Here is a 125,179-nt window from a genome sequence, read left to right on the forward strand (position 1 = left end):
AATTTTCCCTGAATCCTTGGGTCATGCCAAGTCGAATGAACACCAAATTTCAAAAATCCTAAGGTTTAGTTTTTTTTCTATAATTTTTTGTTTATAAAACCTACTTTTTCGAACTCGTCCTAGACGGTTTGTCTGATTTTCACCAAAATTGGCTCAGATCATCTTCAGACCATGCAGGCAAAAAGTTATGGAATTCAAGTTGATTGGACAAACCGTTCTCGAATAACGCGCTAATTAATTCTTCGAAAAGTGCGCAAAAACGGATTTGAGGCCATATCTCCGCAACGGTTTGTCTTATTGAGACCAAACTTGGTGTGTGTTGTAACAAGCATGACCTGAGGCTACCTGCAGTGTTTCATCATAGTGACACCTAGTGGTCAGGAGATATGAAAAATGGGTATTTTTGCTTATAACTTCTCAGTGGTTTGACCAAAAATCTCAAAACTGGTCTTGTTAGATTCGGAGGAGCATGCCGAGTCGAACCATATCCAATTTTCCCATGTCAGCCATTTTGGGTGTCGGCCATTTTGAATTTAGCTTTAAAATGCTGTATCTTGAGAACGGATTAACGTATCGTTTCGACAATAATTACAAAAATGTTCGGCACCATGCCCTGAATGTACATACCAATTTTGGGGCCAGCGCCACCTTGTGGTCAAAAGTTATAACGAAATTTCGAAAAATGCTAATAACTTCTGAAAAAAATGGCTTATTGTAATAAAAGTGATCTCAAAATATTCCTTGGGTCAGACCGAGAACATTGATACCCATTATGCCAAAATTGGCCTAACTTCCTGTTCGCCATTTTGATTAACGTAGAAAACCTACTTTTTCGAACTCCTCCTAGACCGTTAGTCGGATTTTCACCAAATTTGACTCGGATCATCTTCAGACCATGCTGACAAAAAGTTATGGATTTCGTGTCGATATTCAAAACCGTTTTCATTTAACGCATCAACGAATTTGCAGGTAAGATGCCAAAGCGCATCGGAAGCTGTATCTCTGCAAAGCTTTGAGATATTTGCACCAAATTTGGTATGTGGCATTACCACCTCACACTGATGACACCACATCAATTTGGTAGCAGCGCCACCTATTGGTCAAGAGTAATGAAGCATTCATTAACTATTAGTTTTAAAATGAACAGAAATGCTAATAACTGTAGATAGCATTAGCCTATTGTAATGAAACTGGTCTCAAAATATTCCTTGGGTCATGCCGACAACATAGATACCAATTATGCAACAGTTGGCCAAACTCCCTGACCGCCATTTTGAATTATGTTGAAAACCTACTTTTTCGAACTAGTCCTAGACCGTTTGTCCGATTTTCACCAAAATCGAGTCAGATCATCTTCAGACTGTGCTGACAAAAAGTTATGGATTTCATGTTGATAGTTGAAACCGTTTTCGTACAGCGCCTCTATAAATTTTAGGCTTGATGTGAAAATGACTCTAAGGCTATATCTTTGGAAAACTTTGACATAATGACACCAAACTTTGTGTGAACGTTTGTCATCTCACACTAAACACACCACATCGATTTGATAACAGCGCCACCTGTTGGTCAAACCTAATAAGCCATTAAATCATATCAGTAGGCGTTCTACATCACTTTTCTGTCGTTTTGAATAAAATCATCCTAAAATGGCTTCTTTTTACTTATTGTTGCAGTTGGTCTGCTGTTCCTGCCATCCTTAGCTCCTCATTTACCGCTTTAAGTGCTTGGCCCCGTAATTGCTGCTTGCAGCTATATTTATTATTATTATTCTTCCGCCGCAAGTCTATGGCAGCCCATAGAACCGCTTGCGGGAAAGTTGTATAATTTGGCACACTGATAGAGGGCCGACTCAACATTAACCATAGCAAGTTTGGAGTCTCTAATTCAAACTCTCTAGCGCCACCACTTGTCCAAACTTTCACTTTCTTTTTGCTAATAACTTTTGAACCGTAAGCCATAAAATCAAAATTCCAATTTTCCCTGAATCCTTGGGTCATGCCGAGTCGAATTAACATCAAATTTCAAAAATCCTAAGGTTTAGTTTTTTTTCTATAATTTTTTGTTTATAAAACCTACTTTTTCGAACTCGTCCTAGACGGTTTGTCTGATTTTCACCAAAATTGGCTCAGATCATCTTCAGTCCATGCAGGCAAAAAGTTATGGAATTCAAGTTGATTGGACAAACCGTTCTCGAATAACGCGCTAATTAATTCTACGAAAACCGCGCAAAAATGGATGTGAGGCCGTATCTCGGCAACGGTTTGTCGTATTCAGACCAAACTTGGTGTGTGTTATAACAAGCATGACTTGAGGCGTCCTGCATTGTTTCGTCACAGTGCCACCTAGTGGTCAGGAGATATGAAAAATGGTTATTTTTGCTTATAACTTCTCAGTGGTTTGACCAAAAATCTCAAAACTAGTCTTGTTAGATTCGGAGGAGCATGCCGAGTCGACCCATATCCAATTTTCCCATGTCATCCATTTTGGGTGTCGGCCATTTTGAATTTAGCTTTAAAATGCTGTATCTTGAGAACTGATTAACGTATCATTTCGACAATAATTACAAAAATGTTCGGCACCATGCCCTGAATGTACATACCAATTTTGAGGCCAGCGCCACCTTGTGGTCAAAAGTTATAACGAAATTTCTAAAAATGCTAATAACTTCTGAAAAAAATGGCTTATTGTAATAAAAGTGATCTCAAAATATTCCTTGCGTCAGACCGAGAACATTGATACCAATTGTGCCAAAATTGGCCTAACTTCCTGTTCGCCATTTTGATGAATGTACAAAACCTACTTTTTCGAACTTCTCCTAGACCGTTAGTCGGATTTTCACCAAATTTGACTCGGATCATCTTCAGACCAAGCTGACAAAAAGTTATGGATTTCGAGTCGATATTCAAAACCGTTTTCATTTAACGCATCAACGAATTTGAATGTAGGATGCCAAAGCCCATCGGAAGCTGTATCTCTGCAAAGCTTTGAGATATTTGCACCAAATTTGGTATGTGGCATTACCACCTCACACTGATGACACCACATCAATTTGGAACCAGCGCCACCTATTGGTCAAGAGTAATGAAGCATTCATTAACCATTAGTTTTAAAATGAACAAAAATGCTAATACCTGTAGATAGCATTAGCCTATTGTAATGATACTGGTCTCAAAATATTCCTTGGGTCATGCCGACAACATAGATACCAATTATGCCACAGTTGGCCAAACTTCCTGTCCGCCATTTTGATCTATGTTGAAAACCTACTTTTTCGAACTAGTCCTAGACCGTTCGTCCGATTTTCACCAAAATCGAGTCAGATCATCTTCAGACTGTGCTGACAAAAAGTTATGGATTTCATGTTTATAGATGAAAACGTTTTCGTACAGCGCCTCTATAAATTTTAGGCTTGATGTGAAAATGACTTTAAGGCTATATCTTTGGAAAACTTTGACATAATGACACCAAACTTTGTGTGCACGTTTGTCACCTCACACTAAACACACCACATCGATTTGAGAACAGCGCCACCTGTTGGTCAAACGTAATAAGCATTAAATCAAATCAGTATGCGTTCTACACCATTTTTCTGTAATTTTCACTAAAATCCTCTTAAAATTGCTTTTCGTTATTGTTGCAGTTGGTCGGTTGTTCCTGCCATCGTTAGCTCCTCATTTTCCGCTTTGAGTGCTTGGCCCCGTAATTGCTGCTTGCAGCTATATTTATTATTATTATTCTTCCGCCGCAAGTCTATGGCAGCCCATAGAACCGCTTGCGGGAATGTTGTATAATTTGGCACACTGATAAAGGGCTGACTCAACATTAACCATAGCAAGTTTGGAGTCTCTAATTCAAACTCTCTAGCGCCACCACTTGTCCAAACTTTCACTTTCTTTTTGCTAATAACTCTTGAACCGTAAGCCATAAAATCAAAATTCCAATTTTCCCTGAATCCTTGGGTCATGCCGAGTCGAATGAACACCAAATTTCAAAAATCGTAAGGATTAGTTTTTTTTCTATAATTTTTTGTTTGTAAAACCTACTTTTTCGAACTCGTCCTAGACGGTTTGTCTGATTTACACCAAAATTGACTCAGATCATCTTCAGACCATGCAGGCAAAAAGTTATGGAATTCAAGTTGATTGGACAAACCGTTCTCGAATAACGCGCTAATTAATTCTACGAAAAGCGAGCAAAAATGGATGTGAGGCCGTATCTCGGCAACGGTTTGTCGTATTGAGACCAATCTTGGTGTTTGTTGTAACAAGCATGACCTGAGGCTACCTGCAGTGTTTCGTCACAGTGTCACCTAGTGGTCAGGAGATATGGAAAATGGCTATTTTTGCTTATAACTTCTCAGTGGTTTGACCAAAAATCTCAAAACTAGTCTTGTTAGATTCGGAGGAGCATGCCGAGTCGAACCATATCCAATTTTCCCATTTCAGCCATTTTGGGTGTCGGCCATTTTGAATTTAGCATTAAAATGCTGTATCTTGAGAACGGATTAACGTATCGTTTCGACAATAATTACAAAAATGTTCGGCACCATGCCCTGAATGTACATACCAATTTTGGGGCCAGCGCCACCTTGTGGTCAAAAGTTATAACGAAATTTCCAAAAATGCTAATAACTTCTGAACAAAATGGCTTATTGTAATAAAAGTGATCTCAAAATATTCCTTGAGTCAGGCCGAGAACATTGATACCAATTATGCCAAAATTGGCCTAACTTCCTGTTCGCCATTTTGATTAATGTAGAAAACCTACTTTTTCGAACTCCTCCTAGACCGTTAGTCGGATTTTCACCAAATTTGAACCGGATCATCTTCAGACCATGCTGACAAAAAGTTATGGATTTCGTGTCGATATTCGAAACCGTTTTCATTTAACGCATCAATGAATTTGCAGGTAAGATGCCAAAGCGCATCGGAAGCTGTATCTCTGCAAAGCTTAGAGATATTTGCACCAAATTTGGTATGTGGCATTACCACCTCACACTGATTACACCACATAAATTTGGTAGCAGCACCACCTATTGGTCAAGAGTAATGAAGCATTCATTAACTATTAGTTTTAAAATGAACAAAAATGCTAATAACTGTAGATAGCATTAGCCTACTGTAATGAAACTGGTCTCAAAATATTCATTGGGTCATGCCGACAACATAGATACCAATTATGCAACAGTTGGCCAAACTTCCTGTCCGCCATTTTGATTTATGTCGAAAACATACTTTTTCAAACAAGTCCTAGACCGTTTGTCCGATTTTCACCAAAATCGAGTCAGATCATCTTCAGACTGTGCTGACAAAAAGTTATGGATTTCATGTTGATAGTTGAAACCGTTTTCGTACAGCACCTCTATAAATTTTAGGCTTGATGTGAAAATGACTCTAAGGCTATATCTTTGGAAAACTTTGACATAATGACACCAAACTTTGTGTGCACGTTTGTCACCTCACACTAAACACACCACATCAATCTATTAACAGCGCCACCTGTTGGTCAAACGTAATAAGCATTAAATCATATCAGTAGGCTTTCTACACCATTTTTCTGTAATTTTCACTAAAATCCTCTCAAAATTGCTTCCTTTTCGTTATTGTAGCAGTTGGTCTGCTGTTCCTGCCATCCTTAGCTCCTCATTTCCGCTTTGATTGCTTGGCCCCGTAATTGCTGCTTGCAGCTATATTTAGGGGCCAAGCACCGAAGGTGCGAAGGCACCTATTGAAACCGTTAGAATTCTTATTAGGGGCCAAGCACCGAAGGTGCGAAGGCACCTATTGTATCCGTTAGAATTCTTATTATTATTATTATTCCGCCGCAAGTCTATGGCAGCCCATAGAACCGCTTGCGGGAAAGTTGTATAATTTGGCACACTGATAGTGGACCGTCCCAACATTAACCATAGCAAGTTTGGAGTCTCTAACTCAAACTCTCTAGCGCCACCACTTGTCCAAACTTTCACTTTCTTTTTGCTAATAACTTTTGAACCGTAAGCCACAAAATCAAAATTCCAATTTTCCCTGAATCCTTGGGTCATGCCGAGTCGAATGAACACCAAATTTCAAAAATACTAAGGTTTAGTTTTTTTTCTATAATTTTTTGTTTATAAAACCTACTTTTTCGAACTCGTCCTAGACGGTTTGTCTGATTTTCACCAAAATTGGCTCAGATCATCTTCAGACCATGCAGGCAAAAAGTTATGGAATTCAAGTTGATTGGACAAACCGTTCTCGAATAACCCGCTAATTAATTCTACGAAAAGTGCGCAAAAACGGATGTGAGGCCATATCTCCGCAACGCTTTAGAGTATTGAGACCAAACTTGGTGTGTGTAATAACAAGCATGACCTGAGGCTACCTGCAGTGTTTCGTCACAGTGCCACCTAGTGGTCAGGAGATATGAAAACTGGCTATTTTTGCTTATAACTTCTCAGTGGTTTGACCAAAAATCTCAAAACTGGTCTTGTTAGATTCGGAGGAGCATGCCGAGTCGAACCATATCCAATTTTCCCATGTCAGCCATTTTGGGTGTCGGCCATTTTGAATTTAGTTTTAAAATGCTGTATCTTGAGAACGGATTGACGTATCGTTTTGACAATAATTACAAAAATGTTCGGCACCATGCCCTGAATGTACATACCAATTTTGGGGCCAGCGCCACCTTGTGGTCAAAAGTTATAACGAAATTTCGAAAAATGCTAATAACTTCTGATAAAAATGGCTTATTGTAATAAAAGTGATCTCAAAATATTCCTTGGGTCAGGCCGAGAACATTGATACCAATTATGCCAAAACTGGCTTAACTTCCTGTTCGCCATTTTGATGAATGTAGAAAACCTACTTTTTCGAACTCCTCCTAGACCGTTAGTCGGATTTTCACCAAATTTGACTCGGATCATCTTCAGACCATGCTGACAAAAAGTTATGGATTTCGTGTCGATATTCGAAACCGTTTTCATTTAACGCATCAACGAATTTGCAGGTAAGATGCCAAAGCGCATCGGAAGCTGTATCTCTGCAAAGCTTTGAGATATTTGCACCAAATTTGGTATGTGGCATTAACACCCAACACTGATGACACCACATCAATTTGGTAGCAGCGCCACCTATTGGTCAAGAGTAATGAAGCATTCATTAACCATTAGTTTTAAATTGAACAAAAATGCTAATAACTGTAGATAGCATTAGCCTATTGTAATGAAACTGGTCTCAAAATATTCCTTGGGTCATGCCGACAACATAGATACCAATTTTGCCACAGTTGGCCAAACTCCCTGTCCGCCATTTTGATCTATGTTGAAAACCTACTTTTTAGAACTAGTCCTAGACCGTTCGTCCGATTCTCACCAAAATTGAGTCAGATCATCTTCAGACTGTGCTGACAAAAAGTTATGGATTTCATGTTGATAGTTGAAACCGTTTTCGTACAGCACCTCTATAAATTTTAGGCTTGATGTGAAAATGACTCTAAGGCTATATCTTTGGAAAACTTTGACATAATGACACCAAACTTTGTGTGAACGTTTGTCATCTCACACTAAACACACCACAACGATTTGATAACAGCGCCACCTGTTGGTCAAACCTAACAAGCCATTAAATCATATCAGTAGGCGTTCTACATATTTTTTCTGTCGTTTTGAATAAAATCATCCTAAAATGGCTTTTTTTTACTTATTGTTGCAGTTGGTCTGCTGTTCCTGCCATCCTTAGCTCCTCATTTTCCGCTTTGAGTGCTTGGCCCCGTAATTGCTGCTTGCAGCTATATTTATTATTATTATTCTTCCGCCGCAAGTCTATGGCAGCCCATAGAACCGCTTGCGGGAAAGTTGTATAATTTGGCACACTGATAGAGGACCGTCCCAACATTAACCATAGCAAGTTTGGAGTCTCTAACTCAAACTCTCTAGCGCCACCATTTGTCCAAACTTTCACTTTCTTTTTGCTAATAACTTTTGAACCGTAAGCCACAAAATCAAAATTCCAATTTTCCCTGAATCCTTGGGTCATGCCGAGTCGAATGAACACCAAATTTCAAAAATCCTAAGGTTTAGTTTTTTTTCTATAATTTTTTGTTTGTAAAACCTACTTTTTCGAACTCGTCCTAGACGGTTTGTCTGATTTTCACCAAAATTGGCTCAGATCATCTTCAGACCATGCAGGCAAAAAGTTATGGAATTCAAGTTGATTGGACAAACCGTTCTCGAATAACGCGCTAATAAATTCTACAAAAAGTGCGCAAAAACGGATGTGAGGCCATATCTCCGCAACGGTTTGTCTTATTGAGACCAAACTTGGTGTTTGTTGTAACAAGCATGACCTGAGGCTACCTGCAGTGTTTCGTCATAGTGACACCTAGTGGTCAGGAGATATGAAAAATGGCTATTTTTGCTTATAACTTCTCAGTGGTTTGACCAAAAATCTCAAAACTAGTCTTGTTAGATTCGGAGGAGCATGCCGAGTCGACCCATATCCAATTTTCCCATGTCAGCCATTTTGGGTGTCGGCCATTTTGAATTTAGCTTTAAAATGCTGTATCTTGAGAACGGATTAACGTATCGTTTCGACAATAATTACAAAAATGTTCGGCACCATGCCCTGAATGTACATACCAATTTTGGAGCCAGCGCCACCTTGTGGTCAAAAGTTATAACGAAATTTTGAAAAATGCTAATAACTTCTGAAAAAAAAGGCTTATTGTAATAAAAGTGATCTCAAAATATTCCTTGGGTCAGGCCGAGAACATTGATACCAATTATGCCAAAATTGGCCTAACTTCCTGTTCGCCATCTTGATGAATGTAGAAAACCTACTTTTTCGAACTCCTCCTAGACCGTTAGTCGGATTTTCACCAAATTTGACTCGGATCATCTTCAGACCATGCTGACAAAAAGTTATGGATTTCGTGTCGATATTCGAAACCGTTTTCATTTAACGCATCAACGAATTTGCAGGTAAGATGCCAAAGCGCATCGGAAGCTGTATCTCTGCAAAGCTTTGAGATATTTGCACCAAATTTGGTATGTGGCATTAACACCTCACACTGATGACACCACATCAATTTGGTAGCAGTGCCACCTATTGGTCAAGAGTAATGAAGCATTCATTAACTATTAGTTTTAAAATGAACAAAAATGCTAATAACTGTAGATAGTATTAGCCTATTATAATGAAACTGGTCTCAAAATATTCCTTGGGTCATGCCGACAACATAGATACCAATTATGCAACAGTTGGCCAAACTCCCTGTCCGCCATTTTGAATTATGTTGAAAACCTACTTTTTCGAACTAGTCCTAGACCGTTTGTCCGATTTTCACCAAAATCGAGTCAGATCATCATCAGACTGTGCTGACAAATAGTTATGGATTTCATGTTGATAGTTGAAACCGTTTTCGTACAGCACCTCTATAAATTATAGGCTTGATGTGAAAATGACTCTAAGGCTATATCTTTGCAAAACTTTGACATAATGACACCAAACTTTGTGTGAACGTTTGTCATCTCACACTAAACACACCACATCGATTTGATAACAGCGCCACCTGTTGGTCAAACATAATAAGCCATTAAATCATATCAATAGGCGTTCTACATCATTTTTCTGTCGTTTTGACTAAAATCATCCTAAAATGGCTTCTTTTTACTTATTGTTGTAGTTGGTCTGCTGTTCCTGCCATCGTTAGCTCCTCATTTTCCGCTTTGAGTGCTTGGCCCCGTAATTGCTGCTTGCAGCTATATTTATTATTATTATTCTTCCGCCGCAAGTCTATGGCAGCCCATAGAACCGCTTGCGGGAAAGTTGTATAATTTGGCACACTGATAGTGGACCCTCCCAACATAAACCATAGCAAGTTTGGAGTCTCTAACTCAAACTCTCTAGCGCCACCATTTGTCCAAACTTTCACTTTCTTTTTGCTAATAACTTTTGAACCGTAAGCCACAAAATCAAAATTCCAATTTTCCCTGAATCCTTGGGTCATGCCGAGTCGAATGAACACCAAATTTCAAAAATCCTAAGGTTTAGTTTTTTTTCTATAATTTTTTGTTTATAAAACCTACTTTTTCGAACTCGTCCTAGACGGTTTGTCTGATTTTCACCAAAATTGGCTCAGATCATCTTCAGACCATGCAGGCAAAAAGTTATGGAATTCAAGTTGATTGGACAAACCGTTCTCGAATAACGCGCTAATTAATTCTACGAAAAGTGCGCAAAAACGGATGTGAGGCCATATCTCCGCAACGGTTTGTCTTATTGAGACCAAACTTGGTGTGTGTTGTAACAAGCATGACCTGAGGCTACCTGCAGTGTTTCGTCATAGTGACACCTAGTGGTCAGGAGATATGAAAAATGGCTATTTTTGCTTATAACTTCTCAGTGGTTTGACCAAAAATCTCAAAACTGGTCTTGTTAGATTCGGAGGAGCATGCCGAGTCGACCCATATCCGATTTTCCCATGTCAGCCATTTTGGGTGTCGGCCATTTTGAATTTAGCTTTAAAATGCTGTATCTTGAGAACGGATTAACGTATCGTTTCGACCATAATTACAAAAATGTTCGGCACCATGCCCTGAATGTACATACCAATTTTGGGGCCAGCGCCACCTTGTGGTCAAAAGTTATAACGAAATTTCGAAAAATGCTAATAACTTCTGTAAAAAATGGCTTATTGTAATAAAAGTGATCTCAAAATATTCCTTCGGTCAGGCCGAGAACATTGATACCAATTATGCCAAAATTGGCCAAACTTCCTGTTCGCCATTTTGATTAACGTAGAAAACCTACTTTTTCGAACTCCTCCTAGATCGTTAGTCGGATTTTCACCAAATTTGAATCGGATCATCTTCAGACCATGCTGACAAAAAGTTATGGATTTCGTGTCGATATTCGAAACCGTTTTCATTTAACGCATCAACGAACTTGCAGGTAAGATGACAAAGCGCATCAGAAGCTGTATCTCTGCAAAGCTTTGAGATATTTGCACCAAATTTGGTATGTGGCATTAACAGCTCACACTGATGACACCACATCAATTTGGTAGCAGCGCCACCTATTGGTCAAGAGTAATGAAGCATTCATTAACCATTAGTTTTAAAATGATCAAAAATGCTAATAACTGTAGATAGCATTAGCCTATTGTAATGAAACTGGTCTCAAAATATTCCTTGGGTCATGCCGACAACATAGATACCAATTATGCAACAGTCGGCCAAACTCCCTGTCCGCCATTTTGATCTATGTTGAAAACCTACTTTTTCGAACTAGTCCTAGACCATTCGTCCGATTTTCACCAAAATCGAGTCAGATCATCTTCAGACTGTGCTGACAAAAAGTTATGGATTTCATGTTGATAGTTGAAACCGTTTTCGTACAGCACCTCTATAAATTTTAGGCTTGATGTGAAAATGACTCTAAGGCTATATCTTTGGAAAACTTTGACATAATGACACCAAACTTTGTGTGAACGTTTGTCATCTCACAGTAAACACACTACATCGATTTGATAACAGCGCCACCTGTTGGTCAAACCTAATAAGCCATTAAATCATATCAGTAGGCGTTCTACATCATTTTTCTGTCGTTTTGACTAAAATCATCCTAAAATGGCTTCTTTTTACTTATTGTTGCAGTTGGTCTGCTGTTCCTGCCATCCTTAGCTCCTCATTTTCCGCTTTGAGTGCTTGGCCCCGTAATTGCTGCTTGCAGCTATATTTATTATTATTATTATTATATTATTATTTTTGAAAAGCAAGACAAAACTATAAAAAGCAAATTTCGGCTATTTAATTTATGCAATGGTAAAAACAATTGGCAAAATACATGGGAGAAAAAAACAAAACAAAAAAACATGTTATGTAATCGGCCCAGTCAGTGTTTCATTTCGTTCAGCTTCGACCAAGAATTTTAATTTTGGTGCATCCCTACTCTTTATCATAACTTACTCATATGATAACCTCTTACTACTACTTACTTTTGCAAAATATGTACATGAAATTAATATTAAGAAACCAGTAATAATTAGCATATATTCAACTTTTACAAATTTGAATTTAGACCTGGCCTACAATTCTGTAAACAAAAAGATTTAATATTTTCGGTAGCCCATGTTTTAAACTTTTCATAGTTTAATTCAATTTTATATAGGATACACAGATTGCGATCGGATATTTATTTTAATCATATCACCATCTCAGCAGTGTCATGCCACATCGAATATTAATGGAACAAATTAAAGTGTATGCATTTTTTTTTAGTTTATTATATTCTGTTACTAATTATTATTATTATTATTATTATTATTAATCTGAATATGTCTCATTGTATCGTTTTGATATATGGCATAAAAAAGACTTTTGTTAATGTAGACCAATTTTTTTTATTAATTCAACTTTTTTCTTGAATAATTCAATAGACAATAGTTTATCACTAACGTCTTCCTAAAAGAATAATGATAAAATGAATAAACACCGTTTAGAGAATTCTCGGCTGTGTTTCTTGTGAGTCAGCTGTTCTCAACACGTGTTGAATTCAGATGCGTGTGTTTCTCCTCAATCGCGCCAAGTTCGTCTAGAAACTGCAGTGCATAAAACAAACAGCGATTTTCTTATTTTAATGAAGAGCTTCGTGCAGAAGCGGTAACTCTAATTACCTTAACGTTATTGTTTGTTTCTCAATATATGGACCAATCCAAAGACAACATCCTCCCGAGAAACGCTTTTATTTCTTGCAGCAACTTTAAACAGATCATCCACAAAACAAAATCAGCAAAGAGAAACGAATAAAACTTCACAGAGAAGGTAAATAATTTAACATTTTAACATGTAGTATGCATTTGCTAGTTCGCTAGTTTAACCATTTACTGTTAATCAGGTGATAATGCCATATACACTGGATTTTTATTGTTTTGATAAATATGCTTGTTGTTGTTCATATGTTGAAGATATGCATTTAAGTACTGTTTTTAATCGTTTTTGTTGTTGTTGTTAAACAGACTAAACCTCTGTCCAGCACAAAGTCTACAACTGACATTGTACCAAAGCAAAGGTAGCTTCACAACATCTATCTTGTTTTTAACTTGCACAACACACAATATATTAAACATGTGACTTAATGAATCCATGTTAGCTTTACAATCAGATGCATTTGTCTTTGAGAAAGTGCTTTCTGATAACTTATTGGTCCTACATTGAAATATATGGTGCTTTTCATTCATTTCTCACAATGGTGAACTTCTAGCCATAGTCATGTTACACAGTATATTTATTTTATGATTAAATAGTTGTTAAAATGATCAAACAAGCATTAAATCTTTTATCTGAAATGAGAGTAAAAATATTTTGCAGCAGCATTATGACACATGTTGAATGTTTTTAATCAAGAACAGGTTTGTTTGCATTTTAGAAGACCAACATGAATCCTGTGAGAGGCCGTCAAAATCAGCTCTTCAACCCAAATGAGGTTCACCTTCATCCAAAACACACAATTCAGCAAAATGTTGGAAGTAATGAAATTCGCCGTCAGAAGTTGTCTTGCTCTCAGCTCATGCACTTTCTGAAAACAAGCAGAAAATCCGAACTAGCGTCTGAACTGCCGTCTTCAGCTGATGAAGTCAAATACAGCCCGAACACAACTCAGGCTTCATTTAGTCTGATTCAGCAACAAAGCATCAACACAACAGCGTCTGTGGATCAGAGACTCGAGGTCAAGATGGATGTGGAGAATCAGATCTTTTCTAAGGGCAATGTTTCAGAACTCATGTTTGCAGAGAAAAAAAGCAGCGTTGATGTTTCCTACCACTGGATGATTGCCACAAACAGTGAATTGTGGGACACTGGGGATATTTTCTCAGATACAAATCATTCCTTGCCAGAGCCGTTCCCAAATGAAATGACAGATTTTAATTTGCAGGATGACTGTGAAGTGTCTGATCTCTCCAGCCGAAGCGTCTGTTCCTCAGCAGAACTGACGGACCACACTGAAGATGACCACGCTCTACATGTCCGAATCCCAGAGTTTCAGATTCACAAATATGAGGAGATTCCAGTGGTTATCAGCCACGTTGTTCATCCAAACAAGTTCTTCATCCAACACAAGAACACAAATCTCAGTCAACTGTCTGAAATCATGCTGTAAGTAGTTAAAGGAGTAGTTCACACCAATAATTAAAACTCAACCTCAGGTCATCCAAGATGTAGATGAGTTTGTTTCTTCATCAGATTTAGAGAAATATATCATTACATCACTGTCTCACCAATGGATCCTCTGCAGTGAATGGGTGCCGTCAAAATGAGAGTTCAAACAGCTGATAAAAACAACACAATAATCCACAAGTAATCCACACCACTCCAGTCCATCAGTTAACATCTTGAGAAGTGAAAAGAAATCCATTATTAAGACTTTTTGACTCTGTTTTGACTTTCATGGTGAGTAACAGATTTCCAATGAAGAAACAAACTTATCTACATCTTTGGTGGCCTGAGGATGAGTAAATGTTTAGGTGAAGTAGTGTGGCATATCTTTGTTTTTATCTCTGTGTCTGTACAGTTCTAGTACTGATGTCTCCCTTTCTGTTTTCATTATGATTAAGCAGGAGGAACAGCAGTAGATCTTTTGCAGAGATGAATCACATCCCAGACATTGGAGTTTATGTCATGGTTTGGTTTCTCAAGCAGGAGATGTGGAGCCGTGGCCAGATCACCAGAATCTGTCAGATGAGTCGAGGTGAGATAAAGACATTTTAAAGGAACAGTTCACTTGAAAATCAGTCTTTTATTATCCTCACCCTCATGTCACTTTAAACTTATAAGACTTCATGATTTTATTTCATGTGTGAAACACAATATTTCTCTTCTTCAGTTGTCATTTTAACAGTAGGGTCAAACAAATGTTTGATTTCCAAAATATTAAATGTCATGGATGAATATTTACTGATTAATCCACTATTTTGTAGAGGGGGGTCAAAATGGCAATTTTCACCTTAGAGTCAAGTTACATGGGGTTAAAATGACTTTCAGAAAGATGGCAGCATCATAATATTACTATTACACAGAGATTGGTAGCTCTATTAATAAAATATGTTGACTTTAGCCATCTTTGTTGCATTATGTGACAATGGTGACCATTAAAAAATGTTTTTTCTCCAAAGTTTGCCTCCCTGTAACTTAAGAAGTATTAAAGATAACTTAATGCCCTCGTAGATATTGGTTCTTAACAAACTTTCCATCTTTAGGAAATCTTTATATTTAAGACCCTTTATGTTTAGTTTCCAAATTATTGAAATTTCAGTGTCTTCAGGAGGAAATCATTTAAATGTACACATTGTCAGTGGTCAAAAACCAAATGTGGGTCAGTTAGAAAAATATGATACTACTTTTCTTTTAAAGAGGAATGTCTGAAGAACCAATAATGTTGAAACTAGAGATGTATCTCGTTTGTTTCTGTCAAAACAACTGAGTTAAACATACCTGTCTGAGAGCAAAAATTTTTATTTTTCCAAAATTTGTGTGCTTATTACTCATGAAGAATTAAATCATATCACAATATGATTTTAGAGCAGTCTAGTTCTGGAATCTACATTTTCAAGGCCCTACATCATTCAGTCCCAGAAATATGGGGATCTTATGCTGATGATACACTGGGCAACTTTTTGAGCAATGTTGCCGGGCAACTTTGGCAAAAGTTGCCGTCAACGGGCAGCCAGGTGTGATACAGGGCCCACAACTGGTCTAAATTATCCAGATAGAAATGTTTTACCCATTCTCAATGGGAAAGTACCCAAGCAACATTGCTCCAAAAAAGTTGCCCGATAAAATTGCTCAAAGTTGCCCAGCGTATCATCAGCATTAGTGTGGCTCAATATCCAGGTTGTGGAATGTTATCCATTTGAATTGGCCGAAAACCAAATGTTGGTCACTTTGTATACAGCTGTTACTTTTTTTATTTAAAGTACAATGTCTGAAGAAGAAGAAATAGTGTTGAAATTCAAGAAATAGAATTTTATCTTGTTTCCTTCTATAAAAACAATTGCATAGAACACACATGTTTGATACTCATAAATACTCTTTTCCAAAATGTGTGGGCCTGTAACTCAAGAAGTATTAAAGTTATCTTAATATGATTTTAGATTGTGGTTCTTAAGACACTTTTCTTTCGGAATCTTCATTTTTAAGGCCCTGTATGGTTTAATCCACGAGATATTGAGATCTTAGTGCTGCTCCACATTAATATCCTACCCATTTTCAATGGTCAAAAACCAGATGTAGTTTACTGTTTTCAATGCAAATATGTGAATAATAACAGTAACCCAGACTATGACTATGCTTCATATTTTATAGCAATAAAAAAGAAAAAGAAATTCTAATAATAATCCAGGTCAGACAAATTTTGGTTTATTGAAGTGAATTCAATATGTGGCAAAAGCAACCACACTTCCCTACGATGGGTAACATTCAACAATTTGGACATGAAACCTCATTGAGATCACCATATTTCTGGGACTGAATGATGGAGGGCCTTGAAACAACTAGAATCTAAAATCATACTGTGATATCTTTAATACTTTTTGAGTTATAGACACGTGAACTTTGGACAAAGAATATTTATGGCACTCAAACAGGTATGTTCAATGCAGTCATGACAGAAATATATGAGATAACTTTCTAGTTTCAACATTATTTGTTCTTCAGACATTCCTTATATAAGTAAATAAGCATTATATTTTTGTAAACTGATCAAAATTTGGTTTTTGGCCACTGATCGTGTACATTTTAACAATTTACTCCATATTGAAATTCCAATATCTCTGGAAGATGTTTATTAAGGAAAAAGGAAAGTTTATTAAGACCTAATATCTAAAAGGACATAAAGATATCTTTAACACTTCTTGAGTTACAGTCATGCAAACTTTGGAGAAAAACTTAAAGTGCTGTTTCCCCCATTTTGAATGGTCACCATTGGCACATAATGCAACAGAGATTGCTAAAGTGACAGATTTGACTAATGTAACTACCAATCTCTGTGTAAAAATAACATGATGCTGCCATCTTTCTAAAGTCATTTTTACCCCCCTGTGACTTGACTCTGAATCTCAGATGAAAATTGCCATTTTAACCCCCCTCTACAAAATAGTGGATTACTCAGTAAATATTCATCCATGACATTTAATATTTTGGCTTTCAACACTAATACATGTTTATCTATCTTCAGAATACATATTAGCAAAATAAAAAATTTGAGCCGGGGACCTCTGGTTGAGTTGATACAGAATCACCCAGTAACTCTGTGTAACAGTTTTCATGTCAGTGATGAAATACTGATAATGATTATTATTTTAGGTCCCAACAGCAGAGATGTCTCAGACATTAAGGTGGAGGTCAGGAGGATTGACTATGGAGATGTTGTTTGCGTCTCTCTTTGGGATGTTCAGGAACTGTGTGGAGAAACAGCATCCATACCTGTGCAAGCGCTGCAGGTCTCTCTGGTGAATGTGGGTGACTCTATTAATATTACTATAGGCTTTATTTATTTATGTTTAATGCATTAAGCTGTATTTTAACTGGTGTGTTACAGGTGAGGCCAGCGATTGGAGAAACATGGTCTTTTGAAGCGATCAGCTGGTTCAAGAGTAAAGTGCAGAACAAGACTCTTTATGCCAGACTTTACCCAGAAGAAGGAGAAGTTTCGGTTGAACTCTTCATGGAAAAGGGAAAGATTGGTGCTATGAGGTAAAGACCTTCTCATTCTCACTTAAATAATGTTCACAAGCATTACAGAAATGTCCTTTTTTTTATTTGTACCTGACACTTGCTAATCTCAATTTAAAAATGAGCAGATTGCCTCAAAAATCTGCTGTGCTATCAATGTAGTTTGTAGACAAGCTAGAGCTGTTGGCGATTCTTCCTATTGTAAAATTGTGTAATGTGTCAACCGCTATTGCTGATCCGTCATGTAATGTGCACACAACAGCAGTGCTGTATAAAGTACCTGAACGCCATACTTAAGTAAAAGTACAGATATCTTACTAGAAAATGATTTCACTACAAAAAAATGCTTAGATTTTTTGTCTTGTTTCCAGCCAAAATATCACACATTTCTTAAATCAATAAGGATTTTCTAGACAAGTAAAAATTGTCTTGTTTTCAGAAAAAAAGTCAAAATGAAGTGTTTTTGTTTGAAACAAGTTAAATAATCTCCCAATGGGGTAAGCAAAAAAAAAAAAAAAAACTAATTTCAAACAGAAAACGAGATTATTTTTCTTACCACATTGGCAGATTATTATTTGCATTGATGGTAGAAGTTGAAGTATTTAAGTACAAAATGTATTTTTTCATCTTAAATGTACTTAAGTATTGAAAGTGAAAGTAAATACAAAATGGAAAAGAAGCAAATATATAAAATATTCATACAGCTTGAGTAGCAAGATTGCCTTTAGTTTTAATTCTTTCTTCCATTTTGTATTTTTGGGTAAGTATAAGAAGCACTTCATCTCATACTTAGTGCTGTGATCTTTGTTTGGAACTATTTTTGTTGGCAAAATTGAGCAAAAACAAGCAATATTATGTTTCAATGTAATTCACTTACTGCTTTACTGAACGTATATAAATTAATATTAAATATGTCATACTGTCTGCAGAAAACAGTACTCTTTGTGTGATATAGATTAAGTTAACTATATTAAATTCTATAAATATAAAAGCATACAGAAGCATTTTTGCCATCTGCAATTTAGAATGCCTGGAATATTGAGTTTTAATAGACAAATCAACATGTGTGTGTGATTTGGGGATATAGCCTGCTTGATCATGTCAGATCGCACATCATTTCAACAACACTTACTATATTATTGCAGAAGATATAGGCTACTATATATCACACACCCCAGACTTGACTTGAGTAGAAAATGAATCATCCTCCTAAAAATACTTAAAGGGATAGTTCACCCAAAAATGAAAATGTGATGTTTATCTGCTTACCCCTAGGGCATCCAAGATGTGGGTGACTTTGTTTCTTCAGTAGAACACAAATGAAGATTTTTAACTCAAACCGGTGCAGTCTGTCAGTCATATAATGGAAGTGGATGGGCACCAGATCTTTAAAAGTAAAACAAAAACATGCACAGTCAAATCCAAATTACACCCTGCGGCTCGTGACGATACATTGATGTCCTAAGACACGAAACGATCAGTTTTTGTGAGAAACTGAACAGTATTCATGTCATTTTTTACTTTTGACACACAGCCACGTCCATCTGTCGTGAGCACGAGCTCATCATCCGGCTCATTACACGTGTAGCGCTCTGGAGTAGTTTACGCAAACGCCGGAAGGGGAAATCGGTGAATAGTCAGCAGTCCCGGATGAGTTCGCTCAAGCAAACGTAATCTTTTAGCTTTAAATCGGTTTGAACTATCAGGATAAGCGCAAGTAATTACCTTTTTGAATAGCCGCTATACCCACAATCTCTGTGCTCTGTGTAAACCAGTGGTCTCAAACTCAACTCCTGGAGGGCCACAGCTCTGCAGTTTAGCTCCTACCAGCTCCAGCTCACACCTGCTCAATAGTTTCTAGTAATCCTAAAGACCTTGATTAGTTCAGGAGTGTTTGATTAGGGTTGGAGCAAAACTGTGCAGAGCTCTGGCCCTCCAGGAATTGAGTTTGAGACCAATGGTGTAAACAATGAGTGTTGTATACATGCGACAGATAGCTTCCGGCGTTTGCGTATACTACACCAGAGCGCGTTCACATGTCACGAGCCGGATGATGAGCTCGTGCACAGGACAGATGGACGTGGCTGTGTATCAAAGGTAAAAAATTATTACTCACAAAAAACAATTGTTTTGTGTTTTAGAACATTAATGTATCGTCCTGAGTCACAGGGTGTAATTTGGGTTTGTCTGTCCATGTTTTTGTTTACTTTTAAAGGTTGCTGCCCGTTCACTGCCATTTTATGGCTGACAGACTGCACCAGTTTGAGTCAAAAATCTGTGTTTAAGACAAAGGGGTAAGCAGATAAACATCAAATTTGCATTTCTGGGTGAACTATCCCTTTAAGTACTGTAACGAGGTATTATTACTTCATTACATTGCAACCCCTGATACTCATGCAGTGCGAACTCAGTAGTGTTGGGTTCAAGTCACCCCATAAATTCAATGGGGTGGTTAGGAAGCTTAGTGAATGAAACCTGAGGAGCAGAAAATGCACTTCTTATCTTTGAATGTGGCTGTGTGTGTTTTAGGTTTTATATGGTGAATGGTTAGATCTTAGACAGGCTAGATGGCATTTTACCTTTTTTTTTTTTTTTTTTCTTGGATGAAAATGTGGCTGTGAGGGTTAATGACCGTTTTCAAGCAGCAGTCTATTAAAGCCATGGAATAAAAGAATAAAAAATGTAAATTTGAGTTTATATTTCAAAATTCTGACGTTATTTTCACAATCCCAAGATTATATCACAATTCTGATAAGAAAAGACATTCTCCCTTTTCCCCTTCTGTCTTTTTTTTCCCCCTCGCTATTGTTGAGCTAAATTGAGTTATAAAGTCAGAAATACAACAAATAAACACATACAATAAACAAACATAAAAATTCAGAATTGTGAGAAAAAAATGGTCTATTGACAACGGGCCATTGAATTAATAGAAAATAATGCACACCCAAGTAAGTAAAACATTCTTAAGCTTACTAAAGTAAAATAAACAGTCTTACAATTAATTACAAGCAAAAGGATAAATAAATATATTAATCAAAATACAAATGAAATAGTTTTTCAGATTAGTCTATATAGAAAATGCTACCACAGAAATAGCCTACTACAAACATTTAATGAATGAATAAATGTAAAAATAAAACACTCTACAGTCTTCACTGTATACATTAAAAATAGATGATTCTTATTAAAGTTACTAAGCTGCTTCAATCAAGAGTGAGCGATTTTCTCCTTTCTTTTGTTGTTTGATTATGACACAGTCTGCGGCAGCAGGTTTACGCACAGATCATATATTTTGACACATCTGTATTTCTCCTGTTTATTCAACTATTCAAATTCAAGACAAAACCGACTGCATTTACATGAATGCTCTCCAAGACGGTGCATTTTGACATTACTTTTCGTTTAAGTTTGTAGCGATAACATGCAAAATATAACTTAATTCAGCATTCGCACACTGATGGAGAGATGCTTTCGGTGAGCATGCTTTGGGTGTGTGTATGCACAGAAATCCGCAGGCTTTCAAGTACTGGCAAGACTTTTAAAAATACGTGTGAATACTGAATGTCACTTTTGTAATAATGCATTGAGTCTGTCAACTGTCCCTGGACTCGGCAATAATTCCTGAGTCTGAAAAGCTCAAGTTTGAGTCAGGTCAGAATAAAAATTCATCTGAGTCTGCTAAAAATTGTACTCAAGTCCAAGTACCCCAACTCTAGGACTCTGCATAATTTAAAGGAGCATGTTGTAATGATGCTATGGTCACAGGTTATGGTCTGTATCAAGGCATTTCTCTTGATGTGCAACTTACAGTCTCTTTAGTTTATAATGAATAGTAATTTCTATAATCTGTGTTTTGTGTTTGATTCTCTCAGGAGAGGAGATTCTCTGTCTGCTAGACTTGCTCAGAATAGATTTGCTATTCATGAATGTAACAAACCCAGGGGCCTGAAGAGAAGTAAGTGATGACTTTTATTTGGATAATAACACAGTGGACAGTAATTCTTTATAGTAACACACATGATGTGATTTTCTCAGGTGACGTCCCACAACAAACCAGACAGAAGTCCTTACAGTGGGAGAAGTATCTGATCTCCTGTTACAGTCAAAACAGGAAATAATGTTCACAGGAATCAGCAAACTTACACGCTTTTGTCATTTATCATTACTATGCAACTTAATATCTGCTATAACTATGCACATTTCAGTCTTGTGTATTTGCGTTTTTGCTTGGTTTGTGAACACTGTACATTGTTACAAGAGTTTGTTACAGAAATGTGATGTTCATTGCTGGAGAGTTTGTTCTTTTTGTTTTAGTTAATTCATAAGTAAAAAATAACCATTTCTTATGGTCTTATTTCTACAAATGTTCGAGTTCACTTTGTGTGGTCTGTTGTTCCTGTGTAAAATACTGAAATATGCTGTTATTTGTTTAACTCTTGCTAGTCAGACCTTCAGACTGTATGCTGTACTTTTTTATTTTGGAGCATATTAACCCTTTTTAAAGCGCTTGGCAGGAATATGTAAATATGCAGTTGAAGTTCTGCTTAAGAGACACTGTTCATGAAGTGCTGAAAGGTCTGTTAATGGCTACTCTATTCAGAAAACCTGCACATTTGATTAATGAAGCATGTTGTCTTATGCAAATCTGCCAGTAAAAATGTATGTCTGTTATTCTGTTACGAGACAAGAAACTAAAATATAATGAATGGAGGAAACATCAACACTTGAGGAGCCATAAGAAACCATCTCAAAGGCCAAATTTTTGAACCATCCCCTGGTTCGGGCCTGAGCACTGTAGTGTGAGGAACCTATTGGATTTGCTCCGTTTATTTAAAATTGTATTGGCCTTCTAAAATGCAGCACAGTGGTGTGCACTGACCTCTGGAAGGGATAGGGGCAAAATGGCATTAAGAGGGCACAAAGGTGGACCAAATTCCCTTTTGGGAGAAATCGTAAAGGGAAGGGCACTTTACCGTCGGAGCTCAAAGGGGCAGGGGCTTGAGCCCTCCATGTACCCCACTGCTGCAGCATACTTAAGAGGCATCTGTTGAACTAACATGTAAAGTTTTTTTGTTTGTTTTTTTTTCTCTTTCTTATGCATGTTTTGCCTTAGTTCCCAGTCATTATTAGTTTTCTTGGTTGTTAATTAACACACCTGTTCTGTTTTCTGTTGATGACGCTCTGTCTGTATTTGAACCATCAGTTAATTCAGTTCTTGGTTTGTGTCCTTTTCTGTTTTGTAGCTTGTGATTTCTCCTGAGTGTTAAAAATTCTGAATAATGACTGTTTGTGGCGATGCAGACCACTCATTTACAGTGGATTTGGGTTGGTTGTTTAAAAGATAGTATTTTACATTTCTATTTGGAAAAGCAACCAATAAAAAGCATTTTTTATGCCTCAAATGTTGTTCTGTTTGTCAAAGCCATCACTTAAATGACAGTCCTGCCAAATAAGGGTGGGAGAAAAAATTGATTCTGAACTTGTTTTTCCCCACATACTGTATGGCACATGCGTACAAACGATGCCGTGGGCTTCATTGCACAGAATTCGCACTTAGACATGTGCGCATTGCTTGACAGTGTGTGCTTCCACTCACCGTGTTTATTATTAGACGCACGAAACCCACGCACTGAAAGACTAATAAAAAAAAGGCCATTTTGCACAAAATACATTTGATATAAAATGGATATGAAAATGTAGCCTTGTGCAGAAATATTGAAAACTGAGAATGTGACGCATTGTGATATTTAGTTGATAACGAAAATTGTAATTAAATTGAAACGTGAAACCAGTGAAGATTCACAGCCCTACGTAAGATGCAAGTATTGACATACAGAGATTCCAACTATAAACAAAAAGCATAGAAACTGCAATTTTACATTTTGTTAATTACTACCGAAATCCATGATTTTCTGTATCAGGGCCTAATAAAAATTATCTGGTCCTTGGCAGGCCTTAAAATTTGGAAAATAAAACCTCGGATAAACAACATCACATGATATATCACACAGTGTCATTATTTAATGAACAAAAATAAAGCCAAGATGGATTAGTTATGTGTGATAAAGTTAGGACACTCTCCCCCAGTTTCATAAACAAGACTTAAGCCTAGTCCTAGACTAAAATGTAAATCTGAGCTGTTTCAACTGAAAGAAACCTGCACTGACTGATCCTAAAATATATCAATGCCTTCGTTTTGTCTCGAGATGCACACCAATAATGTTTTATTCTAACTCAAATTAAAAAAAAAATGACTTAAATGTCTTAATTGAACTATGACATAATCCTGGCTTACTCTAAGCCCTGTCTGTGAAATCAGGCCTCTATGTTTCAGTTGCCTGTAAAACCACTTTTAGCAGCAATAACTTAAAGTAATAATTTTCTATGACTTCATCAGTCTCTCGCATCGTTCTCAAGGAATTTTGGCCCACTCTTCTAATGTTATTGGGGTTTGTAGGCAGTTGTTTATGCACAGCTCTCACCACAGCATTTAAGTCAGAATGAGCTCTGGACTTTGATTCTTTTCTTTTTCAGCCGCTCTGTTGTAGATTTGCTGGTGTGCTTCTGATCATTGTCCTGTCAAATGACCCAATGCTGGCAAAGCTTTAGCTGTCAAATGGATGTTTTCACATTCGACTCCAGAATACTTTGGTACAGGGGAGTTCATGCTCAATTCAATGACTGTGAGGTACGCAGGTCCTGGCTCAAATCAAGCCCAAAATCATTAGCCATCCACCAGCATGTGTGACTTTGAGGTGTTTTTGCTGTTATGTTCTTTAGGTTTTCACCAAATATGGCGCTGTGTATTATGGCCAAACATCTCCACTTTAGTCTCGTCTGTTCAAAAGACATTGTTCTAGTCTTATGGTTTGTTCAGATGCAACTTTGCAAACCTAAAAACATGCCAACAATTTTTATTTAATTTTTTTTATAGATGGAAGAGGCTTTCTTTTGCCAAGCCTTCTAAATATGCCTTACTTGTCCCATATTTAGGGGCCAAGCACCAAAGGTACAGTGGCACCTATTGTATCCGTTGGCATTCTTCTTCTTCTGTTTTTTTTTCCACTATTGCATCTATGGCAGCCCATAGAACCGTTAACAGGAAAGTTGTATAGTTTGGCACACTGATAGAGGGCAGTCTCAACATTAACTATAGCAAGTTTGGAGTCTCTAACTCAAACTCTCTAGCGCCACCACTTGTCCAAAGTTTCACTTTCTTTTTGCTAATAACTTTTGAACTGTAAGGCACAAAATCAAAATTCTTAATCCTTAGCTCATGCCGAGTCGAATGAATACCAAAATTCAAAAATCGTAAGGTTTAGTTTTTTTCTATTTTTAATAGTTTGAAAAACATACTTTTTCAAACTCGTCCTAGACGGTTTGTCTGATTTTCACCAAAATTGGCTCAGATCATCTTCAGACCATGGTGGCAAAAAGTTATGGAATTCAAGTTGATTGGACAAACCGTTCTCCAATAATGCACAAACAAATTCTACGAAAAGCATGCAAAAATGGATGTGAGGCTATATCTCCGCAACGGTTTGGTGTATTAAGACCAGCTTTGGTGTGTGGCACAGTGCCACCTAGTGGTCAGGAGATATGAAAAAATTTATATTTTAGCTTATAACTTCTCAATGGTTTTGCCAAAAATCTGGAAACTGGTCTCGTTAGATTTGGAGGAGCATGCTAAGACGAACCATATCCAAAATGTCGGCCATTTTGGGCGTCAGCCATTTTGAATTTTGTCATGAAATGCTATATTTTGCCAACGCACTGACGTATTGTTACGAAACTTGGTAAGTGTCTTCGGCACCATGCCCTGACAGTCCCTAAAAAGTTTGGTGGCAGAAGTTATAAGGACATTTTGAAAAATGCTAATAACTTCTAATGCAAATGGCTTATTATAATACTCCTTGGGCCATGCCGAGAACATTGATACTAATTATGCCAAAATTGGCCAAACTTCCTGTTCGCCATTTTGATTATTGTAGAAAACCTACTTTTTCGAACTCCTCCTAGACCATTAGCATTGGATTTTCACCAAAATCGAGTCAGATCATCTTCAGACTGTGCTGACAAAAAGTTATGGATTTCATGTTGATAGATAAAAAACGTTTTTGTACAGTGCCTCTAAAAATTTTAGGCTTGATGCCAAAATAACTGAGGCTTTATCTCTGCAAAGCTTTGACATAAAGACACCAAACTTTGTGTGTGCCTTTGTCACCTCACACTAAAAACACCACATCGATTTGATAACAGCGCCTCCTGTTGGTCAAACATAATAATCCATTAAAACATATTACTAGGCGTTCTACATTATTTTTCTGTCATTTTGACTAAAATCATCTTAAAATGGTATAATCCCTTTGGTGTAATTGCCACCTTAATTGCTGCTTGCAGCTATATTTTTCTAATGGTATTGTCATGAACTTTATCATTTAACCTTAAGTGAGGCTTGTAGAGTCTGCAGTGAAGATCTTGGGTTGTCTGCCATTTCTCTGAGCATTACATGGTCTGATCTTGGGCAGAATTTGCTGGAATGTCCAATCCTGGGAGGACCGGTGTCTGTTTTAAATGTCTTCCTCACTGTGGAATGATAGACTTCAAATTGTTTGGAAATTACCGTATTACTCTTCCCAGATTGATGACAGCAACAATTGCTTCTCTAAGATAATTTGCTGGATGTCTTACCTCCTTGGCATTGTGTTAACACACACCTGGAGGCTCCAGACCAGCAAACTGCCAAAATTTATGCTTTCATGAAGGTGCTCACACTTGCTGATGATCAGTTAATCAAAGATATTGATTAGCAGTGCCTGCCGTTACTTACACTCGTAAATTCTACATTAGCAGTAAGGGTGTCCTAACATTGTCACACATGGCTTTTCCATTTTATTTTTGTTAAATAAATGATAAAACTGTGCAATATGCCATGTGTTATTGTTGATCTGAGGTTTTATTTTTGAATGAATGAGCAAATATCGTGACGTCACTTCCTGTTTTGCTGAGCTGCCGTGTGGTTTGTGTTTTAAGCTTTCTGTGATTGTAGCTTTCCGGAGCTTGTTTTTCTTTAGAAATCTCTATCTTATTATTACTCTCTGCTGTTTAAAATAATTAAAAACAGCTTTACTCCCAACAGACTTGTGAAATTATCCGTCACACTAATCTGACCACTCACTTTACCCGTTAACCGCGAGTGCAGTGGGTTAGCTATTTAGCTTGCCACTGGCGACTTGCATTTAGATTCATGTTCTCTACTCACGCCACCTACTTTCTCTCTTGCGGACCGTTTCACTTTTATTCCACAACCACGATTTGCAACAAGTTAGCATTCCGTTAGCCGATTAGCTTGCGAATTGAGATTCCTTTTACGTCCTATTCACTCCGTTGTTCCTCCTCCCATCCCTCTCTTCAAGAGTTCATCAAAACAGCAGTGGTAAGTTGGAACCATTCTACAAAAACGGTGAGTAATGGCTTCTTCTTCTCTTGCTATTGTTGTCTGCACCACCTGTCACATGTATTGCTTATATATCTCTGTCGGCAGTGAGCCTTATACATGTGATAAATGCAAGGAAATAGCTAGGCTGACAGAGAAGATTTCAGAACTAGAGACACACATCCAAACTTTAATAGAGGATAGTAAGAATGTGAGGGACTTAGATACGGCTTTAGATGTGACTAGCTCAGGGAGACATGCAAATTGTTCGGTTCCGGGTGACTGTGAGACGGCATAGTCGCGGGTCAAAACACCACTATTCCGTTCCGATCAGAACATCAAACAGGTTCTCCCCACTCAGTGAAGCACCCACTGAGAAACCTGATGAAAGTGCTCTAGTAATTGGCGATTCTATTGTACGGAACGTGAAAATAGAGACTCCAGCCACCATAGTCCAGTGTTTACCGGGAGCCAGAGCGCCTGACATCTTGGCAAATTTAAAAGTGCTGGCTAATGCTAAACGTAAATTCAGTAAGATTGTTATTCACGTCGGCACTAATGATGTTCGACTACACCAGTCGGAGATCCCTATAAATAATGTTAGAGGTGTGTGAACTTGCAAGTACGATGTCAGACACTGTAATATGCTCTGGTCCCCTCCCTGCTTACCGTGGTGATGAGATACATAGTAGATTGTCATCATTAAACGGCTGGATGTCAAAGTGGTGCCCGCGAAATAACATAGGTTTTATAGACAATTGGACGAGTTTCTGAGGCAGACCCGACCTGTTGAAAAGAGATGGTCTTCATCCATCCGGATGTGGAGCATCTCTCCTTTCTAGAAATATGGCACATAGTCTTAGCGTTTGCACTTGACTAACTGGGGCCCAGGTCAGGAAGCAGACAGACTGGCTAAACCGACCGTCTGCTAGCCGCCTCACGTCACAGAAATCAGTTAATTCTCAGCACATAGAGACCCTTTCACCTAGATTTCACACTATAGAGACTGTGTCTGTTCCCCGAGCTAGAAAATACAATAAACGTCCAAAGCAATGTAAGAGTAACAATTTAATTGATGTTCAACAAATAAAAAATGTATATAACACTGAGAAACAAATGATAAAGCTTGGCTTATTAAATATCAGGTCACTTTCTACGAAAGCACTTTTTGTAAATGATATGATCACTGATCATAAGCTAGATGTGTGTTTTTCAGAGAACGGGCTTTAAGTATAACTCGTTTGAAGTAATGGTGCTCCATTTAACATCCAAAGAATCAAGTATTAACGCCAGGGCACCATACAGACTTTATTAAAGAATTTGCTGATTTTCTATCCGAATTAGTGTTGGCCGCAGATAAAGTATTAATAGTGGGTGATTTTAACATCCATGTTGATATTGAAAAAAAATGGATTGGGATAAGCATTTATAGACATTCTAAACTGAATTGGGGTTAGACAAAATGTGTCAGGACCTACTCATTGCCGAAATCATACTTTAGATTTAATATTGTCACACGGAATTGATGTTAATGGCGTTGAAATTCTGCATCAAAGTGATGATATCTCAGATCATTATCTAGTCTCGTGTATACTCCAGATAACTAAAACTGTAAAACTAATTCCTCGCTATAAGTACGGTAGAACCATTACTTCTACCACAAGAGACTGCTTTGTAAGTAATCTTCCTGATTTATCTGAATTCCTCAGCATATCCGATAGCTCAGGAAAACTTGATGATGCAACAGAAACTATTGACTCTCTTTTTTCTAGCACTTTAGATTTAGTTGCTCCTCTGCGGTTAAGAAAAATTAAGGAAAACGCTGTGGTATACTGAACACACTCGCGCACTGAAGAGAGCACGACGAAAAATGGAACGCAGCTGGAAGAAAACAAAACTAGAGGTTTTCCGTACAGCCTGGCGTGAATGTAACATATCCTATAGAAAAGCATTAAAAACTGCTAGATCAGATTATTTTTCATCTTTCTTAGAAGAAAACAAACATAACCCTAGGTATTTATTCAATACAGTGGCTAAATTAACGAAGAATAAAGCACCAACAGTCGATGAATTTTCCCAAGAGCACAGCAGTAATGACTTCATGAACTATTTTACTACCAAGATAGATACTGTTAGAGATAAAATTGTAACTATGCAGCCATCCGCTACAGTATCACATCAGATATGCTATAAATCTCCTGAGGAACAATTTCATGCATTTTCAACTATAGGAGAGGAAGAGTTGTACAAACTTATTAAATCATCTAAACCGACAACATGCATGTTAATCCCTATTCCATCTAAGCTACTAAAAGAGGTGCTTCCAAAGTCATAGATCCTCTTCTGAATATTATTAATTCGTCACTATTGTTAGGATATGTCCCCAAAACTTTCAAAGTGGCTGTTATTAAGCCTATAATTAAAAAACCTCAACTTGATCCCAATGGATTAAACAATTACAGACCAATTTCAAATCTCCGTTTTTCTGTCAAAGATACTAGAAAAGGTAGTGTCCTCACAATTCCAGTCAGGTTTTAGACCATATCATAGTACTGAGACTGCTCTTATTAGAGTTACAAATGATCTTCTCCTGTCATCCGATTGTGGATGCATCTCTCTATTAGTACTACTGGATCTTAGTGCTGCGTTTGATACTATTGACCACAATATTCTTTTAAATAGACTTGAAAATTATGTTGTCATTAGTGGTAGTGCACTGGTTTGGTTCGAATCGTACTTATCTGACTGGCATCAATTCATAGCAAGGCTCATTACTAGGACCATTACTTTTTACACTTTATATGTTACCCTTGGGAGATATCATCAGGAAACATGGTGTTAGCTTTCACTGTTATGCTGATGATACGCAGCTCTATATTTCTTCACGGCCCGCCGAAACATACCAATTTGAAAAACTAACAGAATGAATAGTTGAAATAAAAAATTGGATGGCAAGAAATTTTTTACTGCTAAATTCTGAAAAAACAGAGGTGTTAATTATTGGACTTAAAACCTCCACATGTAATAACCTAAAACACAGTCTAATACTCAATGACTGCTCTGTCAATTCATCGTCAGCAGTCAGGAACCTAGGTGTGCTATTCGATAGCAATCTTTCCTTCGAAAGCCACATTTCTAGCATTTGCAAAACCACATTTTTTCATCTAAAAAATATATCGAAATTACGACCTATGCTCACGATGTCAAATGCAGAAACGTTAATCCATGCGTTCATGACCTCAAGGATAGATTATTGTAATGCTTTATTGGGTGGTTGTTCTGCACGCTTAATAAACAAACTCCAGCTGGTCCAAAATGCAGCAGCTAGAGTTCTGACTAGAACCAGAAAGTATGACCATATTAGCCCAGTTCTGTCAGCACTGCACTGGCTCCCTATTAAACATCGTATAGATTTTAAAATCTTGCTAATTACTTATAAAGCACTGAATGGTTTAGCTCCTCAGTACTTGAGCAAGCTCTTATCACATTATAGTCCTCACGTCCGCTGCGTTCTCAAAATTTTGGCAATTTGATAGTACGTAGAATATCAAAATCAAATGCAGGCGGCAGATCTTTTTCACATTTAGCGCCCTAACTCTGGAACAATCTACCTAACACTGTTCGGGAGGCAGACACACTCTGTAAATTTAAATCTAGATTAAAGACCCATCTCTTTAACCTGGCCTACGCTTAATACATTTCATAATCCAAATCCGTTAAAGGATTGTTAGGCTGCATTATTTAGGTCAACCGGAACCAGGGACACTTCCTATAACACCTGATGTACTCGTTGCATCAGAAGAAGAATGGTATCTACGCTAATATTAGTATCTTTCCTTCTTATTCTGAGGTTGCCGCAGTCACCTGTATCCAGATCAGGCGGTCACTGCAGTCTCCCAGATCTAGTCCGTGCCCATCAGCACCCAGAGATATCCTCTACAGCCCTGAATGTCAGCAGAGACCACATCAACTAGATGAGCCCCAGAGACAGATCATCAGTGAAGACCTCATCACTTAGACGGCCATCGACGCAAGACAGCGAAAACCAATCCTCTCCAATCTGATTTTGTGGCAACTTGGAACTCTTGCATCTACATTAATATTACTCTGTTTGTTTCTTGTTCCCAGGTAACCATAGCCACCAGATCCAATCCGTATCCAGATCAGATGGTCACTGCAGTCCCCCGGATCCAGTCCAAACCAAGAGCAGATGGTCAACACCTACAGCCGAATGTCAGCGGATACCATGTCAACTAGATGAGCCCCAGAGAGAGACCATCAAGAAAGTACTCCTACCCTAAACGGCCACCGACACAAGGCCATGGGAACCAGATGAGTCCTCCCCAATTTGACTTTGTTGCACTATGGAACTCTTGCATTATTATTGTGTGACGAACTTCCACGGAGAAATCAGCGTCGCCCTGGCAACCAACCTCGTGCACCTGCACGCACTCACCACCAGCTGATCGGTCACAGCTGGATCTCGTCAGCCCCAGCACATTTAAGCAGCATATGCTGAAGCAGACAGACAGACTCTGGTCTCGAGCTGGATGCAGCGTTGGTCTAACCCTTCTCTCTTGTTCTCCTATTGAAAGCAGCGAGTGACCGATCAGCCCACACTTTTTTAGCACGATTTGGACACCCACTTCTCACCTGGATAGAGCATTTGAGCACTGGAAGCACCTACCACGCCAAGCACTACTCACCGGCTCACAATCTTTCACTTGATTCATTTTTATTATAAATAAATCCACCCTCCGGGGCCTTGTTTACTAAAGCCTGCCTTGTTGAGTGGTTCTTCAGCCCGTCACAGTGGTGGAGAATGCGGGCAGATTTGTGAAGAACCACCGGCAAGTTCCATGCCCAGCCCCTAATTTTTTTTTTCTGTTGTTTGTGCACCCCAGGATTTGGAAAGCGGCGCGCTCGTCCCCACCATGGAGGAAGTACTGAAGTGCCTCACTAAAGTCAGCATCCGCCAGCAGCAAATTGTGGAACACCTCGCCACTCGCATGGGCCGGACGGAGGAAGAAGTCACCGCCATCTGTGTCTCCGCCGCCCAGCGCGTTCCGCTACCTGACGCCCGCGCCCAAGCCACCCGCCTACTGCCAAAAATGACTGCAGATGATGATGTGGAAGCCTTCCTCCAGGTCTTTGAAAATACTGAACGACGCAAAGCCTGGTCTGAAGATGAGTGGGCACGCGCTGGCACCCCTCCTCACGGGAGAAGCCCAACGTGCTTATTTTTCACTTCCCCTGGCCGTAGCTGAAGACTACACCGTAGTCAAGCGGGAGATCCCAGCCCAAACAGTCACTATCTCGGCTCCTCAAGGCACCTGGCCGGTGGAAGCTGGCCTCGTGAAGGACCTGATGGTGTCCGTACTGCTTGGGAGGGATTGGCCCGGCTTCGACCGACTGCTCGCCGCCGCCACTCAGCCTGTCAGCCAAAAGGGGAACCGTCGAAGACAGAGGCGGTCTCGTGGACTCCGTCACCGCCCAGCCCTGCTCACCTCCGACAGCGGGAGAGATGCTGAGTCCCCCTCCCAAAATACTAACTTGTTCTATGTTGTGTACCAACAGGCTGCTGGAGGGGGCTCTTTCGCCAAGCAACAGCGGGAGGACGACCATCTCAAGCACTGTTGGGCCCAAGTGTGAGCCGTCGGCGGGAAGGACGTCCTCCCACGGCCCCATCCTCTCCCGCACTTTGTCGTTGAGAATGGCCTGTTGTACTGTGTCGCTCAGCGGAGCGGGGAGGAGAAGAAATTATTGGTGGTACCACGAGGAAAGACCGAAACCATCCTGGAGCTGGCGCACCCCCATCCCATGGCGGGTCACCTCGGGGCAGCCAACACCACTCAGCGCAACCGCGACCGCTTTCACTGGCCGGGCCTGGAGGCCGAAGTAAAGCGGTTTTGCCAAGTCTGCCCGACCTGCCAGGCCACGTCGCCCAGGACCTCTCCCTGGTATTGCTTCCGGCTTTGCTACTGTTCGGACGCTTTTGCTTACTGCTCCGCGCTTTGCTCCCTGTTTATGAACTTTTCTCATATTTTTCTGAGATTTTAACTTCAGCATATCAGCACAGTGCTCTGACAACACATTTTTGATACAAACATTACGGAAAAGGAGACGTTTTGCCTCCCAGTGTCAGCAGCTTACATTCCGGAGACGGGAAAACACAGCTGCCTACTTTCAACAGACAAGAAAGAAAAATGCTTCTTCTGGAATCTACTTGCTGCACAAACGGCCACAGACTTCTACAAAGGATCGTGGTTTTAGAAACAAAGTTACTTACTGGACTTCCAAAACAGGTGGAACACACAGAAGATCATCATCACGGATCCCCTCAGCATACAGCCGGTGAGTCCTGTGAATCTAGTCAATATCGACAGTTTATAAGTGTAGAGGAACAAACCAAAACTGATCGACACACAAATCGATGGCACAAACAGGGAGCGAGACCCAAAGGCACTCGAGACATTAGACTGTCAAGAGTATCTCGTATTGCTGCAATATCATCCTCTACTCCAGATACAGCTATGACAAGGCTTGCAAAAACTGGTGTTTTACCACCCCCTATACTGCTTGAAAACAGATTTGAAGCATTAATGAATGAGGGTGAGGAATCCCCAAATGTGACTGAACATGGATCGTATCAGCCTGCGAGCACTCAGCTCAGAGCGCAGCCGAGCCCAGGACTCTGATAGTGGGTGACTCCATTATCAGAAATATAAGTAGCAGAACTACAACTAGATGCTGCTTTCCTCAAGCAACCGTCTCTGATGTGAACAAGGAACTTCGGAACATTCTAATGAAACACAAGACTGCAAATCGAATCATCATCCATGTGGGAAAGAACGATATTCGGAAAGAGCAGTCAGAACTCCTAAAGAAGGATTTTGGTGAACTCATTGAAACACTTCGAAGACTTGAAGTTCAGTCGTTCATCAGTGGACCACTCCCAGCAAGGGGAACTAACATGTTTTCATGGTTGCTTGGACTGAATACCTGGCTACAAAGAACCTGCAGTCTAAAAGGAGTCAACTTCATTGACAACTTCAACCTTTTCTGGGGCCATAGACAACTGTTCAAACTGGACGGCCTCCACCCAAACAAACTTGGTGCGAGAGTGCTAAAGGACAACATCTATTTTTCACTCCGGCATCCATCAGTGGAATGTGCCAGTCTACCCAACATGAATGGCACACACACACACTTGGACAATGTATGCATGACGACAGGACATCTTATCAGCTTCAGAGTCATCATATGGTCAACACAACCCACAAGGACACTGACAACGCCACACAGCCACAACAAGCACTGCTTATGGATACTTTCCTGGCTGAGTCCTGCCCACAGAGCTCATCACAGACAGACTGTGACGTACTGCAACAGCACCGAAGGACGACTTTCTGGTAAACAGCCAGGGAAGCCAGGACAACAACATTTTTCAGCCACTGGAAACACCAGAGCCAGAGCTTCATTCACCAGACACATTATCGCTCTCTCCAGCGTCTCCACTTCTAAGCTTCTCACAGAAAATGGAGGAACTGGTATATGCTGGAACCAGACTCTCCCACTCTTTTGTTGCAAGCCCCCAGTTATCTACTAAAAAACGGCGGTCACCACAACCACCAAAACCTGTAGGTCCAGCTCGCCCTCCTCCTCCTCCTGTGAGAGCTCTCCGGCCGCTGCCACAATGCCAGGGCTCAAACCCTCCTGCATCTACTGTGAGTGAACCAAAAACAACTGATAACAGCCCTCAGAGATATGTGTCTGGTCCCCGCTATGATAACAGCAACAGCAATGTTTACAGAACAAGCGGGAACCCAGTGTGCCTGTAGTTTTCCCTATTTCTGTTTTAATATGTGATAGAAAGTCTAAGGCCATCTCAAGCCGTACGGTTGACCCATCTAATCTGAGGCCTATTCTGCATCAAACTAAGATTGCTCTAGAGACAAAAAGTAATGCCATCAAGCTAGACTTTTTAAACATTCGCTCACTAAAAAATAAATCACTTCTGATCAATGATTTTATAAACAACCTGGATTTTATGTCTCTAAATGAAACATGGCTAGAAGACAGCTGCAGTGCAACAGTCCTCAATGAAGCAGCCCCTCCTAACTTTACATTCATGAGTGTCTGCAGAGCTGTCAGAAGAGGTGGTGGTGTAGCAGCTCTTTTTAAAGATGTCTATCAATGCAAGCAAGTGTCATTTGGTCAGTACATGTCTTTTGAATATCTAGGGATTGTGCTGAAAGGTGCTCCACGCATTCTATTTATCATTATTTACAGGCCCCCAAAATGCTGTCCAGTCTTTGTTGATGAGTTCACAGAACTGCTATCAATGATTTGTTCAGAGTTTGACTGTTTTGCTATTGCAGGAGATTTTAATGTTCACATTGAAAATTCTGAAATCAAAACCACAAAAGAAATTATAACGGTTTTGAACACTTTTGACCTGATTCAGCATGTGCATGGGCCTACACACAATCGTGGACACACTCTTGATTTACTCATCAGTAAGGGTCTAAACATTTCATCCACTGTTATCAAGGATGTAGCACTATCTGATCACTTCTGTATTTTCTTTGGTATATTGATCTCTGCTCCTAATGAATCTAGATCTGTCTCTGTCAGAAAGAGATGCATTAACGATAACACTAGTGTGCTATTTATGAAGACTATATCTTCAATGCCAAGCATTTCTGCAGACTCTGTTGATCTTCTCCTGGAGTCCTTTAACTCAAAAGTTAAGAATGTGATTGATGACATCGCACCTGTAAAAATCAGAATTTCTGGCGAACAGAAATCGCCGTGGAGAAAATCAACAGCAGTACAGAGTATGAAAAGACAATGCAGAAAAGCTGAGCAGATGTGGCGGAAGACGAAACTCGAAATTCACTATAGCGTCTATAAAGACACCCTTCATGCTTTCAATGCTGAACTAGGTAAAGCTAGACAAATGTTCTTCTCAAACCTTATAAACAGGAACTTAAACAACACTCACACTCTTTTTCCTACCGTTGAGAGACTAACAAACCCCCCTAGTCAGATCCCTAGTGAACTGCTCTCCGACAGCAAGTGTGATGAGTTTGCTTCCTTCTTTTCTGAGAAGATCAATAATATCAGAAAGACAATTAGCACACCCTCAAGTTATGCAGAGGTCAGACAGTTTCGACCGCAATTTCAAAAAGAAGTCATTATGTCTACTTTTGAAGCAATCGATTGCAAAATTTTGGAAGAAACAGTACAGCACCTCAAATCGTCAACTACATTGAGCAACTATAGACCAATATCAAATCTTCCTTTCATAGGCAAGATTATTGAAAAGGTTGTTTTCAATCAGCTGAATCACTACATAAACTCAAATGGATACCTGGACCATTTCCAATCTGGTTTCAGACCACATCATAGCACAGAGACAGCGCTCATAAAGATAATAAAAGATATTCGCCTAAATTCAGACTGTGGCAAAATATCAGTGCTGGAATTACAAGATCTCAGTGCTGCATTTGACACAGTCGATCATAACATTCTTTAAGATAGACTGGAAAACTGAGTCAGGCTTTCTGGGATGGTTCTCAAATGGTTCAGGTCATACTTAGAAGGGAGAGGCTATTACGTAAGTATAGGAGAGCATAAGTCTAAGTGGACGTCCATGACATGCGGAGTCCCACAAGGCTCAATTCTAGCCCCGCTGCTGTTCAGCCTGTATATGCTCCCACTAAGTCAAATAATGAGAAAGAACCAAATTGCATATCACAGATACCCAGATTTACCTAGCCTTATCGCCAAATGACTACAGCCCCATTGACTCCCTCTGCCAATGCATTGATGAAATTAACAGTTGGATGTGCCAAAACTTTTTACAGTTAAACAAGGAGAAGTCATTGCATTTGGAAACAAAAATGAAGTTCATAAGGTAAATGCGTACCTTGATGCTAGGGGTCAAAAAACTAAAAATCAAGTCAAGAATCTGGGTGTGATTCTGGAGTCAGACCTCAGTTTCAGTAGCCATGTCAAAGCAGTAACTAAATCAGCATACTATCATCTCAAAAACATTGCAAGAATTAGATGTTTTGTTTCCCGTCAAGACTTGGAGAAACTTGTTCATGCCTTTATCACCAGCAAGGTGGACTATTGTAATGGTCTCCTCACCGGCCTTCCCAAGAAGACCATTAGACAGCTGCAGCTCATACAGAACCCTGCTGCCAGGATTCTGACTAGAACCAAAAAATCAGAGCATATTACACCAGTCCTCAGGTCCTTACACTGGCTTCCAGTTATGTTTAGGATAGATTTTAAAGTACTTGTACTTGTTTATAAAGCACTCAATGGCCTAGGACCTACATACATTGCAGATATGCTCACTGAATATAAACCTAACAGACAACTCAGATCACTAGGATCCAGTCAGTAATATCAAGGGTTCACACAAAACAAGGGGAATCTGCTTTTAGCTATTATGCCGCCCGCAGTTGGAATCAGCTTCCAGAAGAGATCAGATGTGCTAATACATTAGCCACATTTAAATTCAGACTCAAAACATATCTGTTCAGTTGTGCATTTATTGAATGAGCACTGTGCTACGTCCGAACAGATTGCATTATTTTATGTATAATCATTTTACTGTATTAATTAATTTTAAATCATTTTTTAAAATCATCTTAAATGTTCTTAAATTTTGTTTTTATTGTTGTGATTATTATAAATTTGTATGATTTTTTATGCTATTATGATTTTAATTCCTTTTATGTACAGCCCTTTGAATTACCATTGTGTATGAAATGTGCTATATAAATAAACTTGCCTTGCCTTCCCCCAGCCCGCTCATTCCGCTGCCCATCATCGAGGTGCCTTTCGAGCGGATTGGAATGGACATCGTGGGGCCGTTGCCGAAGTCTGCCCGTGGCCATGAACACATCCTGGTCATCATCGACTATGCCACCCGGTACCCAGAGGCAGTGCCCCTGAGGAAAGCTACCGCCAAGTCCATCGCCCAGGAGCTGTTTCTGCTGGCCAGCCGAGACGGCCTCCCCGCGGAGATACTGACTGACCAGGGAACACCGTTCATGTACCGGCTGATGGCGGATCTCTGCAGGCTGCTGCAGGTGAAGCAGTTGAGGACCATAGTCTACCACCCGCAAACGGATGGCCTCGTGGAGAGATTTAACCAGACCCTCAAGCAAATGCTGAGACGTGTCGCAGCGGAGGATATGCGGGATTGGGATCTCATGCTACCCTACGTACTCTTTGGAATCCACGAGGTCCCCCAGGCCTCAACTGGCTTCACCCCCTTTGAGCTCCTATTCGGTCGGCAACCACGTGGCCTCCTGGACATCGCCAAGGAAGCTTGGGAGCAGCAGCCTGCCCCTCATCGCTCCATCGTCGAACACGTCCGACAGATGAGGGAGCGGATCGACTGAGTGATGCCGTTAGTCCGGGAACACCTGAGTAAAGCCCAGCAAGCGCAGCAACGCCACTACAACCGGGCAGCCCAACCACGGGAGTTCCAGCCTGGAGACCGCGTCATGGTCCTGGTCCACAGCTCCGCCTGCAAGTTCTTGGCCTCTCAAATTCAACAGATGCTGAAGTTGGGAGTCCGGAGTCCGTGGTCCAGCCCCATCGTGATGGTCCCAAAGCCGGATGGCACCCTCGGCTTCTGTAATGACTTCCGCCACCTGAACGAAGTCTCCGAGTTCGACGGGCACCCCATGCCTCGGGTCGACGATCTTTTAGACCGCCTGGGAAGGGCCCGGTATATCAGCACCCTCGACCTCACCAAGGGCTATTAGCAGGTACCTCTTACTGAATCAGCTAAACCTAAAACTGCCTTCTCTACCCCCAGTGGCCTTCGGCTTGCACGGGGCCCCCGCGACGTTCCAGCATATGATGGACATCCTCCTGCGGCCCCACCAGGCATACGCGGCTGCCTACCTGGACGACGTGGTGGTCCATTCCGAGGCATGGGGAGAACATCTGGATCATCTGCGGAGGGTGCTCTCGGAGCTCCGGCGGGCTGGACTCACCGCCAACCCCCGCAAATGCCACCTAGCCCTCTCAGAAGCCAAGTACCTGGGTTTTCAAGTCGGAAACGGTCCCATCCGGCCTCAGGAGAAGAAAGTAGAGGCCGTCCACTCCGCCCCGAGGCCGGGGACCAAAACCCAGGTACGAGCCTTTTTGGAGTTGACGGGGTATTACCGATGTTTTATCCCCAACTTCTCCTCTTTACCCGCCCCCCCTACAGACCTGACCAGGAAGGGGCAGCCGGAGAAGGTGTGTTGGACCCCGTCTGCGGAGGAGGCCATAACCCAGATCAAGACGGCGCTCACATCCTCGCCGGTACTCCGCGCCCCCGACTTTAGCTGCCCCTTCCTGCTGCAGACGGATGCCTCCGATACAGGACTGGGAGCCATCCTATCCCAAATCCAAGAGGGTGAGGAGCATCCGATCATTTACATCAGCAGGAAGCCGTCCCTGGCCGAGAGGAAATCCGCCGCCGTGGAGAAGGAAGCCCTGGCCATCAAGTGGACAGTCCTGGAGCCCAGGTACTATCTCCTAGGCCGCAAGTTCACCCTGGTTACTGACCACGCACCCCTCCAGTGGATGGCCCGCGCCAAGTCATTCCCCACCCTCCCCTCATTTCACCCCTACTCCCTCCGTTTGTTCTTAGGACCAGGGCGACGCTTGGGTGGGGGGGGGTTGTGACGAGCTTCCACGGAGGAATCAGTGTCGCCCTGGCAACCAACCACTCACGCACTCACCACCGGCTGATCGGTCACAGCTGGATCTCGTCAGCCCCAGCACATTTAAGCAGCATATGCTGAAGCAGACAGACAGTCTCTGGTCTCGAGCTGGATGCAGCGTTGGTCTAACCCTTCTCTCTTGTTTTCCTATAGAAAGCAGCAAGTGCCCACACTTTGGAGCACGATTTGGACACCCACTTCTCACCTGGATAGAGCATTTGAGCACTGGAAGCACCTACCACGCCAAGCACTACTCACTGGCTCACCGTCTTTCACTTGGTTCATTTTTATTATAAATAAATCCACCCTCCGGGGCCTTGTTTACTAAAGCCTGCCTTGTCGAGTGGTTCTTCACCCCGTCACAATTGACATTTTACTTTATTATTTTAATACTGTAAGGTTGCTTTGACACAACTTGTATTGTAAAAAGAATTGTATAAATAATCTTGACTTGACTTGAATGAATGATGCATTTATATAGCACTTTCATTGTGTATTGCCGTACACCCAAAGCGCTTTACAATCATATGGGGGATCTCTCCTCAACCATCACCAGTGTGCAGCATCCACTTGGATGATGCATTGGCAGCCACGGTACAACGGCGCCGGTGCGCTCACCACACACCAGCTACAGGTGGAGAGGAGAGAGTGATGGAGCCAATTCAATGAAAGGGGATTGTTAGGAGGCCATGATTGACTAGGGCCAGTGGAGGGAATTTGGCCAGGACACCGGGGTTACACCCCTACTCTTTTACAAGAAGTGCCATGGGATTTTTTGTGACCACAGAGAGTCAGGACCTCGGTTTAATGTCTTATCTGAAGGACGGTGCCTTTTACAGTATAGTGTCCCCGTCACTACACTGGGGCATTAGAACCCACATAGACCACAGGGTGAGCACCCCCTGCTGGCCTCACTAACACCTCTTCCAACAGCAACCTAGTTTTCCCAGGAGGTCTCCCATCCAGATACTGACCAGACTCAGCCCTGCTTAGCTTCAGTGAGCAACCGGTCTTGGGCTGCAGGATGATATGACTTTATTTTTCAAACCTTATGACCTGTCAAGGACCAGATAATGTTTTATTATGTCCCCATAAAGAAAACCATTGAATTCAATAGGATGTCCTAACTTTTTCACATTACTGTTTACATCGTTTACATGACTGTATGTAAGTCAGTTAAACCAAAAATGATTCAGACACCAGATATAATTTTATTTACTAGTTGGTGCAGGATACAGTTCATTTATGTATGAGGATAAAATTATTCATACAGTGGACTACCAGTAAAATTGATTACAATTTGGGCTTGTAAACCATGTTTTGTTACATACCCTTCTATCAAAGTTATCTGACATTATCAAGATGAATTTGTTCTGACACAGTTTAACTTAAATTGTATTACCATTTTCTAAACTATGGTGAATAAACTGTGATTATGTAAGACATTTTGAAGGTGTCTGAATACATTTTGGTTTGACTGTATACAGTTGAAGTTAGTACTGACCTGAATAAGATATTTCACATAAAAGACTTTCACATATAGTCCACAAGAGAAAATAATAGTTTAATTTATTAAAATGACCCCGTTCAGATGTGTACATACCTTTGTAAGACCTGCAGAAACCCAGTTTAGGAGTTTCCAAAAATCAAGCATTTTAGTATATCCACATCAGATGAATTCATACAAAATCACCACCATGTGAAATTATGTTTTTCTGTGAGAACTGAAGAAAAATCTGTAGAAATTAATACTTTTATTCAGCAAGGATGTGTTAAATTGATAAAAAGTGAAGACTTATATTGTAAGAAAAGATATATTTTTTTGAATAAATGCTGTTCGTTTTAACTTTTTATTCATCAAAGAATCCTCCAAAAAGTATCACAGGATCCAAAAAGAAAAATATTAAGCAGCACAACTGTTTCCAACATTGATAATAAAAAAATTAAATAAGCATATTCGAATGATTTCTGAAGGATCATGTGACACTGAAGACTGGAGTAATGGCTGATGAAAATTCAGCTTTACATCACAGGAATAAATTATATTTTAAAGTAAATTAAAATAAGATCTTATTTTGAATCGCAATAATATTACTTTTTCTGTATTTTTGATCAAATAAATGGAACTTTGATGAGCATAAGAGGCTTTAAAAAAATCTTACTGATCCCAAACTTTTGAGCAGCAGTGTACAACCCCTGGCAAAAAGTATGGAATCGCCACACTTAGATGTTGTTCACTCATTTTGTTTACTTCATTGCAAATAAACAAATCACAGATATGACACAAAACAATTTTTGTTTATTAATTCAACATTGTGTATATGTGAAACATACCTCAAACTAATGAGATTAAGGTCTTTTAATTAATGGAAAATTATGTTCCATATCAAGTAGGGGTAAAAATTATGGAATCATTCAATGTTGAGGAAAAAAATATGGCATCGTCTTGTAATTTGTATTTCTGAAATAAATATCTAAACATATCTAAAATGCTAATTAGTCATCAGTTAAAAGAGAGTGCTCACAGACGTTAACAAACTTGCTAACTGTAAGGAAACATGTCCCCAACAAGAAGTTTAAATGATGGAAAGAATTATAAAACTCCTTCATGATGGAAATCCAACATGGATTGTGGCAAAAGAAGTTGGGTCTAAGTTGGAAATTGTTTCTAAAATTTGGTGTAAGTATAAACAAAATGGAGATCAGATCAAGGAAGATATCAAAGCGTCAAGATAGAAAACTCGAAGCAAATTGCCTTAAAAATAGAAAATGCACAACGAAACAAATGAAGAACAAATAGGCAGAAACAGGAGTCGATGTGTGTGACAGAACTGTAAGAAACCGGCTGAATGAAATGAGATTTACATATAGAAAGGCCAAATGAAAACCAGCGTTAACACCTAAACAAAAGAAAACAAGATTAGAGTGGGCTAAAGAGAAGAAGTCATGGAGTGTTGATGATTGGATGAAAGTGATATTCAGTGATGAATCACAAATATACAATGGACAAGAATATAATGCTGGATCTTTTGTCTTGTGCCATTCTAATGAAGTGTATAAAGAGGACTGTCTGAAGAAAACTATCAAATTTTCCAACTCATTTCTAATATGGGTTTGGCATGTCAGATTGAAGACCAGGGAAATGGCAATCCTTACCTCAACAGATAATTCACAGGTTTACACTGAAACTTCAGACACTTTTCTTATTGCATCAATAGAAAAGAAGTTTGGTGATGATGTTAGTATGATAATGCACCTTGCCACAGAGCAAATGTGTTAAAGGTTTTCTTCAGGAAAGGCACATCAACTCAGTGACATGGTCTGCAAATAGTCCAGATCTGAGTCTGATTGAAACTGTATGCTGGAAATTGAAAAACTGGTCCATGACAAGGCTACATCTTGCAAAGCTGATCTGTCAACCGCTATTGAAGAAAGTTGGAACCAGCTTGATGAAGAATATTGTTTTTCATTAGTGAAGTCCATGCCCTAAAGATTTCAGGTCGTCATAAATGCCAGAAGAGGAGCAACACAGTATCAATTGTGTTTTTTGGTTGATGATTCCAGAATTTTTTCCTCAACATTGAATGATTCCATACTTTTTCCCTGTACTTGATATGGAAAATAATTTTCCATTAATTAAAAGAGCTTAATCTCATTTGTGTGAGGTATGTTTCATTTCTGTGATTTGTTATGAAGTAAAAAAAAATGGATGAAAGTCTAAGTGTGGCGATTCCATATTTTTTGCCAGGGGTTGTATGTATAATTTTTAATAAAAGTTTTTTTTTTTTTTTTTTTTTTTTTGTGATGTCAACCATTCCCAACCATTTTTGGTTCACCAAAGAACCTTCCAGTGATCAGTTCAGGTCTTAGTGTTTGAAGAACAATTTAATAATCAAACTTTTTTCACTAAAAAGAAATGTTTATCCAATAGAAAGTTTCCATTGATGTTCTTTATGGAACCGTGCTGATAAAGATAAGATACCAAAAATAATTTTTTTTCTTTTTTAAGTTGAGACACTGCAGGCAAAAACACAGTTTTTTTCATGCACCTGTCAAGTTTGAGATTTTGGTCTTTTTGGTTTTTCATAAAGTGTTTTTTTTTTTTTTTTCAGACTAGTGGAAGGAAAACATCCAAAAGACACCTTTAAGTGTTTCTTTTATAGCACTTTATCTATTTGTGTCAATAGATTTCAATTACAATACATATTTTTAAAGGCAGTTTTCTCAAAATGAGTATTTTCTCCTGCACTGAGCCATAAATCTCCACTTCAGTAGCACTTACACACACCACACTTTACATTTGTATTCCTGTCTATATCCTGAAGGTTTTTACAGAGGGATTTGTTTTATATATAATAAAAGTATTAAATCAGTATATTAGAATGATTTCTGAAGAATCACATGACACTAAAGACACTGGAGTAATGGCTGATAAAAATTGATGAGCATAATAGGTTTAAAAGAAAAAACATTAAAAATCTTACTGATCCCAAACTTTTGAGCAGTGTATATCATTTTTTCTTTTTTTTTTCTCTTTGTGATGCCAACCATTCATAACCATTTTTGGTTCCCCAAAGAACCTTTCAGTGATCAGTTCTGTTAGTGTCTGAAGAAAATTTTAATCTGAGCTCATCTGCCAATGGTCGACAAAATAGTAGACAAAATAGCTAGTCGACAAAATGCAGAAGTGTTTAACAGGTGTCACAGCTTCAGATCTTAACTCTCAAACACACTTCCATTTAGAAAATCTGTAGGATTTCACCAGAGTTTGAACCTGGAAGTATCAGACAAAAACCTGACAGTGTTATTTCTCGACAACTCGACCTTCTTTGATAAATTGTGCTGTGTTTGATAAAGTGAGCGCGGCTCAGAAACGCCCCTCATTTCCTCTCCCTGCCAGGCACAATGAATAATGTTGCTGCTCATTGTGTCCACACAGATTCTTTCTTCTGCCCCGGGTGGGTGGAAATCAAGGCATTTGATCTGAATTCTGAAGAGTCTTGTTAGCCTCCATAAAGAGCCGCATTGTGTATAAATGGGTTATATAAGTGCATATGACAGCCGTGGTGCAGGGTTGTGGCTAGTAGCGCGTAAATCCTGTGCATTTGCAAAGGGCATGCTGATCTTTAGCGAGGCCGTTAGCCGCTTCCTGGAAATGTCTCTTTATTATCACAGCTGAAGGTAAATCGCTCTTTTCATACACCATAATCCAACATGGAGATATTCCTTTGACTTCTCAGTGTTCTTTTTGGACTACATTGGAAAGTTGAAATCTGAGACTTGAGATTGATCATATAGTTTGACCAAAGCTCATATCCGATATTAGTGTTTATGTGGAGATGTTGTGTGGGCCAACTGAAAGCCTGCTATTGGCCAGGTTGTGTTGTGTCAGGTGACGACATGTGCTGCCAGACCATCGCCCAAGATCTAAACCAGCTCCAGATTAACCACAACTCATTTTTATTTCAGTCAGCCAAGTATCCAAATGCCAAGAACTCAGTCTGTTGTCGTTCAGGTTTGGAGCTGGTACAGCGTAAGCTGCTTTCTCACGGGCTGAACCTGGTAAATTATCACTCAGATTGAACATTTTCTAGTTTAGCATTGTATTATATCTGTTAGGATTACAGTAATCTTGAATGTTGTGTTATTGTAAGTTTAAAAGTTGAAGTTCTGAGTATGTTATACACATTGCCGTTCTAAATGTGTAATAAAAATGTAATTAATTGCTAGTAATTGCTAGATTACTGTACTAATTACTCTCTGTAAAAAGTATTGGATTACTTATTACTAATTGCATTAAAAATGCCATATGTGACCCTGGAGCACAAAATCAGCTGTATTTGTAGCAATAGGCAAAAATACATTGTATGGGTCAAAATTATTAGGATTTTAAGTAAAGATCATGCTCCATGAAGACATTTTGTACATTTCCTACCAGAAATATATCAAAACTTGATTAGTAATATGCATTGCTAAGAACTTCATTTGAAGAACTTTAAAGACGATTTTCTCAATATTTTTTTTTTGCACCCTCAGATTCCAGATTTACAAACAGTTGTATCTCAGCCAAATATTGTTCTATCCTAACAAACCATACATCAATGGAAAGCTTATTTATTTTTCAGATTATGTATTAATCTCAATTTCAAAAAATGGACACTAGTTTTGTGGTCACCTACACAATAGAAGGATGCATATGAAACTGCTTTCAAATAAATAACACAAAATTGCATAAATTATTCTTGAACTAATCAAAGTATCTAAAGGCAGAAAACATACAGTACATTTTAAAATTAAATGTTACATTTTGAAGTTAAATCCACTATTGTTTCATATAGAATTGTTATTAATAATATAATTCCATCAGAGGTAACTCAGAGGTAATTAAATTAGAGAAGAAGTAAGAAATGGGATCAGTAGATTTTTCATGCTTCTTAAAATTTTCTTTATTATTTTACGGAACCTGTGATACTTTTTTTCAGGATTCTTTGATGAATAAAATGTTAAAAAGAACAGCATTTATTTATAATAGAAATCTTTTGTAACAATAAACACTAACTTTCAAAATTTGGGGTCAGTCATTTTTCTTTCTTTCTTTCTTTCTTTAAAAGAAACTAATACTTTTATTAAATTGATAAAAAGTGATAGTAAAGACTTATATTGTTAGAAAAGATTTATATTTTGAATAAATGCTGTTCTTTTTTAACTTTTTATTCATCAAATAATTTTTTAAAAAGTATCACAGGTTCCTTTCACTAATAATGATAATGAAAGTAATAAATCAGCATATTAGAATGGTTTCTGAAGGAAATTTCATGTGACACTGAAGACTGGAGTCAGAGCTACAAAACTTCAGCTTTACTTCACTGAAATAAATTATATTTTACAGTATATTTAAAGTATATTAAAATAAAAACTTTTTATATATATAAACTTTGCAATAATATAACTTTTTTCTGTATTTTTGATCAAATAAATGGAACTTTGATAAGCATAAGAGGCTTAAAAAAAAAAAAAAAAAAAACTTAAACGTCCTACTGATCCCAAACTTTTGAGCAGCAGTGTATGTATAATTTTTTAATAAATGTTTCTTTTTTTTTTCTTTTGTGATGCCAATTATTCCAAAGAACCTTTCAGTGATCAGATCTGTTCTTAGTGTTTGAAGAACATTTTAATCATATAACCTTTTTCGCTAAAAAGAAACATTCATCCAATAGAAAGTTTCCATTGATGCTAATAAAGAAGCTTTTTTACTTTTTTAAACGGAGACACTACAGGCAAAAACTGTTTTTTCATGCACCTGTCAAGTTTAAGATTTTGGGCTTTTTGCTTTTCGTAAAGTGTTTTTTCAGACTAGTGGGAAGAAAACATCCAAAAGACACTGTTAAGTGTTTCTTTTATAGCACTTTATCTATTTGTGTCAATAGATTTAAATTACAACACATATTTTTAAAGGCTGTTTTCTCAATATGAGTTTTTTTCTCCTACACTGAGCCATAAATCTCCACTTCAGTAGCACTTACACACACCACACTTTACATTTTTATTCTGGTCTATATCCTGAAGGTTTTAACAGAGGGATTTGTTCATACATTTGATTTTATACATTTCATCTATTTAAAAATAGTAAAAAATCTTGTTTTCTGCATTTTGTTTTCTGAATTATGAAGTGACCAAATAAAATACCCAAAAATATAAAAACATAACAAGGATTTTGAAACTGACTTCATCCAGTGTTAATTTTTTTGTACTAGAAATGTATGCAAATTAGTGCATATATCATTAAATAAAGATCATTTGTATATTTAAACCTGAGATTTTAGAACACTTGTAATACAAAAAATGTTTGCAATTATCAATGTAATCAATCAACTGAGTAAGGCTTCAAACTTCTAAGGCGAGACACTGCATGAATAGGATAATAAAAATAACTAATAGGTATCACCTTACTTACTCAGTTGATTGATTACATCGATAACTGCAAACCTTTTTCGTATTACAAGTTTTCTAAAATGTTAGGTTTTAAAATGCAAATGAGACATTATTTAATGACGTTTCGAAATTCTTGTTTAATTTTTTTGACATATTAGAGTCAAATGTTTTTACAGAGGGGATCTCATTTTGTCACTCCATAATTCAGAAAATTATTTTTTTTTTACCATTTTTGAGGGGGAAAAAAAAATGTATAAAATCAAGCAAATGATATCTGAACAAATCCCTCTGTAAAAACCTTCAGGATATAGACAGGAATAAAAATGTAAAGTTTGGTGTAAGTGCGACTGAAGTGGAGATTTATGGCTCAGTGTAGGAGAAAAAAATAATTGAGAAAACAGCCTTTAAAAATATGGATTGTAATTGAAATCTATTGACACAAATAGATAAAGTGCTATAAAATAAATACTTAAGTCTCTTAGATGTTTTCTTGCCACTAGTCTGAAAAAACACTATGAAAAACCAAAAAAATCTCAAAATCTCAAACTTGACAGGTGCATGAAAAAACTTGAGCTTGATGAAAACACAGATTAAAGTCATTGTGCTTTGCTTCCTCTTCTCTGCAGTCCTCGAATCAACCATGAATTGGGCATCGTTTTATGCGGTGATCAGCGGTGTGAACAGACACTCGACCGGCATCGGCCGCATCTGGCTGTCGGTGATCTTCATCTTCCGGATCATGGTGCTGGTGGTGGCGGCGGAGAGCGTGTGGGGAGACGAGAAGTCCGGCTTCACCTGCAACACCCAGCAGCCCGGCTGCAACAGCGTGTGCTACGACCAGTTCTTCCCCATCTCCCACATCCGCCTCTGGGCTCTGCAGCTCATCCTGGTGTCCACGCCGGCCCTGCTGGTGGCCATGCACGTCGCGCACCGCCGGCACATCGAGAAGAAGATCCTCAAGATATCCGGCAGAGGGAACGCCAAGGACTTCGAGAACATCAAGAGCCAGAAGTTCAAGATCACCGGTGCTCTCTGGTGGACCTACATGATCAGCATCGTCTTCCGCATCGTGTTCGAGGTGGTTTTCTTGTACATTTTTTACGTAATCTATCCGGACATCAAGATGGTCCGTCTGGTGAAGTGTGACTCCTACCCCTGTCCGAATACGGTGGACTGCTTCGTGTCCCGTCCCACGGAGAAGACCGTTTTTACCATCTTCATGCTGGCCGTGTCTGGAATCTGCGTCTTGTTGAACATCGCGGAGATTATGTATTTAATAGGCCGGGCCTGTATGAAATATTTCCAAGGAGGGGTAGGAGAACCGAAAGCACCGTGGCTCACTCAAAAACTGGCCACCTACAAGCAGAACGAAATAAACCAGCTGATATCAGAGCATTCCTTCAAACCCAGATTCAACGTCGGGCGGAAGCCTCCCACGGATAGGAGCGAACGCTGCTCTGCTTTCTAGATGGATCAGTAATTAATGGATGTCTGTAATCATATTAATCAGTTTCATACTTTGTTACTTTGGTTTAATGGACCCTCTACATGTGAGGAGTGATCATGGATAAAAAATATGCTGGAGAACCATCAACATGTTTGAAATGATGCAAGTGTCCATCTTGTCCTCAAAAGCAGATCAGGGCCTGTATTCACAAAACATCTTAACGCTAAAAGTAGCTCTTGACCTGCCGTTTTAGGAGTTCATCTTAAAAATAATGGGTGTGTCAGTCCTAAATTTAGCACTCCTACATTTTTGCTTTTGCTTTGAGTATTTCACAAAGTGTTTTAGCACTAAAACTAGCTCCTAAATCTGTGAAATGTAAGGAGTAGTGAGGAGGACTCACTAAAACCAAACCCCAAACTATCCTAAATTGGCTATGCCTCGGAAGGGAAACTTCTTAGAAACACACTGCATTTGTTCGCACACATAGGTTATGTTTTCCCACGCATCTTTTCTTTTGTTTTTTTCTTTTGGAGGTTATCCCAACTCTGAATTTCACAGTCATTGCACACTGAGTCCGAAGTTTCCATCCAATTTTTTTGCACGTTAAAAATAAATACGACCTCACGTTGTGTCAGTCACGTTTAAAGAGGTCATCGGATGCAAAAATAACTTTTACATGAACATTAATGTGTGTTGGCAGTTTGTGAACACAACCACCCTACAATGATAAAAATCCACCCAGTTTTTTTTTTATCTTAAAAAGTATTATCCCCTTTTTAAAATCAGGTCATTCTCAGCTTCTTGTGGGTGTGAGTCACACAGACAGAGGCCCCTCCCACGATAGTTGATTGACATGAGCGCCTTACCTTAGCCCCGCCCTCACCGAGCTGAAACAGTCCGACTCTGATCTCCATTGTGTGACTCAGGAGCAGAGGAAGACTCTGATTGAGCGATTGAGGTGTTCTGTTGTTAGATGTAATAATAAACACAGCAGTCGTCATTTACTCCCGACATCTGAGCCGCTGAAGACACCGAGGATAATGTTACTATTGTTTTTAAAAGGAAAGCACCGATCCTGATCTACATATGCATCTATGTTCTTGTGAATCATTCCTGATGCAGCTTCACCCACAGCAGAAGTGACTATAAGGGGTTTTTATGCATCTTTGCAAACACCTTTCTTAATATGTGCTTGTTGGCAAGTTTCACCACTAAAGTAAACATTACGGCTCATAATCCCACAGCAGAGAGGGGCAGGACGAGCAGAGCTCATTTGCATTTAAAGGACCATGCAATAAAATGAGTTGATTTTTTGCAGAGCTGATTTTGACAAGGTAAAAGTTTTTTTTTTACACTACTGTTGAGAATTTTTAACCAAAGCATATTATAGACTCTTCATTAAGACCCTAAAGAATCATATGAACTTGTGGAAAATGGGCATCCGATGACCCCTTTATGACTCAGAATTTTTTATGATGGACGAAAGTTTCGGAGGCAATGTGCCGTTATTGACGTGAGGTTTTATTGATTTTTCAATGTGTGAAAATTTCAGACTGAGTGTGCAATGGCCTTTACACACTTCCTCTGAAACTTTGTCTGTCATAAAAAAATTAAGATCAGATTCAATTTACTGCATTTTTCACATCCGTAGCAAGAATTTTAAGAGGTGTTTTGACAGTTCAGAGCCACCGTACAAGCAAACGCCAAAATCCAGAATTGCATTTGACAAATTCATCCACATATTCTTGCAGCACAAAGCTTTGTAAAGGTCCCTGTACACTGAGTTCATAGAAATTAGTGGTCTTCTTTATAATGTATGGCTCCATTAACGCTAGCAAAGCATCAAAGTTTACTGACATGCTAAAGTAAGCTTTGAATCAGCCAGGATCATCCAGCAGCCCATCAATATGGTGGTGCGCACAAAAAGTATTCTCTCCTTCCACTCTATTGAATGGACCAATATGTCCTTTCTTTTTTCTCTTTTTAAGAAGGGAATGGACAACAAAATCATCCTCACTGCCTGAAGATTCCATTTTGTATTGTTTTGCTTTTTTTTTCGTAAGAGATGAATTACTACGCATTGGACTCAGTGTGCAAGGTTTCTGTGCGTCACGTTTTTGAAAGAGGAATACTGCCATTTAGGAGAACTTTTAGTGATAAGATAAAAAGTTTTGTGAATATGGGCCCAGAAGAATAGTTGGGTTTCACACTACACATTAAAAGGTAAGCAAACACTGGGGAGTGTAAATGGTTTGACCAAAAAACACTTGACCAACAGAGGGTCTTCACATCACAGATTGACCTTTTGTCTCAATACAAAAATAAAAACTTTGTTTGGCATGGTTTGCTGTGTTGCATGAAAGTGGAGTAGATAGTATGTTTTAACCTTTTTAATGTATTATTGTTATTTTAAATAATTTATTGAAAACAGAAGCCCTCAACCATAAAACAAGCTGTTTGGAAATGGATGTATGGATGAAAACAGAAGCCCTAAAGTATGACATATCCTGTTGGCCATACTTGTTGATATTTTGAGCATCCGATATAATGCTAGAAGAATGCTACATTGACAAAATAGAAATTTTTGATTGCGTTGATGTTTGAGCTACAATTTTCTGGCTTTCAAGTTAATCAAAATGCCCTTTTGCATTAATTTAAGTTCCATTTTCAGTTTACTTTGACATGTCAATGATTTGGGAAAATGGCTGTTTAAATTCATGTTGACTTTCTGTTAGAATTTCGTTGGGAAGTTGATTTAAAGGGAATTTTCTTAACTTTTCTGTCTCTTGCAGAACAAGCACATATTTATTGAAAGGACAAAACAGACTTGAGGCCGCATTGTTTTACTTTGATTGTAAATGCTTCTTTGTTCTCACAGTGTAAAGTTATACTAGCAATCACAGCCTTATCTAACACCTTTCAGGTGCCATACAATCACATACAACTGACCGTCTGTCCTGCTCTAGTACGACTGGAAAATAAGATTTTCTTCGCAGGACTTTGATGCAGCTTTTTGCTTGCAGTATCAACTTTGTCATTAAAGAATTGCATTATGTTGCACATACTTCAATACAATTTTGAATCATTTTAATTTTTCAATATGTCCATGCATTTCAATCATGATTTTTCCCCATTTCAGTAAAGGGGTTAGTTCAGTATAAAAAAAAACCGATTTCCGCCACTGAATAAAAAATACAAAAAAGGTTATTGCGACTTTTTTTCTGACAATCCTGACTTTTTGTCTCCGAATTGCATAATACAAACTCATAATTCTGTCTTTTTATTCTCAGAATTGTGAGATATAAACTCAATTGTAAGTTTTAAAGACCAATTATATATATATATATATATATATATATATATATATATATATATATATATATATCACAAAGTTATAAACAGAAAAGTTGTAAATTGTTTATATCTTACAATTATTACTTTATTTCTCAAAATTGTTAGTTTGTCTCGCTATTCTGACTTTATAACTCAAAATTGCAAGATGTAAATTTTTTATATCTCACAATTACTTTTTTCTCAAAATTGCTTGCAATTTTGACTTTATAACTCACAGTTGTGAGTTTATATCTCATAATTCTGAGAAAAAAGTTATAAATTGTTTATATCTCACAATTAAGAGTTTGTCTTGCAATTCTGACTATAACTCGCAAGACTTGTGAGTTTATATCTCATAACTCTGAGAAAAAAGGTCACAACTGCAAGATATAAACTCACAATTCTAAAAAAATGTGTTAATTATTTCTCAAAATTGTGGTTTTGTCTCAAAATTCTGCCTTTATAACTTACAATTGCTAGTTTATATCCTGCGATTCTGAGAAAAGCATCAGAATTGTTTTTATTGTGCAATTCTGACTTTATAACTCGCAATTGTAAGGTTATATCTAATAATTCTGAGAAAAAAAGTCACAAATGTGATATAAAGCTCGTAAATTGTGAGTTTATATCTCACAATTACTTTATTTCTCACAATTGTGAGTTTATATCTCATAATTCTGAGTAAAAAAAGTCGCAATTGCAAGATATAAACTCGCAATGCTGAGAAGAAAAGGCTATAAATTACTTTATTTCTCAAAATTGTGAGATTTACATCTAGTTAATATCATGCAATTCTGAGAAAAACGTCAGAATAGTTTTTATCTTGCAATTCTGACTTTTGCAATTGTGAGTTTATATCTCATGATTACGATAAAAAGGTTAAAAAGTCGCAATTACCTTTTAAATGTTTTATTCGGTGACAGAAACAGGCTTCCATAGTTAAGAGATATATTAATGTTTTAAGATCGTATCTAAAGGCTTCACACACTGAAACGTGTTTTATATTGCACAGTCATAGGGAAACCCATTCCTCATGCAGAGTGCAAATTATTGTCTTTTAGGGATATTATTATCATTTTTATTTTAAATTTTTCTTAATGTAATACCTGTGTGAATGAGCCATATGAACCTAGTTTCATAGTTTATGTCCCACCACTGGAGATGTGCTCAATGATAAGGTGGAGACCACTGAATATGACTACCTATGTAACCAATGTTTAATAAAATAAACATTTTTTTTAAAATTTGAGGGGATTAATGTTACTCTCTAAGACAATGAAAATATGCTAAGGCACATTTATTCCAATACCAAAACTTTTTACTTTCACCCACCAAAATCTGTTTTAGACATTAAGTCTGTTCTGACACAAGCTGCTGATGTACTTACAGTAATTCCCACAACACACTTAAGGGCAAATGTTTTTTCTTTCTTATTTGACTTTGATGCAAAGGTGAAGGGAGAAGTTTGTTGCACAGAAAAACAGTCATTACAGAACAATCTGCATTTATTGAGAATTATTATAATACAATAATGTATAGCTTAAGTTGTTAATTTAGCAAGAGCAGTTTTAGTCACACAGATTTCTGCTCTCATTTTCAACAGTACAGCAAGCTGATAATGCTTAATAAAAAAGACACACAGAGAAAGAGTGCTGACTTATGATCTAGCTGACTATCAGTAACCCGTAAGTCACCGTATGGCACAAAAATCAGAAATTAAGGGGTCATTACAACACTCAACCCCTCGACCCGTGGTTTATGATTAAGAACTACTGTTCCTTTGCAACATCAGAGAGGAAAACAAGCATGTTACTGTCTTTTAACATAAGGTGACTTAGCTTCTCAGCAGAAACTCTGGATACGAGTGAAGTCAGCAAGACAGGAGGAAATCTTCTGGATTACTCCCAGCAGGTCTAAGCATGAGAAAAAAAACATCAAGAGCTCAGTAAATCGACAGCAAACAAAATCAAATTCATCTTCAACCCTGCAAATCTAGAAAAAGACCTTGATGTGTTGACATAAACAGAAACTCTTGGATTTACACATTTAATTTCTCAACGTTCTTTCAGGTCAATGCACAGTTGGGAAACTATGGATTGTGAACAACTACACTAATAATTAAGAATTATTCCACCCATGAGACCATTTTTATCCATTTAGCCCAATGTATGTGGGAATGGGACACTCTTGAATTCAGGTATACCTTATCTTGCCGAAAGGAGACACCTAGAGGACATATTGCCTCCATTCAAATAAATCTCAATAACGGTAACACTTTACAATAAGGTTCATTAGTTAACATTAGTTAACCACATTAGTTAACATGAACTAATAATGAACTGCACTTATACAGCATTTATTAATCTTTGTTAATGTTAATTTCAACATTTACTAATGCATTATTAAAATCTTGTTAACATTAGTTAATGCAGTGTGAACTAACATGAACAAACAATGAACAACTGTATTTCCGTTAACTAACGTTAATGAAGATTAGTAAATACAGTAACTAATGTATTGGTCATGGTTAGTTCATGTTAGTTAATACATTAACTAATGTTTAACTAATGAACCTTATTGTAAAGTGTTACCTCAATAACTTATAAAAAACAAAATGTTAAAAAGAAAATGATTTTATCTCCTATTTACTGGCACCTAGTAAAATAAAATCAAGCTTTCTGCAGGACGATGGGCCAAACAGATATTAAAAAACAGACTTTCAAATAAAAACCAAATAAAATAAAAAAATCGGAATTTGATTTTTTTATTTGTGTTTATCATAAAATGATGAAAAAATACAATAAAGAATATAAATGATTCCACTCATGTCTCAAAATGTAGGGTATTTTCTGTTAAATTAGACCTTTTTTTCAAATTACTCCAATATATGCGAGTAGGGTTTTAAATTCAGGTATGCCAAAAATCAGTCAAAAATCCAAAATATGCCAAAGAGCTTAAGAGGTTAAATGCACAGTATTCTTTAGTAAGTCACTGTATGATGAGTTTTAAGTATTCACTTCATACACTGTTTTATAAATTTCGTAGACTTTGGAACAGAAAGAATGCAAAGATTAAAAGACTTATTTTTTTACTCTTTTGTGCCAAGCGAATGTGAAACCGATTCAGTGATCAACAGAAGATCACAAAAAAAAAAAAAAACCGAGGTCTGGTTGAGATCCTTACACACTGTAAGCTGTGAGTCTAGCGCATGCGCATGTGCAGACTGTGCTTGGGCCCGTCCACGCGCTCCAGCTTCTCAAAATGTCTCCTGGCGTTCCTGATGTTGATGAGGGTGGCAGCAGACGCTGGAAGAGAGTAAGAGGGTTTGCTTTGTGTTTCTATGTGCTTTTCTTCAGTGTTATTTGGAGAGCAGACGGAGGAACAACAATTTAGAAGTGTTTTCAAACACAACAAAGGATAGTTTCTGCATATTATAGCAAAAGAGAGACAAGAATTCAGACCCAGGTATTCCCTCACAGCATAGCAAGAATGACTAAGACTGACTTTTTCTGCAGTATGCTATTGTGATTTCAAAGACTGTAAATCAGTTATTTACCTTATAAGTGAAACATTATACCAACAAATTAAATACACTGCCCTCCAAAAGTTTGGAAAAACACCCCTGGCAAAGTGTGGTTTTGAACGATATCAGCATAAATCCTTATCATTGACCCAAAGCACACTTCCAAGCTGTGCAAATCCTATTAAGAGAGGAAACAGTCAGCTGGCATCATGTCTGTCATGGAATGGCTTCCCCAATCACCCCACCTCAACCCAACTGAGCTACTATGGGAGGAAATGGATCCGTAAGAAGTGTCCAACCAGTGTGAATCATCATTGGACAATCCTTCAGGAGGCTAGGAGTAATATAACAAGTCAATGTTTGAATAAACTGACAGCTCAGATGCCCAGATTATGCAGAGCTGTAATAGCTGCTAATGGTGGATATTGTAATGAATATTTTGATGTCAGTGTAAAATTATCAAAAATTAAAAAAGGATTCATGCTAACATTGTCCAAACTTTTCTAGGGCGTTTCCAAAATTTGGGAGGGCAGTATATCTTTTTACATATTAATCAATTACATTTATTTTCATGGTGGTTCACCCAAAAAATTGTGTTATCATCTACAGTACTCAACCTCATGCTGTTGCAAACCTGTGAGTTTCTTTCTTCAGACTTTTTTTTTCCATATTATTGAAATCATTGGCTACCAGCAATTGTTTGGTTACCAACATTTTTCACAATGTCTTCTTTTGTGTTTAGCAGAAGAAAGAAACTCAAACAGGTTTGGCACAACATGAGGCTGAGTAAATGACGCCAATTTTCATTTTTGGGTCTCCATCTCCAAATCTCCATCGCGTGCGTTCAGATGGCACGGCATTTAAAATACAGAGCCGTAGATCACTGAAAAGCTACGCAATATCACGTTCAAAATCTAATGCTATTCATCAGATTTACTACTAATCACAGAACCGGCTTTACTGATGAGATACGCATGACAATCGCATGCGATTTATCATGCAGCCCTAGTCTGAAATAATCTAATTTAGATCATATTTGGCAAAGACACTAGTTTTGTCAAGAAATAACAATGCTTAAAGGATTAGTTCATTTCAGAACAAAAATTTACAGATAATGTACTCACCCCCTTGTCATCCAAGATGTTTGTGTCTTTCCTGAAAACATTTCAGGATTTCTCTCCATATAGTGGACTTCTATGGTGCGCCGAGTTTGAACTTCCTAAATGCAGTTTAAATGCAGCCTCAAAGAGCTCTAAACAATCCCAGCCGATGAAGAATGGTCTTATCTAGCGAAACAAATTGACAATTTATATACTTTTTAACCTCAAATGCTCATCTCGTCTTCAAAATCATCCTACATTGCTGCAGAAGTACCGACCCAGTGTTTATGAAGTCAACGTGTCTTTCCCGATCCCGCCCCCCATCTTTCTCCCACTTCGTTTCCTGTCACTTCTGATCTGTCCTATCTCAATAAAGGCAAAAAATGCCAAACATAAATCTTTAAAAAAAAATGCATTTAAACTGCATTTTGGAAGTTCAAACTCAGGGCACCATAGAAGTCAACTATATGGAGAGAAATCCTGAAACGTTTTCCTCAAAGAACAATTTCTTTACAACATGAACATCTTGAATGACAAGGGGGTTAGTACATTATCAGGAAATTTTTATTCTAAAAGTGGAGTAATCATTGGATTGCTATGGAAATGTCACAATAAAAAAGCTGTGCATGTCTTTACGATATTCCCTGATAATGATTCCTGCAGCCTAAAAATCAAACAAAGGAAAGCTTTCTTTTTCCAGTTTGTTGTCATGTGGGATTGGCAAAACCACTGAGGGATGAGACCGACGCTTACGTATGGATGGGTCTGACATGATCACCATGACGTAGGTGTTGGACGTGAACACGTCGATAAAGGCAGCAAAGTTAGAGTTGCGCACTTCCATGCTCTGGAAAGAGGCGGCCAGTTTACTGTGGGACAGAGAGAAAGGTCAAAATTACCATGACACTCCTCAGCGCTGCAAACTTCATGAATGGAGTCTGACTGACCTGCAGCTCAGCTTGAACTGCTTGATGATGTTACTGATCTTCTCGAAGCGATGAGCATCACGCTGCTCCTTACACTGATAATGAGAGATCACCTGACAAGACACAGGAGAGCATCCATTAGCAATCTCTTTCCTCTTGATGGCCCCAGAATATTATATCTGTCATTTTTGCTCAAATGATCCCAGTACCTCTGAAGCTAATCACCTGACTACAATTACAACTAATTAACACTTGTTAATAGGGATGTAACAGTTGTATCTATATCGTGGTATTGCGATAGCAAAGTCTCAATATTATCAATATAATGACGATATGAAACGATAGGTCTGGGCAAAAAGTGTTGTTTTTAAAATATATTTAAACTTCTTATTCTAACATAAAAGGTCTTTAAAGTAGTTTTTTGAGCCATTATGCTTTGGCACAGTATCTGTCAAACCAACTAAAACTGAAAGCACAATATGGCTTAATCCCTTCATCAAGTTTCAAAGCAAAGCGTGCACTTCATTCAGCCGATCAGCTTGAGATCCGGTGTTTTCCGCGTCTCAGAACGGCTCAGTTGACAGTGAATGCTGAGACTCGTTTATTGCGCGTGTTTGGGAACGCAACGGTAATGCAGCATTTGACTAGATTTGTAAACCTGTTTTCACTGAAGCTAGTAGCATCTGCAGTTTCCTCTTGCTAACTTGGCTCCCTACATATCCAAAGAACATCCTGCTTCTAGGGTAGATAAGTTTGGGGTTTTACATCTATTGTTTTGGCCTTACAATTATTTTTTATAGAGGTAACAAACATAAAACTAGATTTTTAGTGAATTTAATTTTGACAATGCAAAACTGAGCAAACGTACACAATCACAACATGAGGTCTTGACCAAATTGTGCAGCATTAATCTGAATATCCACAAGCAGTTACATGTGTGTAAGAATTGTGTTTTAGTTTGGTACAAACCAGGAAAGTAGCTCTTTCAAAAAGTAAGACTTCATCTGCCTCAATTATCTGAGCAAAGTTGCGTAGGTTGCACTCCAGCTGCTGTACGTTAGGAATGAGCTGATAGACGATACTGGACCACGCCTGCAGACACCAACACAGAGGACACAAGTTACACTTCTGACTGTCTGTTTATGCAGAGAGATGAACATGTTCTTACTTTATACAGCGTCTCGTCCCAAATAGACGTTCTAAAGCAGGTGCAGGCCAGCGGGCGAGACAGTCTTTTCAGGTCCTCCTCACGCTCTTTAAATATCTAAATCACAAAGCGGTTAACAGATATTAATTAACAGTGTTAATTGTTAATGCCAATTTCATTGTATTTTACCAGTTTGAAGACAGATTTGTTTCAAAATAATTTCAGTAGTGAGAATGAGAAGGAAACTTTTATTACAACAGAAAACATCTTTGTGGTCCAAAAAAAACTTATTTTTATTTTATTGATTTTCAGGATTAAAGGAGAAGTTCACTTCCAAAACTAAAATGTACTAGGGATGCACCGAATCCAGATTTTTGGGTTCCGGGAATCCGAAACCGAATACCGAATCCTACTCGCATCCTTAATTACACGTTTTTAGCTGTGACTGTCCAGCTGCCGTACCTGAAGTTGCTGCATTTTGGCTGCTGTCTGTAGATTCCTTCATGCAAAACTCGTATTCTTTTGGATGTTTTAGGGGCCGTTCACATGTAGCGTCTTTTGCGCGCTCAAATTCGTTATTTTAAATGTAGACGCGCGGCTTGCGCGCGCATAATGGAAGCGACGCGGTGCGACGCGCTCGTTTTTCCAGGCGCGTCCGCGCCGCATCGAGATAAAAACATCTCAACTTTTCAGAATGCAGCAAGCGCTCCGCAGCTTGGAGCTAGAGCGCAGCTGATGGTTGCTTAGAAACGGCAGACGCTTCCGGAGCGCAAGCGCCCGAGCGCTTTGTTGACAAGGAAGAAAGCGGCGCGCCTAGCGTTTTCCACGCATTTTTTTTTAGGCGCGACATGTGAACGGCCCCTTAGACGCAAATGTTTTAACATCGGCGATATGTTGTGTACTGCTTAGGGTCCTTGCCACCACGAGACAAATTGGCATTGCAAATTGAACATAAAGCTCGACTTGAATCGCCTTCTTTTGGTTGAAAGTACTGCCAAACAAAACTTTTTTTGCTTACGAGTTCCATTTTCAGATTCTTACAGCCTACTACATTCGAACGGGTCCTATGTAGCCTAAACACCTTCACGTAATCAACGGCCGTGTGACGTCGTAGTGCAAGTCTAGGGTTCGTTTTCGGTGGAAAATAAATCTAAGGTTCGGCCGAAACCGAACCCGGTCAAAAAGGATTCGGTGCATCCCTAAAATGTACAGATAATTTACTCGTCCTCTTTGTCATACGTGTTTTTTTTTTTTTTTTTTAATGTTTTTTGAGGAAAACATTTCAGGATTTCTCTCCATATAGTGGACTTCTATGGTGCCCTGAGTTTGATCTTCAAAAATGCAGTTTAAATGCAGCTTCAAAGGACTCTAAACGATTCCAGCCGAGGAAGAAGGGTCTTATCTAGCAAAACGATCGGTTATTTTCTATAAAGAAATAAAATAAAATAAAAAAAATTGACAATTTTTATACTTTTTAACCTCAAATGCTGATCTTGTCTAGGGCTGTATCTGAAATCGCCCCCTATACCCTATTCACTATTCCCTACATTAGTCCATTCATTCAGTTCACTTGAAGGAGTGAATGAAAACGAGTGAGTGAATTCGGACACTAAGCGCTGGACTGCCGCTTTTGCATAATATTGCTTACTGTTTAACAATAATTTAAAACACAGTTCGAGTAGTAAGATTAAAGGATTTATCTTGAACTATGTCAGGGAATTTGTGTATAAACCCTGGTTAAACAATTTAATAATCAATTTACAACGAATTTGTACCTGTGTTGTGTACACTGTATTACGCAGTGTAGGAGTGCAGTGTAAAACGAACAGATGGATGATTCAGCTGCGGGCGCCATCGTCTGGGGAGACGCCGGAATTCAGTCGGCGCGACTCTCACAGTGCATTATGGGTTATCTCTAGCTGTTGAGCGTACATCGGTTGTACACTCATTTTTGCGGTGCATTGTGGGATTGAACGAGTGCACTCGGGAACGTCCACTATGGTTTCAAACACCACTTAAAATGGCTGTCCCCTCAAATAGTGCCCTTTTTGTGCCCTATTTGAGGGTAAAGGGGGCGATTTCGGATACAGCCACAGTCTGCTTGAACTCTGTGTGCTCACTGCAAAAAATGCTTTTCTAGCTTAGATTTTTTTGTCTTGATTCCAGCCAAAATATCAAAAAATTCTTAAATCAAGAAGGACTTTCAAGACAAGTAAAAATTATTTTCTTGTTTTCTACAACTCGACAATTCAACAACTCAAAATTAAGTGAGTTTTTGCTTAGAACAAGCCAAAAAATCTGCCAATGGGGAAAGAAAAAAAAATCTTATTTCAAACAGAAAACAAGATTATTTTTCTTACCCCATTGGCAGATAATTTTGCTTGTTTCAAGCAAAAATGTACTTAATTTTGACCTTTTTTTCTGAAAACAAGACAATAATTTTTACTCATCTAGAAAACCCTTCTTGATTTAAGAATTTTTAGATATTTTGGCTGGAAACAAGACAAAAAAATCTAAGCTAGAAAAGCATTTTTTGCAGTGCTCCGGATCAAGACAGTTAGAGTATGTCAAAAAACTCCCATCTCATTTTCTCCTCCAACTTTAAAATCGTCCTACATCGCTGCAGAAGTAAAGACCCAGTGTTACAAAGTGAGCTTGCAAGGAGGGTCAATCACCCTTCACAAAAAAAAAGGTAAAACAGCAATGTATAAAGATATTAAAGTTGGAGGAGAGAATGAGATGGGAGTTTTTTGACATACCCTAACTGTATTGACATACCATAATTGTCTTGAACTAGAATAAACAGAGTTTACGCAGAGCTAGACAAGATCAGCATTTGAGGATAAAAAGTGTATAAATTGACCTTTTTTTAAATAACCATTCATTTCACTAGATAAGTCCCTTCTTCCTCGGCTGGGATCATTTAGAGCCCTTTGAAGCTGCATTTAAACTGCATTTTGGAAGTTCAAACTTGGGGTACCATCCTGAAATGCTTTCCTCAAAAAGCATAACTTCTTTACAACTGAAGAATGAAAGACATGGACATCTTGGATGACAAGGGGGTGAGTAAATTATCTGTAAATCTTTGTTCTGGAAGTGAACTTCTCCTTTAAATGTGACCTGGACATGAGATCTCTTGAGATACAAAAAAAGACCTTAAAGGAGAAAATTCCCAGCCGTATCTTACCAGGTCCCTCTGGTCCTCCTGCACCAGGTCCATCTTGTGCACCAGGCAGAAGATCTTGGCGTCAGGTGAGTTCTGCAGGATGGCTTCCAGACACGACTGGTAGTAATGCATATCCTTCTCCAGCTCTCGGCTCTCCACATCAAACACGTAGATCAACACCTCCACGTTGCGAAAGATGTTGTCTCTCTGACTCGTGAAGTAGTTTTCCATGAACGTGTCCTGTCTGTACAATTCACATTTAAAGATCAATAAAGAAAAATGTCTTCCCAAAAGCCGTCCAACAAAACACATCCCCACAGGAGACACTTACCCTCCACAGTCCCACAGGTTCAGCACCAGATTACCCAGGAACCGCACATGAGAGTGCTCCACATCAACTGAAATGGGGACAAAATACAGCTGATTTTAACCTTTGACTGAAATTAGTTGATTTATGTTGATATATGTGACCCTGGAGCACAAAACCAGTCTTAAGTCGCTGGGGTATATTTGTAGCAATAGCCAAAAACACATTGTATGGGTCAAAATTATAGATTTTTCTTTTATGCCAAAAATCATTAGGAAATTCAGTAAAGATGATGTTCCATGAAGATTTTTTGTAAATTTCCTACTGTAAATATATCAAAATGTAATTTTTGATTAGTAATATGCATTGTTAAGAACTTAATTTGGACAACTTTTTAATATTCTCAGTATTTTGATTTTTTTGCACCCTCAGATTTCAGATTTTCAAATAGATGTATCTCGGCCAAATATTGTCCTATCCTAACAAACCATACATCAATAGAAAGCTTATTTATTGAGTTTTCATATGATGTATATATCTCAGTTTTGTAAAATTTAACCTTATGACTAGTTTTGTGGTCCAGGGTCACATATTTGTAGCAATTGTATGGGTCAAAATTATTTTTCTTTTCTTTATTCATTAGGATATTAAGTAAGATCATGTTACATAAAGATATTGTGTGAATTTCCTACCATAAATATATCAAAACATATTTATAGATTAGAAATATGCAATGCTAAGAACTTCATTTTGAAAACTTTAAAGGAGATTTTCTCAATATACCCTCAGACCCGATTTTCAAATAGTTGTATCTCAGCTAAATATTGTCATATCCTAACCAATCAACAGAAAGCTTATTTATTCAGTTTTCAGATGATGTATAATTCTCAATTTCAAAATATTGACCCTTATGACTGGTTTTGTGAACCAGGGTCACATATTGTATTAAGTAAAAACAACATAACAATCAAGTAAAATGTAAATGCAGAAAATTATTGTAAAAATAGGAATTTTCTTAGGGCAAAACAATCAGCATTTTTGAAAGATCTTGCCCTCCTCAGATCTCAATTGTAGTTAGTTTTGCTTATTCAAATATGAAGCTCTGATCACAAGACACACAACATCAAGAGTGTGATGTATCTTGAGGTGTCATTCAGGTTCAGAATTAAATAAGGTTGAATTTTATGGTGCATTATTTCTTGAAAATGTCATACTTGTGGCTCCAAGGCGGCGAGTGTCTCTGGCGATGTAATTAGCAAATATGATCGACCTCATACTGGTCTTTCCAGATCCACTTTTACCCATCAACAGCACCTGCAAAGAGAGCAGAGGGGCATTTCTGGACTATCTTCATGATGCTACAGCAGGAATCTGAACATTAGGGCAACAAAAAAATAATGCTCTGATACACTGTTAATGAGACAAGAGGGGCTTCAGTACACTGCTTTTCTGAAAAAATTGCTATCAGCTAACCTTCAACATTTGTTTTGGACTGATTTGCTTTTGCACTTTATGGGGGAAACTGTTTTATAAGAGAAATCACATGCTGTGACACAGGTAGGATTCAGTTTATGTCAGTGTTTCCTACTTTATTCTGTGTCAGATCAACCAAATTTCAGAATCTTCCCCGGATTTTTGATTTTGCTATTTTTTCTGAAGAAAGATGAACATGTATAGTGATGAAAGCCAAAATATTAAATGTCATGAATGAGTAATCCACTATTTTGTAGAGAGAGGTAAAATGGCATTTTTTACCTGAAATTCAGAGTCATATTACAGGGGGTTAAAATGACCTTGTTCTTTAAATAAAATAAGTAACAGCTATATACAAAGTGACCAACATTTGGTTTTTAACCACTGAAAATGGGTAATATTCTCGCCTTTCAGATCCCCATATCTCTGGGAATGAACGGTGTAGGGCCTAGTTTCAACATTATTTGTTCTTCAGACGTTTCTCTTTAAAAGAAATTAAGTATTACATTTTTGCAAACTGACCCACATTTGGTTTTTAACCACTGAAAATGGGTAATTTCAACAATCTGGACCTCATTGAGATCCCCATATCTCTGGAAATGAACGATGTAGGGCCTTGGAAATTAAGATTCCAAAAGAAAGGTTCATTCAGAACTAGAATATCTTTAATAGTTCTTGAGTTATAGGCATGCAAACTTTGGAAAAAGAATAGTTATGACACTCGGGTATGTTCAATGCAGTTGTCTTGACAGAAGGAAACCAGATACATATCTAGTTTCAACATTATTTGTTCTTTAGACATTCCTCTATAAAAGAAAATAAGTATTATACTTTTTCAAACTGACCCACATTTAGTTTTTGGCCACTGAAAATGTGTACAATTTAATGATTTACTCCTGGAGCCATATTGAAATTCCAATATCTTTGGAACTGAACCATACAGAGCCTTAAAAATGAAAAATGCTAAACAAAAGGCTTGTTAAGACCCAGTGTCTAAAAGGTCAATAAGATATCTTTAACACTTCTTGAGTTACAGACATGCAAACTTTGGAGAAAAACTTGAAGAGTGCTGTTTCCCCATTTTTGAATGGTCACCATTGGCACATGATGCAACAAAGATTGCTAAAGTCAACAGATTTTACTAATAGAGCTATCAATCTCTGTGTAAAAAATAACATTATGATGCTGCCATCTTTCTGAAAGTCATTTTTACCCCCTGTAACTCGACTCTGAATCTCAGGTGAACATTGCCATTTCGACCCCTCTCTACAAGATAGTGGATTACTCAGTAAACATTCATCCATGCCATTTAATATTTTGTCTTTCATTACTATATATGTCTATCTTTCTTTAGAAAATAATCTGGGCTGCTCACATCGAGTGTAGACAGTCTAAGCCCATTGATCATAGGTTTATAGTGTCTTTGTGTGAGTGTGAACTGCTGTATAACACAAGGGTGAAGCACATCAACAGTCAGTGCTGTATCACAGTGTGGTTAAACTCACCTTCTTCTTCATGGCTGTGCTGGACATTTCCCTGCTCAACTTGACTTAACCACGGTAAATCACTGTACTGCGCCGATCCTCAACAACTGTAACAAGACCACAACACACATCAGCACTTTGTCAAACCAACTCTTTCACTCTGACTCAGCATTTGTGCACACAAAGTGGATGAAGTTTCTGGATTAAATAATGTGTTCCTAAATGTGACCCTGGAGCACAAAACCAGTCTTAAGTCGCTGGGGTATATTTGTAGCAATGGCCAAAAATACATTGTATGGGTCAAAATTATTGATTTTTCTTTTATGCCAAAAATCATTAGGAAATTAAGTAAAGATCATGTTCCATGAAGCTTTTTTGTAAAATTCCTACTAGAAATCTATCCAAATGTAATTTTTGATTAGTAATATGCATTAATAAGAACTTAATTTGGACAACTTTAAAAGTGATTTTCTCAGTATTTTGATTTTTTTTTTTTGCACCCTCAGATTCCAGATTTTCAAATAGATGTATCTCGACCAAATATTGTCCTATCCTAACAAACCATACATCAATAGAAAGCTTATTTATTGAGATTTCATTTGATGTATACAGCTCAGTTTTGTACCATGATACCATATAAAACAAGACACTAGAAAATAAATGATTCTCCTAGAACTAACTAACGTTACCAGAGACATTTTAACTGTTCAGTTTTTGGTGTGACGGGTCTTTAGGATGTTTATGATCACTTTCCTTTAGGTTCACAGGTCTTCATCATCTTCATCATAACATATTCCAGTAATGTTTACATCCACACAGAGCCAAAAATCATTACCTTCGTTTTGTTTTCTAATGTGAAACCCTTGTGAAATGTTTGCTATCGCTCATGCTACATGCTACTTCGTTTGATCTTCATCACAACGCAAAGACAGTCGTGTGTTTTTGTGTCTTAAGTGTCCAAATAAATTCCGAGGGCAGATAGTCACTGTGTCTTTGTAAGATTTAGTTTTGTTTGTCACTTCCCGATAAAGTCTTTGTCAGATCTCAGATGGCAAATAAAGACATGAAGAGCGCTCCTGATGTTCCTCTGCTAAAGTTAGCAACACGACACTAGCGCTTCACTAAACACGACAGAAGAGTCAGAAACAGTCGATAGCTGTAAATGTAGTTAATGTTAGGATGAAGACGACATACCTGATTAAACTCCCCATCGATGTTTATATCACAGTTGATGATGACCAAAAGCACGTGACTGACTGCCGCTGTCTCGCGATGTCTTGCGCAAGCGGCATTCACGTGACTCGGAGGACAGGGCTAGATGGCGCTGTAAACAAAAGAAACTTAATCAATTTATTGCAAGTAATTGTAGAGGTTTTTTTTTTATTATTGTTCATTGAACAATATCAATTTACAAACTCAACAAATATGCATATGAAAAATACACACTTTCCCATTAATTAAATTCCCAGTCATACATAAATACCCATGTGTATATTTAAATCTAGCTACACACAATAAACAACAAACAATAAAATACTTTTTTTTAAACATTTAAACAAAATAAATAAATAAATATACAAAATCTTACCATTCTTAAAAGGAAAGAGAGACTGATACATGGTTTTATACAATTCACCAAGAGGTTGATTATCTTTGGTTAAGTGTTTTAAAGATTTATGTATTTTTACATTGATTTCTAAAACAATTTATAGAGGGTTTACTGTCATTCCACCCACTTTTATGTATATAATATTTACCCACTTTAACAATGATGTTTTACCATCAATGACATCTTTTTCGAAAAACCATCTGCGTAAGCCAACACCTGAAACAAATTAAATGATGGAATATCAGTACTAATATCAATATTTAGCCAGCTGTAGATGTGACTGGACAAGAAAAAAATAAATAGTAAAATTTTAGTAAAATTTCAGCATCCGGATAAACATTGTTAATAATTCTAAACTGAATATCCTTCATTTTAGGTAGACTTGGCCATTTAAGATAGTTATGAAATGTATTTTTAAATACTTCATTTTCAAATAGTTTTATTTTTGAGGGTGTATTGAAGTCTGAAAATAACTTACTTTTTAATATCTATTACTTCTAATTGTTCTTATACTTTTTGTCCCCAATATATATTCCTCCAGTGTTTTGTATTAATTGTTTTAATTGTAGAGAGGTTAAGGCATTTCTTTTCTTTAGCTGCTTTAAGTACGTCATTTTTATATATAGCTCAAAACTTGTAGCAACTTAAATAAATCTACATGTGTGCAAATAAAACTGCCTCTAATATTATTACATTACACAAAAATGAAACTCTGTTTAATTTTTCCTTTATTTTTGGTGCATAAAATTATAAGTATTGCATTCATTATAAGTAACCCATCATACATTCTGCCCCAAAAGTACTCAACAACCTGGAATTCTATATCTTATATGCATTTTTATTTAAGCAGATTCTTTACTGACAATATGTGTATGACATATTAAAACACACACACACACACACACACACACACACCTGCTCTTTTTAACAACCATAAAATGAATAAAATTCTAGACAAAATCACTTTACATTCCAAATTATCTCTCAGAAACTGAATGAATGAATAACAGGAGAAAGAAATCAAATAGTGAATACATAGCCAAAGAAAAGGGCTGGTTTGATATTTAATTTTATGCAACTAGCCAATATGTGACCCCGGACCACAAAACCAATCTTTAGTAGCACGGGAATAATTGTAGCAATAGCCAAACATACACTGTATGGGTCAAAATTATCTTATTTTTCTTTTATGCTAAAAATCATTAGGATATTAAGCAAAGATCATGTTCCATGAAGATATTTTGTAAATTTCCTACCGTAAATATATCAAAACTTAATTTTTGATTAGTAATATGCATTGTTAAGAACTTAATTTGGACAACTTTAAAGGCGATTTTCTCACTATTTAAATTTTTTTCACCCTCAGATTCCAGATTTTCAAATAGTTGTATCTCGGCCAAATATTGTCCTATCCTAACAAACCATACATCAGTGGAAAGCTTAATTATAAATCATGTATACATCTCAATAAAAAAAAAAAAAAAGGCCATTATGACTGGTTTTGTTGTCCAGGGTCACATATGATTATAATTATAGTAGACTGTATAATGTGCTTTTAGACAGACTTAATTTTATTTGGTTTTACTGTATAGCTGACCTGTTTGATTACTTTTTGTCATATCGAGCAGCCCCAACGAGTATGCCTTCATTAAGGAACTTAAACACAGTCAGAGATGTTTGCACTGTACTGTATATTCTCTCTGTTTTTTACTCCCTCATTTTTCACTTTTTCTACAACTGCCATCTAGTGGCAGAACAATATCCCTGCAAACATTACATTTCCCTTGACAGCACAGTTGCCCATATGCACAGAGCGTTCTTCAGAACATCCAGGAGAGTATCTGCATAGTTGTACATTTAAATGCTAACAGCTAAACACTATCATAACATGTTTAGGCTAACGTTAGCTAGCGATACTGCTCTTCAAGGATCTTTAATGGTATTCTTGATAATCAGTAACATGCCTTCAAAGTCATGAACACATTTTGAAAATCTTGTAAATATTTTAAAGCTTTTATTATTTTTCAACTCTACAGCTGTGCAATAAAATTCACTTCAAAGATTCACTTTTCATTCATAAAGAAAACATCTTTTCACAGAAAACATCTTTTTAAGATAAAAATGACATGAAATGACCCATATGACCAGAAGATGGCAGCAGAGGATCAATCAATGGCTGCAGCTGCCATTTCAACTCCCTAGATTTTTTCAAGATGCCCTGCTTTTCGATTTATTATAAAATTACTAGTATAATAAACTGCAGTAAAATAAATAAATAAGCTCAGACACAAACAGCCTATAAGGCTACAAATTAAATAAGTTAAATAATGCACTCAATATGAATCAATATGAATTTGAAATATTTGATATAATTTAATAACTCGTTTAAGCTTTATCTTGAACTGTAAAAGCTATTAAATATAGTCTATATTTAACCAACACTTCTTACTGCTGTAGTTGGTTACTCTGAATTTAATGCACTGTTGTTTTTTAACATCAGCTTGTCAGATGTTATTACTGTCAATCACAGCAATGACTCACGCATATTTAGCTGATTTACTCACGACAAACACAACTTTTCTTCAATTGTGAATGGATTATATAGAAATTGAGCAAAGTACACTCCGGAAATGACTGAGCTGGCTTGTCTAAAACAAGGAAGTGATCCGTGCATATGGTCAATTGATAACATTAACATTTTTTGGCCGCCCTTTAAAGGAATAATAATTGTTTTGAATCATGAATCAATGATTAATGATTCAAAATAATTATAATTATCTCAAGGAACAGGGTTGAAGACCTAGTGTCGAAGCGATGCATCGAAAAACAAACTATAGACATGTAAACCCACTGTCCTGCAGAGTTCAGCTCCAACCCTAATCAAACACACCTGAACCAGCTAACAGAGCTCTTCAACATCATTAGAAAAACCACAGGCCACGTCCAGTCTAGTCTAGTCCAGTTAATGTTGTTTATGTCTTGTGTAAATAAACTGCACTTTCTTTAAACTTGCCTTCAGTGGGCGATTGTTACATCCACCTGGAAAATATTATAATTTGAAATATTATTATACATTTGTTCCAGCAATTGTTTGTTCCTAGATTTTCCATTAAACTCATAAATAAACTGTTAAAAGAATCAGTGCATCCTTGAGCTGTCAGGATTTTGTCTATGTCTTGTCCTGTTCTGTTCTGTTTCCCAAGTGTTTTCCCCCTATGTTTCTAGTTCTTTTGGTTTAGTCCTTGTTCTCCCCCTGTTGGTTTAGTCCTTTTGGTTCCTTCTATGCCCATATTTGTATTTCCCCCTCGTTATCTTGTTAGCTTGTTTGTGACCACGCCCATGTTTCAGTGTATTTAAGAGTCTGTGTGTTCACTCCCCATTTGTCCGTCAATGATTTCTGTTACTGCTGTTTGCCTGGTTTCATGTGCTTCTTATGCTCCCGGTTTTTGTTTGTTTATGTTAGTTTCAGTGTTTTATTTAATAAACCATTTACGTTTTCATTTACTCCGGTTCTCCTCATCATTTTCCACTCCTCAACCCCGCCTGGATCGTGACATGAGCGTCCTTTTCCACTTTATACTCACATGCTTTACTGAAGCAGTTGTTCAAGCATGCGGCTGCTCCAGCAAACCTGTTATTTCCATCAGCGTATGTCTGAATGTTTAACATTATGTTTTCACAAATAAGTTATCAAAGCCCTTCAAATTAAAATAAAGATGGTGATTATTCATCTTGAGATATGTTAGCTTGAAATGTGTTGATATTTTGTTGTATTTGAAGAAACCAGAGAGCCAGAAAGCATATAGAAAATATACAGCTTGAAAAAGAAATAAGAAGTTGAGTGCCTAAATGACACTTAATTAAAATACACTAAAATTTTATAGTGTGTTACAAGCTCACCTTTGTCAGTTCAGTTTACTATTTGATCAGCAGTTATTTAATTCGTCTCAAAACTGAAGTGTTCTTATTTTATAAAATGTCACATAATAACATTTCACTCCAGGCAAAAACACTGTTTTCATGCACCTGTCAAGTTGTTTTTTCAGACTAGTGGAAGGAAAACATCCAAAAGACACTGTTAAGTGTTTCTTTTATAGCTCTTTATCTATTTGTGTCAATAGATTTCAATTACAATACAGATTTTTGAAGGCCGTTTTCTCAAAATGAGTATTTTCTCCATAAATCTCCACTTCAGTAGCACTTACACACACCAAATTTTACATTTTCATTCCTGTCTATATCCTGAAGGTTTTTACAGAGGGATTTGTTCAGATAAAATTTGCTTGAATTTATACAACATTTTATTCCCCAAAATGGTATATAATGGTAAATAAACAAGAATTTTGAAACTGACTTCATCCAGTGTTTAGATTTTTGTACTTGAAATGTATGCAAATTAGTGCATATTTCATTAACTAAAGCTCATTTTGCATATTTAAACATTTTAGAAAACACTTTATAATAACTACACACTATGAGTCATTAGTTAAGCATTGGTAAATAGTTAATTAATCATTTATAAAGCATTATTCCTACATTAATAGACATTTGTAAGCAGTTTATAAATACAGCTATAAATGCTCTATTCTTGTTTTATAAGCATCTGTATAATATGCTTAATTGTATTTTCATACTTTATTAAGGATTAGTTAATCATTTCTAAATTAAGCATTACATTGTCACGTTTGGGGAGAGGATGAGGTCTGGGTCCAAATGCAGGTAAGTATTTCTTTAATGATAATAACAAAATAAACAAAACCAAAGGCCAACACGGCACAAACAGAAGACTAAATAACAAAATCAAAAGCCAAGATCAGAAACACACAGGAGACGAGACAGAGCACATGGCATAATAAACAACACTGACAGACACATGATCACAAGACCTGAGAACACGGCAGATGCATGAACCGTGACAGTACCCCCTCCCCTAGGAACGTCCCCTGACGTTCCCAGACTCCTGTACCTGTTGATTGAAGTCATCAATAAGGGAGTGATCCAGTATGTCCCTGGCAGGTACCCAACTTCTCTCCTCCGGACCGTAACCTTCCCAGTCCACCAAGTACTGAAATCCGCGTCCCCTCCGCCTAGAGTCCAGAATGCGATTGACCGAATAGGTTGGTTCCCCATCTACGAGTCGCGGCGGTGGGGGAACCGGGACTGGCGGATTAATGCGTGCAAAAAAAACGGGTTTAATTTTGGAAACATGGAACACGGGATGAATCCTCCTGTACACTGGAGGGAGGTTGAGGCGGACTGCCACCGGACTAATGATCTTGGTGACAGAAAACGGGCCAATAAATTTGGGAGCAAGTTTATTCGAAACGGATCGGAGAGGAATGTCCTTAGTAGAAAGCCACACTTTGGAACCGACGACGTATACGGGAGGCCTAGACCGGTGGCGATCGGCTTTGGCCTTGGTGCGCGCTCCCACCCGGACTAGAGTCTCACGGGCTCTAGTCCAGGTGCGACGGCACCTCTGGACGAAGGCGTGAGCGGAGGAGACCGCGACTTCGGATTCCAGACTGGGAAAAATTGGTGGCTGGTAACCTATACTACATTCAAATGGGGATAGGCCCGTGGATGATACTGGTAACGAATTGTGGGCGTACTCCACCATCGACAGCTGTTGGCTCCAGGAGGAAGGATTTCTAGTGACCATACATCGTAACGCTCTCTCCAAGTCTTGGTTGGCTCTTTCAGTTTGCCCATTGCTTTGAGGATGGAACCCCGAAGAGAGACTAACAGTGGCCCCCAGTAATTTACAAAACTCTCGCCAAAATTTGGACACAAACTGGGGTCCTCTGTCGGAGACCACGTCTGTCGGGAGGCCATGTAACCGGAAGACGTGGTCCACGACTGCCAACGCTGTCTCCTTGGCTGAAGGTAATTTGGGCAAGGGAATGAAATGAACCGCCTTCGAGAATCGGTCCACCACGGTCAAAACTACCGTGTTACCCTGGGAGGGTGGGAGGGCGGTAACAAAATCTAGAGCGATGTGGGACCAGGGTCTCGAAGGGATTGGCAGCGGTTGTAGGAGCCCATCAGGAGGTCTGTTAGAAGTCTTACCAATGGCACAAACTGAACAAGCCAAAACAAAACTGCGAACATCACGAGCCATAAGTGGCCACCAAAATCTTTGTTTTACCAAATGTAAGGTTCGACTTACCCCTGGATGACACGCCACATTGGAACCATGTCCCCACTGGATAACTTCGGACCGTAGACCTTCTGGCACAAACAAACGGTTAGGTGGGCAACCGGCCGGAGGCGTTACCCCAAGTAAGGCTGTCTTAACCTTCGATTCGACCTCCCAATTGAGGGCAGAGACAATAAGTGTCTCGGGAAAAATACCCTCGGGAGTGGACGGGCGATCGGAACGGTCAAAAATACGTGACAAAGAATCGGGTTTAACGTTTTTGGAACCCGGGCGGTACGAAATGGTGAAGTCAAAACGTCCGAAAAAAAGTGCCCACCTAGCCTGCCTAGAGTTCAGTCTTTTAGCTGTTCTGATATATTCCAGATTCTTATGATCGGTCCAAACTATGAAAGGTACCCCTGACCCTTCCAACCAGTGACGCCATTCTTCCAATGCCAGTTTGACCGCCAACAGCTCTCTGTTACCAATATCATAATTTGACTCAGCTTGCGACATACGATGAGAATAAAACGCGCAGGGATGCATCTTGTCGTCCGAGGATGAGCGCTCTGTTCCTGACACGGAGGCGGCCGAGCGCTCTGTTCCTGACACGGAGGCGGCTGAGCGCTCTGTTCCTGACACGGAGGCGGCTGAGCGCTCTGTTCCTGACACGGAGGCGGCTGAGCGCTCTGTTCCTGACACGGAGGCGGCTGCGCGCTCTGTTCCAGATGCGGCGGTGACCGCTCTCGCTGTTCCAGATGTGGCGGTGACCGCTCTCGCTGTTCCTGATGCGAAGGGGGCTGCGCACTCTGTTCCTGACACGGAGGCGGCTGAGCGCTCTGTTCCTGACACGGAGGCGGCTGCGCGCTCTGTTCCCGATGCGGCGGTGACCGCTCTCGCTGTTCCCGATGCGGCGGTGACCGCTCTCGCTGTTCCTGATGCGGTGGTGACCGCTCACTCTGTGCCTGACGCGGTGGTGACCGCTCTCGCTGTTCCTGATGCGCCGGTGACTCACTCCGTGCCTAACGCGGCGGCGTCCGCTGAGGCTCCGCTGGTGACAAGGCCTGCTCGCGTGACTCCGCTGCACGGCCCTGGCCCGCCATCCCTCCCCCTGACTTGCCTTCCTCCGTACCTCCTCCCTCCAGACTTTGGGAACGTCTGGAAGCCGTTCCGTAGGGAGGGGGTACTGTCATGATCGGGGCTGTGGGGTTTCCCTCAGCCTCCTGAGGTCGCTATTCACACTGCACTTCTAATAGCATTCACCTGTCCTTGTCGTTAACACTGATTCACTCACAGCTGTTCACCATTTGGACTTTTGTATAAGAACTCTCATTTCTCACTCCTGCTTGATGTCTGCATTCTGTCACGTTTGGGGAGAGGATGAGGTCTGGGTCCAAATGCAGGTAAGTATTTCTTTAATGATAATAACAAAATAAACAAAACCAAAGGCCAACACGGCACAAACAGAAGACTAAATAACAAAATCAAAAGCCAAGATCAGAAACACACAGGAGACGAGACAGAGCACATGGCATAATAAACAACACTGACAGACACATGATCACAAGACCTGAGAACACGGCAGATGCATGAACCGTGACATACATTATTTACAAACCGGTTAGTTAGTTGTAAGTGGTTCAGGAGATAATTTAGAAAAGTGTTGGTAAATGATTGATAAACCATTTGAATGCTCAGGGTGGTTGCTATGGGTGTTGCTATGCAGTTGCTAGGGTAACCGGGATGGTGTGTTGTTATTATCTGGTTATTATAAAGTGTTACCAAGAAATCTTGTTTTGTAATGTTTGCAATTATCAATTATCAATGTAATCAATCAACTGAGTAAGTAAGGCAATTACTATTTATTTATTCATTAATTTAATGCAAGTTCCAGACATTTTGTCTGAGGTGAGGCTGCTCTTTGCAAGTTAAAGAGACTAAACCGCCCTGGAGCTCTCTGAAAACATTGAAACAAATTTCCAGACTTTATCTTTATTATTAAACCACATATTTGTGGTCTAAACAAGTACATTCTTGCCTAAAAACTGTTTTTTTTTTTTTTTTTTTTTGCAAAAACTTGTACAACACATACAAGAACAGGGAAGTTACAGACTGATACATGTCTACAAGGAACAATCATAAGAAAAAATATATACAAAAATAATATTTTGCATTTGCTTACATCAAATCATGGTGTAATCCATACAGAAAAGAAAAGTATAAAAATAAGTTACATCTTTTTAGAAAAACTGTCATAATGCAACAAAAATGTGGCGCTCTTTTTGTTATTTATAAGTCTAAGAGAAGAAGCAACAGAATCAAGATCAGCAAGAAAAAGGGAAAAAGACCATTTTTGCTTATGAATGAAAAAATTTGCATTCAGTATAAGAAAGTTAACAGCATATTAAAGTTAACAGATAATTGTTTTGGATTTTCATAATAAAAAATAACATCTTTGAGGTCAAAGGTATGGGTCACATTTGTAAGGCTAAAAATATATGAGCTTAAGTCAACCCATAATTTGTTGGTAACACCACAATCAAAAAACAAATGGGCAGCTGTTTCCTCAACAAAGCCACAAAACGAGCAAGACTCATCGATATCAGAATATTTAGAAATAGATAAATTAACAGGATAAATTTTATGAAGAAGAATCTCCTTAACCTTGTTAGATATACAGAATTTATTCTTCCTAAAAATTATGTGGCACAAAAAATCTGTAGAATATGGCACCCCTCTCAGCCAATCAGATTCGAGGACCAGAAAGAACTGTTGAATAAATAAGAATAGGTATTAATATACAGCATTGAGCCTCAGCTGCTTAATTAGGATGTCATTTTGCATCCTAAGAAAAACTCAATATCTTATAATCAAACTAGTATTTTATTACTTTGAGCATTTCTGATGTTAAACTATTAAAGCTGATGTTGTGTTCATGTTTTTCAGCTGATATAGTAATATGTATTTTCGTGTCCTCTGACTGTGTAATCATCCTCATCAGCATCATCATCTTCCTCACCTAACAGCGCGGGGCGGGGCTGACCGTGTCATGACGATGATCCTGCGCCCCCATTGGCTCGTGTCACCCCTGACGTCACGATCATGATTAGAATTGATGATCGGACGTTTTGATTTCATTGTCTAGTGAGGGGGATTGGTAAAGAAATCTGCTGAATTCGAGGGGTTCGTTGATTTCTCTACAAAAGGTATCTCTCCCGTTTAATCTCCTCAGCAGGATCATACGGTTGTGGCGACCGGACCGCTCTCCGTTCGAGCAGCTCGTGCCACACATTTAGACCAGCAAAATACGAGCGATGCAAAATAATAATAATAATAATAAAAGTTTCGCGTGGTGGTTTTGGCTCGCGCGTGGCCTCCTGGGCCTGTCTCGCGCACTAGCGCGCGCCTCAGGAATTTTTCTCAATTTGTTTACACTTTACTTCAGTTTAGTGACGCCTTTTATCCAGTTTGTAACCCCAGCGGCCAACGTTTTATCCCGGGATGAACCGGGGCGGGGGTCGTATGCCCATTTTAGCTGTTTGAGATTCGCTGTTATTATGATTTCACGCATGATGTGTTCAAAAACGCGCAAACGAAATGTCGGCAACGAACACAGGTTTTCTGAACACAACACTGACACTGAATCAGATGAAGTGTTTGTTTAGCATGAGCTGTCCGATGTGGATGTGATGAGTGTGTGTTTGTAATGGCGCGGATGGAGACTTTAGCACTGCAGCTAAACCGCATCAGCACCGAAACAAACCTCCATCAGCTCACTCACACTCACACACATACACTATTACTATTATTACAGTAGTTTTAACTCTGTTAGAGTTATTAAAGGAGACTGTGATCTTTTGTCTTTGACTAAATTAAAATATCACTACATAAAGGTTGTGATGAAAGTCACGTCTCCTTCACTGTCTGGGAAGCTGTCATATTCTGTTTATTTGAGTTTTATTATCACAACAGCAACTGTAATAAATATGGAAGGAACTATTATCACCATGAATCAGAAATAAGCAAATAATGAACTTTTATGCAGATTTTTTTGTTTTGTTTTAATATTTTAGACACCAATGCTCAGGTTGGACTGAAATAGTTCAGTTTTTCTCAGTGCTGTTTGAGTGAGAGCTTGTCTGTGAATGGATGAAAGATTGAATATACTACTAAAAATCAGACGTGTAAAATACTTGAGTACTTAAGTGTTATTTTTGGGGATTTTACTTTACTCATATACAATTTAAACTGACTACTGACTACATTTCTCAAGAAAATACACTTTTTACTACTTACAATTTTATTTCATCTTGAAAAGTACATTACATTTCTATTTTATCTTATGCACATTAAATATAGCAAACGGAAGGGAATTAGTCTAATTAGTCGCAAATAATTATTTATTAATATCTGCTGAGAAGAAAAACTCTAAATGCCCTAAATAAACAATTGAAAGATTAATTAGTGATTAGATTAGACAGTGGTGTTGAATAGACAACACAAAAAAGTGGCCGTTTTAAAACGTTAATGTTGCGATTTAATTCTATGACTCTTTGTCTGGAGTATGTTTTATGCTTCTGCATCACATCTCATCACATCACATCAACCCAAAAATGAACGTTCTCTAATCTTTTACTGACCTCCTGTCATCCCAGACGTTTATAACTGTCTATTATTCAGCTATTATTATATTATTAACAAGCTTCAACACAAGCAAAGATTTTTAGTCATTATAACGCATTATCATTTTTGGATGTCCCATATACTTACTTTATATGAAGAGAGATGTTTTTATTTTTTTCTAAAACTCTTAGTTTGTGTTGATCTGATAAATGAAAGTCATGTGGGATGGCATGACGGAGTTTCCTATTAATCCCTTTCACTGTGCTTCATTTTAATTGTTGTAATTGCACTAGATATGTGTTTGATCTGTGCCATTGCATTTTGTCTGTCTGTCAGAAAAAAAGTACTTCTACTTTTTTAATACTTGAGTACAATGTTTACTCAAGTATGTTTTTTGCCAGATACTCATACTTTTAGTTGAGTAAATTATTTGAATACTTTTGACACCTCTGCTAAGAGCATCCTTTGCATTGTGTCTTTTTCAGATCTGAGGGGTCTGTCCTGGAGCGAGCAGACCGTGTGTTTCTATCATCGTCCCAAACTCAGCGTAAGAGCAGTCAGAAGTGTCAGGATGGCTGAATACCGGTGTGAATAGACTTGCACACGCGTCGGTGCGTCTCTGCTGTATGTTGAGATTAATTGTAGCTCAAGCTGATTCCTGCGGTCTCTCAGCACATCCATCAGAGGGATGGAAAAATGGCTGGAAAAGAGGAGCATTCACACTGTGAGTATGCATTATTATTAGTGCATATTCATTGGAGACCGGCTCAAAGGCATTCACATGACAATGCATTCAGCATACAGGTTATTATGGGGTTATTATACAGATTGGCTTTTATTATTAATAAAGAAGTGTAACTGTTCAACCAGTGTTTGGGTTAATGCATTACAAGTAACTTGAGTTATGTAATCAGATTACTTTTTTTAAATAACTAGTAAAGTGATGCATTCATTTTTAATTTACAGTTGCTTTTCAAATAAGTAACACCAATTACTTTTTTCCTCATTTATTGATTGAAAGCTCTCCTGTCCAGGCTTGTGCACAATTCAGAATTTCAGAATTGGCCGCCATTCTATTCATGAGTGGGAATTTGAATTGAACTGACTCCGCCCCACAGGAAGTTGAATTTGAATTGGAGTTGGAATGACAGGAAGTGGAATTAAATTCATGGCAATTCAAAGACATTCCACACAGTCATACAACAGAAAGACTGTGTTGAATCTCACATACAATTACATTAATTTTGTAATTTAATAGCATAATTTCATTACACATAACTAGTCACTCCTCAACCCTGCATACATTTTGTTCCAACATATGTGACCCTGGACCACAAAACCAGTCATAAGGTAAAATTTTACAAAACTGAGATGTATACATCATATGAAAGTTCAATAAATAAGCTATTGATGTATGGTTTGTTAGGATAGGACAATATTTGGTCGAGATACATCTATTTGAAAATCTGGAATCTGAGGGTGCAAAAAAATCAAAATACTGAGAAAATCACCTTTAAAGTTGTCCAAAGTAAGCTCTTAACAATGCATATTACTAATCAAAAATTACATTTTAATATATTTACAATATGAATTTTACAAAAAATCTTCATGGAACATGATCTTTACTTAATTTCCTAATGATTTTTGGCATAAAAGAAAAATCTATAATTTTGACCCATGCAATGTATTTTTGGCTATTGCTACAAACATACCCCAGCGACTTAAGACTGGTTTTGTGGTCCAGGGCACATATAATGATCAAATTCTTGAAATAAATTACTCCCACAATGTTTGATCAGTTTTGTTCAAAATGTTATTTTCATTTCAAAGTAATCAAATAACACAATGTAATCTGTACAAGTAGTTCAAACTAATATCATTTATAGAATATGTAATGAAATCATATCTGACATATATTGTAAATCTTCATTGTTAAACACTTCACTTATGTATATGAATTTCTTTGAATTTGTATTGAATTGCAATTCTGCTTCCTTTAATTCAAATTCAAATTGTAATTCTAGATCCTGTTTTTGACGTCAATTCAAATGCAATTCAAATTCAAGAATTGAATTGGAATTTAGGAGTCATTCTCAATTCAGTTCTGAATTGTGCACAAGCCTGCTCCTGTCCCCATGTTGAAAGAGTTAAGGTCTTTGCACACTGAATCTGAAATTTTGCCACGTTAAAAAATAAATACGACCTCACGTTGTGTTGATCGTGTTTACACACTGCCTCCGAAACTTTCGTCCATCATAAAAAAACATTTTTCTGCGTTTTCGCATCCATAGCAAGCATTTTGATAAGATAGGATGACAAATGTGAAAAAACGCAAAAACGTATATGACAATATCAGACTCAGTGTGACTTTAAGATGTAACTTTAGTTCTAGAATAAATGTGAACATGCATTAATTCATCTCACTCTGATTCAGTATTTCTCAAAATGAATAAAAACTGTGAAATGCAACTTAGAATATGACGCAAACCTGCATTAATTAAATAATACAAATATCCTTTATGTATTTACTCATTTTATAAACCAGTGTCTTTGTTACTGACCTCCAATTTAATCATACTGATAAGCAAAAATGACTCATGATACACTAACAATTGTTGTTGTTTTTTATTGCTGAAAAGTGTTGAACTTCTTTTGCATCCTACTGTAAAGATGTGAATTTACTTTTCCATCAGCATGAGGCTTTTGCCGTGAAAGGGCTTTTACATTTGTCAAAAATAGAACTTTTTATTTTAAAAAACAAACAAGCAAGCCCTGCCCAGATATAAAAAGTAGCGCAAAAGTAACGTAACACATTACTTTCCATAAAAAAGTAAGTCAGTAATGTAATAATGCAATGATGTAATACTTTTCTTTTATAAGTAACCTCCCATCACTGTGTTCATCTGTAATTTACACAAGTATGCACCTGAAGGACTGTTCTGGGTGCAGTGCTTTAAACTCTTATCAGTGGCTGTGATATTACAAGTGAATATGATTTTGACTCATCTCTGTGTTTCAAATGAAAATGTGAATAAACTCAAGTCAAGTTCTGAATCATGCCTTAATTGTTTGTCACAGGGCAGCTGATTGACCTCAGTGCTTTGATTATTTGCCGTACTAAAGCAGTTAAATAAATAGTGTAATGTATACTGCTGGAAAATGGTGCGGAATAAGTGAAATAGCTCACGTATCAGCTCAGCTCAGCTGTTGATGAAAAAAAACCACACACAAATCTCAGAAATTCCTGCCACTGTTTCTAAGGTGTAGCCTCAAGACATTTGACATGAATTTATTATAAGACAAAGACTAGTGGCACAGAATTGAAGCAAATTTCAGTGATAGAAAACTGCCAGTATAACATTCATCCACCCAGTGCCAGTCATCCCATCCCAAGCTCTAATAATATATAGGGGTTGACTGTTTCTATAATGCTACAGATGATAATATGGCTTTGCTTATTGCTTATTGTTCTTAACTGTTCAGTAGTGTTATTTCATTCTTTGCATGACATTTCTCTGTCTTGCAGATGAACCTGAGGTCTGTCTTTACTGCGGAGCAGCAGCGGATCCTGGAGCGCTACTATGAGAACGGCATGACCAATCAGAGCAAGAGCTGCTTCCAGCTCATCCTACAGTGCGCTCAGGAGACCAAACTCGACTTCAGTGTGGTTAGAGTAAGCCTGTTTGTTTCATTCATTTAACATTTAATTTCAGACGGTTTAAGATATTTATGTTGTTATTATAGTGGTCGTCCATTGTGGGTTTTTCAGTGACTGTTACCTACATCTAAATGACCGGACAATAGTTAAATGTGAACTTGTTTTATAAGTATTTACTTAATATTTGCAAACAATATTCAAAAAGAAATACATTTTTAGAAACAATATGAAAAATGTGCATTACAAGTGATGAGTGAGTGAGTGAGTTGATTGGCCAATGCAGATAATCAAAGTACTGATTTGACTTTTTAGTGGCGTATTAATGTTTTATTAGCTCAATGGTAACAGTTCCTAGCAAGCAGCTTTTAGCCAAGATGAACAAACAAGTTCAAACAAGAACATAGCTGCAAGCAGCGATTACCAGGGTTCAAGGACATATGAAAATAGACATTATTTAGCAACCCTGTAACCAGGTAATTTACCATAGAAATATTATGTTTGTTAACGTTTATGACTGTTATAGCGCCAGCTGTGGCCCGATCTCCTTAAAATGCTTCATGTTTGTTTGGAATCACCTGTCACATGTGCTTACCAGCTTTAGTGAAGTTTTGAGTTTTCCTTTAGGCTTTATAGGATTTTGGTCAAATTTGGACAGGCCTCTTTTCTAAACGACCCAGTTATAGCTTCCCAAAGGGTACATTTAAAAATGTTTTGATAATTATTGACACTATGGTTACAGATAATTGTGCTGCTGTTTTTTTTTTTTTTTCAGATTGAGTGAAAAACCTAGGACTAGTTTGCAAAAGTAGGCTTTTCACATCTTCTCAATCATTTAAGAAACAATTTGAGCAGCAGTGGTTCTAGAGGCAAAGTTGTCAGGAATGAGAAGTTTTGTCATATGATATGAATATCGCGTGTATGTTCGAAACCACGCAATGTACAGTCATTTACACCCTTGAAAAATGCGATATCGCCCCCCAGAGGCTGATTTATTTCAAATTTCTCACAGACCTTTGGGGCCATGAGTGAAACAGACACACCAAGTTTCATTCCGATCGGCCTCCGTTAACCTTGTCAGTGTTTCCCCTAGGTTTCCAGTGTTGGGGGGGGGGGGGGGGGCTTAGGGGGTTGGGTGCCGGTAGCCAACGTTACTTTTTTTTTCCCGGTACTTTACCCTACTTTGTGAAATAACGAAAACATTATTATAGACTTATTCAGTGGAAAAATAAGTCCAAAACTCTCTATTTTAACATTTTGAACAATAGGGCTCTACCAACTTTTGCTTTTTTTTTTTTTTTAATTCTTGTGTGTATTATTTTTTCTCATAATCAAATTAAAAGTATAAACATTTATTTATTTTTAATCAAATGAAAAATAAACCCTTTTAATTTTTGGCAAACAAACAGAGGTTTACTGTTAAAATCAATAAATAATAATAATTTAACATTTAAATAATAATTGTAGTATTTTTTCTACAATTAAGTGGTTAATCTTGTTATATTTATTTTTATCATATATATTGTTTCATGTCAATTATTTAAATAGGAATATATAAACAACTACATTATACTGTACAAAAGTAATACAAGACTAATGTTCTGTTACATGTTACTTTTATTTTGACAGGTTGCCTTGAAGTTTCTGTGTGTGTACAGCATGTTATGATGCTACTTTTCTCAAATGAAACGGTAAAAGTGACACTCACAGCAGCTTTGGATATTGAGTTTATCTGTTCATGCGAGATGCATATGCCCAAAATTAGCGGGAGCGTCACGTGTGCTTCAGTATATGCGTGTAGTAAAAGCGCGTCTCCACCATTCATACATACAGAGGCAAACGGAGCATGCAGGATTCATATTGAAAAGGTCTTTTTGCATTTCAGTTTTCACAGACACTAGTCCATATCGCGATTTGAATGAAGTAACAGACCAACTTTTGATTTATTAATCCAAAAATCGACGAATTTACGTGGCATTTCGCGCTATAGTAGATTCGGTTTTTATGAATGGAGTCCGCGATCCCGTCTGTGTTTTCGCAGATGAGACATTGTAAACACGCGATCATGTAAAGACAGAAATGACATGCCTTCGTGTAAATAAGATAAATAACACAAGGCAATTTAGTTTGTTTAATAAAAGAACAATGTATAGCCCTGTTCTATAGGAAAGATAACCTTAATGACTTCTATTGTGATCTGACGCTATATCAAAAATAAAATGAACTTGACATTCAAGGGGGGCGGGGGGTGCCGTTGGGGGGGCGGGGCGCCCCCCTAAGATAATGGTAGGGGAAACACTGCTTGTCTAATAGATGCTCAAACTTCATTGGACAAATGGTTGCGTAGTTATAGCCATTTTTATGTTTTAATTTCCCCCTTTTATATCGCCACCAAGTGGCCAAGCTCTGTGATTTTTGTCCTGCGACCTCCGATTGAGCTCTTACATAAGTGTTCTTAGTTTGGTGAAGATATCTCATTCTGTTCAGGAGTTGTAGGCATTTTACTAAAAGTGGCCCCTTTCGAACGTTTTGGCATCCCGACGTAACATAAATTTTTTTTGATAATAACTGGTATTCACTCTCTGCACTGGTTTGGTTCCGATCGGTGCTTCTGACGTTTTGACAGACGGTTTAGGAGTTATGAGCGATTTTGTACTTTTAATCACTGTAGGTCCCCATCAGGCCGATTGGGGCAAGACTTGGAGACGTTGTTGGTGGTGTGAGTACTACAGTCCCTCCAAGTTTCAACTCTCTATGACTTACGGTTTGGTCTGCATGATCAGTTTTACGTGGAGATTGCTGATCCGTGGCCATTCTAACAATTGCAATAGGGTTTCAGTGCTATGCACTTGAATGCCTAAAAAACATGACAGTAAGGGATGACGTAAAGTCCTCCTGCTAGTCCGTTAAAATATGGAATTGCATAGGCATAAAGTGTCATGAGTCTGATATTGTTTAAAAATTAAATAAAAAATAAAAAAAGTTCATGGTTCTCTATTCACAAATTTTGAGCTTGGCAGTGCTAGTTGCACCGAAAGTTCGGCAACCGAAATTATGAAGCGAAAAGGCCAAATAAATGATAGCGAACAATGATGTGACATGATCAAATAGAGGCGTGCACTAATGCAGCAAACATGACGGCAAGGTGGAAGCATTTAAAACTGTCCAAGAAAGACGCAAAAACAATTTCAAGCAGCGACAGCGAGAGACTGTTTAGTGTCACATCGCATGTCTTCATGATGACATGCGATGACTGAAATCATCTATTAGTCAATCAACTCCAGAACGTTCTGTTGTCTAATACACCAGACACCAATTGTGTTTATTCTGACAGCAGCTCCTTAGCCAGGGTTCAAAGACCAAAGATGACAATCATTCACAAGTCTGCTGCTGTCAGCAAAAATATGTTATTTGTACATTAAAAACACATGCCTGATTCAAGAGGGGGGTCTTAAAAATGGCCAAAGATTATTATTTTACTAACTTATTAATTGTAAGTTGAAGTGTGCTTTGTTGGTAGGCTATAATGTCTACTAGAATGTTAAAAATGTTTAGTGTTAAGTAAATATTTTTAAATTGTTGTTTTGTAATTTTTTATTTATTTATTTATTTATTAAGACAAAACTGTAAAAAAACACATTCTGGCTATTTAATTTATGCAATGGTAACAAAAATAGGCAAAATACATGGGGGTAAAACACGAAAAACCATGTTCGGTAATTGTCCTTCGGGTTTCGGCCCAGTGTTTAGTTTTATTGGGCTTCAACCAAGTTTTTTCATTTCGGTGCATCCCTAGTTCTGAGTTTGGTGAAGATATCAGGAGTTATAGGCGTTTTACTAAAAGTGTCCCGTTTTAAATTTTTTTGGCGCCCCTTTGTGGCGATGAGTTGACAGTTTTTTTTGTTTTTTTTTTCTAATTATTGGTATTCACTCTCTGGAGAATCTTTCTGCACTGGTTTGGTTCTGGGCGTTTCTTTGTCCGACGTGAGCCAAAGATTCCAACGACATAAGACACTTGAGCCTGCGACTGACGGTTTAGGACTTATGAACGATTTCATACTTTTGATCTCTGTAGCGCCCCCGTCAAGTTTCAACTCTCTACGACTTACGGTTTGGTCTGCACAATCAGTTTTATGTGGAGATTGCTGCTCATTGGCCATTCTAACAATTACAATAGGGTTTCAGTGCTATGCGCTTGAACGCCTAAAAAACAGTAAGAGATGATGTAAAGTCCTCCTGCTAGTCAGTATAAAAATATAAAAGTTAAAATATGAAATTGCATTGGCATAAAATGTTAACTTGAGTTTGATATTGTAAAAATTTTATTGTTATATTATTTTATAGTTTTTGCTAAGAAAAAGAATAGTTTAATCTGTTTGTCATGCAAAGCCTGGATTCCCATGATATGCGCTTCTGCTTTCATGGTTCTCTATTCACAAATTTTGAGCTTGGCAGTGTTAGTTGTTAGGGATGCACTGAATGTTCGGCAACCGAAGTTATTCGGCCAATAAGTGATAAGGCCGAATAAATGATAGCGAACAATGATGTGACGTGATCAAATAGAGGCGTGCACTAATGCAGCAAACATGTGGTCAGTGTGGAAGCATTTAAAACTGTCAGAGAAAGACGCATAAATCATTCCAAGCAGCGACAGCGAGAGACTGTTTAGTGTCACATCGCATGTCTTCATGAGAAGAGAAAGGTTACTGTATGATGACTGAAATCATCCATTAGTCAATCAACTCCAGAACGTTCTGTTGTCTAATACACCAGACACCAATTGTGTTTATTCTGACAGCAGCTCCTTAGCCAGGGTTCAAAGCCCAAAGATGACAATCATTCACAAATCTGCTGCTGCCAGCAAAAACTAGCACTGAGCTCTTCTTGTGGGTTTACCACTAAATAAAAGTCAACATTCAGAAATGTTAGTATTGGCATTTTACTGTTGTTCTGTCAAATAAAATAAAAAAGTAACAAAAATAATGACAACAGCTCTATTAATACATGTATTCTAACATTGTCCTTTGCTCAGCAAGGCAGCATTTATTTGTACATTAGAAACACATGCCTGATTCAAGAAGGGGCTCTTAAAAATGGCCAAAGAATATTATTTTACTTCAATTTAACTTATTAATTTAATATAAGTTAAATTGTGCTTTGTCAGTAGGCTATAATGTCTACTAGAATGTTAAAAATGTTCAGTGTTAAGTAAATATTTTCAAATTGTAGTTTTGTTATTGATTTTTTTTTTTTTTGAAAAGCAAGACAAAACTGTAAAAAGCACATTTTGGCTATTAAATTTATGCAATGGTGAAAAAAAAAAGGCAAAATACATTGGGGGAAAAAACACGAAACCCCTTGTTTTGTAATCGGTCTTTGGCCTCAGTGTTTAATTTTGTTCAGCTTCGGCTTTAGCCAAGAATTTTCATTTCGGTGCATCCCTATTAGTTGTGTAGAAAAAAAGCATGGACATTCCTCAAAAATTCTCCTTTTGTAGTGGAATAGATCCACTTCTTCAAACCCAGCCTCATGGCAGTGCATTCCTCTTGTTTTGTCTTTCAGACATGGGTAGGAAACAAGCGTCGGAAGCTGGCGTCTAAAGCCGATCAGAACGGAGCTGTCGCTCAAGCTCTGTCCCATCAGCATGTTTCGTGTGGATCTGGGGGGGCGCTCGTCGCCGGGTCGGTGCTGACGGCGGAGATGGCGGCCATGCGGAACATTCAGCGCGGCCCCCCGGTGGCCCACCTCCTCCCTCCGCAGGCCTCCTCCTCATCTTCGTCCTCCTCCCCATCATCTTCCTCTCCGCTCAGCGGCCACAGCGACGTCATTTTGACGGGCATTTACGCCAACTGCTTCGATGCGTCTACTCACAATAGGACAGCGGCGATGTCATTGCCCTCGGAGCCGCCCGCTCTCGATCGCACAGACGCAGCGGCGCATCGCTCCGCCGTCGCGGCCGTCATGCAGCGGAAATCTCCCATCATCCCCGGCTCCAGTGCACTCAAGTGCAGCCAGACGCTCAAACCCTTCCCCTCCAGAGACTCCGCTGTATTCGCTCCCAGTTGGGCCAAGCAGTGCAGAACCTCCCAGAATCCGTCATGGCCTCAGACCTCCCCTCAGAAAACCGCCGCGGCTCATCGCGGTCCAGCAGACGCTAGCGCTCAGATTCAGCACGTGTTCACTCTGGCCGGATTAGGAGAGCTGTCGCAGCGGCCTCTCGCTCAAGACACGGCAGTGAGGAAGACCAGGCCGGTGGAGGCGTCGGAGGTGTTCTCGATCGCGATGGAGACGGCCGACGCTGATGACGAGTACTCCAGAGAGGAGGAGCTGGCCAACATGGCGGTGCAGATGCAGTGCGGTAAAGGCAGTGTGGACAGTGGCCGGAGCTCCAGCGCAGCTTCCTCTTCTTTGACTGACAGCCCGGGACTCGCAGAGAGGAGCCAGCCGGCCTTTGTGCTCCACCCCTCAAACTCTGCTCTCTTTGGAGAGAAGGGATGTCAAACCAGCAGCTCCTTACTGAGCAGAACATCCTCCCCCAGCAGCTTCCCACTAAAACTGCTCTCGCAGGCGTCTGCCAGAATCCCCTTTCTCAAGGTACGCCATCTTATAGTTACAGAAACAAGCATTTTTTTTACAGCCCAAGTTTTGATATTAATGGCCGTTGTATTAATACATAAAAAGAGACAATTTATAATTGAATGGAAATTAATTACCATGAGGTTAACACTTGGTCTTTCCATCCTCTGTGACCCTGGAGCACGAAACCAGTCTTAAAGTTAAAGTCTTTGCACGGTAATATTTGTAGCAATAGCCAAACATACATTGTACGGGTCAAAGTATTGATTTTTCTTTTATGCCAAAAATCATTAGGATATTAAGTAAAGATCATGTTCCATGAAAATATTTTGTGAATATCCTACTGTAAATATATTAAAACTTAATTCTTGATTAGTAATATGCATTGCTAAGAACTTAATTTAGACAACTTTTAAGACGATATTTCTCATTATTTTGATGTTTTTAAAACTCAGATTACAGGTTTTCAAATAAAAAAAATAAAATAGTTGTATCTTGGCCAAATATTGTATACATGCCACTCAAAAGGGGTCAGTAAGACTTGTAATGTTTTTTTAAAGAAGTCTCTAATGCTCATCAAGGCTGCATTTATTTGGTAAAAAATACAGAAAAAACTGTAATATGTGACCCTGGACCACAAAACCAGTCTTAAGTCGCTGGGGTATATTTGTAGCAATAGCCAAAAATACATGGTATGGGTCAAAATTTTAGATTTTTCTTTTATGCCAAAAATCGTTAAGAAATTAAGTGAAGTTCATGTTCCATGAAGATTTTTTGTAAAATTCCTACTGTAAACATGTTAAAATGTAATTTTTGATTTGTAATATGCATTGTTAAGAACCTAATTTGGACAACTTTAAAGGTGATTTTCTCAGTCTTTTTGATTTTTTTGCATCTTCAGATTCCAGGTTTTCAAATAGATGTATCTCAGTCAAATATTGTCCTATCCTAACAAACCATACATCAATAGAAAGCTTATTTATTGAGCTTTCATATGATGTATAAATCTCAGTTTTGTCAAATTTAACCTTATGACTGGTTTTGTGGTCCAGGGTCACATATTGCAAAATGTTATTACAATATAAAATAATGTTTTTTTTAATATTAATATAATTTCAAATATAAAAATATAAATTTAAAATTTTTTACTGTGATGCAAAGCTGATTTTTTTATCAGCCATTACTCTGGGCTTCAGTGTCACATTGCAACATGATGATTTTTTACTTTTATTGTCAATGTAGAACATTTTGTTGGAACCTGTGATTTTTTTTAAGGATTCTTTGATAAATAAGTTAAAAAGAACAGCATTTATTCAAAATATACATCTTTTCTAACAATGTAAATCTATGCCATCATTTTTTATTAATTTAACAAATCCTTGGTGAATGAAAGAATTTTATTTATTTATTTTCAAAAAAAAAAAAAAAGAAAATAATTTACTGACCCCAAACCTTTTTTGAACAGTAGTGTTTGAAAACCTTTAACCTTTTATTGATCAAAGAATCCTGAAAAAAAGTTCACAGGTTTCAACAAAATATTAAGCAGCACAACCGTTTTCAACACTGATAATAAATCAGCATATTAGAATGATTTCTGAAGGATCATGTGACACTGAAGACCAGTGTTGATGCTGAAAATTCAGCTTTTATCACAGGAATTACATTTTAAAATATATTCACATAGAGAACAGTTATTTTAAATTGAAATAATATTTCGCAACATTCAATTTCTTTCTGTGTTTTTGGTCAAATAAATGCAGCCTTGATGAGCATAAGAAATGTCTTTTAAAAACATTAAAAATCTTACTGATCCCAAACCTTTGAGTGGCAGTGTAAATCTCGATTACAAAAATGGACCCTTATGACTGGTTTTGTGGTCTGGGGTCACATTTAACAAAAATTAACTATTAAATTGTGCTGGTTTCTGTAATTAATCGCCTCTCAATCTAAAATGTGTAATTATGAATTTATCTCACTTTGAATGTGAAAACAACATTATTTTTTTCTCTGCTTATGAGGATGAAATCAGTAATAATAGCCATTCAACATTACTGTATAATTAAAAGCCAAATCGATTTCATCATATATTAGCAAAATTATTATAACAACTTCAAGTAAACGTAAAACATATTCACACTAACCTGTTATGTCAAAATGTCACATTGTTTGAATAGGAGCTGTCAGTTCATTTTTCTCTACTTAAAATCATTTTACGCATGATTTAAAAATAAATAGTAATACGTTACTAAAAGTTAAAGGTATAGTTCGCCTAGACCTTTGTGAATACGTTTATTCTGCTGAGCACAAAAAAAAAAAAAACATATTTTGAAAAATGTGGGTAACCAAACAGTTGATGGGGGTATTTTTTCATTACTATGGAAGTCAATGGCTACCAGCAACCAACTGGCGATTTTTATTTTGGGGTGAACTATTGCTTTAAAGCAGCTGTAGTTATTTTTAGTATTTTTGAGTTTAATTCACTGTGAAAATTCCAGCTGATATCCGTACATGCATTTGTACACATCCAGAATTTTCGTATCTGCTCACCAAACTGATAATGTTCCCAGAAACAGACATTTGGAGTGAGTGAGGGAAAGAAACAGTAGCCATTCAGCTTTTTAGAAGTCAGTGTATCATCAGAATTGACTGTTGGGGAAAGTTAACTCTAAAAGTAATGCATTACAATATTACAAAGCTACTCCCTAAAAAAGTAACTAATTCCATTACTTAGATACTTTTAATGGAAAATAATGTGTTGCGTTACTTTTTAAATCTAGACGAGGCTTGCTTGTTTGTTTTTAATAAATATAGTTCTATTTTTGGCAAATGTAAAAGCAGAAGGAGGAAGTTTAACAGTCTTCACCAAGAAAAAAAAAAGAAACATGAACAAATGTTAATTTATCTTGAGTCATTTTTGCTTATGAGTATGGATGAATTGGATCATCGAAGGTCGGCAGCAAAGACACTGGTTAATAAAATAGGCTTAAATACATAAAAGGGTATTTGTATTATTTAACGTATTTAATTATTGCAGGTTTGTGTCATTTTACTTTTTTCTGTACTTAATTACTTTCAGTCACTGATATGAGCACATTACTGACAGGATCAAAAACAGCCAGTATCTTAATCTCTGAAGGGCCAAAATAATTTTTTTCCTGTTGTATTTCTTTAGGTAGCAAGCAACATGTCAGCTCCCTGGCTTCACAGTAACTCAAGGAAAAGAACGGTGAGTGCCTGAATATACTGACGCTCTTCTCTAGAACATCAGAGATCACTTTACTGTCCGCTTGTGATGATGGCTTTAATAAAAAGTGTAGTGTTTATTAAGCTGCAGGACAGGACGCAGTTCAGCGACAGAGACTTGTACACGCTGAAGCGCTACTGGGATAACGGCATGACCAGCCTGGGCTCTCTCTGCAAAGAGAAGATCTCCGCAGCAGCCAATGAACTCAGTGTGGACACTGAAATTATCAAGGTCAGGAGTCTGGAGAGAAACTACCTATCTATCTATCAGTTTAAAGATGTCAGATGTCACTGACTGCTTATTTGTAAATTGTAATCTAAAGTACAATTCTCATTTAGAAATTCTGATTCTCATTTAGACTTGAACTATTTTCTCACGATAGTCTTGTTTCTCAATCATATGACTTTATTCATATAAATTAATAACGTTTTATGTTTATCTCACTTATTCTCAAAATCCATTATTTTCATATAATGTGGTCACATCAGTGCTGAAGGTCTTTCTAAAACCTGTGTTTGACAGACGTGGATCGGTAACCGCAGAAGGAAGTACCGTTTGATGGGTATTGAAATTCCTCCACCTAAAGGAGGGCCGGTCATGTTCCTGAATCAGATCGCACCTCATTCACCTCACATCCTCGAGGATGACCGTCAGACTCCAGAGCTCGGAGAGGCCAGCGAACACAATGACGTTGTGTCACTCTGCTTGTCTGATGGTGGGGATGATTTTCTTGCTGCTGATGAATGAGATCACTTATTAACATTTAATTGCATTATTGACAGTATTGCTTTAAATAGGGATGCACCGAAATGAAAATTCTTGGCCGAAGCCGAAACCGAACAAAATGAAACACTGGGTCCGAGGCCGATTACAAAACAGTTTTTTGTGTTTTTCCCCCATGTATTTAGCCAATTTTTTTTCACTTTTACATAATTAAATAGCCAAAATGTGCTTTTACAGTTTTGTCTTGCTTTTAAAAAAAAATACAAAATTAAAAAACAACAATTTAAAAATATTTAATGTCTATAGGTTAAAAATATTTATTTACAGGAGTAGTTCACTTCCAGCACAAAAATGTACAGATAATGTACTCACCCCTTTGTCATCCAAGATGTTCGTGCTTTTTTCTTCACTCGTAAAGAAATTATGTTTTCTGAGGAAAACATTTCAGGATTTCTCTCCATATAGTGGACTTCTGTGGTGCCCCGAGTTTGAACTTCCAAAATGCAGTTTAAATGCAGCTTCACAGGACGATCCCAGCTGAGGAAGAAGCGTCTTATCTAGCGAAACAATTGCTTATTTTCTAAAAACATGTACAATTTATATGCTTTTTAACCTCAAACGATCGTTTAGAGCCCTTTGAAGCTGCATTTTGGAAGTTCAAACTCGGGGCACCATAGAAGTCCACTATATGGAGAGAAATCCTGAAATGTTTTCCTCAAAAAATACAATTTCTTAACGAAAGAAAGACATGAACATCTTGGATGACAAGGGGCTGAGTACATTGTCTGTACATTTTTGTTCTGAAAGTAAACCACTCTTTTAACAATGAACATTTTTAACATTCTAGTAGACATTACCAACAAAGCACAATTTAACTAAAAATGAACAAGTTAGTAAAATAATATTCTTTGGCCATTTTTAAGAGCCCCTTCTTGAATCAGGCAGGTGTTTTTAATGCACAAATAAATGCAGCCTTGCTGAGCAAAGGAGAATGTTAGAATAAATGTATTAATAGAGCTGTTGTCATTATTTTTGTTACTTTTTTAAAATCACAATACTAACATTTATAAATGTTGACTTTTAGTTTGGCGTAAACCCACTTTAAGCCATTTCAGGTGTAGTAATGGTGTATGTTTGCCTTTTTGTTTAAAGATGGAGCCAGTGATTTATATCTGAAAGAAGATGAGGATGTGAACGATGAATCAGATGGTTCTACCCCTGCTAAACATGTGGTATTAGCACATTTTCATTAACAAAACTGAACAGTTTAATGCTAACACTGATTATTTTTCAGTAACTCAAACATGATGTTTGCTTCTAGAAGATTGAAATTGTTGAAGAAGAAGACGATGACGATGATGGTGACATGTTGACCACAGACATGGAACAGATGCATAATCTCTTAGAGTTCAAGGTATGTAGAGAGTCAGGAGCTGCATGAGATAATGAAGAACCCCACAAAGACCAGAAAAATGGATCTGGACCCATATTTTTATTTGTTAAGAATCACTTAAGTTATTGCCATGAAAAGAAACACAGGCCTCTGCTTTCATCTTCCACCAGCTTAAAGAGATATTTCACCCAAATTGTCATACAAAACCTATATGCATTTTGGCAGGAAATGCAAAAGAATAGCATTTGATTAATATTTAATATCATGACAGAACTTTTATTTTGAAGTAGACTATTCCTTTAACAACTCATATCCTAACCAGACTATGACAATAAACACACAAGAAAAGTAACTTCCCATGTTAGAGTTTTTTGAGAAATCACTTCATTGTTTAGATCTGTTACTGAGTTCCCAACTGGCTCCTTCACTGAATCATTTTCCAATTATGTTTGAATCAGAAATGAACCCGGGAGCCGTTACTGTAATATAATTCTTACTTTAGTATATTTACTGATTGTTTGTCTAATTAAAGGTACATATTCATAACATGCCAGTGACTGTTGTTTGAAGTTGATTGATTGAACCGAAGCATTATTTTGAGTGATTCTACAATTAACAACAGCCAATTAAATAAGGCCAAGGTTTTACAAATATACATGACTTTTATGATAGTATTTTTAACAAGGTTACTTCTAGACTATATGCATGCCAAATTTGATCCAGGAGTCTTGGATACAGATGCTAACAACAAGCGAGTCTTGCATCTTTCTGCGCCTTACGTTTAATGAAGGTTGAGCATTTTGCCACCTGACTTTTTTTAAAGTGTTTAAGTACTTTAAACAAGAATTATTGTTAGATGCAAATACATTTGTGGCTCAGGACCACAAAACCAGTCATATGGGCAAATTTTGTATTTTTACCTCAGCTAAAAAACTGAATAAAAAAGCTTTCCATTGATGTATGGTTCGTTAGGGTAGGACAATATTTGGCCGAGATACTAAAGTTGTCCAAATTAAGTTCTTAGCAATGCATATTACTCATCAAAAATTAAGTTTTGATATATTTATGGTAGGAAATTTACAAAATCTCTTCATGGAATGTGGTCTTTACTTAATATCCTAATGGTTTTTGGCATAATTTAAAAATACTGTACCCTTGCTACTTAAGGTGTCACATTTAATGGGAAAGGTTGTCTGTGCTGTCACTGCCACTGGAGCCTCATCAATAGGCCGTGTATGCACCAAAGAGCTCTGAAGTAAACTAACCCCGGGACTGCCCTAAAGCAGGTTATGTTCAGAGAATACATTGCTACGGCTACCTGTCACCGTGAAATTTACCTTCATTTTTAGAATTGAAAGTTGATTTATCTATTTACTCTGAAACTTACCTAGGTATGTTGCTTAATCAGATTTCAGGGACACCCCCAGTATTTACCCTTTAAGCAACTGTATGCAGTTTTGTGTATTGTTGTGACTGTGGTGCTCCCTAGACTTAATTGAATTGAATTCATTGTCATTAGGCCACATCTTTGAATAAAATAAAATATATAACAGTTATTTATTTGAATATAACAAATTAAAATGATTAATTTGTTAGGTAAACAGGCTAATTCCATAATTAATCCATTTTGATATAATCAAAACATTAAAATGGATCAAATCTGAGAATAGAAAGGTTACATAGTAGAAACACCAAACACTATGGGCCTCTCTCTTTTGCAATTTTTCAAGAATGTAAAAGTCACTTTGTCACACAGACCGTTGTTTTTTGCATTTAATAATTTTGAGTATAGAAATTTCGAACACTGAGGTCTAATCACATGACCAAAATAGTCAAATTTAAAAGACTCAATATTGTGGATGATAATGAATAATGATAATGACTCATAACTTTTAAAAATTAAATGAAAAAATGTTTAGGTGACTTTTTGTCAGGAGTATCTCTAGATAATATATACCAAACTGGTGTGAATTGTGTGAATTACCTATGATACGATTTCTTAATGAAAATCAATTTTCCTGTTTGTCTGTTTGATTTTGGGTCACTAAAGGATTCAGAAGGGAACAAAAAGGAACTGTTGCTCTCCTTTCAGTTCCAGTCCATACCTAAATGACGTATTTTCTTCCGTGGAACATGGAGGTGTGGGGACTCACTTAAATGCCTAATAAAGCACACAACCAAGTTCATCCAGCTCACTGATCATTTTATAGGTGTTCTGATCAGTTTTGTTGTACAACGACCCAAGCATTTAGTGCAAAGCTTTAAGTTCCAGGACCCAGTTAGGGCACCCCTGATTTAGTGCTTCACACTTTAGTACATTGTTCCCATGCTTCTTCTGTCATTGCACCAATGTAAAGTGCGCCACTTCGTCCTTTATTAAGCTTTTAATGTGAGTCACAATGTCCAGGCGTTGTAATGAATTTATCCAATTGGATATTCATTAAATTATCGCATTTTGTGTTCCGTAGAAGAAAGAAAGTCATTTGGTTTTGGATTGGAACTGCAAGGACAAGAACAAGAATTCTTTCACCTCTGAATCCTTCCCTGTCCTAAAATGCAGGCTTCATACTGGTCCCAAATGACATGAGGGTGAGTAAATGTTGACTAAAATTTTGGGTGATCTGTTCCTTATATTTTAAAGGTATTAGCTGCCATGACAGCATACTTCTGCTTTTACTTCTCTTAAGTGTGGGTACTGTGAGATTCTGGGACTCATCCTCAACTCCCACACTAAAAGTTGAACCAGCCAGCAAAAAAGCAAAGTCTATATATTGCTCTAGCATCTGTGGTCTGCCATGTGATGGCGTCTTTAAGTCCATTCTGGAAAATCCCTTTTAAAGCAATGTCATTAAAATCCACTTGAGAGCACAGTTCACAGAATTCCTGAACATTCCTCTGTAGTCCTGTGTCCCTGGCGAATACATAGAAGGGCAACTGCTTGGTCATGTATTCTCTAAAGAGTCCACTGTAGGCGAGAGTAGTGAGAACCCAAGTGCAGTTTATTTATGTGAAATCCAAACAAAATCCAAACAGAGACGAGACTTGACATGAAACAGACTTGACTTGAAACAGACTTGACTTGAAACAGACTTGACTTGAAACAGACTAGGCATGAACAGACTTGACTTGAAACAGACTTGATTTGAAACAGACTAGGCATGAACAGACTTGACTTGGAACAAACTTGACTTGAAACAGACTAGGCATGAACAGACTTGACTTGAAACAGACTTGACTTGAAACAGACTAGGCATGAACAGACTTGACTTGAAACAGACTTGATTTGAAACAGACTAGGCATGAACAGACTTGACTTGGAACAAACTTGACTTGAAACAGACTAGGCATGAACAGACTTGACTTGAAACAGACTTGACTTGAAACAGACTAGGCATGAACAGACTTGACTTGGAACAGACTTAACTTGAAACAGACTTGACTTGAAACAGACTAGGCATGAACAGAGTTGACATGGAACAAACTTGACTTGAAACAGACTTGACTTGAAACAGACTAGGCATGAACAGACTTGACTTGAAACAGACTTGACTTGAAACAGACTAGGCATGAACAGACTTGACTTGAAACAGACTAGGCATGAACAGACTTGACTTGAAACAGACTAGGCATGAACAGACTTGACTTGAAACAGACTAGGCATGAACAGACTTGACTTGAAACAGACTAGGCATGAACAGACTTGACTTGGAACAGACTTGACTTGAAACAGACTTGACTTGAAACAGACTAGGCATGAACAGAGTTGACTTGGAACAAACTTGACTTGAAACAGACTTGACTTGAAACAGACTAGGCATGAACAGACTTGACTTGAAACAGACTAGGCATGAACAGACTTGACTTGAAACAGACTAGGCATGAACAGACTTGACTTGAAACAGACTAGGCATGAACAGACTTGAATTGGAACAGACTTGACTTGAAACAGACTAGGCATGAACAGACTTGACTTGAAACAGACTAGGCATGAACAGACTTGACTTGAAACAGACTTGACTTGAAACAGACTAGGCATGAACAGACTTGAATTGGAACAGACTTGACTTGAAACAGACTTGACTTGAAACAGACTAGGCATGAACAGAGTTGACTTGGAACAAACTTGACTTGAAACAGACTTGACTTGAAACAGACTAGGCATGAACAGAGTTGACTTGGAACAAACTTGACTTGAAACAGACTTGACTTGAAACAGACTAGGCATGAACAGACTTGACTTGAAACAGACTTGACTTGAAACAGACTAGGCATGAACAGACTTGAATTGGAACAGACTTGACTTGAAACAGACTTGACTTGAAACAGACTAGGCATGAACAGACTTGACTTGGAACAGACTTAACTTGAAACAGACTTGACTTGAAACAGACTAGGCATGAACAGAGTTGACTTGGAACAAACTTGACTTGAAACAGACTTGACTTGAAACAGACTAGGCATGAACAGACTTGACTTGAAACAGACTAGGCATGAACAGACTTGACTTGAAACAGACTAGGCATGAACAGACTTGACTTGAAACAGACTTGACTTGAAACAGACTAGGCATGAACAGACTTGACTTGAAACAGACTAGGCATGAACAGACTTGACTTGAAACAGACTTGACTTGAAACAGACTAGGCATGAACAGACTTGACTTGAAACAGACTAGGCATGAACAGACTTGACTTGAAACAGACTAGGCATGAACAGACTTGACTTGAAACAGACTTGACTTGAAACAGACTAGGCATGAACAGACTTGACTTGAAACAGACTTGACTTGAAACAGACTAGGCATGAACAGACTTGACTTGAAACAGACTTGACTTGAAACAGACTAGTCATGAACAGACTTGACTTGAAACAGACTTGACTTGAAACAGACTAGGCATGAACAGACTTGACTTGAAACAGACTTGACTTGAAACAGACTAGGCATGAACAGACTTGACTTGAAACAGACTAGGCATGAACAGACTTGACTTGGAACAGACTTGACTTGAAACAGACTAGGCATGAACATAGTTGACTTGGAACAAACTTGACTTGAAACAGACTTGACTTGAAACAGACTAGGCATGAACAGACTTGACTTGAAACAGACTTGACTTGAAACAGACTAGGCATGAACAGACTTGACTTGGAACAAACTTGACTGGAAACAGACACTCACCGACAGCAGATTACAACTTCAATACACGACTAAGAACAATGGGAACATGAGGGATACTTATACCAAACAATGCAGATCACATAACACAAACAACCAATGCGAAACAAGGCACAAGACTATAGCAACCAATGTACAAACAGAACATGGCATCGTTTGGCAACTCCAGCCTTTAGCTCCCTCCACAGATTGGAGACTGGCTAGACTACTTCAGAACCTTAATGTGCTGCTTCTTGAACCACTCCTACACTGCCCTGGCCGTGTGTTGTGGGTCATTGTCATGCTGGAATACCCATCCATGATCCATTTTCAATGACCAAGATTTGACGGTTCATGACCCAGTCCATTGTCCCTTTGATGAGGTGCAGTTGTCCTGTCCCCTTAACAGAAAAACACCCCCAAAGCTTAATGTTTCCACCTCCATGTTTGACGGTGAGGATGGTGTTCTTGGGGTCATAGGCAGCATTCCTCCTCCTCCAAACACAGCGAGTTGAGTTGACGCCAAAGAGCTGGATTTTGGTCTCATCTGACCACAACACTTTCACCCAGTTCTCCTCTGAATCATTCAGATGTTCATTGGCAAACTTCTGACGGGCTGCACATGTGCTTCCTTGAGCAGGGGGACCTTGCTGGCTCTGCAAGATTTCAGTCTTTCACGCTGGGTTATCAATTGTTTTTCTTGGTGGCTATGGTCCCAGCTGCCTTGAGATCCCTTTAAGAGAGTGCCTTTAATCTCAGCTCGTTAGCTGTATAAAACACACCTTGGTGTCATGATCTGGGCTGTGTGGTTTTCCCTCAGCCACCTGAGGTCGCTGTTCCCCTTGCACTGCACTTCCCTGATTGTTCACTCCTGTCTTGTCATTAGCACTTATCATTACACTCACACCTGTTCACTATTATCCAGACTATAAGAACTCTCTTTCCCCACTCATCATCCTGGCTGCATTGTCTCCTGTACTGTCTTCTATGTCTGTCTCTGTGTCCCTAGATCGAGTCGTGTTGTGCCGTGTTTGGCCGTTGGTTTGTGTTTTGTTTATTTGCTTGTTTATTATTTCGTGTTTAATTAATAAATTTATTTCTACCTGCATTTGGACCCAGATCTCCTCCATTTAAAACGTGACACTTGGAGCCAGAAATTTTGCTGATTGATTGGGATCAAATACTTATTTCTCTCATGCTGTGCACACACTTTATAACGGGGATGACTCACATGAGATTTGTAATTTGTTTGGCTGTGGAGCACACATAGTCTGTCCTTGAGGATGCTTAATTATTACTAGCTTTAGATTGAAAAGAGTGATCGCAGGCTTGACTTAGATTGACCAAATGAGCAGCAAGAGGTCGTCCGTTCTAAACTAAGTAACCACTTCCTCACCATCGGCTGAGGGCAACCTCCCTGACGTAATCTCCCGTTCTTACCTGTGTTGAGATCTTGGAGGAATCAGTGCTCAACACGCTTTTAAACCACAGAAACCTCAAACTATTTTCTGGTTGCGGGTTTTTCTGGAGCACAAGGCAATGCAAAGGCTCAAACAGACTTTTGAGAGTTATCTCTCCCCCTCAGCCATGTCATCGTAAAAAAAACTGCTCTGCCTTCTAAGATGTGTAGAGTTAAATCTAGCTTGGTTGGCAAGGCATATGTAGCCGCAGGTCATTCTTTACACCATGCAAGCATACTAGGCTGACTTGCTCAAAGACATGGATTATAGTGAGGGATTAGACCCCAAGGCGCTTAAAAGAACTCCAACGGGGCGCATATCTCTCTCATCAGCTGTTCAATGGCTGTGGTTCAACTTCACAGGGATTAAAGAGAACAAGTCCTTTTTCTTGAACACTCAGTTATGCCCACTGGCCTGTTCGGCTACGTAAAGGCAAATGGCACCATTCAATGAGCTGATCCCTCGCCGCATCCAGGAGCTATCTGAAAAAGTGTGCTATGAGAGACACTTTTAAGGGTTAAAATGGGATTCAACCACAATGCAGACACATTTGTCCCCTACATGTGTATATTGAATCTCATGGCAGCAGCAGCCATCATGATTTCATTGGGTCTACAGCACATGGGGCCATTTCAGTTCTGGCTCAAGAGCAGGGGATTTCACCCCCTGAACAACCTGACAAGGTCATTAGGATTTTGGGCTAAGGGCTTCATACACTTCACCTGTGGAAAAGACACCGGTTTCTAAACTTGAGGCTTGCTCCCATTGCAAAACATCTCATGACGGAACTCTGAGCTGGCCAGCCCGTGGTCATTGGGAGGACTCTCATCTCTTTGACAAAAGAATCTCAAAAAATGAGGGCAGTATTTCTAGCAGTGAAATGATTTCTCTCACAACTGACGAAATGAGGAGTGAAGAAAGACATTTGTAATTTGGAATATCCTTTATGACATAATTTGTGCTCAAGGGATTTGCCTTATGTTGTTGAGGTTTGGTTAATTAAAGAAGACCTATTATGCCACTTTTATTTTCAAGATGTAATATAAAACTCGGGTGTCCCCAGTACGTGTCTGTAAAGTTTCAGCTCCAAATGCAAATGCTGCTGCTCCCCACCCCCTTTTCCAGAACAGAGCTGTGACTTAACAGCTCGTACCTCAGATACTCCGCTAAAAACATCTGTTTGGTTTTGATTATCATGTCTGTCTCACTGAAATCATGCATTTTAAACCATATTAGTTGAGAACTTCTGATTATAGGGTTTTCTAAATGCACACATCCGAAGCACACGGACAGAAATTGGCTGTCCCACGACATGCGAGTGCTAAACTTTGTCTTATTGCGCTTAAACCGTCAGATACACGCAAGTTTATGTTAAAATAAACAGGAGTTACAAAAACTGTTGGTTATGTCTGTGAAGGCAAACAGCTGGGTAATAAATCTCATCTTTATATTAGATCTGTGTGGCAGCAATGTGATATACAGTAAATAAATCAATAAATCCACTGCTCTCTTGTCTCCTCTGAGACGGCGACTCTAAATAGTATTCGTGCTCGTCTGTGCAGCCGATGACAGAACAGTTAGTACGCTTTGCTTTAACTTTAGCCATGGCGTCTGCAAAATCAAAATGACGATGCCGTGGGTGGAAAAGTGCAAATTAAGGGGTGGTAATATTATTATAAGATCCCTTTACCCTGTCACAGGAGGACCGAAATCTGTCATGTTCATTTTTTCACATGCGTGGCTCACCAAATCTAAGTCACTAGGTTGTCCTGTTTCACGTTTTCTTGGCTGGTAGATGCACTTTGGACTTGATTACAACACTTATACACAAAAAAGTCAGATTTTCATGATATGTCACCTTTAAATAATTCATAACAAATAAACTAAGATGCCCTGTTGATGTCACAGGTGAGGAGAGACGAGGAGACAGAGGAGTAATATACACACTGATATATTAAATAAAACAAAACAAAACGTCAAAGTACAAACATGAAGAATTTCAAACAAAACAAAACAAAAACAAATGGAGTGAGGAACAAGGAACTATTTATACACAGAAACATGGAAGTGGCTACAAAAGAGGGGGAAGTACAAATATGGGCAAGACTGAACCAAACTGATACAAAACCAAAGGGGTGAAACAAGGACTAAACCAAATGCACTAGAAATACAGGGGGAAAAACACTAGGAAAACATGACAGAACAGGACAAAATACTGACAGTTGAAATGTATGGTTAATTTAAACGGCAGTGGCGAACATGAATTTAAACTATTGTGACAGATGTAAAGAGGAAGGATAATTCATGGAAGTCTTTTGACTAAAAATTACACCAGTGTTTTCTCCTTCAAGCATCCTTACTAAGCTCTCTCTGTCCGTGCCCTCCAAAGGCAAAGTGCAGTAACTACGCCAACACTGAAACTGAGAAAAATGCCTATAAAGTTTTACGCCAGCTAGTCAAACATGTTGACACTCTTTTTTCTCTGAAACGGGACAAAATTGAACCAGGAGACTTTGCCACAAGACAAAACAGTTGTCACAAAGTCCATTTTAAGCCTTAACTCAATTTTGACCAAATGTGTAGTTACTGCGCTTTGCCTTTGGAGCACAGATATGTCCTCCGTTACGGCAAAGTTTCTGGGTCACAGCCTTAAGGACAGAAGTGAAAGGAAATGAGAAGCAGCTATTATCTCTCTTCAGAAATTAGGCTTGTCACACAGTCTTACATGTTCACTCAATCAGATTTATTATACTATCACAGTCTCAGTTACTTAACTACATGATTATACAAAATCTCTATATTTCACTTTGCTAACCTAATCATTTGAAGTTGTTTATTTATATTGATCACAGTGGCTTTCAGCTGTGTTCCTGGACAGAAGTTGGACACTTAAAGTATATACTTGTCTGCACATGAGAGATGCAACTGCATGCACACAGTCTCTAACGTCTTGTTTATACATTCATGTTAAGTCTGAGAGGATTTGGATGTTATAGAAGTTTAATGATAATGTTTACCACACTTTATGTAGTACTATACTACATTTTACTTAAAATAATATGTAATTTTTGATAATTGTTTAAATATGTGTGATTTGTTTCCTCAGAATGAAGAAGTGCAGTTCCTTGAGAATGAGCTGCAGAACCAGAAACTGAAGTTCTCAAAGCTGAAGAGCTTCACCAAAAGCCTGCTGATCGCTGTGAAAAACAAAGACAGAAAGAAACAGCAAGTGAGGAAATGTAAACCGATGAAACTTTTATTCAAGCAGTGGAAGAAATCAAATCCTAATCAATGCATTTGTCTGTTTGTGTCTGTCAGGAGCTGTTAGCCAGTCTACCTCAGAAAGTGAACGAGGACTGGGACCTGGGCCTGGAAAACCACAGCGAGTCTGGAGTAGAGACGCTCGCCATCCAGAAAGAGTCCTCTGTATCAGAGGAGGAGGAGGACATGGATCAGATGAGACTATAAATGCAGGGCAGCTTCACCTCTTCTGTTACTCACACACGCCACATAGTGCCTGTGGAAACAAACCAATAACTGTTGGACCCCACAAGTCATTTTCTACGGCATATGTCATATCAGACTGCCTTGGCCGGGTCCAGTACTATCAAATAAATGCCACTAAGTCAACACAAGACTGTGTCTTCTCATTTGTATGACAGAAGCATGAAACATACTGGTTAGGATAATAATTAAGCAGGTTTACACAAGCAGTGTTGCTGTTCTGAACCAACTGAATCAAAATGATTCACCTTTTCAGTGCTAAAAACACCACATGCTCATGACACCTGCTGGTCAGAATGGTGTAAATGCAATTAAACCTACAAACACTTTTTCAAGTTTTATTAAAAGTGCAATTTATTAAATGCAATTAGCAAATCTACTAACAATAAATATGAGGTTTCTGTATAATGTGTTTTTTTTATTAAATTGTGGGGCTTGTGTTGTTTATGATGTATTCGTATTGGTTAGTCAGGCCAATACACTGTAAAAAGTGAACAGTTGGATCAACTTAAAAAAATTACTTCAATTGGTAACACCTAAAAAATTTAAGTTGATTGAACTAAGATTATTTAAATGTGATTGACCACACTTAGATAATCTTAGTTCAATCAACTTAATTTTTTTAGGTGTTACCAATTGAAGTAATTTTTTTAAGTTGATCCAACTGTTCACTTTTTACAGGTGCTGGTCATATAATTAGAATATCTTCAAAAAGTTGATTTACTTCACTAATTCCATTCAAGAAGTGAAACTTGTATAATGTATACATTCATTCCACACAGACTGATATATTTGTAGTGTTTATTTCTTTTAATTTTGATGATTATGAAAACCCTAATTCAGTAAATTTCAGAAAATGTCCTCAGAAAATTTGAATATTGTGAAAATGTTGAGTATTGAAGACACCTGGTGCCACACTCTAATGAGCTAATTAACTCAAAACACCTGGAAAGGCCTTTAAATGGTCTCTCAGTCTAGTTCTGTAGGCTACACAATCATGGGGAAGACTGCTGATGTGACAGTTGTCCAAAAGACGACCACTGACACCTTGCACAAGGAGGGCAAGACACAAAAGTTCATTGCAAAAGAGGCTGGCTGTTCACAGAGCTCTGTGTCCAAGCACATTAATAGAGAGGAGAAGGGAAGGAAAAGATGTGGTAGAAAAAAAGTGTACAAGCAATAGGGATAACTGCACCCTGGAGAGAATCGTGAAACAAAACCCATTCAAAAATGTGGGTGAGAATGACGAAGAGTGGACTGCAGCTGGAGTCAGTGCTTCAAGAACCACTACACACAGACGTATGCAAGACATGGGTTTCAGCTGTCGCATTCCTTGTGTCAAACCACTCGAACAACAGACAGCGTCAGAAGCGTCTCGCCTGGGCTAAAGACAAAAAGGACTGGACTGCTGCTGAGCGGTCTAAAGTTATGTTCTCTGATGAAAGTAATTCAGGCAAAAGGAGCCCCAACTAAGTATTGAGTGCTGTACATGCTCATACTTTTCATGTTCATATTTTTCAGTTGGCCAAGATTTCTAAAAATCCTTTCTTTGTATTGGTCTGAAGTAATATTCTAATTTTCTGAGATACTGAATTAGGGTTTTCATTAGTTGTCAGTTACAATCATCAAAAATAAAATAAATAAACACTTGAAATATATCAGTCTGTGTGGAATGAAAGTATACATTATACAAGTTTCACTTCTTGAATGGAATTAGTGAAGTAAATCAACTTTTTGAAGATATTCTAATTATATGAGCAGCACCTGTATATACTACAACTCTTGATTATACAAATGTGCCATCAAACATATCTACAACTATATAAAACTGGTCTGAGATCAGGTAAAAAGTATACGCCCTGCTTCATGGTTCACTGAGATCAACCCCTATAGTGGTGAACCATTGACATTTCAAAGCATTTCTAAACAGTTTTAATATTCATTTGACTGAAATCCCTTTGGCAGTTTGAGACATGCTCTAAATCACTGGTTTCGTAACAAATGGTTCAGTTTTAGAATTACAGAAAGAATCTATGAGCAAGTAACTTGAGTTTCAGACTGAAATTGGCCAGTTGGTTTGATGCTTGTTTTCACTTCAGCCAAATCTGAGGACTGGTTATTTAACAACTGATTTTACCCAATACTGGGTCTACAGTACAAAACTTTTATTATTTAATTTAATTTTATTTAATTTTATTTTATTTTACTTTATTTTGCTTTATTTTATTCTACATTATTTTACTTTATGTTTTATTTTATTTTGTTTTGTTTTCGTTTGCTTCTTTTATTTTATTCTATACTATTTTACTTTATTTTTTTTATTTTATTCTATTTTACTTTATTTCGCTTTATTTTATTTTATTCTATTCTACATTATTTTACTTTGTTTAATTTAATTTTACTTTTTTATATTTATTTTATTTCACTTTATTTTGTTTTTGTTTGCTTATTTTATTTTATTCTATACTATTTTACTTTATTTTTTAAATTTTCTTTTACTTTATTTTATTCTGTTTTACATATTTTATTTTTATTTTATTTTACTTGTTTTTTTTTGCTTTTTATGATTTTATTCTACATTATTCTAATTTATTTTTTATTTTATTCTATTTTACTTTACCTATTTTTATTTATTTTACTTCATTTTGTTCTATTTTGCTTTATTCTAATTTTCATTATTTTACTTTATTTTTATTTCACTGTACTTTATTTTATTTTGTTTTACTGTTTTTTTTTATTTTATTCTACTTTATTTTTTATTTATTGCATTTTACTTTATTTTATTTTTTATTTTACTTTCTTTTTATTTAGTTATATTTTGCTTTATTCTATTTTATTCTACATTACTCTAACTTATTTTTATTTTATTCTATTTTACTTTACCTATTATTTATTTATTTATTTCATTTTATTCTATTTTGCTTTACTGTATTTTAATTTTATTTTATTCTACTTTATTTTTTTATTTATTGCATTTTACTTGATTTTTTGCATTATTTTATTTTACTTTATTTTATTCTATTTTACTGTATTTTTATTTTATTCTACTTTATTTTTATTTATTGCATTTTACTTTATTTTTTATTTTACTTTCTTTTTATTTAGTTATATTTTACTTTATTCTATTTTATTCTACATTACTATAATTTATTTTTATTTTATTCTGTTTTACTTTACCTATTTTTTATTTATTCACTTCATTTTATTCTATTTTGCTTTACTGTATTTTAATTTTATTTTATTCTACTTTATTTTTTATTTATTGCATTTTACTTGATTTTTTACATTATTTTATTTTACTTTATTTTATTCTATTTTACTGTATTTTTATTTTATTTTACTTTATTCTATTTTAATTAGTTTTACTTTATTTTGTTTTATTTGACTTTTTTATTGATTTTATTTTTGTATTTATTGTATTTTAATTGATTTGATTTTACTTCATTTTTTATTTTTCTTTATTTTATTTTGTTTTATATTTTATTATTTCATTTCATTTTATTTTATTTTCACAAACATTGTGTAAAGACTTGAAGTGTATTTGCAGTAGTAGTTGTCAGGTGGCGCTGTGCACCAGAATCTCTCCACATCGGCGGCAACCACGAAGAAGAGGAAGTGAGTTCTTCCGGTTCTGTAATGAAGATGGCGATAGTGAGATGCAGAGAGTAAATAAATAAAACAAATTTTCTCTCATTGTGTCAGAAATAACCCTTTTAATTCAGATTCTGCGACAAAATGACGAACCGAACGGCGTACTTCTACGACCCAGACGTGGGGAACTTTCATTACGGTGAGACTGAGCTATATCTGTTAGCAGATGCGGCTAGTCACTGATAAACACTGCAAATGATCTCTGTTTACATTTACAAATGACAAACAACAGCCTGTGTTCACTGCACATATGTGCTCTATACAGTAGCAAACTAAAACCGCGAACATTACTGTGCATTTAAATTAATTTAATACAATAGTATCATTTTCATTAACACATATAGTATGTGCGACCAGTGGAGAAATAACCGGCTTCTGAGGCACACTCAGTCAAAACTACCTGGAGATTTTCACAAATGATATATTTGAAAAATAATAATGTTGTTTGGATTAATTTTGTTGTTATTGGAGAAAAAAACAATCAAAATCAAGAGATTACTGTTACTGTCTATGTGTAGTGATAGGGACCTCATTATAGTCATTATTTGTCCTTTAATGTTGAGATGAGCAATATTGAGCACATGGTGTACTGTTTTTGACCTTTTGTGTCTAGTAGCACATGTAATATATTATTAATAAAGAGCACTGTTGGGGTAACACATTACAAATAATGCAAATTACATAAAAATATTACTTTTTGTAACTTATTACCAAGTAACTAGTAAAGTAATGCATCACTTTTTAATTGACGAAAAAATATCTGAGTTCAAAATCAGTAACGCCAGTTACTTTTTCCTCCATTTATTGACTAAAAGCTCTCCTGTCCCCATGTTTGAGAGAAATTGTGAGTAAGATGTTCCTTTAGTTCTAGAATAAATGTGAACATGCATTAATTCATCTCACTCACTAAAAAACAGATACAGTGTTCTTCAAAATGAATAAAAACACTGAAATTCAACACAAACCTGCAATAATTAAACATGTTAAATAATACAAATATCCTTTATGTATTTAAATCCCATTTTATTAACCGATGTCTTTGACGATCCAATTCATCCATACTAATAAGCAGATATTACTCAAGATAATCTAACATTTGTTTTCCTTTTTTTTATTGCTGAAGAGTTGACATTTGTTCTTCTGCGGTCTACTGTACAGACGTCAATTGACTTTTCTCTAAGCCTGAGGCTTTTGGATTAAAAAGGCTTTTACATTTGACAAAAACAGAACTTTTTATATTAAAAACAAACAAGCAAGCCCTGCCCAGATTTAAAAAGTAACGCAAAAGTAACGTAACGCATTACTTTTCATAAAAAGTAACTAGGTAATGTAATTAAATACTTTTTTTAGGGAGTATCTTAATATACTTTTAAAAGTAACTTTCTTCAACGCTTGTAAAGAGGTAAAGAAGCTGTAATAACTGTTTGATCTTCATCACAGAGTCTGATCAATCCTTATAGACCGTCATATTTGGGAACAGAACATGAGGTGTGTTTTTTTTCTGTTTTCTAACTGCAGGAGCTGGACACCCAATGAAGCCTCACCGGCTGTCTCTCACACACAGTCTGGTGCTGCATTATGGACTCTACAAGAAGATGATGGTATGATCAGTCTGTTAGTTCAGTCACATTTCTGTGGTGATAAGTCATTGACATCAGGTGCTGATGTGTGCAGGTGTTCAAACCATACAAAGCGTCTCAGCACGACATGTGCCGCTTCCACTCCGAGGATTACATCGACTTCCTGCAGAAGGTCAGTCCAAACAACATGCAGGGCTTCACCAAGAGCCTCAACGCCTTCAACGTAGGAGACGACTGGTGAGGTTCCCAATGGATATTTAAAATCATTCTTGTTGTCAAGGTCTCCACTAAAATATTGGTGTCAGATTTTAAATCAAGTATTAGTGAATGTGAAAGTAAGTAGCAAAATCAGCTTTTGAATATTTAATTAAATTAGCTTTCTAATGACTGTTTTGTTTCTGTTCTCAGTCCTGTTTTTCCAGGTCTGTTTGAGTTTTGTTCGAGATATACAGGTGCTTCTTTGCAAGGAGCGACTCAGTTAAATCACAAGGTGAGTTGGTGGAAATGTTGCCTTTACACACGCTTGGTAGAAAATCAGAAAGTTAACCTGAAAATTAATTATTTCTTCTTGAAATAAATGTAAGATGCAGCACTGAAAAGACAGTTTTTAACTTAGAACAAAATGAAGGTAAAACTTGAAGCTTAGTTTGGGTCTTGAACACTGAATGAATTCCTGCATTGTTTTTGATCATTCATTCGTTCATTCATAGATATGTGACATTGCCATAAACTGGGCTGGAGGTTTACATCACGCAAAAAAGTTCGAGGTAAGCACATTAATACATATATGAAGAAAAACAACATATATCACTACCACAGCGTTTTAGTGCCACTTTAAAAAAGTCTAAGATTACGAGATTAATATTTTGAGAATAAAGTTAAATATATTACAAAACTGAAACACTGCAAAAAATGCTTTTCTTATTTAGATTTTTTTTTGTCCTGTTTCCAGCCAACATATCTAAAAATTCTTAAATCGGTTTTCTAGTAAAAATTATTTTCAAAGTCAAAATTAGAACAAGCAAAACAAAAAAGAACAACAAAAAAATTGGTAACACTTTTCAATAAGGTGTCATATTTACTAACATGAATGAACAATACATTTATTGCACTATTTATTAATCTTTGTAAATGTTAGTTATTAAAAATAGAGTAATTCATTGTTCATGTTAGTTCACAGTGCATTAACTAATGCTAACAAACACAACTTGTCATTTTAATAATGCATTAATAAATGCTGTAGAAGTATTGTTCATTCTTAGTTCATGTTAACTAATGAAGTTAACTAACATTAACTAATGAACCTTATTGTAAAGTGTTACCAAAAATCTTATTTCAATCTGATAACAAGATTATTTTTCTTACCCTATTGCCAAAATGGCTGAAAAACTAAATTTGAATTTTGCATTTCAATATGATCAAAATTCGAATTATATTTGAATTTAAAATGCATAATTTCAGTTGGGGTTGGCAGATTATTTAGCTTGTTTCAATAATTTTTTACTCGTCTAGAAAATCCTTCTTGATTTAAATATTTTTAGACATTTTGGCTGGAAACGAGACAAATAATCTAAGTAAGAATTTTTTTTTTTGCAGTGAATATCATGAAAATTTCACTAAAGAATTGAAATAAAAGATTGAACGCGACAGAAGTTTTTGCGGAGTGGGTGATAAAAAAGACAGCGATCTGTTCTGCCACATTAAAGACCGTAGAAAACACATTTTTCCAAGACACATTGTTTGTATTTTGCTATAAACTGACCGACTTTAAAAGCTGAGACTTTGTTTTCTATTAAAAGTACCAAAAGCGCAAAGCTTATTGCTATTATTGGCTGTCTGGCACACTACAAACAGACCTAATGAATGCAATCAAAAATGTAAAATATTATTTCCAAGCAAACCGGCTAGGGCTGCCAAATGGCTGAAAAACTAAATTTGAATTTTGTACATAAATATGATCAAAATTCTAATTATATTTGAATTTAAAATGCATCATTTCATTTGGGGTGAAAAAAAGTTTTTCCTTTTCTCCTGAGGCTTCAAGAGGGTGCATCGAGGGAAATATTACTAATGCATGTTTATTATAAGATTAAAATAACATGTTAAAAAAAGTGCATCATGTTTAAAATAATGTTTATATACCAGTTATAATTAAATCAGTTGCTTAAACAACTATAAACAAAACAGCATCTTGTATGTGTGTATGTATAAGTTTAATACAAACACATTATTAGACTGATTTCCAAGGCTGCATTATATATTAAACTCATTTAAAAATCATAATTAAGCATAATTGTGAATTCACAAACGCTACGATTTAGTTAAATATATGCGATGCAGGTTTAATAAATGTGCGTAAATTATTTACATGCGTGTAGGTTACGTACGTGCGTCTCACAGCAGCTCCGTTCACAGTATGCTGTTCTTATGCTGATCTCTGCATCTTGTTGTGAGTTTAGGTTTATTGTAGCGTTCATCTGGGAACACAACGGGCGTCATTTATAAACCTATGCAAGTTCAGGAGAATACATCAATATCTGTTCATCGCGATTTCAAAATAAAAGTTTAAACCCTCGCTCTGAGTTTACACGTTTTGATGTCCACCTATTCATTAAATGACTGTGGCTATAGCATTTCTGTGGTAAAGCTATGGTCAAATCTTAAAGATTAAGTGGACATTTGAATTAAATGTTGTTTAGTCGATATTAAACAAGGATTATATTGTGCAGTCAAGTGTAAAAACAATCATCGGAGCACTGGCCGTTGTAATAAAACCATAACCATGAAATCAGTTTTATTTCCAAATTCATTTTTTTTTTTTCATTTTTTAAATCAATCTAATTTTTCAGTTTTATTTTTACAACTATTTTAATTGCTAATTCTCGTAATTACGACTTCATTCTCGAAACATGGCACTAAAATGATGTTGTAAGCAAGCACATCAAGTGTATGTTTTTTCTATTTTCAGGCATCTGGATTTTGCTATGTGAATGACATTGTCATCAGTATTCTTGAACTTTTGAAGTAAGTGAGAGTCTTTTTCTAAAATGCACCACTCAAAATTATACAGAGATCTGATAGTATTTATGCATGTATAAGAGAAAACATACTGTTTTAGGGCAATTCCACGCAAATGTCAACCTTACCATGGAAAAATAAGGTTTATACAAAAAGAACAAAACTCTGTTTAAGTTGTGCATTTAGGTCTGAATTTAGCTGCATCAACGTGCTTTAATAGAAACTCGCCGTCTTATTCGCAATCTATTTTATAAATATTTGTACAGTAGATGGGTCTATTATATATTCAACATATTTTACTGAACTTATATTGTGTCTTAGTTATTTAATGCATAAGCAAGTCATTAAAACATTTTTTCAGCGGCATCTGTTTGATCCTGATCTGCAATGATCAATGAATCGGAGCAGCGTTGGTCTGTTAGATCATTTTAAAATGGCAAATAGTCTTCAATTTATAGGTTATAACTTTCTTGGATGTAGACTGGTTAAGATTTATTTGTAATGCGGATTTCAAGCTGTAGTGTTAACATACACAAATGTACGTTTTTGGTCCATATTCAAGTGTTTGCACGGAATATTAATGTGCATATGACAGGGAGGCACCCGCGCAATCACTTGCATTTTTTTCCTGATAATGCAACAACTTAAAATCAGTTCGAAACTGATTTAATGTAAATTCATAATAAAAAGCGTGGTTTTTTTGTTTTTGTTTTTTTACAAATAATAAAGACACAGGATGCGCTTTCTGCCTTCTCTGTCTGTCTCTGGCTGGAGCGTTTTTTTAAAAAGAGCCAGAACTCAGCGTGTGTCTCACATAGGCTACAAGAGATATGTCTATAGAAAGCTTAAAATGTCTACTTTTAAACAAACCAATTAAAAACGAAATTAAATACTCCCCGTTTATGTACGTTATGCACTGTGAATTTCATCTTGCAGCCGACAAGAAAATATTAGTTTATTAATAAAAAAATGAAATGTCTCCTTTTTGTATACATTAATTAGTTAAATAATGGCCTAAACGAATGTTTATTACTTACTATTAGTTACTATTAGACATCTCTGTTAAAGTTTTTAAAGCATTTTATACTCATTTCCATAAATAAATTCCACTTTCAGAACGGTCACGTCCATAACGCTGATTTTTCCTCTGAAACATGAAAGCGAAAATTTAAACAAAATTGATATTTTAGGTTTTGTAAATGGCCAACCCTTGTCAATTCGGCAGATATTGTTACTTCTGGTTTGTGCACTCACTGTAAATCGCAAACATGTTACAAAATGTCGTCTCCCAGAAACTCGTGTCTTTTTTTGTCACGTCCGTAACGCATGTGTATTTCCCTCATTTAAAATATAAAACCGGGTTTTAGACTGAAACTTCTCTGATGTCTGGACTCTATTTTAAGGGGTTTCGAAAAATATAAAGATATGGTTCAATATATTGGTAAAGATTCAAATTTATGAGAATTTATTTTTCAGGTTTTGACCTTGAATGTCACGTCCGTATCGCTGGAATTGCTCTTTAATGACTTGGAATTAACTAGCGTTGTGGGTGTGGCAGATTAATTAATAAAAATACTTGGTTACACTTTATTGTAAGGTGTTCTTGTTACAGTGTAATTATACGTTTAAATACTGAGTAATATTAATATACTTACTATATGGTTAGGGTTAGGATTAAGGTTTGTCTTAGGGTCACTTGCATGTAATAATGCATAATTGATTGTTATTATAATAGTAAGTACATGTAACTTGTGTAACAAAAAAATAATGTTAACAAATTATCTTAATTAAAAGTGAAGTATGTAATTTCTGCACTACTAGGAGTATTCAATGGAGCTGCTACCTGTTTGTTTTATAGAGAGTAGGGTAGATGTAATAATATGCCTCAACTGCCTGTTTGTCTGACTTGAAACTTGTTTAATGGCAGTAATTGTATTTTTGCAACCATGGTTATGTAATTAGCAAGACATGTCAGCTACTTATCTGAACTATTTTTGCTTATTTCTGTCCTATAGGTATCATCCACGCGTGCTCTACATTGACATTGATATTCATCATGGTGATGGTGTACAGGAAGCCTTTTATCTCACAGACAGAGTCATGACCGTGTCCTTCCACAAATATGGGAACTACTTTTTCCCAGGAACTGGTATGTTGTTCCTGTACTGCCTGATAAAAGTCATTTAGAGAGTGTCATCCACATTGTTTTAGCTGTTACTAATGCATGCTAATGAAAACATACATTTATGATTTAAAAAATGAGCCACTGAACAGCTTAATCTTCACAAAATCACTGTAATAACTGTTGTTGTGTTGATGTGAAGGTGATATGTATGAGGTGGGAGCTGAGAGCGGCCGCTACTACTGCCTGAATGTGCCGCTGCGAGATGGTATAGATGACCAGAGTGAGTAGATTTATGCATTAATATTCATATGAGCCTTAAAGGTCTGCAAAAGCATAGTCATCTAATTGTAATAGGTAAGCCATATATTGCAGTTTTTGTTCAACCACTTTCGAGAAATGTAAATATTCAGGGTTTCAGCTGGTCTTAAAGGATTAGTTTAGTTCCAGAACCAAAAATTACAGATCATTTACTCACCCCCTTGTCATCCAGGATGTTCATGTCTTTCTTTCTTTCTGTCGTAAAGAAATAATTTTTGAGGAAAACATTTCAGGATTTCTCTCCATATAGTGGACTTCAGTGCTGCCCCGAGTTTGAACTTCCAAAATGCAGCTTCAAAGGGCTCTAAACGATCACAGCCGAGGAAGAAGGTCTTATCTAGCAAAACAATTAGTTATTTAATTTTTTTTTTTAACAATTTATATACCTTTTAACCTCAAATGCTCATGTTGTCTCGTCTCTGCGGTGCGTAGTCTGTGTGATCCAGTTAAATACAGTTAGGGAATGTCCAAAAACTCAGATCTTGTTTTCGTCTTCAACTTCGAAATCATCCTACATTGCTGTTATACCTTTTTTTGTAAAGCCCGTTTGATAATCTTTGTATGTTCACTTTGTAATCACTGGGTTGGTTCTTCTGCAGCGATGTAGGACGATTTTGAAGTTGGGGAAGAAAACAAGATGGGAGTTTTCCAACATACCCTAACTGTATTGACCTGGATCAAGCATTTAAGACTTAAAAAGTATATAAATTGTCAATTTGTTTAGAAAATACCAGATTTTTTTGCTAGATAAGACCCTTCTTCCTCAGCTGGGATCGTTTAGAGTCCTTTGAAGCTGTATTTAAACTGCATTTTGGAAGTTCAAACTCAGGGCACCATTGAAGTCCACTATATGGAGAGAAATCCTGAAATGTTTTCCTCAAAAAATTTCTTTGCGACTGAAGAAAGAAAGACATGAACGTCTTGGATGACAAAGGGGTGAGTATATTACCTGTACATTTTTGTTCTGAAAGTGAACTACTCCTTTAAGAAGGTTAAAAAAAAGTCTTGATTTGACCTTTCACAAGTTAAGACCTTAAAAAGATCTTAAAGGTCCCATATCGTACACATTTCTGGAGGTTTATTTTATTTGTTGATGTCCTTAAGAATATATATTTGCGGTATAAGTGCCAAAATCCATCTCAATATATTTTTACAGCTCCTTTTTTAGGAGCTCTGTCAAAAACAGGTCGATTTTGGCCCATCTAATTAATATTCATGAGCCTCTCTTCTGATTGGCCTGTTGTTTTCTGAGTGACGCACAACCAGGCCAATCACAGGTAACTACGGTCATGTATGCTGTAAGCGTAAGCGAGCTCAGAGCAATAGAGAGAGCTGATACTCAACAGGATATTTTAGAATGATTATTAATGTTTTTTCTTTTACAAACACCGAATGCAGTAGGCTACATAACTGTTGCTTTAGTAAAGCCCCTTTCACAATGCGCGCTGATTCTGGAAAATTACGGGAACTGTGTGAACCAAAGCCAGAACCTAAAGGCAGTGTTGTAGTAATGATGCACGTTATCAAGCCACTCTTCACAACGAAAAATAACGTTACGTGCAAAGTGGAATGAAGCAGCGATCATCAGGCAGAGCCAGCTCCTCACTATCAGCGCTGAAGCACAGTTTGTTCAGGTTAGTTTCAGTTTAGTGAAACGTACGCGTCGCATTACATCCAAACGTCACATGTCTTTATGGTTTGTGTGTAAAGCACGCACAGATTCCGGAAAACAACTGTGAATGAACCAAATTAAACAATTCCGGAACAAATCGTGGGACACATTATCCGTGTATTTACCGGAATCGCTGTGTGAAAGAGGCTGAAGTTGACTGCCAGTGGTCTCTTATATTAACGTTGTTCTGAAGCCTGTGTAATGATCGTAGCTTGACATCTATCGACTGAACAGGGTTTTCTCCACTTGTTTTCCTGTTGTTGTTGCTCAATGGAATGGATGCGTTGTTGTCTGGGGGTTTGACAAAAGGAGGGTGGGACGTTGGTTTGTGACTGAAGGCGGTGACTTGAGTCGATCGGACGTCACATCGTTACGGAAGTCACAGCTGCTCCTGAAAATGAACAGCTACTTTAAGCAGGCTGTGTGCAGTTTACTGTGGATTGACTGTTTTGAAACTCATATGGTAGTTAGATAGCCCCTAGACCTTAGTTATCATGAAAAAAGCCAGGAAATTTTGATTTTGACGATATGGGACCCTTAAATGAGAGCAGAAAGTCTTAAATTCAAAAAGTCATGGCATTAAATGTTGAATGCAGGAAATCTTCCTCAGTACTTTTTGTTTTCCAGTAAAACATCTAAACATGCTTAAATCAAGATATATTTACTCAAATCCAAATGTAAAATGAAGTCTTGAATTTTCTTAATTGAACAAAATTAAGTGAGTTTGTGCTTAAAACAAGAACTAATATGAAATCTGGTGAATTAAGGTGATTTTTCTGAGCCCATTGGTAGATGTTTGTTTTTGTTTAAATCATAAACTCTCTTCATTTTGATCAGTTTTCCAGAAAACGAGACTTGTTATATGTGACCCTGGACCATAAAACTTTTGACACTGTTTTTTAAACTTATACTGAATAAATAAGCTTTCTATTGATGTATGGTATGGCTAGGACAATATTTGGCCGAGATACAATTATTTGAAAATCTGGAATCTGAGGGTGCAAAAAAGTCGAAATATTGAGAAAATCACGTTTTAAGGTTGTCCAAATGAATTTCTTAGCAATGCATATTACTAATCAAAAATTAAGTTTTGATATATTTGCGGTAGGAAATTCACAAAATGTTTTCATGGAACATGATCTTTACTTAATATCCTAATGATTTTTGGCATAAAAGAAACATCTATAATTTTGACTTGTACAATGTATTTTTGGCTACTGCTGCAAATATACCTGTGCTATTAAAGACTGGTTTTGTGCTCCAGGGACACATTTACCTTTGCTCGAGAAATAAAATGACATAAGGATTGTTTGTTTTTGTATTGTCAGGTTACAGACAGCTGTTTCAGCCGGTTATCAAGCAGGTGGTGGACTTCTATCAGCCCACCTGTATTGTTCTTCAGGTAAGATGACGTTCAGTCAGTCGGTCGTGGTGTGGTTTTGTTTTTGCTCATCTCTGTGGTTTGTCTGCAGTGTGGAGCAGATTCTCTGGGCTGTGATCGACTAGGATGCTTCAACCTCAGCATACGAGGACATGGGTAAAACAACTTTTCTTAGACAACAGTATTTTGAAATGTTGCCAGTTGATAATCTCATGTGAACACCTGTACCTGTAGAGAGTGTGTGGAGTTTGTGAAGAGCTTCAAAATCCCGCTGCTTGTTCTGGGTGGAGGAGGATACACGGTCCGAAACGTTGCTAGATGTTGGTACGTACATTATTTCACTGTGCTTTTCAGTATAAATCATCAAAAGAGGAAACAAGCTATCATAATAGTTATGAAAGTAAACTTTAAAGGGCTCACATCGTATATATTTTGTGTTTCTACAATGTCCAATTAGTGTTTTTTTTTTCAACATATTCTTTGCTGCTGTGACTTCAAAATGCTTAGAAAAATGTTTTGTCTTGTTTCCAGCCACAATATCTAAAAATTCTTAAACCAAGAAGGATTTTCTCGACTAGTAAAAATAATCATCTGCCAGTGGGGTAGGAAAAACAATCTTGTTTACTGTTTGAAACAAGATTATTTTTCTTATCCCATTGTCAGATTATTTTGCTTGTTTTAAGCAAAAACTCACTTAATTTTGACTTGTTTTTTTCTGAAAACAAGAAAATAATTTTTACTTGTCTAGAAAATCTTCTTGATATAAGAATTTTTAAATATTTTGGCTGGAAACAAGACACAAAATCTAAGTAAGAAAAGCTTTTTTGCAGTGACTCACACATAGGCTTAAACATAGGTTTGCTGTCAAGTCCAAATACATTTTAACTTCCCATCCCATCCTTCAATAATAGCTTGGTTGCAGAATGAAACTTCATACACATTGCATTAGATCCAATTAAACCAGGGTCTTTAAATCGTTTGTTACTTTCTAGGAGCTTCCTGTTTAAACTATATGACAACAGTCTTTACCGCAGTGTAAGCCATTTTCAACTTAAGTAAAGAACAGCATCACAATATACTAATTCTGCCTGAAATCAGAGAAATTGAAATCATATTTCTCAGCATCATTGTTTAAGGCAAGACACTGCTGGTGAATAGGGTAAAAAAAAACTAATCTAGTACAAAAATCTAAACACTGGATGAAGTCCATTTCAAAATTCTTGTTTAATTTTTTTCAAATCAAATCAAATCACTTTTATTGTCACATCACCACAGCACCTGTGCCTAGGTGAGTGAAATTCTTGGGAGCGAGCTCCAGACAGTATAGGGACAGTTTACATATAGACAGTTACAAACCTACAGGATTATACAGAGTGACAATATGCAATATATACACACATAGTACACACAGTGTACGATTAGACATATTTACAGTTAGCAATACAAGTGCAAGTTGAGCTGTATTTCCAAGAAATGTGCAAAAGAGGTATTTTTATATGAAATGGGCAGAAGAGAGTTTGGGGAGGATAGAACATAGTGCAAAGATTCCAGTGCAGTTATAAACATATATTATTCATATTGTGAATGTGCAAATAGAGCGGAGTGTGATGCTACAGGTGGTTTGTATGGCCCACTCACCTGTGCAGCACACTCAGACTCCACTGAGGAAGATTGTCAACAGTGCAAAGGTGCAGTGGATTATGTATTTTTGACATATTAGAGTCAAATGTTTTTACAGAGGGGATTTTGGGTCTCATTTTGTTACTCCATAATTCAGAAAATACTTAGGTAGAAAATGATAGATTTTTTTTTTTTTTACAGTTTTTTTGGGGAATGAAATTATATATATAAACAAATTCCTCTTTAAAAACCTTCAGGATAAAGACAGGAATATAAATGTAAAGTTTGGTGTGTTTAAGTGTTACTGACGTGGAGATTTATGGCTCAGTCTATGAGAAAAAAACTCATTTGTTTCAGAAAATGGCCTTTTAAAATATGCACTGTAATTAAAATCTGTAATAAAAATAGATAAAGTGCTATAAAAGAAATACTTAACAGTGTCTTTTGAATGTTTTCTTTCCACTAGTCTGAAAAAACACTTTACTCTCAACTCTCAATACTGTACTTACTCTCAGTTAGAACAAAACTGGCTGAAAATTTCAGTTGCCAAAATTTTGGTGCATCAGTAATTAATAAAAAGCGTTGTACTGGAATGTACTGTTACAACTGTTCTATTCAGATGTTAGGATTTGCATATTATCCTACAATTTATCACATTTCCTCATTATCTCGCCTCTATTGAGTCTTTGATCGAATAAAGGAAGTCATATGTTAGGACTTTGGATTTCTAAGCTGTTTTTGCTGCTTGGTTTTAGTAAGTGCTGCTAATGTGTGAGTGTTCATCTTTGACTGCTGTCCTTCTGATATTTTCATATCATATCTTTGATTTCTAGGACATATGAAACATCTCTGCTAGTGGACGAGTCCATTAGTGATGAACTGCCATATAGCGGTAAGACAGCAACTGTCACATGCGAACAAAACGTCTTGATTTATTCTTTGTTGTGCTTATATGAATTCATTAACACTACATTATAATAAATTGTTTTAAAACCCAAAAGCGTATATACTTTTTGTTGTTGTTTTTGAAACTCTTTTCTCATCTCTGTATTTATCCTCTGCACAGAATACTTTGAATATTTTGCTCCAGATTTCACACTTCATCCAGATGTCAGCACAAGGATAGAAAACCAAAATTCTAGACAAGTATGGGATATTTTCCTCACATATGTTTTTTGTTTGTGTCTACAGACCTGTCTTTACATCAACAGTACATTTGCATTTAGAAGTACAATGAGACCACCACTAATAAACCTGAAAATAAACAAGTTGAAAAAATGAAAAAAACAAAAAGTGTATAATGAAAACTCAATAATAAATGCTTCAGATTCAGCACATGATGCTCTCTGGAACATCATTTTTTCTTCATGTCGGCTCCAGTACTGCTGTCAATACAGCAAAGAAGAAACAAATCAAATACTAAGACATTCTCAAATTCATGTACTTTGTTTTCATACTTTTTTGCGTTTGTCTTTATATTAAATTTAAAAAATGCAAAAAAAGTATAAAAAAATAAAGCCTCAGTGTAACTTTTCTAAATCATATACGAACAGTAAAAATATATTCTAGTGTGCTGTATTTGTTGGAATTAGAACATTTGTACATATTTCATAGTGTTTAGTGTACTTTCATCAGCAGTAACCAATACACAACCTCTTTTTTTTTCCTAGTATTTGGAGCAGATTCGTCAAACAGTGTTTGAGAACTTGAAGATGTTGAATCACGCACCAAGCGTCCAGATCCATGACGTTCCCTCTGATTTGTTAAGCTATGAGCGACCAGACGAGGCTGATCCTGATGAGAGAGGATCAGAAGAAAACTTCTCTAGGTCTTTATGAACCTCTAACTCTAGTGTCTGAACGTTTGATTTTAAGCTTTTTTTAATATCTTGCTTATATATCATTATTGTACTTTACTGTTGATACAGAAGATATCATATCAGCTGTTTGACTGAATTCATTATTGATTTTGTTGTTAAAGCATCTTCTGACCAGCTGCTTTCTGTTTCGCCACAGGCCTGAAGCAGCGAATGAGTTTTATGATGGTGACCATGATAATGATAAAGAAAGTGATGTGGAGATCTGAAGTTCATCTCATGTGTGATGGATGCCTGACTTCAGCCGTACAGTTATCCATTCCTCGCCATATCTATAGTACTTACAACTGCATTGTGCTGAGTGGATGAATCTTCTGTTTCTTTACATGCGCTGTGTCTGTGTAGTTTGACATGTGTGGAGCGTTTTAGTGTCATGACAGTATTTTCTGTTCGTCAAGGCCCAGCCATAAAGGGAACGTCACACCGAGTCCTGTGTACTAATACAGCATCTGTACTGAAAAGGTTCAGAAATCATGTGATATTGTGTGCCCAATATCCAACTGGTTCTGATTGACAGAATATTTTTTCTTGACCTTTTCATAATTTGTTTATAGAATGTTTCTGTAATAAATCTTTTAGAAAAAAGCCATTGATGTTGGTGCATTTCATTTTATTATGTTATATATATATGACGCATGTGTATAAATCCAAATAATCGAATCAGGTGTTCCAATCACTTCCATGGCCACAGGTGTATAAAATCAATTGATTGGAGACGGGAGGTTGAAGATGTTGATAAGGTGGCCCTTTTTGACTTGGTCTGTCTTGCTTTGTTTAATTAGGAAGGAAATGGTACCGTTATTGAGTACTGTTAAATCTGAGACCGTGGGGTTGGTATTTGGATCAAATTTGGAAGAGACAGTGAGTTCCAAGCATCTGAGGAACCTGAAGAAAGCTAGGATGAACATGGCATCGAGTGTGTGGGCAGTAATGAGAGGCTGGTAACAGGTGCGGAGGGTGTGGATACATTTTGTAAGGATGTCTAACGTTATGGGAAGTCTAGGGTCAGGCCGGGTGGGCCGAGATCGTTGGATTCCCCTCATCAGTAGAGAGGTTTGCGAGTTACTTATTTCGGGCGAGGGTGCGCCGAACATCAGCTTGTGGAAGAATTGGATGCCGCTCAGGTAGTCCTTGATGGACCCAGCTTGGAGGCCATTGACGCTGTTGAGAAAAGAGATTAATGAGGTGATTGAGAGTAGGGAAAAAATCAGGGAAGGGTGTGTTGCACGAGAGGTGGAAAGCTTTGAAGCATTACCACGCAGTTGTGTATGACTAGAGGGTTCTGGGAGAGACTGCTTGGAGGATGGTGTCAAGGGATGTGTCGAGAAGGTGTTTCGGCATCTTATGAGAGGCGTGAGGGCGGGGGAATGAGAGTGGCCTTGATTAATGCACTGTACGGCTGCTTCATTGTCGCAATGCACTAAGATGCTTTTAGAAGCCCATTCGTTCCCCCACAGGTACGCTGCTAGCACGAGGGGGTAAAGCTTGAAAAAAGCTGTGGACTGGGGGGGGCACAGAGACGTGAACCAGCGACCTTGGTAAAACCCCCCAAAGCCAGTAAAGGGAACTGCATCTGTGAGACGATGTCGGAGACGAAACGAGGTTGTTGTAAAAGAGGGAAAGACTGTTCCATTATTTAAGGAACACTATCCAGAGGCTAAGTTCGTCGCGGCACGTGTGAGAGGACAAATGAGGTCCTCAAGCGTGTGAACCGAGGAGGCGAGTGAGAGGAGATGCGAGATAAAAGGTCGACCTTGGGGAATGATGCGCATGCTGAAATTTAGGTGCCCGAGCAGAGAGAGGAGTTCGCGTTTGGAACAGCTTGGGCTGGCGAGGAGGGTGGAGGAGACGAGGATTATTCTATCTTTTCTTTAGGCAGGGAGACCTGAAACTTAACTGAGTCTAGGTTGATGCCTAGAAACTCGATGGATGTGGCAGGACCCATGGATTTTTCCTGAGTGATGGGGATCCCAAGCTCGGAAAAAACATTTTGGGTTGTCAGTATATGTGCGGCTGGGATCGCGTCGGGAGGCGAAATGACGAGGAAATCGTCTAGGAGGTGAATAAGGTGGGGAATTGCATAGTTGTTCGACAGGATCCAGCAAACAGCTTCCGATACCATGTCGAATATTTTGGGGCTGCTCTTGCAACTGAAGGTGAGACGGACGGCAAAGTAAAATTTCTCGAGCCATCGTATCCCGAATAGGTGCCATGAGTCGGGATGGATGGGCATCACTTTAAATGCGGAAGTGATGTCCACCTTTGCGAGCCAGGCTCCTCGACCTGCGATTTTAATTAATTAGACTGCCTGGTCTATGTCGTGGTACCTAAGAGAAAATTTGTCGAGTGGGATTATGGGGTGATGATAGGTCGATAATTAGACGTTTTTTTACCAGAAAATTTTCTTGTGGCCACTCCAATAGGGCTGATGTGAAAGACTTCGAATTGGGGATGATCGAAGGGACCGATCATGAAGCCTGAATTGACTTCTTTTTTGACTAGATTATTTACGACATCGGGCTCTGCGAGGACGGACTGGAGATTGTTGCAAATGGTATTTTGGGAAAGCGCACATTCGATGCCAGGGTTAAAAGGACCCTATTACAGCTAAGCCCAGTATGTCACCACAACCCATTACACCCATGCGTACACAGAGGAACCCTGTATTTAAAAAACATCGATCATGTAAGTTATTTCAGACTCTTAATCAAGCCAGAACTATATGGGATCCACAGTGTAAAAACAAAGGGCTCTTGGGTGGCCATCTGAACATACGCAGTATGGCCCCTAAGAGGGAACAATTGGAGCATCTTCTCATTAACTCAAATGTAGATTTTATGGGACTTTCAGAAACTTGGCTTAAACCTTCTTCCCCACAAGCAGTGGTATCATTACAAGGCTACAATGTCTTTAGAAAGGATAGGCATCAAGGAAAGGGGGGAGGGGTGTTACTCTATATGAAGGACTCTCTAAAATGTACACAAATAGTTTGGCCTAATGAAATCTCAATTGAATGTGTTGGAGTTAAAGTGTCACTCTCAGCAGAAATGTCATTTACTGTTTTATGTCTTTATCGCCCACCTTCAGCAAAAGTAGATTTTTATGATCAATTTAAAGTACTTCTGAGTTGTTGTGACTTTAATAATGAGGTTATTCTAATGGGAGACTTAAATGTAAATTGGGACAACAAAAGTGATAGAAAGAAACTGAAAGAAATTACAGATAATTTTGGACTAACACAAATGATCAGTGATCCAACTAGAATAACAAATCGTTCTAAAACTTTAATAGACCTGGTGTTCTCTAACAAACTAGAAAGAATGATAAAAACATACAATTTCTTGACTGGCTTGTCTGACCACAATGCCATATTCTTCTCTAGAAAGTTGACTAAAAAACGTTTGAGAAGTGTTAGTAAAAGCACTAATATAAAACAAACATTCATTCCAAAGAGCCAAGAACAACGTTTAACTGCAGCTTTAAATAATTTTGATTGGTCAAATATATTATCTTGTGATGACACTAATAAATGTTGTGATCTACTATCCTCCTCTTTTAAAGGGGTTCTGTCTCACTTTCAGAAAGCGGGTCATTTAAAGAAACGAGTTTATTCCTTGCCTTGGATCAATAGTGAGTGTAAACAGCTTATGACTCTCAGAGACAAACTACTTAAAAAATCATTACAATCTGGATTAACTATTGATCGATTAAATTTTGTATCTGCAAGGAATAAAGTTACACAAACTTTGAGAATGGCAAAAGCTAATTTTTTCATGACTGTAATTAATGGTGCCAAAGGAAATTGTAAGCTAATTTGGGAAAATATTAACAAACTCCTTGGTAAAAATAAGCATAATGCTGATAAAGACCTTGAACTCAAATTTGACAATGAATTGGTATCAGAGCCTTTCAGCCTAGCAACTAAATTGAATGATTATTTCCAAAGTACCATTGATGAAATTGCACAACTGTTTTCTAATTCTTGTGACTCTCAACAAAATATTGGCAACACCGACCTCCATATGGATGCCTCAACTCAAAATTCAAAGTTTAATATTCAAATAATTACAGAAAATGAAGTAGAAAACATAATCTCTAAATTGAAAAGTTCAAAAGCAAGGGATGTGTTT

At 37.5% G+C, this 125,179-nt stretch overlaps 4 protein-coding genes across 5 annotated transcripts; 3 read left to right on the forward strand and 1 right to left on the reverse strand.

Moving 5' to 3' along the window:
• The first annotated feature begins 48,455 nt into the window (after positions 1-48,455).
• On the forward strand, positions 48,456-49,289 carry gjb1b (gap junction protein beta 1b). Its single transcript, XM_073820113.1, has one exon. It carries the CDS (start codon positions 48,462-48,464, stop codon positions 49,287-49,289), a length of 828 nt encoding a protein of 275 aa, XP_073676214.1. The 5' UTR covers positions 48,456-48,461.
• Positions 49,290-54,013: 4,724 nt separating this feature from the next.
• On the reverse strand, positions 54,014-66,991 carry rraga (Ras-related GTP binding A). Its single transcript, XM_073820112.1, has 11 exons — positions 66,922-66,991; positions 65,749-65,834; positions 63,985-64,084; positions 62,795-62,861; positions 62,485-62,707; positions 59,319-59,414; positions 59,120-59,242; positions 58,172-58,263; positions 57,978-58,093; positions 55,785-55,906; positions 54,014-54,514 (listed from the first exon to the last, which is right to left on the reverse strand). The coding sequence occupies exons 2-10, from the start codon at positions 65,773-65,775 to the stop codon at positions 55,803-55,805; spliced, it is 948 nt and encodes a 315-aa protein (XP_073676213.1). The 5' UTR covers positions 65,776-65,834; positions 66,922-66,991; the 3' UTR covers positions 54,014-54,514; positions 55,785-55,802.
• A 9,597-nt stretch (positions 66,992-76,588) lies between these two features.
• Positions 76,589-103,939, forward strand: hdx (highly divergent homeobox). 2 transcript variants are annotated; one of them, XM_073820948.1, is made up of 11 exons: positions 76,589-76,681; positions 78,584-78,822; positions 81,625-81,771; positions 87,316-88,347; positions 91,502-91,555; positions 91,658-91,804; positions 92,096-92,288; positions 93,449-93,528; positions 93,618-93,710; positions 103,411-103,533; positions 103,623-103,939. In XM_073820948.1, exons 2-11 carry the CDS (start codon positions 78,787-78,789, stop codon positions 103,770-103,772), a joined length of 2,055 nt encoding a protein of 684 aa, XP_073677049.1. In that variant the 5' UTR covers positions 76,589-76,681; positions 78,584-78,786; the 3' UTR covers positions 103,773-103,939. The 2 variants fall into 2 exon arrangements, with proteins under 2 accessions (XP_073677049.1, XP_073677050.1); XM_073820949.1 differs by having other exon boundaries at positions 93,621-93,710.
• A 3,484-nt stretch (positions 103,940-107,423) lies between these two features.
• On the forward strand, positions 107,424-121,634 carry hdac3 (histone deacetylase 3). The gene is made up of 15 exons (XM_073820284.1): positions 107,424-107,598; positions 108,978-109,060; positions 109,134-109,276; positions 109,448-109,529; positions 109,750-109,806; positions 112,008-112,063; positions 114,073-114,206; positions 114,382-114,462; positions 117,501-117,574; positions 117,645-117,709; positions 117,788-117,877; positions 120,007-120,065; positions 120,240-120,319; positions 120,844-121,001; positions 121,189-121,634. The coding sequence occupies exons 1-15, from the start codon at positions 107,544-107,546 to the stop codon at positions 121,256-121,258; spliced, it is 1,287 nt and encodes a 428-aa protein (XP_073676385.1). The 5' UTR covers positions 107,424-107,543; the 3' UTR covers positions 121,259-121,634.
• Positions 121,635-125,179: the final 3,545 nt, after the last annotated feature.

This window comes from Garra rufa, chromosome 16 (genome assembly GCF_049309525.1).
Source record: "Garra rufa chromosome 16, GarRuf1.0, whole genome shotgun sequence".
NCBI lineage: Eukaryota > Metazoa > Chordata > Actinopteri > Cypriniformes > Cyprinidae > Garra > Garra rufa.

Bases quoted from the DNA above. Each gene is read 5' to 3' on its own strand.
- gjb1b (XM_073820113.1), top strand. From the start codon at position 48,462: ATGAATTGGGCATCGTTTTATGCGGTGATCAGCGGTGTGAACAGACAC.
- rraga (XM_073820112.1), bottom strand. From the start codon at position 65,775: ATGTCCAGCACAGCCATGAAGAAGAAG. The intron at 62,708-62,794 runs GTAAGTGTCTCC...TGAATTGTACAG, and splicing joins AACCTGTGGGACTGTGGAGG to ACAGGACACGTTCATGGAAA. The intron at 58,264-59,119 runs GTTTGTACCAAA...GTGTCTTGTCAG, and splicing joins TTGAAAGAGCTACTTTCCTG to GTGATCTCTCATTATCAGTG.
- hdx (XM_073820948.1), top strand. From the start codon at position 78,787: ATGGAAAAATGGCTGGAAAAGAGGAGCATTCACACT. The intron at 78,823-81,624 runs GTGAGTATGCAT...TCTGTCTTGCAG, and splicing joins AAAAGAGGAGCATTCACACT to ATGAACCTGAGGTCTGTCTT. The intron at 103,534-103,622 runs GTGAGGAAATGT...TGTGTCTGTCAG, and splicing joins AAGACAGAAAGAAACAGCAA to GAGCTGTTAGCCAGTCTACC.
- hdac3 (XM_073820284.1), top strand. From the start codon at position 107,544: ATGACGAACCGAACGGCGTACTTCTACGACCCAGACGTGGGGAACTTT. The intron at 109,277-109,447 runs GTGAGGTTCCCA...TTCTGTTCTCAG, and splicing joins TTCAACGTAGGAGACGACTG to TCCTGTTTTTCCAGGTCTGT. The intron at 117,575-117,644 runs GTAAGATGACGT...GTTTGTCTGCAG, and splicing joins CCACCTGTATTGTTCTTCAG to TGTGGAGCAGATTCTCTGGG.